The sequence below is a fragment of the Haliotis cracherodii genome, unplaced genomic scaffold, assembly GCF_022045235.1.
Source record: "Haliotis cracherodii isolate W230 unplaced genomic scaffold, xgHalCrac1.p SCAF_6, whole genome shotgun sequence".
Classification (NCBI taxonomy): Eukaryota; Metazoa; Mollusca; class Gastropoda; order Lepetellida; family Haliotidae; genus Haliotis; species Haliotis cracherodii.
The window spans coordinates 34,835,150-34,957,045 of NW_027266319.1; the positions used below are offsets into that span (position 1 = coordinate 34,835,150).

The following is a 121,896-nucleotide window of genomic DNA, read 5'->3' on the forward strand; positions in this document are numbered from 1 at the left end:
GTGGTGACTTGGCACGTACCTCAGAGCAGCGCTGGCATCACGTGATTTGCCCCATGCTTCCCGGCACTTCCTCATACTGTCGTCCCCTGTAATCATCAGACAAACTCAAGGGTGAAAGACATGCTGTAAAGGACTATACCACTCTCTGACATCTTGCGAATCCAAAAGTTTCCCTCAGCGGAGCCTGGATCCATTGACTGTGAGATTCAAACCCAGGATCTGTCCTTGTTGTTATGAAACATATTTTATTGTCCAAAAAGACAAAGGGATTGGGCACAAGTGGAACACTTATTACCCTCTTCTCCCTTGATGTCGCATATGTTTACCTCTTTGCTGAATCCAGCCTGCTGTTCACAGATGTTGATTATGTTCACCACAAGTGTGGTGCTGTCAAATCAAGGGTCACAATTGTTTAGGATGTGATGTAGCTTTTACATTTTGTGCTGGTTTAACATCATTTAATTATATTTCATCAGCTAGATGTGGGAGGAAAGCCCGAAGTGATGCAGGTCATACGCATTTACCAGTCTTAAATGAATGCTGACATATCAAGGATGATTATTAGGCTGAATCAGAGATATGAAAAACCAACAAGTGGAACCTGGCACTGCCAAGGGATGCAACTCCGTAGAGCAATTTCAGACTCCTTAGATGACTGGGCAACTCCTCATAGTCTCCCGTACACGGAATCATTTAGGTAAATAACACCAAAAACAACATACCGCTTTCCCGAGGCTTGAGGATGAGGTCCACTGCTTCCATCCACTGCCCATGTAGTAGAGCCCTACAGCAGAAACATGGAACTGTCATACCTATAGCACCATATGGGGACCCGGGTTTGAGAATATGTCTACCACTCTGCAGCAGAAACATGGAACTGTCATACCTATAGCACCATATGGGGACCTGGGTTTGAGAATATGTCTACCACTCTGCAGCAGAAACATGGAACTGTCATACCTATAGCACCATATGGGGACCCGGGTTGGAGAATATGTCTACCACTCTGCAGCAGAAACATGGAACTGTCATACCTATAGCACCATATGGGGACCCGGGTTTGAGAATATGTCTACCACTCCGCAGCAGAAACATGGAACTGTCATACCTATAGCACCATATGGGGACCCGGGTTGGAGAATATGTCTACCACTCTGCAGCAGAAACATGGAACTGTCATACCTATAGCACCATATGGGGACCGGGGTTGGAGAATATGTCTACCACTCCGCAGCAGAAACATGGAACTGTCATACCTATATCACCATATGGGGACCCGGGTTTGAGAATATGTCTACTACTCCGCAGCAGAAACATGGAACTGTCATACCTATAGCACCATATGGGGACCTGGGTTGGAGAATATGTCTACCACACTGCAGCAGAAACATGGAACTGTCATACCTATAGCACCATATGGGGACCCGGGTTTGAGAATATGTCTACCACTCTGCAGCAGAAACATGGAACTGTCATACCTATAGCACCATATGGGGACCCGGGTTTGAGAATATGTCTACTACTCCGCAGCAGAAACATGGAACTGTCATACCTATAGCACCATATGGGGACCCGGGTTTGAGAATATGTCTACCACTCCGCAGCAGAAACATGGAACTGTCATACCTATAGCACCACATGGGGACCCGGGTTTGAGAATATGTCTACCACTCTGCAGCAGAAACATGGAACTGTCATACCTATAGCACCATATGGGGACCCGGATTTGAGAATATGTCTACCACTCTGCAGCAGAAACATGGAACTGTCATACCTATAGCACCATATGGGGACCCGGGTTGGAGAATATGTCTACCACACTGCAGCAGAAACATGGAACTGTCATACCTATAGCACCATATGGGGACCCGGGTTTGAGAATATGTCTACCACTCTGCAGCAGAAACATGGAACTGTCATACCTATAGCAACACATGGGGACCCGGGTTTGAGAATATGTCTACCACTCCGCAGCAGAAACATGGAACTGTCATACCTATAGCACCATATGGGGACCGGGGTTGGAGAATATGTCTACCACTCCGCAGCAGAAACATGGAACTGTCATACCTATAGCACCATATGGGGACCTGGGTTGGAGAATATGTCTACTACTCTGCAGCAGAAACATGGAACTGTCATACCTATAGCACCATATGGGGACCTGGGTTTGAGAATATGTCTACCACACTGCAGCAGAAACATGGAACTGTCATACCTATAGCACTATATGGGGACCCGGGTTTGAGAATATGTCTACCACTCTGCAGCAGAAACATGGAACTGTCATACCTATAGCACCATATGGGGACCCGGGTTTGAGAATATGTCTACTACTCCGCAGCAGAAACATGGAACTGTCATACCTATAGCACCATATGGGGACCCGGGTTTGAGAATATGTCTACCACTCCGCAGCAGAAACATGGAACTGTCATACCTATAGCACCACATGGGGACCCGGGTTGGAGAATATGTCTACCACTCTGCAGCAGAAACATGGATCTGTCATACCTATAGCACCATATGGGGACCCGGGTTTGAGAATATGTCTACCACTCTGCAGCAGAAACATGGAACTGTCATACCTATAGCACCATATGGGGACCCGGGTTGGAGAATATGTCTACCACACTGCAGCAGAAACATGGAACTGTCATACCTATAGCACCATATGGGGACCCGGGTTTGAGAATATGTCTACCACTCTGCAGCAGAAACATAGAACTGTCATACCTATAGCAACACATGGGGACCCGGGTTTGAGAATATGTCTACCACTCCGCAGCAGAAACATGGAACTGTCATACCTATAGCACCATATGGGGACCGGGGTTGGAGAATATGTCTACCACTCCGCAGCAGAAACATGGAACTGTCATACCTATAGCACCATATGGGGACCTGGGTTGGAGAATATGTCTACTACTCTGCAGCAGAAACATGGAACTGTCATACCTATAGCACCATATGGGGACCTGGGTTTGAGAATATGTCTACCACACTGCAGCAGAAACATGGAACTGTCATACCTATAGCACCATATGGGGACCCGGGTTTGAGAATATGTCTACCACTCTGCAGCAGAAACATGGAACTGTCATACCTATAGCACCATATGGGGACCCGGGTTTGAGAATATGTCTACTACTCCGCAGCAGAAACATGGAACTGTCATACCTATAGCACCATATGGGGACCCGGGTTTGAGAATATGTCTACCACTCCGCAGCAGAAACATGGAACTGTCATACCTATAGCACCATATGGGGACCTGGGTTGGAGAATATGTCTACCACTCCGCAGTAGAAACATGGAACTGTCATACCTGTAGCACCACATGGGGACCCGGGTTGGAGAATATGTCTACCACTCTGCAGCAGAAACATGGAACTGTCATACCTATAGCACCATATGGGGACCGGGGTTTGAGAATATGTCTACCACTCTGCAGCAGAAACATGGAACTGTCATACCTATAGCACCATATGGGGACCCGGGTTTGAGAATATGTCTACCACACTGCAGCAGAAACATGGAACTGTCATACCTATAGCACCACATGGGGACCCGGGTTTGAGAATATGTCTACCACTCTGCAGCAGAAACATGGAACTGTCATACCTATAGCACCATATGGGGACCCGGGTTTGAGAATATGTCTACCACTCTGCAGCAGAAACATGGAACTGTCATACCTATAGCACCATATGGGGACCCGGGTTTGAGAATATGTCTACCACTTAACTGCTTGGCGTGAGAGAGGAAAGGCTACGATGTAGCATCAGGTGGTCAGTTTCAGACTGACTGTGTGCCATTGTAACCTGATGGTGAGGGATGCTGCTCATATCAACCGCTGGTTTTCTTGTCAAGACTCAATTATTCACAGGCCACTGTCATATAGCTACAATATTGCTGAGTGCAGCATTAAACAGATATACTTTCTCCAGATATATATCCCTGTTTAAGCAAAAAAGCTTAGCATCAGAAATGGCTTCCAAAATGGGGAAGATCCGAAAATGTGTGTTAAGTATTGATCTAATCGCATCTGTGAGTGAGAGAATATTACTGTGTACTGTTGTAATCCCCATTCCAGCTCCATCACAGCAGCCTGTATATAACCCCGCCGGAGCCAGGCAAACAGACCAGTGGTCCACAGCAGGAGCAGTGCAATGCCATAGCGGCATGACGACACACATCAGCCAAGACACACATAGTAACCATCCCTTCCTCATATACTGGGTACAGGGGGCATGCCCTGGACACCTCACTGAGCATCTGTGACAGTTATGGCGGTCATCATGTTCCTTGTACAGTTCAAGATGAGCGAGTGAGATCGGTTTAACGCCGCTTTTATTCCTGTTATATCACGGCGTGTCAGCTTAATGTGGGAGGAAAGCCCGAAGTGATGCAGGTCTCAGATGTTTACTACTTCGGTGAAACCCATGAGCATGGGTATGGTGCTGACAAACCTAGAAACATAATCTGGGCGAACCGGGATTCGAACCCACAATCATAGGTTTCTGGCGTTCCCAAGGGACGCAACTCTTCACAGAAAATCCGTTGCCTTAACGACTGGGCCACCAGTGCCCCCAGAGATCAAGTTGATTTACCAGAGATTCTACACTAGCTTCAGACTCCGCAGCGGACCTACCTGCCCACGTGATGTGTCGGGATGGATGTAGTGCCGAACCTCTGCATGCCGTAGTAGTTGATGAAACCACGGGTCTTCAGTGATGTCATGGCAGAAGTGATCTGGTCGTCGGTGCCCGTCACATTTCTATAAACATCAGAAAGATTGGTTTATTGGTTGGTTGTTTTTTTTTATGCCGCAATCAGCAATATTCCAGCCTTATGACGGAGGTCTGTTAATAATCGAGTCTGGACCAGACAATCCAGTGATTGACGTTATGAGCATCAATTTACACAGTTGGGATTGATGACATGCTTCAACCAAGTCGGCGAGCCTGACCACCCGATCCCGTTAGCCGCCTCCTACACCATGTGTGACTATGCATGGCCACTTGAATTTCATTTTGACTAGTACTGTACTGTAAATCTGGAAATAATGCGTCTCCAAATTAATACGACTGCTGAACCATGTATGTGTTTATATTCAGGTTTGTATTTCCGCTATCCAACGTGTGCTGTGAGGCGGTCTTATTGTTGATAGTCATTTTGGAGACATGGATGCGAAGTAAATTAATGCAAACAAGCAAGCAAGCATTTTTCGCATTTAATTCATGCTCGCGTTAATTTCAAGATTTACAGTATATTTACTTAGTTATCAACAAGTAAGTAAAAGAATGTACTGGGAGCCCTGGAGACTAATTCTACCCAAACACCATGCTGCCATTACATCCATCTCTGTATTGATCGCTCAGACATCATCAGCTACAGAGTATGGATATTGTGGACATGTAGTACTTACCTAAGCACTATTTGGAAGTGATTCCCTCTCAGCTGTCCAAGTTTCAGAGTGTCCTTTACATAACTAGAAACAAACATGTTACACATTTACAATCATGCTTTTACCATTTACAATCACAATTTCACCATTTACCATAATACTTTTACCGTTTACAATCATGTTCACCATTTACAATCACACTTTCACCATTTTCAATCATGCTTTTACCATTTACAATCATGTTTTCCATTTACAATCACACTTTCACCATTTACAATCATGCTTTCCATTTACAATCATGTTCACCATTCACAATCACACTTTTACCATTCACAATCACACTTTTACCATTCACAATCACACTTTTACCATTTACAATCATGTTTTCCATTTACAATCATGTTCATCATTTACAATCATGTTCACCATTCACAATCACACTTTCAAAATTCACAATCACACTTTCAAAATTCACAATCACACTTGCACCATTTACAATCACATTTTCACCATTTACAATCATGTTGGTTTTTTCCCCATTTACAATCAAGTTTTTACAATTTTCTTCCATGAACTTTTCAAGTCACATTTAAATGCATGTTTTTACCATTCATAGTCTTATTATTTACATCCAAAAGTTTTTGCTTTTTACATTAATATTATGTTTTATTTACACATCACAGTCACTTCTTTACAATCAATGTGTCCACCCTCCAGAAAGTTGTGGGGCAGGTAATAATGTTAGACATCTGAAGACTGGAGGTCAAACTCTACAAGCTCTGGGGCATACAACATGTGCATGTTTAAAGGGCAAGTTCACATGGAAATGAACCTATTTTTCTTGTACTTTTTCCACATCAAAATTGTTAACCCAGTAGTGTCATAGACAAAAATAGAAAAATATCACAATTAATTAACATATTTTTTGCATTAAAACGATTTATATTTTTCACATTTACCAAGTGTTCTATTTCCATAACAAAAACACCATGGCTTATGCCCCTTGCAATATGACGCCATTGGTGCCAATTGATAAACATTATGACGTCATCATGCTTTGTTAGAGCCGCTTCACGTGGTGTAGGTACAGGTGTGTGATTCTAGCGTCTCAGATGCCAGCCAGCATAGTGTTATGCTGAGTCACCACTGCGCCGGAGTGTGTCGTAGGCCATGTTGTTTTACCGCAAAATGGTACTTGATATCTTTTGCGTTGAGAATAGACAGGGACCCAGTTGAATTGGCACCAATTACGTCATAATCTAAGGGGGATAACTCAGGCCTGTTTAGCTCGAAAAACGAAGGCCTCATAACGGCATTTTTCACACTATTGGGAGCTTCCTACTTTCACTGTGAAAAAAAATGAGTTTATATTTTCAAACACAGATACTAACTAATTCTAAAATTGCGTTTTGTTTAGAAAAAAGAAAGAAAATTATTTTTGCGTGTACACTTCCCCTTTAAGGACCTGTAACGAGGTCTGGCTGACCAGCAGCGTCCACTAAGTCTCTGGACTGAGGCCATTTCTTCCCTACCTGAAGTTTCCCATCATCATATTTCTAAGTCTCGCGTTGACGGCCTGAAGCTTGTTGGCGGTCACTCTGAAATCGAAGTTGATCATATCATTTTTTTATTGCATAACTCTTGAACTCACAAAGTCTCTGAAATCTTCCTAATCTCGGTGAACACTGTTCCATGTGAGTCATGATATTTAAATTCACCCTTTAACAAGTCATGGGTGCATGGGTGCTATTGATTTGAAAATTGTCTTGGAAGTTCAAACATTTAGTCACTGTTTGTATCTAGTAAGAAGAGAGATAACTCCACCTCCCATGTTGGAATCCTGAAGAGAATGCAGCCTCACCTGAATGCAGTGATCTCCTGTGATGTTTTGGCTCGTTTGTCCTTCGTACCTGCATAGCTGAACAGTTGAGTTTTCAACCTGGGCAGGAGACAAAGGGATATAATATATGTCAGGCAGCTTAATATAATTGTAGGTAGCTAAATATGTCAGTTGGCAAGCACCCTACTCACCTGGCTAGCCTTGAGATGAGAATGAAGACACCTACTCACCTGGCTAGCCTTGAGACGAGGATGAAGACACCTACTCACCTGGCTAGCCTTGAGATGACGATGAAGGCACCCTACTCACCTGGCTAGCCTTGAGATGACGATGAAGGCACCCTACTCACCTGGCTAGCCTTGAGACGAGGATGAAGACACCTACTCACCTGGCTAGCCTTGAGACGAGGATGAAGGCACCCTACTCACCTGGCTAGCCTTGAGACGAGGATGAAGACACCTACTCACCTGGCTAGTCTTGAGATGACGATGAAGGCACCCTACTCACCTGGCTAGCCTTGAGATGACGATGAAGGCACCCTACTCACCTGGCTAGCCTTGAGACGAGGATGAAGACACCCACTCACCTGGCTAGCCTTGAGACGAGGATGAAGGCACCCTACTCACCTGGCTAGCCTTGAGACGAGGATGAAGGCACCTACTCACCTGGCTATCCTTGAGATGACGATGAAGGCACCCTACTCACCTGGCTAGCCTTGAGACGAGGATGAAGACACCCACTCACCTGGCTAGCCTTGAGATGAGGATGAAGATACCCTACTCACCTGGCTATCCTTGAGATGACGATGAAGGCACCCTACTCACCTGGCTAGCCTGGAGATGAAGATGAAGGCACCCTACTCACCTGGCTGGTTTTGAGACGAGGATGAAGGCACCCTACTCACCTGGCTAGCCTTGAGACGAGGATGAAGACACCCACTCACCTGGCTAGCCTTGAGATGACGATGAAGGCACCCTACTCACCTGGCTAGTCTTGAGACGAGGATGAAGACACCTACTCACCTGGCTATCCTTGAGATGACGATGAAGGCACCCTACTCACCTGGCTAGCCTGGAGATGAAGATGAAGGCACCCTACTCACCTGGCTGGTTTTGAGACGAGGATGAAGGCGCACTACTCACCGGGCTAATCTTGGTATGAGGCTGAAGACACCTACTCACCTGACTAATCTTAAGAAGAGGATAAAGGCACACTACTCACCTGACTAGTCTTGAGACGAGGATGAAGGCGCCCTACTCACCTGGCTAGCCTTGAGATGACGATGAAGGCACCCTACTCACCTGGCTAGTCTTGAGATGAGGATAAAGGCGCCCTACTCACTTGACTAATCTTAAGACAGGGATAAAGGCGCTGTAACGGTTCAGGGGGTGGATATTGGGGTACAGCTCTGGTAGCGAAATGTGGATCACTCCCACACTACTCACCTGGCTAGCCTTGAGATGAGGATGAAGGGGCCCTACTCACCTGGCTAGCCTAGCTAGCCTTGAGATGAGGTTGAAGGCGCCCTACTCACTTGACTAATCTTAAGATGAGGATAAAGGCGCCCTACTCACCTGGCTAGCCTTGAGACGAGGATGAAGGCGCCCTACTCACCTGGCTATTCTTGAGACGAGGATGAAGGCGCCCTACTCACCTGGCTATCCTTGAGACGAGAATGAAGGCACTACTCACCTGGCTAGCCTTCAGATGACGATGAAGGCACCCTACTCACCTGGCTAGCCTTCAAATTAGGATAAAGGCGCCCTACTCACCTGTCTAGCCTTGAGACGAGGATGAAGGCACCTACTCACCTGGCTAGCCTTGAGACGAGGATGAAGGCACCTACTCACCTGGCTATCCTTGAGATGACGATGAAGGCACCCTACTCACCTGGCTAGCCTTGAGACGAGGATGAAGACACCTACTCACCTGGCTATCCTTGAGATGACGATGAAGGCACCCTACTCACCTGGCTAGCCTGGAGATGAAGATGAAGGCACCCTACTCACCTGGCTGGTTTTGAGACGAGGATGAAGGCGCACTACTCACCGGGCTAATCTTGGTATGAGGCTGAAGACACCTACTCACCTGACTAATCTTAAGAAGAGGATAAAGGCACACTACTCACCTGACTAGTCTTGAGATTAGGTTGAAGGCGCCCTACTCACTTGACTAATCTTGAGACGAGGATAAAGGCGCCCTACTCACCTGGCTAGCCTTGAGACGAGGATGAAGGCGCCCTACTCACCTGGCTATTCTTGAGACGAGGATGAAGGCGCCCTACTCACCTGGCTAGCCTTGAGATGACGATGAAGGCGCCCTACTCACCTGGCTAGCCTTGAGATGACGATGAAGGCGCCCTACTCACCTGGCTAGCCTTGAGATGAGGATTTAGACACCCTACTCACCAGGCTAGCCTTGAGACGAGGATGAAGACACCCTACTCACCTGGCTAGCCTTGAGACGAGGATGAAGGCTCCCTACTCACCTGGCTATTCTTGAGACGAGGATGAAGGCGCCCTACTCACCTGGCTAGCCTTGAGACGAGGATGAAGGCGCCCTACTCACCTGGCTAGTCTTGAGACGAGGATGAAGGCGCCCTACTCACCTGGCTAGCCTTGAGACGAGGATGAAGGCGCCCTACTCACCTGGCTAGCCTTGAGACGAGGATGAAGGCGCCCTACTCACCTGGCTAGTCTTGAGACGAGGATGAAGGCGCCCTACTCACCTGGCTATTCTTGAGACGAGGATGAAGGCGCCCCACTCACCTGGCTATTCTTGAGACGAGGATAAAGGCGCCCTACTCACCTGGCTAGCCTTGAGATGAGGATGAAGGAACCTACTCACCTGGCTAGCCTTGAGACGAGGATGAAGACACCCACTCACCTGGCTAGCCTTGAGATGAGGTTGATTGCATCCATGGTGTCCTTGTTTTCCTTGTACAACACAAAGCGGCAGTAGTTTCCCCGACTTGGCTTCCACTCTGGACGTGTTCGCTGGTCTGAGAAAGTGAAGGTAAAACTAATCAACTGAGACTGTTGCTCATTACGTACACCTAAAACTATTCTTAATCTGAATGGCATTAAAGTTTGAGTAATGGCATGATTCAAAGATGCACTGGTGCATCATCAACAAGTAAACTTGACTTGGCATTGATTAATATTTTGACCCTAGATCAATTGTCATTTCGAAAAATATTCATGTATGTATATATGTCTTTTGTACTCTTATGACCTCATAGTATTACCATGATGTCACAAACAGCACTGGCATTATTTACATGGCCTGACACCTTCTAAATAACAAGTTTCTCTCACCGCTGGACTTTAACTCCTTTTGTGACAAGTCTTGCTTCTGACCTACATGGCTTAGGTCACTGATGAGAGTTTCTCATGCATGAGGAAAAGGTCACCATATAACTCACAAAATGATAAGAAGGCTGTCACTGATGAGGATTTCTCATGCATGAGGAAAAAGTCACCATATAACTCACAAAATGATAAGGCTGTCACTGATTAGGGTTTCTCATGCATGAGGAAAGGGCCACCATAAAACTCACAAAATGATAAGAAGGCTGCCACTGATTAGGGTTTCTCATGCATGAGGAAAGGATCACCATATAACTCACAAAATGATAAAAAGGCTGTCACTGATGAGGGTTTCTCATCCATGAGGAAAGGATCACCATATAACTCACAAAATGATAAGGCTGTCACTGATGAGGGTTTCTCATACATGAGGAAAAGGTCACCATATAACTCACAAAATGATAAGAAGGCTGTCACTGATGAGGGTTTCTCATCCATGAGGAAAGGATCACCATATAACTCACAAAATGATAAGGCTGTCACTGATGAGGGTTTCTCATACATGAGGAAAAGGTCACCATATAACTCACAAAATGATAAGAAGGCTGTCACTGATGAGGGTTTCTCATGCATGAGGAAAAGGTCACCATATAACTCACAAAATGATAAGGATGTCACTGATGAGGGTTTCTCATGCATTAGGAAAAAGTCACCATATAACTCACAAAAAGATAAGAAGGCTGTCACTGATGAGGGTTTCTCATGCATGAGGAAAAAGTCACCATATAACTCACAAAATGATAAAAAGGATGTCACTGATGAGGGTTTCTCATGCATTAGGAAAAAGTCACCATATAACTCACAAAAAGATAAGAAGGCTGTCACTGATGAGGGTTTCTCATGCATGAGGAAAAGGTCACCATATAACTCACAAAATGATAAGGATGTCACTGATGAGGGTTTCTCATACATGAGGAAAAGGTCACCATATAACTCACAAAATGATAAGGATGTCACTGATGAGGGTTTCTCATACATGAGGAAAAAGTCACCATATAACTCACAAAATGATAAGAAGGATGTCACTGATGAGGTTTCACATTCATCAGCCAAGCAAGGTTACTGTCACAAAATGATATAATTCAGGGAGACGGCATCAGGCTGACAGATTGACAGACAAAATTAATTGGTATAACTATATAACCCTGCCTTTTTAGATTGGGGTATAATAAACAAATATCAGTTCTCCATATTTTCAACATTTGCAGAAAATAATGAATTTAATAAGAATATCTTAATTTTTCAATTCCGTGGGCAAATCAGTCATATCATCATGATGATGATAAAATCCTTTTCATTATCAAGTTTCATCTCTCAAGAGTTTTTTTTTTGTCTCTGAAGATACTCAAAATTTGATTATTTTCCGAACTTATGAAATTTAAATATTATTTTCATATCTTGCTGGCATGAACAAATTTGGCTACCACTGTGTTGGTTAACATCCATGTTTGAGATTGAAGGCTTAGGTCTGGATCCCTGGATCCCTGGGATGTCAAAGCATGTTATGGTTCCAAAAACAAAGTGTGGAGACGACAGTCAAATTCTCACAAAACCTGAAGCATCCACATGGACATGATGGACATACACTAGCTTATGAATATCCGCTGTCAGCTCAGCCTACCAGCTTTCATCTTGGTGATCCTGAGCATTTTCTGTCCATCCTCCTCCACTGTGTTGCTGTTCAGGGACGGGAAGAGAGACTTGATGGCCTTGTGCATCTTCGTCCGAACCTCCTTGTCAAGGGCAGCCTGCAACACCATACACCTTCATCAACTGCAGCAACAACATACCCCTTCATCAACTAACTGTACCATCACCACCACCAACAACAACAACAACACAACAACAACAACATCAGCAGCAGACACCTTCATAAAGCTCTTTAAACAACATACCCCTTCATCAACTAACTGTACCACCACCACCACCAACAACAACAACATCAGCAGCAGCAGCAGCAGACACCTTCATAAAGCTCTTTTAACAACATACCCCTTCATCAACTAACTCATCAACCAAAGAAAATTGATAGAAAACAGCTGTTCGGCTGAGCTGAGGTTAACTTGTGATATGTCACATGACTTTCACTGACTCGGAAACAGTGTGCGGCATTTTGCTTTGGAGCGGGGTGTCCGGGATTGATTCTGCCCCTCAGAAACCACGTGCAGCCTGCATTGTTTGCTGTGGCCAAAGATATTTTTTTCTCCTGCTGAGAAATTTATTGCCCTCTAGGGCGGGTTACTAAGTGACTAAGGTCACATGGACCAATCAGATCTCATGGAGGTATGATAACACAACTTACTGTTACCATGGTTAAAACTGTTCTCAAGCCTTGAAGAAGCAAACTGTATTGCTCACCTCAATCAAGATGGTTGCCTTCTTGTCAGTGTCATCCAGCAGCGCCTGAAGCTTGGCCTGGTTTTCCTCCGACAGGATGTTGGGTTCAGGGGTCAGCGCCACCTGTCAACATTAGGATCTTGGTAAAACCTGCAGGCAACTGACACACAACAAGCAATGCAGAGAGGGTTGGAATATGGAGAATGCAAAACCTTCCAATATAAAAAACTATGTCTCTATGGTTACCGAGAGATCATATCTTACAGTAATTGCTATTCAAGCCAAATCTTATTTACCCTTTGACAATATCAAATGATTGTATATGCAATAGAGCCTGGTCTTATCACAGCTGTATGATAACTAGAGCCATCAGCCATATTGGTTTGATCAGTAAGAGTAGTCTCCCCTGGTTGCTTTCGAGTCTTGTTTTTACTTTGTCTGTTTAATGAAGTGATGCTATGAAAACCAAATATATGTATATAAGTATATGACAAAAAGGCTCCATGGCTACTACATGTTACAAACAGCTGCCATTTTGACCTCTCTGTCACACTTTGCCTTGTGACTTAATCTGCCCGCTGAATGTTTGTATGTGTATTTTTACCCTCGTGTCTTTCGAGGTTTGCCGAGGTTTTTTTTCACTTTCATCAATGAGTGTTGATATCAAAAGACACGAGGGTGAGATTTTATTTATCATCCAACATTATTCTTTCAACTTTTTCAGTTTGTAGACAGTAATGATCAGTGTCAACATGGTCAAGTGTAAAAAGTACTGCTAACAGCTTCAGTAGCAGAGCCATTAGTGATGTCATTTAATTGTGATGTCAGGGTAACCAGTGACGTCACATTGGTCTGCAATTGTTCATTACTACAGCACATCAACGTTTTGTAACAGCATGTGGCTGCCTTATTCACTGCAGTACAGTTCATGTATATGTGAGGCCTGTGTTCAATCAACACATTAAGATCACTAAAACAAACAGTTATGCAAATAAGTTATGCAAATGATATTCTGTGAGTGCTTGTAGCTTCTTGGGGTATTCTATAAATCATAATTTCTCCCTTCAAGTAAAGACTCTACAGACTACATGTATATGCCAACCTGTTCCTCCACTTCTTGTGGTAGGTCTGTAGAAGTGAGGTGGACTACCGTTCCCTCATCGCTGACTTCATTAACGATGAAATCGGAATACCTAGAACACACAGCTACATTATGGGATATCATCAGGACACATCAGTCACCAATTTTTAGTTTTATTGTAGTAGTCATCTTCATGAGGCAAGGGTGTTAACTGACAATATGAGTCAAGTTTCCACCCTTGCTGAACTAGGCTGGAATTTCTGGGCTTGATTGTAGTGCCACCAGTGGCTACTATGAGTTATGTCCCTTCTATGCCCCTCCTATTGACCATCAAATTCCACCCCTGAATTACTTGTCTTTGCTTCAAACAAAATGGCGGTGCCCAGTCAAGATGATCTGATCAAAGATCAAGACCTAGATTGTAATAAAACGGTATTTCCCGCATATTCTCATAATCCTCATGTTGATAACCTGTACCTTTTCTCCCAATACTGATTGTCATATCTCTCCCTCTTTTGAATGCGATTGTTGGGCCCTCACATTTTTCTGCGTTGTCCAGCTACATCTATGTGGAACAACTCACTAGACAACCCCCTCTCAAAAATAACTTTGTCCAACATACGATGTCATCAGGTTGCGAGCATATGTTCAAATCACCAGAAATGATATCATGATAGCACAATGTCTTATTCATGAAATAAACCATGCTTCAGACAGATAGAAATCAATGACAGAATTGAAGGTGCATCAACGTGTTGTTTGATTTATATATTCTCGTGAATTAGTCACGTGATACCGTCCCTGTCTTTTCTGAAGTTGATTTTGAGCAAGGTGATTATGGTGTTTTTTTTAAAAATATTTCCTCTCAAATGTCTGTTTTGTTCATCATTTTAGGATAAATATTTCTTTCTTCTCATGAAAAAGACCAAAAATAAAATGAGATGCGATCACGTGCGTGCTATAACGGGTGGCGATTATTGGTCCTTGGTGATCACTGGTCGCTTTCCAGTACAGATAATACGTATACCATGATTCATGCTCATATTACCTCTGCTTTATGATGGCAGTGAACCCTTGGTGACTGCTGACATACTGCGTGATCCCCACATCAGACTCCGACACATGACACTGCCTACTGTGCTTCGTGTTACTGCTTGTGGCAGCTGTCTCCCCTGAAGTGGCCTTCACGTCCTCTGACACCGTCTTGTCCGCAGTTGTTTCAGCAGCTTCATGTTCTACCTTCGCCTTTTTAGCTGGAGGTGGGCTGATTTCCGTGATGGATTCTGACTCCATATTGTACTGCAGTTACTGTGCAGCTAACTTAAAATTCTTTATAATTGAAATGTTTACAAATTTAACATTTTACATGAAAGAGTTCCATGAAATTTATAACATACATCCATCAAATGGTGAACACGGTTACGAAAAGTTTGTGAAGAGAAAACGCGCACAGAAAACCAACAAATTTGTTCAAATTCTGGACAAAACATGAATTTCCCATATGTAGAAACTGTTAATTCGTTACGTCACAGTCAACATCTCTCACATTTTGTTATTCAACAAGTGAGTATTTACGTGATGCTGATATCTGCACGTGCCTTAGTTTACAGTTATACCGGAAGTGCGCTTCAGTATTTAGAGTTACCCCCTCATTGCTAAAGGATGCGCAAGCTCCTTCCCAGCGCGTGACACCTTCGTTAACACTCGTTATAGAGAGCTCCGTGAACAAGCTATCGCTGGGAGGAGTTTGAAGGATGCGTTCGTAAAATGAGTGATTGATGAACTGGGTTGAAGAACTTTTTATTCCCCAGCTATATTTCTCATACCCTATAAAATTCATGTGTGGTTACGATTTTAAACACGATTATCGGGCGCACGTTTTCGTATTCCAATTCGATTCCGTTATACAGTATAGATAAACGTAGTAACGTACGTATTGAATGCTGCCCGACCCTAACAAATTTTAACCGCCGCACCCCCAAGGTGAACTTCCCGCCCGGTAGTCATAGAATCAAGAATCAAGAATTTTTATTGTACGGAACACCCTCGTTGGGCATGGTACAAACTAACTACATATGGAATAAATATAACTATCAACATGAGAGGTATATATACATAATGTACATTATATATATATATATATTACATATTATTTCATTCATAGTGTATTAACATTTATATGTATATATCATGAGGTGGCTGGCAGCTTGTACTTTAATGATGCTGATACTGTATAGATAGGACATAATAATCATAAGGTCATATCTTGATGTTGTCTATAAGAGAGGTTCTTTTAATAAACATGTCTGAGATAGTTTGTGAAACATATTTTGCTCTTTCTGGACAGGGGTTCAGGATATTTGCTATGAGATCATATGAGATCGAAGAGGAAAAATCCATTGTATCCTAATGGGACGGCACACACACACACACACACACACACACACACACACACACACACACACACACACACCGAGTTATTCAATTATTGCAATTCGACCAAGTTTTGCCTGTTAATAGTACAGCATATATGTTATTATAGTATATCACCACCTCGTGATCAAGTGGGGCGGTCGGGTAGACTAGTGGTTAATACCGGGGTTCGATTCCCGACATGGGGCTACAATGTATGAAGCCTATTTCTGGTGTTCCCCGTCGTGATATTGCTGGAATATTGCTAAAAGCGGCGTAAAACGAAACTCTCTCACTCGTGATCAAGGACTGCTGAAGTGGGGGCGCTCATGCATGTCGTTGATCTGCTGATCACCCCCCCCCCCCCCCCCCCCCCTCAAGCAATCTAGCACAAAATGGCATCAATTAGACGCGTCAGCACAGCAATACTCCAGTGGGAGCCTCAGTCTGTGACTCACACAACCAATTTGAACGAGTATGTCGAAGCTGTGCCTAAACACTCGGCAGAAAAAAATGTTGCTGCTCCTTCAGAAAGTTCACTAGCCGCCATTACGCCTGACATAGTAAGTGAAGTCAAAACGTTTATTTCTGTTTCACTTCGAGAACACCCTGCTGAGATAATCAGGAAAATTGACTGTATCCGTAGTGAAATAACAAGCCTATGCACGAGATATGACGATAGTGGAGATTAATGCTCCTAATAATTTCCTAATATGATAAATCAGAAATCTACCAACTGCGTGAAGACAGCATGTTTGTATGTTTGTTAGACTATTGGAAAATTGGGCGTAGGTAATGAACGGCGAAGTGTTATTCCTATGGAAGTAACTTATCCTGATGGATCTGTGTCAAATTCCCCACCGGACGTCCTAGATCAATGGAAAACAGATTATGGGAGTCTGTCGAATAATCAATCTCCGTAAAGCTTGCCCACACATCGGCCTGTTCGTTGAAGTGAACACGAGTACATGTGTACCCATCACCAGCAATGTAACCTAAATAAACTGACCAGCGCATTCAACAGTGCTTAGAATGGTAAATCTACAGGCAGTGATGGCTTACCTATAGGTGTTTACAAAAACTACACTACCGGTGTGTTTTTGCTCAAGCTCTTAAAAGGGTGTTATAGTTACGGTCTTATTCCCGATGCCTGGAGGTAAAGTATAATTAATCCTATTCAGAAGTCGAATCTGACAGACCACATAGACCCTCTCTCGTACCGTGGCATTACTTTAGCTTCGGTTGTATACAAGCTGTATTGTAACGTGATTAATGTGCGCCTAGCATCATGGACTGAACTAAATGTCATTATCACAGAGGAGCAAAATGGTTTCAGAAGGGGATAGGGGTGGGGGAGCATAATAGACCACATATCGAAGTTAACTTCAATTGTAGACAGTAGGAAAAAGAGACTATCAACGTTTACTGCCTTGCTTGATCGTAAAAAGGCCAATGACTTAGTAAATAGATCTATGTTGTGGGAGAAACTGGACGATCTAGGACGAACGGGAAACATGAGAAATGGTTTACACGCATTATATGTGCCCAGTTATGTGTCCAGTTGTCTAAGGATTAACTGGTTTAAAACTGACTGGTTCAATCTCTGTTGTGGAGTCAAGCAAGGGTGCTTGTTATCACCTGTGTTATTTAATATCTACATGAAGGATTTAGCTGTTACCTTAAAGGGTCTCAGTAAAGGTTTTACTGTTGACAATGACCTTATATGTATTCTGTTGTATGCCGATGGTCGGTTTGTTTCATCCGAGATGGGAATCAAATCTTCAATGTATTCTGGACTGTTTGAACTTTTGGTGCTGTAGAAACAAAATGAATGTCAATGCAGAAAAATCAAACGTGATACACTTCCGCAATCAGTCAGTCCCAAAGACTTCCACAATATTTAACTTGTCTTGTATGTTGTTGAAAAATACAATATCTGGGTTTATTGTTGAATGAACGTCTAGACTACAAAGTCACAGCATGTGCAGTTGCGCAATCAGCCAGTCTGGCTCCTGGTTTTGTTATCACGAAATGTAAAGCTATGGGTGGTGTGCCATATAGCATTTTCAGTAAATTACATGTATAGTTTCTTCTTGGATAGGCATTTAGAAGTAAGGATAAGATTTATGGATGAACAACTTCTTTATTACAATTAAGAGCGACGTTGAAAACGGTGTTAGAACCTACACCGAAACGCCGCTCTTAATTATAATACTGAAGTTGTTCATCCATTAATCTTATTCTTACTTAGTAAATTATATTATTCAGTGGTTTTACCAGTTATCACTGACAGCGCAGCTATTTGGGGAACTACAGAATATAACTACAATCCAGAAAAGAGCCTGTAAATACTTTTTAGAAGTTGGCTAGTACAAGCCTAATGCTGCTGCAAATTAAGACATGGGTTGGTTACCCCTGCTTGTTTCACAATAGAAATCAGTTTTTATTTCAGCGGCGAGGACTGGGGGATATGAACATCGGCTGTAAACAAGTATTTTTATGGTCAGAAAATTGTACAAAAATTTAATCTAGAAGCAGCAAGAATTTCATTGAACAACATATAGTTTAATTATGCACTGTTCGTTGTTCTGATTTGTAAAATCTACAAGCTTTAAAAATATTTACACAAATTCTAGTAATGATTCCCTGAATAGAATCCGACCTGGGAAATGTCGGTCAAGTCCATTTTATGAACAGGTGGGTTAAATTTGGTATTTTCCGCATATTCTCACAATCTTCACGTCGATCATCTGTACCCTTTCTTATAAAATCTATTGTCATATCTCTCCCACGTTTGGATGGGATCGTTCGGCCGCTGCCTTTATCTGCACATCCCAGCTCCATCTGTGGGGAACAACTCACCAAACACCTTCCCTCTAAAAAATAACGTCGTCAAATATATGACGTCGTCAAGTGGCGAGCGCATATTCGAACCTCTAGAAATGACGTCATGATAGAACAATGTTTTATCGTGAAATAAACCACGCTTGTTCTACATTGTTCTTTGCGATGTATCGCACACATATTTAATGTATTGTAATGGAAAGGTGAACAATGAAGAGGTTTATTTTGAACTATAATATGTAGTCTACGATATGTAGCATATTGTGTTTCTAGTTGCTGATCAGCGTATCAATGTGATATTCTGTATTCGACATAATAAGCGCTTCCAAAATTAGAAATAGGGGGCTCTTATGAGAATATTATTTTGGTGAAAAACAACAGAGTATGCTGTAATGTTTATATACGACAGATTTATTTTTCCGGAATTTAATTTCCCATAATTAATGATGCATATATAACACACGTATTATACACGAATACAGTCTTGTGTACATTGATCAAATAGGGCGGGGTGCTTATTACGTCGAACACGGTATGTATATTGTTGTTTTATCTCTCATCATATTGTGGTAAAGTAGCACTGCTGTGGTGCTATTAGTGAGGGATATGGTCCCTCAATGTGTATATATGTATCCATTGTAAATATACTATATAGTGTACCATGATAGATATTCTTCTTAAATTAGTTTAACCCCAATACACCTAACTATTGTATAACACCTAAACATAGACAGGTTGTAATGAGCCGTGTAGGTGTTCAATTACGAGAATATAACGTATCGGTACGTTCGTATGGTCGATTCGAACGAAAAGTATACACAGAAGAATTAGAGTTCTCTAAAAATGAATTGCTTGGGTGATGCATGTCATGGTATCACGGGAAGATCCGGGTTAGACTAGGTCTCTAGCAACCCATGTTTGCTGTAAATGCTGACTATGTTTGTCGTAAGATAGATCGGATGGTCAGGCTCGCTGACTTGTTCGATTCATGGCATCGCATCCCGATTGCGAGGATCGATGCTCATGATGTCAGTAGCTTGTGAGTAGCTTGATGTACTTATCTTTTTCCTGTAGAGCTAGGATGGACTATAGTCGGTTTCCCCGCAGCCTTCGAGTGAGTGAGTTGGGTTTAACGCCGATTTTAACAGTATTTCAGTTATATCGCGACGTGTCAGCTTAATGTGGGAGGAAAGCCCGAAGTGATGCAGGCCTCAGAGGTTTACCACTTCCCACGAGCACAGGTATGGTGCTGACAAACCTAGAAACATAATCGGGGCGAACCGGGATTCGAACCCACAATCATAGGTTTCTGGCGTGCCCAAGGGACGCAACTCTGTACAGCGAATCGCGGCGCTTTAGACGACTTGGAATTCACGAAGGAAGAGCATGCCATACTACAACCAATGCACGGACTTTTAGAACCTGATACAACGGAATACTTGATGCTATTCTTCAGCTATTAGAAAGTAAAAAAACACAGTTTGAATTGTCTCTTAATGACCGCATCGGAGCGTTTATGGAAGGATTCAACCAGACCACTGAAGAAACTGCGAGCTGAACAAGAGTATACATGGTCTCGGGAGGGAACCAAACCCCAACATTGTTTCAACGAAGAAACGGTGGTCTCACTAAATCAAGTTCTGGTGGCTATCCAAAATAACTGTGAAACGTTTATTACGTCAGAGATTGCAAGGATCAAGAGAGGCAATGATCTAATAAAAATAGCAGAATCTTCCGATCAATTTCCTGTCTATGTTCACCGGGCAGCTAGCTGTCTGCCGGTCTTGTCAGAGTCTAGAGCCGAGTCCACTGTCAGGAAATATACACATGGTTTTGCTGCTTGGCAAAGGATGTCAAAAATGAATAATATGTCTGATAAATAACCAATTTCGCACCTGAATTACGCTATTTATCTTTTATCTATAGCCCAACAGACTGATACAGTATCACCTGTCATAACAACCTTCTGTATAGCTTGGCGCATGCGCGTTGTAGTGAGGGACTCTTGAGAGTCCTACTGAAAAGGGTATTGTAAAACAATTTGGAAGCAGCTAAATGTAAATTGGCCAAATATGTGGTTAAGAAGGAGCCAGGTATTATTGCTATTGAAGATTGCTATTGCCACTGTATGATTCAAGGACTGTAAATGCATCTCTGTTTGATTTGAGAGTATTAGCTGTGAGCTTCATTTCTTAGATCTTCTGACCTGATTAACTTTTCTCGCCCGGATAAAATATTTTATGAATCTCACATGACTGTTTTAGTCTTACACTAGATTAAGGGAACTTTTCTTGGATGCATTAGCTCCCTTCGTAGAGAACATTAAAACTTATGGTCAGAACAGTTCACGTAGTGGTGGAGCCACAGCAGCAGCAACCAACGGCATGCCGGACCGTATGCCTAAAAGACATGGAAGAATGAAAGGTGAGAATGCTAAGGACGGCTACATTGAGGATAGTATTATTATTATATATTATTATATTATTATTAATGAAAGTTTCCCTTTCTCTTGGTCTTTGATTTTCTTTGTAGCTCTCGGTCGTTCAACGCACAGCGTGTCCCACTGATTATTGTGATGTTGTTACGTAACGGTTGGGTATAGGAGAAATATTATTTCATTCGTTTGAACGAAGAATGAGAAATAACTACTTTCACTTATTGGTGAGCAGCGTTTATATAAGGGAGAAGTGCGCCAATTAGGTGGCGTTAAACAGGGTGTACTGATTTGAATTGTTCTTTTCACTCTACGTACATCCATTATATTATATTATATTATATTATATTATATTATATTATATTATATTATATTATATTATATTATATTATATTATATTATATTATATTATATTATATTATATCTCTATTCTTTATGTGCAAAGTATTGCATTTTCATTGTTTTGACCTTTTGTCTGTATGTTTCAGATTTGTGGCAGTGGGGACAGATTCAGATCTGTTTGAATTTCGGGTGCATTGTTATCACCAGGCTGCGGAGCCTTTACAATACTAATGTAATCTGATGTGTGCAGTCTTACGATGGTGTTCTGGGCCGAAGAGCAGTTACAATACAGGAAGTGGTTATGCCTTTACACACAACATGTGCAGTTTTTGTGTATATTATTGTCAGTACGAATGTGTTTACTGTTGGTTCACAGGCTAGCGGCCATTATAATACACTATGAAGCGGATAATAATCATACTTGTTAAACGTGTTTGTTGTGAACGCGTGGGCTACCGACGCGTGGGATACAGAGGCAGAATTACAACAGCTCTGAACATATACATATTTATATGTCATTATTCTTTAAATATCAGTTTCAGGTGTTCATGTATATCTGCAACAGATCCCATGTATACTGTAAACCCTCCATAGTTGCTGTGTGCAGTCGTTGAGGGAACGCGGTTCCAGAGTCTTTCTCTAAGGAGTTGCTTTCCTCTGTTTTACGTGTCGGGCAAAAACATGTTAATTTGTGATTAATTATTGTACGATTCCATGTGTGTAAGATCTCATAGATGGAACATCTAATACATGTATGTTTACGCAGTCGCATTAATATATCTCGGCCGTGCAACCCTTAATTGTGTTGGTGTATTGTAGGGTGCCGGTTGGGTATAGAAGTCCACGGATCTTTGGATATCGGCTAAGTACTGCTTACTCGCAAGGTTAATCTGCGATGTGTACTTTACCCCCAGGAGGTGTTTCTTACTCAAATGACTGCAAATAGAAAAGTGCAATATATAGAATGAACGGCAAGATGACAATGTATTATTTGAATTTCATATTAATTTGTTTTAAGAGAACTTCCCTATTGTTGAGATATTGTTGTTTGAGGTGGTGAGGTGAAATGGGGTTTAACGTCGCGTCCAAGATTATTGCACTTATATAGCGACGTGCATGCACGTGTGTGTGTGTGTGTGGCTGCTTGTACTAGCCCGCACTCATGCTGATTTATAGTGCTAGCTCACTGAGATACCATGCCGCAGTTTAATATGAATACCCCACTCAGACACAGTATACTGACTCCGAGCCGACCAGTGCTTGTTTTAGCCCCTTAATGCCGAGCGCCAGACAGGGTAACAACAAGCACCATCTTTTAACGTCTTTTGGTATGACGCGGTCGGGGATCGAACACCGGGCCTTCCGCTCTCCGGGCGGACGCTCTACCACTAGACCACGGAGACGGTCCTGTTGTTTGAGAACATATACTGTATACAGGCCATATACAGAAGTAATCTTTTTAGGAATGATTTACGATCATATATAAAGTATGGACATTTAAATAAATAATGAACTTCATCTCCAATTAAATTTGAATCACAAAAAGTACACAGTCTCTGTTCACGTAGGAGGTTTAGCCATGCAGTTTCTATGGGGAGTCTATGATTACTTGTTTCAAAATAAAGGATGGGTTTAGAGATATCGCCTGGAAGAAGTAGATAATTCCGAAAGAGGACGAGTCCTTTATGACCTTATAATATATACCTTTAGTTGAATATTTCCACATCACTCGCCCATATTTGCAGAAACTGGTCTTTTAACATCAATTCACCTTTTGCGATGATCTAAACTTCTGTAATACATGAAGGTCTTCAAATACATCAGGCAAACCGCATTGACATAGAATATATGTAACATGATTCAACCAAGGGGAGTTGTTACTTGCTTGACGAAGGACTCCAAGTCCTTCAGACAAAAAATGAAAACAGATGTGGGGACACATATTCTCCTTGCCTTACCCCATACATACATAGGAAGAAATCTGATTTGTCACTTTTTACCATAACACAGGATTTTATACCTTTGTACATATTTTGTATCAGAGTATTTAGTCTCTGAAATCTTATATTACACAATATCCTTCTTGAATCTAAAATTTTTTTTTCCCTATGCTGATTTGTGGAATAGAGCTAGCTTGAGCTGGCTAGACTTGCTTTTGTATGCATTTCTAGATTATTATTTTTTCATACAATAAATATATTCCACGGTCATGGTGCAGGACTAATACATGGGAAGAAATCAGATTTGTCTCTTTTTACCATAACACAGGATTATATATCTTTGTACATATTTTGTATCAGAGTATTTTCCTTTCACACCCGTGTTTCTCAATTTCATCCAGAGACCAGCCCTCCCGACCTTGTCAAATGCTTTCGAGAAATCTATGAAAACACAGTTTCTTCTTTTCTTTGCTGCATTCGATTGATAAGATATTGCAGTATGAAAACAGTATCTACTGTAGAAAAAAAGCCCTTTCTGAAACCAGACTAATCATGGGAAATTAATTCATAATGGTCATAAAATGTAGTTAATTTGTCGTGTAGTATATTAGTAAACAATTTACCAAAACAGCTCAATATATTAATTTGTCGATGTGAGGCGGGATTCGTAGGGTTACCATTTTTCTTCAAAATGGGTTTAATATTACCAGTTAGCCACGATTCAGGAAATATTCCAGTTTCAAATACAGCATTAAAGTACTTGACATAAAATTGTATCAATATCAATTACTACATTTGACACCGCCAAATATTACAATAGTGAGTTTGTAGGACCGTAGTTACGAAAACACATACGCTAGTTTTGTAAAATTAATCTATATGTATACATACATATATTATTATGTCGAGAATGTGTGACGTCACAGTATCAGCTAAGGTCATCGCGCATGCGCAAAACAAAAAACCCAAGCCTCACCGAGGCTGTTTGCAGTACTTTCTCATTTTAACGCCATGTTTACACGCACCGATGTGCTTCTTCTTTTTGTTCAGACTTGATAAACATATAGAAGTCCAACAAGTCCCCCTCCGCAAATACACTCCCGGCAGATATTTGCTAGATACTGTGTTATAGGACGGACATCGATCACGCGCTATAACGAGGCACTTCAGGCTCGATTGAGCAACTCAGCAAGCTCAGACTTGTTTTCTTACGTGATCTAATTTTTAACCTGTGCTGACGCTGCTTGTTTTTACGATTACATCTGATAGTATATAAGAACGCACGCGTATGCGGGACACGGAAAACAGAAGTAAGATCTCCACGGGAACTAGGTGAGTCCTGCTTGTTGATACTCGGTATAACACAACAGACAATGGACACAGCAGTATATGCAAACTATCGCTGGGAACATACAGCTTCTTGTAGAGGGGCGTGGCACTGGCAAAGTTATACTCAATGACATGGACGCTAATCTTACCTGTTATTATTTTTAATTGTTTAATTTTCTTTTTTTCATTTGTTTTACATCTTTACATGCAGTTTCAGTGGGGAATCGCCAGATCGCGGTCACGTTAACCCACTGATAAACCTCCATTTTGGAATGTTGAATTTGTGTGGGTTATTTCACGGTAACGTTTTTCCAACATGCACCTCGATAAAACACTAACAGTTTCATCCCCGTGCTGCATGTGCTTGTTAATAATCCATACTTAAATACTAGGGAGAACCCGGCAGTGAAGACGACGCCAAGGTGTCCGCTAGTTACACACATATAGTACACCCCGGCACACAGCCCGCCGTACTTCGTCATATTCCGTATGTTAGAGCACATCACCAACAATGCTTACCTCATAATGTAGTGGCTGTTATCAGCATTTGTCAATGTGAATAATCAAAGCCCTGTGCAAGGATAAGTATGAGGGTGCAGCCATTTCATTTTTATTGTGGGGTGGGGATAATTTTAGTTTAAGATCAGCCATTTAAAAAAGAAGAAGTTTATGAGCTCATTTATTTATTCCAACATAGGTGCACGGTTATATTTATTTTTCGTAAATATTATGCAAAAAACTAGTTTGTGTTTCACAGTTTGTAGTTTTATAGTTTAATAAATGGAGTTGTTAATAATAATAGGACTTCTCGATATAATACACAGCCAGCAAGAAATTGGACTAACAATTAGTCAATGAAAACATTAAAATAATTATAATTGCTTTACTTCAAAAGAACCTATCCTTTTCTGCTGTTTTCATAGGAAACTAGACTTGGTTTAGTTTGATCTAGACTTGCCTAAGCTTTTAAAAAAATCTCTCTCTCTCTCTCTCTTTCACTCTTTATATATTTTCCTGCAATGCGAGTTTTCAAGTTTTTGCCAAGATTAAGCCGTCTGATGGGTGAGAGATCAGGAACATATCACGACAGACCCGGGAACGAATTGTTTACCCTATGTATTTTGTTTACACTGAAAACCTGGCAGTAAACAGAAAAAAACAATGTTCACTTTATTAAATAAGGAAACGACATGGAATAAAATAAACACTGTATTCAACTTAAAATACAAAACCTATATTCCAGGGGCTCTGCACTGACTATATACCAGAAGGTCTACCCTAGGTTAATTCGAGTTATATTGGAACACACGTATTTCGTACAGATAAAAGCTTCAGTCATAAGTCGTACATAGTTATATACTAACAGGTAGGACCTAAGTACCGTTTTCGACGTAATAAGCGCCCATGGCCAGGGAGCTCTCAAAATTAGAAAAAGGGGGCTCTTATTAGAATATTATTTTGGTGAAAAAAAAGTAGAAAGAAAAATGTCGTGGTTTATGCTGACAGCCTGAAATGTTTATGTACGACAGATATATTTTTCTAGAATTTAATTGCCCATAATTAAGGGTGCATATAACACTTGAGTGCGTATTGTACGCGAATAAATAAGTCTTGTGAACATTGATCAATCGGAAGAGGTGCTAATTGGGATTGTTCACTAGCCAATATATTAGCAAATGGGCGCTTATTAGAATGGGGCGCTTATTACGTCGAATACGGCAATTTGTTAACCCTTGCGTCCCTCTTCAGTTGTCTTCGATTATTCAGTGTATTTTATTTATTCGTAATAGTTCTGTTAAAAGTATGTTGAGACATAGGGTTTATGAGAAATTGTATAATCATCATGAAATTCATGCAGTTTTAATTTTGTCTACATTTGTCTGTGACAATTCACTTTGGGTATATGTGTTTTACACTTTCCTGTCATGTTGTTAGTAGTTCATTTTCATTTTTACCGAATTTTAGAAAATTTGTCACAATATATTGATGAAAGGAGACCCGTGATCTGAACAGTATACCGCTCTTATTCCACGGGGTTCCAACGGAGTTTATGAAATCGGAAAGTACGGTAGGTAACCGCATGTGAGGCAGAACAATACTGAAAATATTAAAGTAGCACTAGTGAACGAATAATTCACTCGAACGAGGGTAACTATTTGCTTCAAAATGTGTCTGTGTTGATATTACATTTTATTTTCTATTTGTAATAGTTTTCTGAACAGTGTCTGGGACTTATGGGTAAATGAATAGAAAGTACATGCATTTCTATTTATTTTACACAATTGATCAGAAGTTTACTCAAGTTTACAACCAACATTGGTGAAAACTACGACCACACAGCGATGTTTTTCACCACTTTATTCTGAGGGATAGCTCTCGCTGCCCAACTCACCCCAGGCGAAGGTTGATGTCCCTGACCGCTGACCTCATCCGGTCACCGGCCGGTCATCCCAGGACTCCAGCTAGCTGCACACATACAGTAATATATTATGTCTATTCTACACATGCACTACAAGTTCTAGACTTATATTATGTCTATTCTACACATGCACTACAAGTTCTAGACTTATATTATGTCTATTCTACACATGCACTACAAGTTCTAGACTTATATTATGTCTATTCTACACATGCACTACAAGTTATAGACTTATATTATGTCTATTCTACACATGCACTACAAGTTATAGACTTATATTATGTCTATTCTACACATGCACTACAAGTTATAGACTTCACTTCTACAGTGGTTAACCTCTTGCCTGTTTTGATTAAATATATTGGAACATTATTTCATTGTAAATATGATTTGACGAATAAAGAGTTGGCCGCCGTGTTGATGCATCGCATGAAATGTTTTCTTGTCCATTCTATTTTGATTTTGATCAAAATAGAATGGGCGAGTGAGCGAGTTTAATTTTAAAGTCACATCAGCAATTTTTCAGCCACGTAGTGACTCGAGGCTGCATACCTACGATGCCGTTTAGGTGTCGGTCATGCATCCCGAAAAGACATTTTTATCTATTTGGATTGAAATCGATTTCCGAATGTAGTACACATACGTAGCGCCAGACTGCCTTCAGTGAGTGAGCTTTGAACCGTGGTTCAGCTCTATCACGGCGTTCTGACTTTGGTGAAGAGTTGCAGACACGCATGGTTCTCACAAATCAGGAATCATTATCACGGCGAATCTGGGATTCGAACCCATGATGATAACACTCCCAGGGAGATTCTTCATAGCTGAAGTTATCTTTGGTCGATGCTTCAATTTGCTTGTGTTCTTACAGAAGTTTGGACAAACCTTGTACTTGTATGCGATGTTTGTGTGTTCTGTCGCTGAAGAGCACCGTGAACAGATAGGCATTTCTTAACATTACACTTTTTCATTTAGCCTGGCGTATATTAAAATGAATGATCTCTATGCCCCAAAATAAGTATTTATTTTCGAGCCGTGGGTGTTTGTTAATGTTACCTAACCTGAAGCGAATGTTCGTAACGTTGAGCTGACGCCTTACAGCAGTGGTATATGACATGTTTGATGGCCGCCAAGGAACGCTCAAGCCTGACCGTCTGCACCCCCGATTATTCAATGTTATATTGGTTTTCCATCACGATGCATACCGTAGACAGATTCTCAATTCTAGCTCCGTGTAGGGCCCAGTTTACCATCCTGATGCACACCCTAGACAGATTCTCAATCCTAGCTTCGTGTAGGGCCCAGTTTACAATCCTAATGCACACCCTAGACAGATTCTCAATCCTAGCTTCGTGTAGGGTCCAGTTTGCCATGATGATGCACACCCTAAACAGATTCTCAATCCTAGCTTCGTGTAGAGTCTAGTTTACCATCATGATACATACCCTCGACAGATTCTCAATCCTAGCTTCGTGTAGAGACTAGTTTACCATCACGATGCACACCCTAGACAGATTCTCAATCCCAGCTTCGTGTAGAGTCTAGTTTACCATTCTGATGCATACCCTAGACAGATTCTCAATCCAAGCTTCGTGTGGAGTCCAGTTTACCATCATGATGCATACCCTGGACAGATTCTCAATCCCAGCTTCGTGTGGAGTCCAGTTTACCATCATGATGCATACCCTAGACAGATTCTCAATTCTAGCTTCGTGTAGGGCCCAGTTTACCATCATGATGCATACCCTGGGCAGATTCTCAATCCCAGCTTCGTGTAGAGTCCAGTTTACCATCATGATGCATACCCTGGACAGATTCTCAATTCTAGCTTCGTGTAGGGCCCAGTTTACCATCATGATGCATACCCTGGACAGATTCTCAATTCTAGCTCCGTGTAGGGTCCAGTTGACCATCATGATGCATACCCTCGACAGATTCTCAATCCTAGCTTCGTGTGGAGACCATTGTTTGAAACTGATTACTGTACTACATGTACATGTATTTATGCAGTTGGTGTAGCTGGAGAGCTTCCTGCATGTTTTTTTATTCTTCAAATAAGTCCACGGTGGAGTAATGTTTTTAAATCATCCTGCCAAATATGGTCATCTGTTTGATATCTCGACATCAGAATCTCGCATCAACGTTAGTTTCCCGTAACAGTAATCTCGTATGTATATGAAGTGTTGCTCAAGTTATACCGAGAACAGTATAGAGCGACCAAAGCAGATATCAATATGATTTTAAACAAGTTGACTATTTTACAACTATTTTTTTATTATAAAAAATAACACTACTGATCTCCCAAGTAGATTTGAACCTAGGCCTCTCCCGTCAAGAGCGAACGCAACATCGCTGTGCTGACAAAGTGAGAGTGGCATGATGCCAGTGAGCGTCAGCTTGAAGTTCACATAACGCAATTATGATAACGCCAGTATTTTCTCAAGGTATATAGTGATATACAATGGCGTTTTCCCGTAAAACATGAACAGATTCTGTGCTGGGTTTGAAGCACATACTAAACAGACAGACATACAGACACACACACACTCACACACACACACACACACACACACACACACACACACACACACACACACACACACACACACACACACACACACACACACACACACACACACACACACACGTGCATCGATTGATTACCCAGTCTGTATTGGTTTTCTCTTTATGTTGTAGGTAACCTAGCAACATGCCGGGGATTAAACGTAAGGCATCACGTGCTTCGCCTTATGAACCGGTCAGTAAACTGACCAAACAGCGAACGTCCACTACAGTGAAACCTGTCAGGGAGGAATCCACCATCCGACCACCGCTGCCTCTACCAAAATGGCCAAGTCTTAAAAGAAAAACGACAAAAGAAAGCGCCACCCCCGGGGATTCAGGAGATGCGTCCCCTCCCCCGGGATTGAGAAGGGCCCCCACCCTTACCCTCGAAGACAAAGAAGCCGAGTCGGCTTCACCTCTCTCTGGCAAGAAGAGTTTGTCAAAGAAAGGGTCTGTTGTTGTAGGCGAGGTCGTTACTGCCCCTTCACTGCCTAAAACCGCGTCCATCGTTGAAGGTGACGATAGAGTTACGACCTTGACCCGGCTTGCTTCAGGGTCAACTGTCGGTCGTACCACCAGTTTCTCTGAAGCACCTGCTGCAATAAGTAAGGAATTATCTAAGACATCCACCAATACCAAGACGCTTCTCATCTGTAAGAGCATCAGCAGAGGAGGCAGCATCGTCATCGGCGGTGGAGACGTCCCATCTCTCAGCAAGTCGTCGTCCAAGTCCACGTCTGTGTCGTCGAAAGCGGGGTCCGAAACTGGAGTCGCTTTGGAGAAGGTTCTCAGTCTCTGTAAATCTCTGTCTAAACCGTCGCTGACGAAGGAGAAGTCTGCCAGCCTCATCAATGCCGCCGCTGAAGACGCTGCAGCTGCTGATGATGACGCGGATGGTGACGGTGCAGTCGTGGTGGACATCCCCCTTCCACCTGGGGGCCTCATGGAGATCGTCTTCTCATTTGATACGACAGGCTCCATGTACAGGTGAGGGGGTCGACCATTTTGTAGCCAACCTGATTTAAAGTCAAGTGAGCTTATGTCGTAGCCTGCTTGTCTGGCGTCCGACGGCACGTGTAACCATCTTTTAAAAAACCGCTGGGCCAAAGCTGAAACTTCACAAACATGTCCCAACTAAATATAACGCCTGAATTTGTTCAAGAGGTATGAATCCGATTTTTGATATGACCTCCATAGCAGGCTATTTATGGCCATTACTCGGTCATTATGTTTGGCTCATGTGTAGTTAGTGAAGGGGCTTAAAAAACATTTGCAATAGTTTTAAATTTTGAGCTAGATTTAACTTTGATCGACCATACTGAAAGCTGAAACTTCATTTCATTTGAAACAATTGCATATCAGAAAAGGTATGTTCCTTGGAAGGTTTTTAGAAGGCTCTGAGTTAAGACTTTGTGTGGAATATATTCAACTGGAGTTATACAACAGGACATTGATTCTTACAGATTTAGAAACCATGTGGAACAGTTGGACAATATTGGAATAGAAATGCCACTTTTGCTAAGTGGCTGTGTTTGTTGGCATTTTAAACTGTTGACTACATTTTGTTGTTTCTCTCGGGGCTTGGAACATAATCAAGCCAATAAATTTCTAAAGATAAATAACCTTGCTTTACGCGTGTCGAGAAAATCTAGATATCTGTGGAAAATCTCTTTCTCCTGAAGGGCAAAACAATGAGCGAGACTACAGACTGTCGCCTTTATAGTTAACTTGTTAGTACTAAGCACTATGTTCTTGTTTTGGCAGCTGTCTGGACCAGGTCCGGAGCCAAATCCAGGACATGGTTCAGCGTCTCCAGGCAGATATCCCTGGCATTCGCATCGGCATCTTCGCCCATGGCGACTACTGCGACGCCAGCAACTACGTTGTTCAGTGGATTGACTTCGGCGCCTCCACCCCCGAGATCTGCAAGTTCGTTAAAGACGTAAAGCGTACCGGAGGAGGTGACTTCCCCGAGGCCTACGAGGTGGTGCTGAGACGCTGTCAGAGCGTTCTGTCCTGGACTCCAGGGAGTCAGCGTTCCCTGGTGATGATTGGGGACGCCACCCCCCACGAGGCGGATGATCCTCAGAATGAGGAGAACATTGACTGGAAGACAGAGTGCAGGGCTCTGAGAGATATGGTATGTGGGATATACACGTCACGCACACAAAGTACAGTCACTGTTAAAATGTGCAATGTAATAGTCTTATTAGTGAACACAATGTCAGTTGTGGAATGACATGTAAGTTTATAGGAGGTGGAAAATCCAAAGTCGATTATAAAATAATACAGTCAGTTGTAATCAGCATTAAGTCATTTAATTTTCCACTTCTTGTCAAGGTAAACGAGTAGGTTAACCAATTGTGACGTTTCTTCTTACAGGGCGTCCGCATCTATGGTGTACAGTCCGGGTCAAACAGTGAGACAGAAGCCTTCTTCAAAGGAATGACCCGCATCACTCTGGGTCGCCACTTGCAACTGGATCAGTTCTCCAACATCTTCGACATGATTATGGCTATCTGCTACAGGGAGAGGGGAGCGGACTTCCTCGAGGTGAGTGAGTGATACAGGGATGGTCAGGGATGGTAGGCATGTAAGGGATGGTCAGCTGTGATGTGGGCATGTAAGGGATGGTCAGCTGTGATGTGGGTATGTAAGGGATGTTCAGCTGTGATGTGGGTATGTAAGGGATGGTCAGCTGTGATGTGAGTATGTAAGGGTTGTTAGCTGTGATGTGGGTATGTAAGGGATGTTCAGCTGTGATGTGGGTATGTAAGGGTGGTTAGCTGTGATGTGGGTATGTAAGGGTGGTCAGCTGTGATGTGGGTATGTAAGGGATGTTCAGCTGTGATGTGGGTATGTAACTGATGTACAGCTGTGATGTGGGTATGAAAGGGTGGTTAGCTGTGATGTGGGTATGTAAGGGATGTTCAGCTGTGATGTGGGTATGTAAGGGTGGTTAGCTGTGATGTGGGTATGTGAGGGTGGCTGGTTGTATGTGATGCTGCAGTATAGATCTGTGTAACGTGACACCTAGACATAGAGAGTTCCTTGTTGTGTGTTACAGGCATACGAGGATGAAGTCCGGGGACGCCACGGGGGAGGGGCCATCAATAAAGATCTGGAGGGATTGTTCGGGACTCTGAGAGATGACACTGACCCGCCTGGGCTGACACTATCCCCGTCCTTGAAGAAAATCCCCACTTTGTCCTTGTTTGGGGCCAAGAAGGGCGCCTCGAGCGCCTCAGCTCTGAAGAAATTGAAAGCGGTTGTAAAAGCTAAAGGCGCGGCTAAGAAGGTCAAGGGCGCCGGAAAAAACAAACCTAAGGCAAAAACAGGAGCAAAGAAAACGAGAAAGCCGAGGCGGAAGACGAAGAAAAAGAAGGTAAGGAAACGAGACATTTTGTCATGAAGTCAGACAAGTGCACTAGTATCGATCCACGCTATCATGTATGATGACAAGCAACCAGACAAGTAACGGATCCCTCCATTTAGGCAGATCTTACGGGGTATTCATGGGGTACATGCGCAATTACATTTGAATCTCAAATACAAACATGGCCACTTAAAATGATTCAGTGATCTCTAATTCAAAACTGATATTTTATTTCAGAAGGCCCTTCGTGAAAATGTAAGCGACAAGAAATTCAAGGACGGCGACTTTGCAGATGCCATTCTGAAGAACATCGACTGGACGGATTGGAGGCGTGCCATCTACCCCGTGGAATGGCCAATGGTTGGCCGACAGCCCAAGAATTGCCGCATCACCAGGCGGGTATTCAAAGGTACTAACGGACACTTGTTGTCGGATATATTCGACTATGAGCACGATGTTCAGGCAATCTACGAACTCGGCGTCCGACCCCCTCGTACCCGTCGGAAGCGTATCTACACGACGCTGTTTAAAATTTCAAAGGGATTTAGTAACTATCAAGGATGGTATGAATTCCTCTTGAAGAACAAGCGCGTGTACCGGGCTGTGATCCGTGTTGTGTGGGAGAAAGGAACGATCTATGTCAGGCGAGCTGTGTTCCCTCGCGGTGACGACACTGTGTTCGCGGATGCTACAAAGCGCATCAAGGAAGTATTTGACTATGCTTGGTACCGGCCCAAGAGAGCCGCTGAAAACTTTAGAACGATCGAAAAAAGTAATTTTCTCATCAGCGGAGTCCGGAAGGTTCGGAAGACTCCCGAAAAGAAGACCACACCCAAGAAAGCTGCCCCCTCGAAGGGTAAACGCGCATCTAAACAGACAAAGGCAGCTGCTGTAAAGAAATTAAAGACCAAAACCAAAACCAAAACCACTAAAGCGGCAGCTAAAAAGGGCAAACCAACTAAAAAGACAAAAACACCCGCTAAAAAAGCCAAACCTACCAAGAAGACAAACACACCCACTAAAAAAAGGAAAGGCAAAGGGAAGAAGGCAGCTAAATAGACTGAATATACTCGAATACTGTTCAGTTGCAATTGAGAGTTGAACGATCATCAGGGATACTAGAGCACCAGTACACGACCAACATACTGGATGCTCACAGAGGAATACATGGCCATGGGGGCTAGATGCCATAGTGCTAAATAATTACATTGTTGTGAAATCACATGACCAGTGTGGAATACTGACGCACAACTGGAATACTGATGCACAACAATGAAAGACCATTGTACCACCCCATTCATAACAAGCAATGGCTGTTTTTGTTTCCGTTTTTTTAAAGATACTGCATTTAGAAAGCAATATATTGTCCCGTTTGATAGAAAATGTCGTGCGTTCACACACGTTTTCACAAGAGATCTGATTGTATATGTCTTGCCAGAGCCATCTTTGTTTTTGTTTTTGCACATTCTGAAGTCAGCACGTTGAGCCTTTTGTCTTCATTACCTGGTTTACGGGTTTGTTTTCCCAAACCATACGTTCCTAGGTGGAAGCAATCTAACGATGCAGAATTAAATGCATGGATTTAAAAACAACATGATTCCTGAATGTATTGTAGTTTGGAATAAGAATAAAATGAAAAAAATGATAACTCATAAAGAGAAGGATTTAATTAATTAAGGAAGTGAGTTGACTGGCTCGGCGGGGAAAAAAGACCCTTGAATACTGTAGCGAAGCTGGCATGTCCAGGTGAATGGGTATTTTCATGACAAAATAGGTGAATGGGTGCTTTAGTGAAAACATGAGTGGCGTGTCCAGGTGAACGAATGCTTCAGTGAAAACATAGCTGGCATGTCCAGGTGAATGGGTACTTTAGTGACAAATTTGGTGCATAGGTGCTTTAGTGAAAACATGACTGGCATGTCCAGGTGAACAAGTGCTTTAGTGAAAACATAGCTGGCGTGTCCAGGTGAACGAATGCTTTAGTGCCAAAATAGCAGGCATGTCCAGGTAAACGAGTGCTTCAGTGAAAACATGACTGGCATGTCCAGGTGAACGAGTGCTTTAGTGAAAACATGACCGACGTGTCCAGGTGAACGAGGGCATGAGTGAAAACATGAGTGGCATGTTCAGGTGAAAGAGTGCTTTAATGAAAACATGACTGGCGTGTCCAGGTGAACGAGTGCTTTAGTGACAAAATAACTGGCATGTCCAGGCGAATGGGTGCATATTGTTCAGTGTTTGATTAATAAGGCCAACCGTTTAAAATAGTGGATTAATTTTAATAGTGGATTAACTTAATTATTGTCCAGTATCAAGTATTGATAAGTAATTGCGTGTACATTGTCAAGGCAGCAGTGTCTGTTGTAGTATGTTTGTTTAATTGTTGTTTTTTCGTGTTTTTGTAGACTAAAATATGTAATCGAAAAGAAACTCCCGTCTTCTTCTTCTTCTTCTTCAACATCATAAATATCTATGATGACAACCCTTGTAAGTACACCAGTGATGCAGAAATTACAACCAGCCACCAACACAAATATATTTTCCTGATACTCGTTCTCTAGAATGAGTGGGTGAGTGAGTTGGGTTTAACGCCGCTTTTAATAGTATTCCAGTTATATCACGGCGTGTCAGCTAAATGTGGGAAGAAAGCCCGAAGTGATGTAGGTCTCAGACGTTTACCACTTCGGTGAAACCCACGAGCACGGGTATGGTGCTGACAAACCTAGAAACATAATCGGGGCGAACGGGGATTCGAACCCACAATCTGTAGGTTTCTGGCGTGCCCAAGGGACACAACTCTGTACAGCGAATCGCGGCGCCTTAGACGACTGGGCCACCCGTGCCCCTCGATCTCTAGAAACCCAGTTTCTCGATTGGATGATGCCATACCTGTGCTCGTCGGTTTCACCAAAGCAGCAGGGGCAGTGAGGTTGCCAGCACGTTCAAGCGACCGCTCGTCACAGCGAACACCTGCCAAAGTGAGATTTAATAATTATACAAACTACACTAAATGGGCTTTCCTCCCACATTAAGCTTGACACCGATAAAAGTGATAAAACCGAAATCCTACACTCAACAAGATCCATCCGTCATCGATATTTAACAGTTAGTTTAACAAATTAATCTTAAAAAACAAACAAGAGTCACCAGAAGGTGACAAATTCCCCCGGCCCTCACAAGTGCGAAAGAAAGTCATCTGACTGTTACTTTAAGTCCAACTTGAATAGAGAATTTCTGTCTAATCTGTCTGTCCGTATACAAGTGTAGTTATTGACCTTTCAAAGAAATACCATGGAATTGGTATTCGAAACTTTGTATTTCTATGTCATCTACACACCAATATGAACGGAGTCAAAGTCAAACTTGTTGCCATGGACACGGAAATATATATAAAATATAAAAGTACCTCAATAGCAAAAGGCACCTGTTGACAACCTGAACTTTGTGGGTACACAGTTTCCAGAAAGAGTACCTATTTGTTTTAGAGAAATGGTCCGGACAAACACACCACTATGGACAGAGTCAAAGTCAAACTAGTTGCCACGGAAACAGGATGAAATTATTTTTAATAATTCCTAAATAGCACAAGGCACCACTTCAGCTCTTGATAAAAACAAATGTACCAAGTTTAGATGTAAAATTTTGAATAGTTGAATAGAAAAATCTGCAGCCCAATACCTCAACTCTGTATGACACAATGGGTGCAATTAAAACAATATATCAGCATAGGAAAATGTCCCAAGACAAGGTTATTGACTCCACTTGTCCCGCTGTGATATGACTGAAACAGTTGTTGACAGTGATGTGAAATGCCCATTAAGCATCATTTTCTCTTACTTGGTAAACAATACAACATAAACATACTTGTATAATTGTTAAAAGACATGAATTTTATATGCAAAGAATGATAAAAAACAAGAAGGTATTGTGTCCACAGTTTGGAGGATGGGGTGTGTTGTTCAGTATTCGATCAACCATCAAGATCCAAATCAGCACATGAAACTCAATTTAATCTTTAGGATGTCACAATTGTCAGTATTGTGTATGCCCACCACGGGAACCAATGCACTCCCCAACTCGTCCATGAGAAGATGTGATACGTCTGATCACACCACTCTTCACAGATGGCCTGACTTATCCTTGTTATAAGGGCGACCTTGCCGTGCTCTAATTGCCGTGCCCTCACCAAGGTGATCCCACACGCACAAGTTCTATAGTTCTATAGGTGACAAGTCAGGTGATTGTGCTGGCCAAGGTAAGATTGTGTCTTGGAACTGTCCTGTCTGTTGCAAGAAAGGTAGTACAACAGGGTAAGAGAGATTGGACAATGTAATGCTGTCCAGTGATGTTTCCTTCCAAAATCACCAGTCTGAGATGCATCTTGACAAGTTAACTTTAAGTTGAGAACGAGCAGAGCATGAACAGACTACAGACATCAGCAAACAGTAGGTGGGCCAGGTGGAGGACTGCGGTAAACTTACCTCACCCGGGATAATCCTTTAGGTCTTTAACGTACATACTGAAGAAAGTAGGGCTGCAGACACATCCCTGCTTGACACCAATGTTATAAATGCACAGGGGCACATGAGCCGTCACAAACTAAATGCAAAGTTCATCTGAACAAAACCCCAAAACACATGACACAAATCAAAAGAGGGAATCTGACGTCATTGACGTCACTGATGCATCAAATTTTGAAATGTTCAAAATGATTCCATGTGAGTTGTGATTCGTGAGTTTATAATAGAGGGTACTAATTTAGACGATCAGCTTCCAGGAGCGATACCTCTCTAGTTATTAACATCGTCAATATCACCCTTCTTGTGTACTGTAACGAAGGGAGTCATCCACGAAGGGAATATACCACTGTCTAAAATCAAGTTAAATAACTTCAGATAGTGGTCTGTTAGTAGAGTCCGGCTAGTAACGGACAAGTGCCTTCCCAGATACAACGTCCTGCTAGTCTATAAATATCCAACCCTTATGACACCCCAGATAAGAGTACAGGGACGAACTTATGCGAGAATATCACTGTTAAAGCGTGTTTCGTCATAACATTCTTAGTTTACATACCTAAGGCATTTTTGTCAGCCTACATCTGTTCACGGTATATAGTCTCTGGTTCACTATATATTTATATATTGTGACGTCAAATTGCCAATTAATGCTGTCGCACATGCGCAAAATTAAACAACCTATGTCACACAGTACCAGGGCTATTTGCCGTGTCGTCTACTCAAATATATCACCAACAACAATTCATTTCACCGCAACACACCTGATATCGAAAATGCGCTATAACGAGGTGTCGAGGAACACTATCAAGATCTATTTTATTCTGTGCAGACGCTGCCATTTTTCGGTATTATACCTGATAGTATATAGGAACGCGCGTATACACAGGTCACGGACTCGGAAGTTAGATCTTCACGGGAACCAGGTGAATCCTGCTTGTTGATCTCGGCATAACACAACAGTCAATGGACACAGCAGTATATGTGAACATGCAGCTCTTTGTAGATTATTATTTGTCATTGTCTAACTGACGTTTTTCATATGTTTTATTTCTTAACATGCAGTTTCAGTCGGAGATCTCCAGATCGCGGTCACGTTGCCCCTGCCTAGAAACACAACCTCGGCCGAAACAACCTTATAACTCGCTGCAACGGTAAGTATAATTATGTTTGATTAACCTGTTCGATGGGAGAAGCATGGAAATATCCAGATAGGCTCGGGGAAAATTTCTGAAAATTACAGAACTTTATGTCATTTTACTGATAAAACATAGACCGAAAACAGAGAGAAATGTTCGCTGTATGAAATAGGGAAACGTCATTATTAAATCATGATTTGTGTCCTCGCCTAAAATACAAAATCTACCTCCTCGGCGCCGCGACACTGACAACAAATCTGCAGAGTTACTCTAGATTAATGCGAGCTATGCTTGAGCACAGGTATATACTGCACGGGTATTCAAATACTGTAGATAAGTCGGCCATAATTATGTTACTGGGTGGGTTTGTACCGCAAGCGTCACTGTTGAGCCATCTTTGATAAGATTGTCCGAGGTCGAGCTCAGATACATGCCTCTTTCAAGACGTTCAACTGTTCAACACATTTTGGACATTCGTAGAGGACCTGTTACTTATAGCTGCCTCTTCGCTTTATTTAAGCCATTGTGATTATGTTTTATTGCAAATTAAAATTGTTTATTTCAATTTGTTGATTATTATTGATCTTGTGTGGTCATTTTCTTTAGGAACCGATTCCTGGGTTAAGCAGAAGGACTGGACGTTGAATGCAGGTCCGAGTCATGCGTAACGATAAAACATTTCTATATAAATTTAGTTTGATTTCCGATTCCGACAGTAGAACACTTGTACAGTACCAGACTACACACATTGAGGCTTACATCGCATTGTGACCCGTGCAGATCCGGGGAAGAATAGGTCATCAGCAACCCATTCTTGTCGTAAAAGGCGACTATGCTTGTCGTAAGTGGCGACTAACGGGATCGGGTAGTCAGGCTCGTTGACTTGGTTTGATGGTCATCGTATCCCAATTGCGTGGATCGATGTTCATGATGTCACTCTGATTGTCTGATCCAGACTCGATTATTTATAGACCGCCGTCATATAGCTTGAATATTGCTGAGTGCGTCGTTAAATAACAAACAAAATAACTCAAGTCCGTTCCAGCTAGCACAGTGGATGTATGACACCAACAGATGGTGAACCAGTTAAAACCTCAGTCAGTTCCAGCCAGCACAGTGAATGTCATGCCCCAAGGAAATGACAACCTGCTAAAACAAACAAACAAACAAACAAACAAACAAACAAACAAACAAACAAACATCTCATTGGTCAGCGTTTCAGTTCTGTTCATCACTTTGGTGAAAACTTACGAACATGGGTATGGTACACACCAGGGATCACTAACAGGGATTCGGAGCCAGTGATGATGAAAATTCAGCATTTCTTTCTCAGCTCGCGCCTTCATTTATGAATTAGTCTGAAGTGAATGTTCGTAGCATTACGTTGATTCCATTCAGCAATGGTATATTACTCATGACAAATGCACTTGTTTCTCAGAGAAGCATTTATGTGTTATTATTTAACAAAGTATGAGTGTTATGATGAACATGAAGTGTACAATTCACAGTTATGAGTAAAACACCAGTATTTCCCCGAGGAATGGAGTTGTAAACAATTGTATTCACCTACAAAACATGGGCATATAAATACAAACGCTAATCATACTAAACACATACACAATGTGTGATGTACGTCGATTGTTTACAGTGTAGCCTGTATTGGTTCCTTTCTATGTTGTAGGTAACCTAACATGCCGGGGATAAAACGTAATGCATCACGTGCCTCGCCTTATGAACCGGTCAGTAAACTGACCAAACAGCGAACGTCCACTACAGTTAAACCTGTCAGGGAGAAATCCATCATGGTATGTAAGGGTGGTCAGCTGTAATGTGGGTATGAAAGGGGTGGTTAGCTGTGATGTGGGTATGAAAGGGGTGGTTAGCTGTGATGTGGGTATGTAAGGGGTGGTTAGCTGTGATGTGGGTATGTAAGGATGGTTAGCTGTGATGTGGGTATGTAAGAGTAGTCAGCTGTGATATGGGTATGTAAAGGATGTTCAGCTGTGATGTGTGTATGTAAGGGTGGTTAGCTGTGATGTGGGTATGTAATGGTGGTTAGCTGTGATGTGGGTATGTAAGAGCTGGTCAGCTGTGATGTGGGTATGTAAGGGGTGGTTAGCTGTGATGTCGGTATGTAAGAGTAGTCAGCTGTGATGTGGGTATGTAAGAGTAGTCAGCTGTGATGTGGGTATGTAAGGGGTGGTTAGCTGTGATGTGGGTATGTAAGGGTGGTTAGCTGTGATGTGGGTATGTAAGAGTAGTCAGCTGTGATGTGGGTATGTAAGGGGTGGTTAGCTGTGATGTGGGTATGTAAGAGCTGGTCAGCTGTGATGTGGGTATGTAAGGGGTGGTTAGCTGTGATGTCGGTATGTAAGAGTAGTCAGCTGTGATGTGGGTATGTAAGGGGTGGTTAGCTGTGATGTGGGTATGTAAGGGTGGTTAGCTGTGATGTGGGTATGTAAGAGTAGTCAGCTGTGATGTGGGTATGTAAGAGGTGGTTAGGTGTGATGTGGGTATGTAAGAGTAGTCAGCTGTGATGTGGGTATGTAATGGTGGTTAGCTGTGATGTGGGTATGTAAGGGGTGGTTAGCTGTGATGTGGGTATGTAAGGGTGGTTAGCTGTGATGTGGGTATGTAAGAGCTGGTCAGCTGTGATGTGGGTATGTAAGGGTGGTTAGTTGTGATGTGGGTATGTAATGGTGGTTAGCTGTGATGTGGGCATGTAAGAGCTGGTCAGCTGTGATGTGGGTATGTAAGGGATGGTCAGCTGTAATGTGGGTATGTAAGGGGTGGTTAGCTCTGATGTGGGTATGTAAGGGTGGTTAGCTGTGATGTGGGTATGTAAGGGTGGTTAGCTGTGATGTGGGTATGTAAGAGCTGGTCAGCTGTGATGTGGGTATGTATGGGTGATTAGCTGTGATGTGGGTATGTAAGAGTAGTCAGCTGTGATGTGGGTATGTAAGAGCTGGTCAGCTGTGATGTGGGTATGTAAGGGGTGGTTAGCTGTGATGTGGGTATGTAAGGGTGGTCAGCTGTGATGTGGGTATGTAATGGTGGTTAGCTGTGATGTGGGTATGTAAGAGCTGGTCAGCTGTGATGTGGGTATGTAAGGGTGGTTAGTTGTGATGTGGGTATGTAAGGGTGGTTAGCTGTGATGTGGGTATGTAAGAGCTGGTCAGCTGTGATGTGGGTATGTAAGGGTGGTTAGCTGTGATGTGGGTATGTAAGAGTGGTTAGCTGTGATGTGGGTATGTAAGAGTAGTCAGCTGTGATGTGGGTATGTAAGGGGTGGTTAGCTGTGATGTGGGTATGTAAGGGTGGTCAGCTGTGATGTGGGTATGTAAGAGCTGGTCAGCTGTGATGTGGGTATGTAAGGGTGGTTAGCTGTGATGTGGGTATGTAAGAGTAGTCAGCTGTGATGTGGGTATGTAAGAGCTGGTCAGCTGTGATGTGGGTATGTAAGTGGTGGTTAGCTGTGATGTGGGTATGTAAGGGTGGTTAGCTGTGATGTGGGCATGTAAGAATAGTCAGCTGTGATGTGGGTATGTAAGGGGTGGTTAGCTGTGATGTGGGTATGTAAGGGTGGTTAGCTGTGATGTGGGTATGTAATGGTGGTTAGCTTTGATGTGTGTATGTAAGAGCTGGTTAGCTGTAATGTGGGTATGTAAGGGGTGGTTAGCTGTGATGTGGGTATGTAAGGGTGGTTAGCTGTGATGTGTGTATGTAAGGGTGGTTAGCTGTGATGTGGGTATGTAAGACGTGGTCAGCTGTGATGTGTGTATGTAAGGGTGGTTAGCTGTGATGTGGGTAAGTTAGAGCTGGTCAGCTGTGATATGGGTATGTAAAGGATGTTCAGCTATGATATGGGTATGTAAAGGATGTTCAGCTGTGATGTGTGTATGTAAGGGTGGTTAGCTGTGATGTGGGTATGTAAGGGATGTACAGCTGTGATGTGAGTATGTAAGGGTTGGTAGCTGTGATGTGGGCATCTAAGGGTGGTCAGCTGTGATGTGGGTATGTAAGGGATGTGCAGCTGTGATGTGAGTATGTAAGGGTTGGTAGCTGTGATGTGGGCATGTAAGGGTGGCTGGTTGTATGTGATGCTGCAGTATAGATCTGTGTAACGTGACACCTAGACAATGAGAGTTCGTTGTTGTGTGTTACAGGCATACGAGGATGAAGTCCGGGGACGCCACGGGGGAGGGGCCATCAATAAAGATCTGGAGGGATTGTTCGGGACTCTGAGAGATGACACTGACCCGCCTGGGCTGACATTAAAGCAAGTCCCCTCTAGGTCCTTGTTTGAAACCAAGACAGGCATCCAAAAGGCGATACTGAAAGCAGCAGTGAAGGCGGAGGTCAAGGGCTCTGAGAAAACCAAACGTAAAGCAAAAAAGAAATCAATAGGAGGAAACACGAATACTATGTTTCATTTGGTAAAGATCAACATATCAAAGGTATGGAGTGAGTGAGTGAGTGACTGACTGAGTAGGGTTAAACGCCGCCTTTAGCAATATTCCAGCAATATTACGGCGGGGACACCAGAAGTGAGTTTCAAACCATTTCCCAATTTTGGAAATTAAACCCGGGTATTCGGTGTGACGAGCGAACGCTTTATCAACTGGGCAACCTCCCCCTAAATGTATGGAGATGAAGAATATTGTTTCATTAAGTCAGATAACACGTCCATAAGTGAATGTTCTTAAGCGCTGCAACGTCTCAGTTTTATTAGGGCAGGTGCTGCAAATAGTCTGTACCAGGCAAACCAATTACTGGAAATATCATAAATATCCACGCTATCGTCTATGATGACAGGTCGTCAGGAAGTACTTGGGGTCTGACACGAAATCCCACAGCATGTTGGTATCCCCTTGGAATGAATTAATTTCATTATTATTTCAGAAGTTCCTACGTGAAAGTGTAAGCGACAGGGACTTCAAATTCTCCAACGACGATCGCTGCGAAGATCCCTTGCTGAACGACATGAACTGGACGGACTGGAAGCGCGCTATCTACCCCGTCAAGACTAAGATCCACTCACCACTACCCACGTCTTTTCGCTTCATTAAACGAATATTCAGAGGTGCTAACGGATACGTGATGGCAGACCTATTCAACTGGAAGCACAGCATTATGGCTATCTACGAACTCGGCGTACGACCTCCTGCAACCAATCGCATCTACGCGACGCTGTTTACATCTTCAAAGGGGTTTATGAACCATGAAAGATGGGATTCAGTCCTGTTGAAGAACAAACGCGTGTTCCAGGCGGCGAGCAGTGTTGTGGCACGAGGAGGACAGATCTTTGTCAGGCGAGCTGTGTACCCTCCAGGCAATAACATTTGGTTCCCGTATACTATCAAGCGGATCGACGAAATATTTGACTATGCCTGGAACAGACCCGACAAAGTGGGTGAAAATTTCAGAACCATTGAAAAAGACAGTTTTCTCATCAGGGGTATCGAAATGCTTCCGAAGACTCCAAAGAAGAAGAAGACAATCAAGAATACTGTCATCTCTAAGTGTAAACTCGCTTCAAAAATGGCAAAAACAGCTGATGTAATGAAATCAAAGACCAAAACCAAAACCACTAAAGCGGCAGCTAAGAAAGCCCAACCAAATTAAAAGACAAAAACACCCACTAAAAAGGCCAAACCAACTAAAACGACAAAAACACCCGCTAAATAGGCCAAACCATCTCAGTAGACAAAAACATCCGCAAAAAAAGAATGGTTAAAGGAAGAAGGTAGCTATATATACTTAATAATACTTGAATACTGTTCAACTGTCATGTTATTTTGATATTACTCGAACAATTAACTGGGAAACTATAGCTATCACCAGCACCTTCATCAGCATCTTCACCAACATACTGGATGTTCACAGAGGAATACATCGCCATATGGACGAGACGCGATTGTGCTAAATAACATTTTCAGTTAAATCAAATTACTTGTGTGGAATACTAAAAACAATGAAAGACACTGCACCATCCCATTCATAGCTATCAGTGACTTTTTACATTTCGTTCTTTTTCAAGATACCTAAAATATCAATTTTAGAAAGTAATATATTGTCTCATTTGATAGATATGTCTTGCGTTCTGTTCACAGGCGTGTTCAAAAGAGATCTGACAGCGTATCTAGCCTGTGCCATTTTGGTTTATGTTTTTTGCAGTTTGTTTTCCAAAACCATAGGGCCTGAGGTGAAAATGATATAAACATTTTAAATGCATAAGTTTAAAAACAACAACAACAACAACAACAACAACAACAACAACAACAACAACAACAACACGATTCTTGAAAATTATTGTCAGTTGGAATTTAATAAAAAGACTGAAGCATGTAACAAAAATAATATAAATAAGTAAACACACTCTGTGAAGATTTTGATGAGCGGTTACATGAACCAAGAAATTAAAAAAAAACCGCTTTAGTGAAAACATAGCTGGCATGTCCAGGTGAACGAGTGCTTTAGTGAAAACATGACTGGCGTGTCAAGGTGATCGAGTGCTTTAGAGACAAAATAGCTGGCATGTCCAGATAAACGAGTGCTTTAGTGAAAACATGACTGACATGACCAGGTGATCGAGTGCTTTAGTGAAAACAATACTGGCATGTCCAGGTGAACGAGTACGCTAGTGTTAATCAATATTGTCGTGTTCAAGCTACAAAGAACGTACACTCGTGCAGCCGTTATGATTCAATATGAACACAACTCCTGTGTTCTTGTGAGCTGGTTGGAACTTTATTTCCGATCGGCAGCAAACATATAACTGTCGGTCGGCCCTTTGAGGTGCTGTGCTTTGTAATGAATCACTATAGTCAATGTCTTTAGCGACTCGCATTCGTTGTATGCGACTTAGAGACGTGCAATAAAGATCTTCCGGACCCCGCAATACTTGTGATCGTCAGTTTGTTTGTTTGTTAGTTGTTTAACGCCGCACTCAGCAATATTCCAGCTATATGACGTCGGTCTGTAAGTATTTGAGCCTGGACCAGACAATCCAGCGATTGACAACATGAGCATCGATCCAAGCAATTGGGATCGATGACATGCATGATGCCATCAACCAAGACAGCTAGCCTGACCACCCGATTCCGTTAGTCGCCTCCTACGACAAGCATAGTCGCCTTTTTCGGCAAGCATGGGTTGGTGAAGGCCTATTCTAGCCCGGATGTTCACGGGCCTGTGATCGTCAGTATATATAACATTCCTCACTATATACAGAATACAGACACGTGCGCCCTCTGCAGAGCAACAGAAGCGAGATATGTCATGTCTGGTATTTGAAATCATTCGCGAACTGTCGTTCGTGTAGTCCCATGTTAACCATTTCGAAGCTGCTTGATCAGAAAACACATGCGGACTTCCACTTTTGCTATCTCGTCAGCGACACTGTGATTGGTCGGATGCGAGGTCGTTCTGACGTGACCTGTATAAATGGAATGTCCTCAGATCTTTGTGCAGCGGTACTGAGCACTAAGATCTGATTTTAACGAGATTGTCCAACTGCTCTAATAGTCTGAAGACGTAAAAAAAATAGTAGAGGGTATGGGCTATCCCTCTTGGAAGGTGATCTTCTGGCGATAGTCTACTTTATACATTTATAGACTTTATATGAAGTCAAGACCTGTTTTATGGAACCGAAAAAAAACCAGTATTGACCGAGTGCGAAGTCTGGAGTCAAAATTGGTGTTTTCGGGTAAATAACATGTATTAACCTCATATAAAGTTGTATTAACCTCATATAAAGTCTATATAATTGTTTAAAAATAAAAGAGAGAGAGACAAAGGCAGATTCAACACATTAAACCATACTGTGTTCAAGAAGCTTTGACAGCAGGTATTCATGAACCAAACCAGGAAGATCCGGGTTAGACTAGGTCTCTAGCAACCCATGTTTGCTGTAAATGCTGACTATGCTTGTCGTAAGATAGATCGGGTGATCAGGCTCGCTGACTTGTTCGATTCATGGCATCGCATCCTAATTGCGTGGATCGATGCTTATAATGTCAATCAGTGATTGTCTGGTCCAGCCTCAATTCTTTACAGACCGCCATCATATGGCTTGAATATTGCTGAGTCCGGCGTTAAACAACAAACAAACATCCAAAACAAAACAAAGGTATTCATGAATCAATACGGTGATGACTATGTTCGGATCCGATCTGAAGCCTATCACAGCCGACGCCAGCCGATCCATAGCAGTGGCACAGCACCATTGGAGCGAATATGGTTTTGAACATGCCACTGGTAACATGTCTTAGTCTTTAGTTATTCACATCAGTCTGACACAACAAAATAAGAATCTGGCATTGAAGCCATGGCGTTACGACCGGTGCCACGTCTCTCAAATGGGCAGCCTGACGGGCACTACGGTATGAAGTAAGGGTCATGGTTTGGCGTGATCTCTTTGGGATAGCCCGCCTCAACGTTGCTGGATACCGTACCAGCTGCTGACCCAGGAGGTATTTTCCTTCATGGCAACTCACGACCCAGGCCTGACCCTTTAACACCGCATACGGCCAGACCCCCGCATGTATGTACGGACTGTTAGCCTGCTTGGTGCTCAGCATTAAGGGGCTAAAACGAGGACTGGTTGGCTCGGAGTCAGTATACTGTGTGGGGTATTCATGTTAAACTGCGGCATGGTATCTCAGTGTGCTAGCACTATAAATCGGCATCAGTCCGGACTTGGTGCCGCGCTATGGCGCCCTATCCGTACTGCAGTGTTCACGCCCCAGACAGTCAGTGAAGAGGTGTTTTATCGCTGTTGTGGTCACACGGAGGACATACAAACTACTGAACTACCTTCTTCATCACTTTCTTCTGTCATTTGCAAAGTGGCCAAGGTGAAACTGTACTGAAGTTTTTAGGTTGACTCATTATATGTTAGCTGCAATAACGTTGGGGTTTTCCAACAATCACAAGCATCTGATTGGCTTTGCTTTGGGGAATGCCACTACCACTACCACTATGTATCTCAAACAATATACCAAGTCTCAAACTGTAACATCTTGGACGGAAATTATTTCATCTGAAAACTTTTATGTTATATGTTACACATGGTTGTATTTAGAGTCCGACCGCAAAGATAAACTTAAGCGAGTACATGATTGGCATGTGCAGTTGATGCAATCAAATATTGTCTGTATTATGGGACTTTTATTGAACAAGCTGTCTGTCTGTCTTATCAGACTTGACATGAGACCCTATGCGTTGTCCAGTAACACCTGACCTGTTCTTGGCCAACAAAGGAGGTGGAAAAACCCTCGTATTATTTAATAAAACTCTACTTTCGAAGGGAAGCAACTCTGTGGCCTTTGGGTAGCAGGTGCCTGCATGTTTTTCGACTGATGTCTTACAACTAATTGTTAAGTTTGTGTGTGTGTTTGTTGGTTTGTTTGCTTGTTGTTTAACGCCGCACTCAGCAATACTCCAGCAAAACGATGTCAGTCTGTAAAAAATGGAATCTGGACCAGACAGACCAGAACAGCAACGATCTACGCAATTGGATACGATGACATGCATCAACCGATTCAGGGAGCCTGACCACCCGATTCCGTTAGTCGCCCCTTACGACAAGCATGGCTTGCTGAAGACCAGTGGGCCAGAGTGTTATATTTCGGTTTTATATTGGCATGTCAGTTTAATGTAGGAGGAAAGCCCATTGTAATACAGGTTGTATGCATAAAATACCACTCTGGTGAATGAGTATGTGAGTGTATTCGCAATACTTGTATTCCTGCAATATCTGAGAGGCGGAACTGCAAAATGGCCTTAGAACCCGTCTTCAGTGTGCCGACCGAACGCTTTAACCTCTGGGATCCGCGGCGCTGCATTTGCTTGGTTAAACTCACTAGCGCTTCAGATCGAGACCACCGCCTCCGTGGTCTAGTGGTAGAGCGTCAGCCCGGAGAGCGGAAGGTCCGGGGTTCGATCCCCAGCCGCGTCATACCAAAAGACGTTAAAAGATGGTACTTGTTGTTATCCTGTCTGGCGCTCGGCATTAAGGGGCTAAAACAAGGACTGGTCGGCCCGGAGTCAGTATTCTGTGTCTGAGTGGGGTATTCATGTTAAACTGCGGTATGGTATCTCAGTGTGCTAGCACTATAAATCGGCATCAGTCCGGACTAGTACACACACACAAACACACACACACACACACACACACACACACACACACACACGTGCATGCACGTCGCTATATAAGTGCAATAATCTTGGACGCGACGTTAAACCCCATTTCACCTCACCTCACCTCAGATCGAGACCGGGTTGAATCTGGCATTCGAGAGAAAAATCAGCAGATCTACTGGACTGACCAAATTGTTCATATTACACACCCTTACTGGCGAGGGTGATGTGCAATTTCTGCATCGCTGAAGCATTTTCAGAGAGTTGTCATCACATCTCTTTATGCAGAAAAAAACTCGAGTTTCTTTTCGATTACTTTTTTTTATCTACAAAAACAAGAGAAAACAGTAATATAATTTTTTCCTAGAAAATCTCATCCGAGTGTCTTCCGAGGTCAAATATATCAACACGCGTTGATAAAAGTTATCCAAAGGCTGGCTGAGGATATGTTTTATTTTTATCACCAAGTCTTGATGTAATTTATCTTGGAAGACACGATGATGAGATTCTAGTTATTATCTAAATTGTTCTGTTTGTAAACAGTAACAACAAGTGTCATGTTATTAATAGTACACCTACATCAGACACTGCTGCCTTGTCAATGTACACTCAGTTAATGAATATGATTCTTGACACTCATGAATCCTTTATATGAAAATTAGTAAACATGGTTTGCCGTGTAAACACAAAACATTCAACAATATACACTCATTCACCTGGAGTTCCGCCCACCAAAGATTTCCCATCTCATTACAGTGTTGAGGAGTATTCAGTAATTAATAAAATCCTTTCCTTTCTTCTTTTGCATGCTTGGACAATGCTTTTCGGGTATCATGTTGTTTTCAATTCATGCATCATGGAAACAAACCCGAAAACCAAGTTGAAGTTGGAATCCAACATGCAGACTTCAGAATGCAATGAACAAAGGTAGCACCTCCGATAAAAATGTATGTTAACAAGACGTGCGACCATCTCTATCAAAAGGTACAATATATCTAAATAGTGCGGTATATCTAAATAATGGAAATGAAAGAAGGCATTGTTGGTCATGAATGGGATGCTGCAATGCTTTTCATTGTTTTAAATCAGTATTCCACACAAGTCATGTGATTTATCTGAAAATGTAAAGTTATTTAGCACTATGGCGTCTAGCCCCCATGGCTATGTATTCCTCTGTGAGCATCCAGTATGTTGGTCGAGATGCTGATGAAGGTACTGGTGCTCTAGTGTCCCTGATGATATCAAAATATATATAAAATGGCATTTGAACACTATTAATTCAGTCTATTTAGCTGCCCTCTTTCCTTTGCCTTTTGCTTTTTTAGCGGGTGTCTTTGTCTTCTTAATCGGTTTGGCTTTTTTAGCTGCCGTTTTATTGGTTTTGGGTATAGTCTTTGGTTTCTTTACAGAAGCTGCCTTTGTTTCTTTAGATGCGCTTTTACCCTTAGAGGGGGCAGCTTTTTTGGGTGTCGTCTTCGTCTTAGGAGTGTTGCGAACCTTTCTGACACCACTGATGATAAAACCACTTCTTTCAATGGTTCTGAACGTTTCACATGCTTTCGTGCGCCTGTTCCATGCATAGTCAAATATTTCGTTGATGCGCTTGATTGTATCCGGGAACAAAATGTCATTGTCGGAAGGATACACAGCTCGTCTGACAAAGATCAGTCCCTTCCGTGCGATAACACTTCTCACCGCCTCCAACACTTGTTTGTTCCTCAACAGGAATGAATCCCATGAATGATTGTTCTTAAACCCGTTTGAAAATTTAAACAGCGTCGTGTAGATGCGCTTCCGATTGGTCCCAGGAGGTCGTACGCCGAGTTCGTAAATTGCCTGGACATCGTGCTTCCTCTTGAACAAATCGGCCCTCACGTATCCGTCAGCTGCTTTGAATGTCCGCTTATTGCCACGGACGGACCTGGACTTTGAGTAGAGAGGTATCTTGGCGGGGTAGATTGCGCGCTTCCAATTCGTCCAGTCCATGTCGACCAGCAATGCATCTTCGAAGCCATCGTCATTGGAGCCGAAGACGAAGTTCTTGTCGTTTACATTTTCACGTAGGAACTTCTGAAATAAGGATGCCATTAATTAGAGAACATTCAAACACTTAAAGGGGATACGAACATGTTTAGGTTTGGAACTCCGCGAACGGTTCCGAGTAACTCATGCTTATCATAAGAGCTACCTAAAATAGGACTGCTTGGTCAACTACATTGCTGATTGTTCGCCATCAAAGTAGTTGATATTTGATATAATATTTTTAGGAAATGGTTCTTCTGGTCCAGTTCGTTTAATTACCGACAGCCATCATGCCGGGATATTGCTACGTGCAGTTCTAAACACTATTCACTAACGTATTTGTCTTCTTTCTTCATGAAACAAAACGTTTCGTCTCCATACCTTAGATTTTTTTGCCTTCGCCTTTGGATTTTTCGTTTTCTTTGCTCCTCCTTTTTTCTTTGCCGTTTTTGCTTTAGGTTTGGTTTTCCCAGCGCCCTTGACCTTCTTAGCCGCGCCTTTAGCCTTCACCACAGCTTTCAGTTTCTTCAGGGCTGTGGCTTTTGGAATACCCTTCTTGGCCCCTGTCATTACGGGTTTCGATGATGTCATCCCTAAAAGGCCAGTGTCATCTCTCAGGGTCCCAAACAATCCCTCCAGATCTTTATTGATGGCCCCTCCTCCGTGGCGTCCCCGAACTTCATCCTCGTATGCCTGTAACACACAACAAGGAACTCTCACTGTATAAGTGACACGTTACACATACTATTACTATAGCCTCAAAGATAACCACGAACCCTAAATACTTACTAGACAGTTGACCAGCCTCACATGCCCACATCACAGCTGACCATCACTTACATGCCCACATCACAGCTGACCAGCCTCACATGCCCACATCACAGCTAACCATCCCTTACATGCCCACATCACAGCTGACCATCCCTTACATACCCACATCACAGCTGACCATCCCTTACATGCCCACATCACAGCTGACCAGCCTCACATGCCCACATCACAGCTAACCATCCCTTACATGCCCACATCACAGCTGACCAGCCTCACATGCCCACATCACAGCTAACCATCCCTTACATGCCCACATCACAGCTGACCAGCCTCACATGCCCACATCACAGCTAACCATCCCTTACATACCCACATCACAGCTGACCATCCTCACATGCCCACATCACAGCTGACCATCCCTTACATGCCCACATCACAGCTAACCATCCCTTACATACCCACATCACAGCTAACCATCCCTTACATGCCCACATCACAGCTGACCAGCCTCACATGCCCATATCACAGCTAACCATCCCTTACATGCCCACATCACAGCTGACCAGCCTCACATGCCCACATCACAGCTAACCATCCCTTACATGCCCACATCACAGCTGACCATCCCTTGCATGCCCACATCACAGCTGACCATCCCTTACATGCCCACATCACAGCTGACCATCCCTTACATGCCCACATCACAGCTGACCACCCCTTACATGCCTACCATCCCTGACCATCCCTGTATCACTCACTCACCTCGAGGAAGTCTGCTCCCCTCTCCCTGTAGCAGATAGCCATAATCATGTCGAAGATGTTGGAGAACTGATCCAGTTGCAAGTGGCGACCCAGAGTGATGCGGGTCATTTCTTTGAAGAAAGTTCCTGCCTCACTGTTTGACCCGGACTGTACACCATAGATGCGGACGCCCTGCAAGAAGAAACGTCACAATTGGTTAACCTACTCGTTTACCTTGACAAGAAGTGGAAAATTAAATGACTTAATGTTGATTACAACTGACTGTATTATTAAATAATCGGCTTTGGATTTTCCACCTCCTATAAACTTACATGTCATTCCACAACTGACATTGTGTTCACTAATAAGACTATTACATTGCACATTTTAACAGTGACTGTACTTTGTGTGTGTGACGTGTATATCCCACATACCATATCTCTCAGAGCCCTGCACTCTGTCTTCCAGTCAATGTTCTCCTCATTCTGAGGATCATCCGCCTCGTGTGGGGTGGCGTCCCCGATCATCACCAGGGAACGCTGACTCCCTGGAGTCCAGGACAGAACGCTCTGACAGCGTCTCAGCACCACCTCGTAGGCCTCGGGGAAGTCACCCCCTCCGGTAGGCTTTACGTCTTTAACGAACTTGCAGATCTCGGGGGTAGAGGCGCCGAAGTCGATCCACTGAACAACGTAGTTGCTGGCGTCGCAGTAGTCGCCATGGGCGAAGATGCCGATGCGAATGCCAGGGATATCTGCCTGGAGACGCTGAACCATGTCCTGGATTTGGCTTCGGACCTGGTCTAGACAGCTGCCAAAACAAGAACATAGTGCTTAGTACTAACAAGTTAACTATAAAGGTGACAGTCTGTAGTCTCGCTCATGGTTTTGCCCTTCAGGAGAAAGAGATTTTCCACAGATATCTAGATTTTCTCGACACGCGTAAGGCAAGATTATTATTTATCTTTAGAAATTCATTGGCTTGATTATGTTCCCAGGCCCGAGAGAAACAACAAAATGTAGTCAACAGTTTAAAATGCCAACAAACACAGCCACTTAGCAAAAGTGGCATTTCTATTCCAATATTGTCCAACTGTTCCAAAATGTTTCTAAATCTGTAAGAATCAATGTCCTGTTGTATAACTCCAGTTGAATATATTCCACACAAAGTCTTAACTCAGAGCCTTCTAAAAACCTTCCAAGGACAAAACCTTTTCTGATATGCAATTGTTTCAAATGAAATGAAGTTTCAGCTTTCAGTATGGTCGATCAAAGTTACAACAAGCTCAACATTTAAAACTATGGCAAATGTTTTTTTAAGTCTCTTCACAAACTACACATGAACCAAACATAATGACCAAGTAATGGCCATCAATAGCCTGCTGTGGTGGTCATATTAAAAATCGGACTCATACGTCTTGAACAAATTCAGGCGTTATATTTAGTGGGAACATGGCTGTGAAGTTTCAGCTTTGGTCCAGCGGTTTTTGTAAATATGTTTATATGCGCCGTCGGACGCCAGACAAGCAGGCTACGGCATAAGCTCACTTGACTTTCAATCAGGTTGACTACAAAATGGTCGACCCCCTCACCTGTACATGGAGCCTGTCGTATCAAATGAGAAGACGATCTCCATGAGTCCCCCAGGTGGAAGGGGGATGTCCACTACGACTGCACCGTCACCATCCGCGTCATCATCAGCAGCTGCAGCTTCTTCAGCGGCGGCACTGATGAGGCTGGCAGACTTCTCCTTCGTCAGGGACGGTTTGGACAGAGACTTACTGAGACTGAGAACCTTCTCCAAAGCGACTCCAGTCTCGGACCCCGCTTTCGACGACTTGGACTTGGACGACGACTTGCTGAGAGATGGGACGTCTCCCCCGCCGATGACGATGCTGCCTCCTCTGCTGATGCTCTTACAGATGAGGGGCGTCTTGGTACTGGTGGATGTCTTGGACAGTTCCTTGCTTATTGCAGCAGGTGCTTCAGAGAAACTGGTGGTACGACCGACAGTTGACCCTGAAGCAAGCCGGGTCAAGGTCGTAACTCTATCGTCACCTTCAACGATGGAAGCTGTTTTAGGCAGTGAAGGGGCAGTAACGACCTCGCCTACGACAACAGACCCTTTCTTTGACATACTCTTCTTGCCAGAGAGAGGTGAAGCCGACTCGGCTTCTTTATCTTCAAGGGTAAGGGTGGGGGCCCTTCTCAATCCCGGGGGAGGGGACGCGTCTCCTGATCCTCCGGGGCTGGCGCTTTCTTTCGTCGTTTTTCTTTTAAGACTTGGCCATTTTGGTAGAGGCAGCGGTGGTCGGATGGTGGATTTCTCCCTGACAGGTTTCACTGTGGTGGACGTTCGCTGTTTGGTCAGTTTACTGACCGGTTCATAAGGCGAAGTACGTGATGCCTTACGTTTAATCCCCGGCATGTTGCTAGGTTACCTACAACACAGAGAGAAAACCAATACAGGCTACACTCGAAACAATCGATGCGCTAGTGTTTTCTGAGAATATGTCCATGTTTTATGGGTGAACGCCATTGTTTCATTCCATTCTTTGAGGAAATACTGGTGTTTCACGCATAGCTCATTCTGAATTGTACACTTCATGTTCAAGCTGACGGCCACTTCACTCACCAGCATCATGCAACCCTTCCTTTGTTAGCACAGAGGTTGCGCGTTCGCTGTTGACGGGGAACGTCCAGGTTCAAACCTCAACTTAGGAGCTCCGCAGTGTTATATACATCTTCCCGAGACAAGACAATAAACTGACTGTAAAAGTCCAGTTTCCAACCTTGCCGATTTAGACCGGAATTTCTGGGCTCGATCGTAGCGCCACCAGTGGCTATTACGAGTTATGCCCCTTCTATTTCCTGCCGTATGAGGCGACTAACGGGATCGGGTGGTCATGCTCGCTGACTTGGTTGATGCATGTCATCGTATCCCAATTGCGTAGATCGATGCTCATGATGTCAATCACCATATTGTCTGACTCCATTATTTACAGACCGCCGTCATATAGCTGGAATATTGCTGTGTGCGGCGTTAAGTGAGTGAGTGAGTAAGTGAGTATGGTTTTACGCCGCTTTTAGCAATATTCCAGCAATATCACGGCTTCACACATTGTACCCATGTCGGGAATCGAACCCAGGTCTTCGGCGTGACGAGCGAACGCTTTAACCACTAGGCTACCCGACCGCCCCGAGTGCAGCGTTAAACAACAAACAAAACACTGTAGGTAGTTTGGCGCTATGTAAGTGTACTACTATCGGAAATCAATTTCAACCCATGGCAACCTCATAGACATATGTTCTTGTTACGCGTGATGGTACCCGTTCTCAACGCCCAGTCCTTGTGTTTTGTTGTCAAGGGAGATTTAAGATAAATGCCAACTGTTACGAGGGGAGTTCCACTCTGAGACGTAAATGCTAACCCAGAAATCGGTTCGTACAGAAATACACCATGAAATCAATGAATGACCATACCAGATCAATCACTGATCGATGAATTATATTAAACACAGTTTTTGTTTTAGACTAAAATAATCGATACACCATGGGTCAAATAAGGGGAGCAGCAATAGCTAAGGGTCCTGTAATATAAGTCAGTGCACTCAAGAATGTCCAGTCTTTGTCCCTTTGTCCCGATGTATTTGTGATTTGGTTGTCAATGGAAACTGGAGATCAATGACAAGCTATACGTGCAACCGCCTTGTACCTGAGCCCTGCCTCAAACAACATGAACAAGTATGGTTCAACAACGATACAAACCCAACTAGCGTAATTATATCCGACTTCTGAGTAAACCTTATTCCTGCACATAATTTGAAATTAGATACGTGTGCTCAGATATAGTCGCATTAATCAAATTAATCTGCTGGTTTCTATTCAGTGTCCGGCTCCTTGCAGACAGATATATTTTGTTGTTTAACTTGAGACACAGTTTAGGATTCGATAGTGGCGCTTCCCTATTTAATACATCTGGCGTTTTTCTCTGTGTCACGAGTGAAATGACAAAGAGCATTTTAAACCAAGCGTGGCAATATATTTTCTTAATTCTCTCCGACACTAATATGGCTTACCCTTCCCGGGGTTATAATGTAGGAATTAACAAACGCTGATAACAGCCACTACATGTATGAGGTAAGCATTGCTGGTGACATGCTCTAACATACGGGATTATGACGGAGTAGGGCGGGCTGTGTGCCGGGGTGTACTATATGTGTGTAACTAGCGGACACCTTGGCGTCGTCTTCACTGCCGGGTTCTCCGCAGTATTTAAGTATTGATAATTAACAAACCGTTAGTGTTTTATTGAGGTGCATGTCGGAAAAGAATAATCGTCAAATCACCTCCACAAACTGAACAAAGTCAACATCCTAACATGGAGGTTGTGTTTCTTAGCAGAGGTAACGTGACTGCGATCTAGAGATCTCCGACTGAGACTGTTTGTTAACAATACAACATATGAAAAACGACAATTTAACAATAAACACAATTACGAGTTAGATTAGCGTCCATGTCATTGAGTATAACTCTGCCGGTGCCACGCCCCTCTACAAAGAGCTGCATGTTCCCAGCGATAGTTCACATATACTGCTGTGTCCATTGTCTGTTGTGTTATGCCGAGTATCATCAAGCAGGACTCACCTTGTTCCCGTGTAGATCTAACTTGGGAGTCCCTGTCCTATATACACGTGCGTTCCTATATACTATCAGGTGTAATAACGAAAACTGGCAGCGTCAGCACAGGTTAAAATAGATCACGTGCGTGTTCAAGTCTGAGCTTGATAGTATTGCTCAACACCTCGTTATAGCGCATTTTACGATATCAATTGTATTTGCAGTATATCTGGTGAATAGGTAGCGATGAAATGAATTGTTGTCGGTGATCTATATGTGTATCAAGTAACAACTACAATAAGCCGTATATTGGTTAATGTAAATATTGCGTTAAAAGGAGACAACACGATAAACAGCCTTGGTACGCTAACTGTGTGACAAAGGTCGTTTGATTTGGCGCATGTGCGATAGAATTAATTGACACTGTCACGTTACACTTACTAGATACACAATATTATAAGTATACAGCGAACAAATATAAGCTAGCCAGAATGCTTAAGGTTTGAAAACTGGCAGTTATCACGATAAAATGCTCATAAATATACTAAATTATAAATATTTGCTTTTCTATACATTTGTTTATGTTTTACATACATTTGTGAATTACATATCTGCTAAATTATATTCATTTTTTACAGTTCCCTTTACCGAGATTTATTAAGAGCTTTAGCCAATGCGTGTGGCGGATGGTCAGTCAGTTTTGTACAGCTGCAAACCCATATATATCTTTAAATAAAACTATGAATCTAATTATATTTATTTAAAGAAAACATCTGGCAACAATGTATTATTTGTGAGGCATTTTTTTATTTTCAACTGTCTGAAGCATAATTATTTTTTTCATGCATTTTCTGGGACAATTTAGTTTTTTCGATAAAATCTCACGACAAAAAGTAATATCTATAGTGAATATTGTTAATTCTGATGTTGAACATTGCCACGTGCATGTATTAGTTAATATACATTTATGCGTGTATAAATCGGCCACAACTAGACCATGGAGGCGGTCCTCAATACAAAGGGGCGAGAACCAAAGACTAAAACTCAAGTCGTCAAAGACGCCGTTTTATGATAATTCCTTCCATTTTAGATGGAATATTAAATCCATATTTTCACTCAAAACTGTAAAGAGTGTTTGTCCTACAACCCTCTATAGTTAAATGTGCATTTGTTTGTTTGTTGTTTGTTGCAGTGAACAAATGATACTGATATTGTGGAGAAACATTTGACATTTTTTGAAGATTATGTCATTTTGGCGGCCATCTTGGATTTTCTTCGCCACCAGTGGGCGCTGTATATAAGATTTGAATTATATACAACGTTGTTGCAATTACTTTTGCATGAATTACTGAAATTGACAAAATGATTATGATATATTGAATATAAATTGACATCAAAAGAGTTTTTAACCATTTTGCCGGCCATCTTGTATTTACTACCACCAGGTGGCGCTGCTGAGGTGGATCCATATCCAAAAATGTTCAGAATGGTTCAATGTATAAGTGTGCCAAGTGTGCCAAGTTTGGTGCTTTTAACCCAAAGTTCACAATTTTGACAAATATCCAGCCTTAACTGCCCCACTATAATTAGTCGCCTCTTACGACAAGCATATATATAGTCACCTTTTACGGCAAGCATAGGTTGCTGAAGACCTATTCTACCCCGGATCTCCTAGTCAATAAGTAACCACATCTTTACTTAACTGGTAAATAAGATTTTAAAAATAACTATCTTAGAAATAGTTTTTAGGGTAAGACATTTAGGCAAGAAGTTGGCATCCCCCGGGGCACCAGTTGTGCTCCCCTCCTTGCGATCCTCTTCATTGGCAAAGTCAAACAAGGGAATTTGGCCAAGAAGTTTAACATAATTAAGCTTCAGATATATCGATGATATGATATCGTTCCCTTCCACTGATTTACCCACCTGAACTACAAATAAAGGAGACCAGTGAGACTGCTTCATTTGTTTCTTATTTGGATCTATGCATAAAGAATCAGAGTGACAAAACACCCTCCACAAGACTGTGCGACAAGAGGAATTACTTCAACTCTCCAAGAGTTAACGTTCCCCTTACGTCGAGCATCTCCAGCCCTTGGTGCTTACATGTCACACTTTTTTAGGTACAATCGAGCATGTTCTTTGTACGAAAATTTAAAAAAACATCACTCGACTTTTGCTTAAAAGTTGTTTGATCAAGGTTACGACATACCAGGCCACAGTTAAGCTTTCAAAACGTTGTTTGGTTGATGCATCGGTGACAAAAATTATGTCCGATGCAATTCCCTATTTTGACTTGTGCCATGTGTCCCCGTGTTTTTGTAGGTGAACAGTTGCCTTGACTTTGCATGTGTTTGTGACGGGTCCCACTGGTGGGGCAGGATACGCTAACCTTTTCGTGAACACCTGGTATCATCGCTATTTGATACTGATTCATAAACACATGATCATGAGAAAGTCGGACTTGTACAATGGACTTTGATTTCAGAGATTTCTTATGAAAGGGTTTTGTTATTATTATTTAATTACCCGGGACGCTCTCAAAATTAGAAATAGGGAGCTCTTAATAGAATATATTTTTGGTGAGAAAAAAACAAACGTAAGATGAAAGATTGTAAATTTCGTGGTTTATGCTGACAGCCTGAAATGATGCAAAAGAAACATATGTGCGTATCATAAACGACAGATATATTTTCCAGAATTTAATTGCCCTTATAATTAAGGGTTCATATAACACACGAGTGCGTATTATACACGAATAAATAAGTCTTGTGTACATTGATCAATCGGAAGGGGTGCTAATTGGGATTGTTTACTAGCTAATATATTAGCAAATATCGCCGTGGGCACTTATTAGAGGCCTAGGGGTATTTTACGTCGAATAAGGTATATCCAACAATATTTTCGACAAATTTCACATGGGTATGGGGAAGGTAAATCAGGTAAGAATTATTTTGGACATATAGCAGCACGCTTTACAGGGGCCTGCTAAAAAACATGTTCTGAACAAAAATATAGCATCATTAACAAACTGCACATCAGAAGTTTCAGCGAAATTAAGAGAGGTTACATTTTCTGGAAATTTATTTTCTTTTGTACAATAGTGAACGTATACAGATAATACAAGTAACTTTCAATCAATATGGATAGTTATCAATTAGAATGCACAACGAAAAAGACATATAAGCGTTTGAAAACTGTTATCATTGAAAATATGAGGAGAAAAATCATGTCTTTTACCATAAATGAAACAATTTGCAATTGGGCAAAGCAATTGACAGTCCTATATAACAATAATGCATTAAATACTACAGAACATACAACAAAAGAATTACAAAGTTATGGTCAAAGCAAACATAATAAACAAATTATGTAAACGGGCAGAGAAATGAGTGAAAACAAAACAAATACACAAAGAAATAAACTTCATGCAACATAATTGCTGAAAGGGAAAATGACGACAAAAATGTTCGAGAAGCACGTTACAAATGCCTCATACAAATATATATAAATGTACATAATGAACGGGGAACATTGGCGGAGTTTGTTGATGACATTCCTAGCCTATCTGTTGCAATAATAGGCGACAATTCAGTTTGTGCACATGGTCTTTTTACTTAAAGGATGTGTTGTATTAATTTGACTGCAGATATTAGTGACAAAATAAACCCGACCTTGCCTTGATATATGAACCAAGAGCTTAATAAAATTAAAGATCAATGGCTACGGTTAGAATCATTTATTATTATTGTCATGTTTGAAAAGCATTTCCATTGTGTCAATTCCTACATCAATGGATACGTTTATTCTCTGACGTCATACACAACGGTATGCATCTGCAATCTGGCCAACAGGAGTTATCTACCTTTGTATGATCAAACAACTAACCACAAAAGATGATTATGATAATATGATTATTGAGCATGCTTTTCATATTGGGTGCGTGTACATTTTTTTACATAAATAAAACAGACTCCGGGAGTCTAAATACACCCAGAATTCCACATTCTTTGCTGATACACTATTAATGTAGGATATGTAGTTTTGCCTTGCTAATACCAGTGATTGCGTTAAAGTATGACTCGTGGATGTAAAGCTATGTGACAGCTTTGAAATACCTCCCCTCTCCTATTTATTTGTTTGTTGTTTAACGCTGCACTCAGCAATACTCCAGCTGTATGAAGGCGGTCTGTACATAATCGAGTCTGGACCAGACAGTCCAGTGATTGATACCATGAGCATCGGTGCACGCTTTTGGAACACGACGACATGCATCAACCAAGTCACCGAGCCTGACCACCCGATCCCGTTAGTCGCCTCTTACGACAAGCATGGTTTGCTGAAGGCTCTTTTAACCCGAATCTGATAATACTGAGGTTTAAAAGGTGTTATTTTACGTCGGACTCCTAAAATGTGTGTGTGGTTGTTTGCTTGCATTGTAATAGTCCGGACTAATGCTGGTTTTCTAGTGTTACCCCATTGAGATACCATGCCGCAGTTTAACATGAATACCCCACTCACACACAGTATACCGACTCCGAGCCGACCAGACCAGTCCCTCAATGCGCAGCTCCAGGCAGTGTAAAAACAAGTATCATCTTTTTTACAAATAGAATAGAACCAATAAATTGCATATATTAGCAAGATACACTTGGGATGACTGCTACCACAAGCCTAGATCTTATTCGCTAGAAGCAGTCTGTTGACAACAATTGAGGAAAGCTTCACGTGCTTAATGCAATAAGAATAAGCAATGAGAGAAAATATATATACATGTAGGTGTTGTTCATTGCCACAGTCAGCAATATTTCTGCTTAAACACGGCGGCCTGGAGGTAGCTGGGTGCCTGACATTTTCATCATAGATCGGTCCCAGTATCCAATAGATCGGGATCTCAGCGCTAAGACAATCTACGTTAAGGAGGACAAGGGGGAGATGTGAAATGGGGTTTAACGTCGCGTTCAATATAGCACTCATATAGCGACGTACATAAGTGTATAATGTACATGTTTCAGTATGTGTGCGTGCGTGCGTGCGTGCGTACGTGCGTGCGTGCGTGCGTGCGTGTGTATGCGTGTGTCCGTGAGATCCCCCGGTTCGTCACAAGCTTGTTTTCGTCGTGCTTTGTAACCAAAGGTGTCATATTCGTATTAAGGTGGTAATTCGTTTTGTGTTGAAGTCGAATGTTTACTGTTCTATGCCGGTATTAATACACATGCACGTCTATTTCGTAATGTTAAGTGCGGGTGTTTCAGCCAGTGATCCACAGATGGTGGCAGGATCTTCATAGACGTGGTCTGGTGTGATGTCCAGGTCCTCGTATATGCCCGTCGTGGTGTTCTGGTAGATTGGAGGTGTCACGTCCACGTCCTCTCCTTCCTTCTGTCCTTCCCCTAGTCTGCCGAGACTGACGCATTCAAGATCACCCAGAGTGGTCTCCCCTTGTCTGACTCTACGTCTCCTACAATCAAATATGAGCAGACGGTCTAATACAACATGGCTCTTGTATTGAAGGACTGACCACCTAGGTCCCGATTTACGTGACATCATACAACGAAGGCATATCTTAGCATCGCTACATTGCACGGTCTCTACGTCGATATGTACACGTCTAGGCTTCTGATTATGTAAACCAACCATCTCAGAATATTTGTTAGAATGGCAGTCAACACATGACACATACATGAAGATACGTTTGAAAGGTGTAGTCATATACAGTTTGACATTCGTTGATATAGCGAGTCACCCACGGGTCTTTTGAAATCAAGAATATCAACACAAGAGGGCACAACACCGAGGCTTTCCGCCACTTATGGTGATAATCTATTCTTCATCCAAATAAAAACATCAAAATAAAGACCATTCGTAACCCTTTTCAGTTTTTAAATAGTAATAACCAGCGTCTTCAGTGGAAACATACAGAAATAAACCAGCTTCACTGGCAGAGGATATGTACTTGTGGAGATGGCTTTATCTCGTCAAGCGATATCTCCCGTGCAAGCCACTTTTCGATGATATATGTGTAGTTCAACGTCAAAATGCAAGCTGTCAGTGTCCGATATGTTGAAACCAGAAACCTTTGAAGCATCGTGGTGAATGTTATGGCTTATAGGTAATATGTCACATGTTGTCATGTTATAATGCTGATTTCTTTACAAATGTAAATGTAGCTTTAAAGCCTTTTGTTGATGAAAACGCATTTTGTTTCTTTGATAGTCGCGGCGGTTGTTCACTGTATCAATGATTAACAATAAAGATAAAGTTTGGTTAAGTCATCTTATCTTAACTGTTCGGCCGTGACATTTACCAGTTAGAGAAATAAATACTCAAAGAAATTGGACGATAGCTTCATGTATGTACATGAGTAAGGACGAGTAATCTTGCCTCATGCAGGTCTGCTAGATATTGGAAGTAGAGGGGAATGTCCGAGTAACTCTCCATTCCTTAAAAAATAATGGAGCATTATTTTTAAGGAATGGAGAGTTACGAGGATATTACCCTACTTAAAACTCATCCCTACTTTTCCACTTTGACAAAATATTCTTTAGTTGAAAATATCTGAAAAATTCAAATGCTGCTTCAAGATAATGTACCGTTGACAAGCAACTCTCCATTCCTGAAAAATAATGGAGCGTTCAAACAATAGAATGACGTCACAGATGTGTTTTAATTTATGTATCCGATCTCTACCAATGACTCTTCTGCAAGATCAATGTCCTCAAATCATAATCATGCACTAACTACGAGTTTCAGTTTATGTTTTGTCTCAATTTGGTTAACACGTATCCGTACTAAATTTGTAAGATGCAATTTCAGATTTTTTGTTTTCTATTTCAGAAACGATATGCTAATATAAACAACTATAAGCATTTACTTGAAATTTGTTGAGTGAAGTTTATTGGAGAATGAGTGAAATCAGTTCTTAAATTATAACAAAACGTAGAGATTATATACACACGGATAGTCAATATATCATATTACCTGAGGATGTACATTGTTACAGCAACATTTCCTGCGATGATGATGATTATTATTGCCACAAAGGATCCCACCACAGGAATTATAAGTTGGGAGTCAGAATTCCTGATACCTGAAAAAGAGTGACGTAAGCCACAACTGTCACAACATTCATTCAGGAATAGTTCCAATGCTACCATAGGTCATGTCACATCTATATTCTACCGGGTCCGCCCACAGCTACGTGACATTTGCCAGACATACCAAGCTACCATAATTCATGTCACACCCACATTCTACCGGGTTTGCCTACAGCTAAGTTACATTTGCCAGACAGACCAATCTACCATAGGTCATATCACACCCACATTCTACCGGGTTTGCCTACAGGTAAGTTACATTTGCCAGACAGACCAATCTACCATAATTCATGTCACACCCAAATTCTACCGGGTCCGCCCACAGCTACGTTACATTTGCCAGACAGACCAAGCTACCATAGGTCATGTCACACCCACATTCTACAAGGTCTGCCCCCAGCTAAGTTACATTTGCCAGACAGACCAAGCTACCATAGGTCATGTCACACCCACATTCTACCAGGTCCGCCCACAGATACATGTACCTGTTCCATGACAAGTGACCCCTTCTGATTCTAGTAAAACCATGATACTTGCCTTTCAGATTATACGTCGCACCCACATACTTTGGTCTGCACCCAAGTGGACACTCTCCTGTGATGGGGTGGCAGTCCTCCCCGAGACACATCCCACATGTCTCGTTGCAGTTGTAGCCGTAGAAGCCAGTGCCGTTGCAAGCTGATTGAAAGAATAACAATGTACGAGTCACTGACTGTGGTCTTAATAGATCAATTCTGATTTAACACCTGTACCACGGTATTAGGAATATAAAGACGTCAACCTTGCTGTACCAGAGGTGGATGTTGGATACCACGAACAACTAAGAAACACTTTAATACATTGTTAATGGCAGCTAATGGCACAACCGTATAGGCCTGAACCTTCATCTGTTCTGATCACATTTTACATGGATGTACGGCCATAACGTGACCAACCCACCTGTTCCACATTGAAGCCCCATCCATCCTCTCTCACACCTCGAACCCGGACACTGTCCTGTCACCTTGTCACACACATGTCCAGCCAGACACTGACCACAGCGTTGTCCGCAGTTTAGACCAAAGGTACCGTCTGTACATGCTACATACAAGAAACACTGATTTTAATATACACATTCTGATTTGGCATTATAATATTCTAAACAGTCAACGGTCAAAGATTTCAAAACTTGCAATTTGATAAATTATGAATTCATGAAACTAAAACGGTCTTGAGTTCAATGTATACTGAATACATCATAACAAAACAATCATAGATATTACATTATTTACACAATGGTCATTGAATTACAAGTATATGTGAATAAAAGAGTGTTAATACGTTTAACACGATCCTTACATGATAATCATGAATATCAGACGGTTATTGTATAAAATACACTGACTACTTTGACTCGTCATCTGACATTAATAATGGCCAGATGAATATAATTTATGATTGAATATAACCTGGTTGATTCAGGGCCTACGTCACTACCATGTTTAGGTATACGTACAGAAGGAATATGTTAATAATCCAAAATCAAGAAATAGCTTACTAAAACATGTGGACACTTAAGGTTTAAAGACCCATGGAGAGAATCAAACCCACATCAAAGACGAGGGCAGCCTACACCTCTTAATCATGTAAAGAATATTTGGAACTACATGAAAAACTACAATAAAATCGACACTAAGACAATACGAAAACATAAATAATCATAATACTGGTAAATTAATGAACAATTAGCGCAGAAAATGCTGTAACTAAACTGAGAGAACTGACAATTTATTATAAGAAATAAGAAAAAGATGAAGCTAAAGAAAAAGACCAAGGCAATTAGCTGTATAACACGGAGAAAGTTCCTGAAAATGCTGAAAAAACCCCGAATGCATTAACAAGGTTAAACAAAATATAGAATGATTCAAATAAATAATTCAAAAACAAAAATTAATAATTATTTAAAATATCAAAGCAATATAGATTGAATAAAGGCCTTGAACCGGCCACCTCCCTGACTGACTACAGGTCACTTACCTACGCAACATCTCTGCCCCGTCCACCTCCCTGACTGACTACAGGTCACTTACCTACGCCACATCACTGCCCCGTCCACCTCCCTGACTGACTACAGGTCACTTACGTACGCCACATCTCTGCCCCGTCCACCTCCATGACTGACTACAGGTCACTTACCTACGCCACATCTCTGTCCCGTCCACCTCCCTGACTGACTACAGGTCACTTACCTACGCCACATCTCTGCCCCGTCCACCTCCCTGACTGACTACAGGTCACTTACCTACGCCACATCTCTGCCCCGTCCACTGCCCTGACTGACTACAGGTCACTTACCTATGACTCATCTCTGCCCCGTCCGCCTCCCTGACTGACTACAGGTCACTTACCTACGCCACATCACTGCCCCGTCCACCTCCCTGACTGACTACAGGTCACTTACCTATGACTCATCTCTGTCCCGTCCACCTCCCTGACTGACTACAGGTCACTTACCTACGCCACATCACTGCCCCGTCCACCTCCCTGACTGACTACAGGTCACTTACCTACGCCACATCTCTGCCCCGTCCACCTCCCTCACTGACTACAGGTCACTTACCTACGCCACATCTCTGCTCCGTCCACTTCCCTGACTGACTACAGGTCACTTACCTATGCCACATCTCTGTCCCGTCCACCTCCCTCACTGACTACAGGTCACCTAGCTACGCCACATCACTGCCCCGTCCACCTCCCTGACTGACCACAGGTCACTCACTTACGCCACATCTCTGCCCCGTCCACCTCCCTGACTGACTACAGGTCACTTACCTACGCCACATCTCTGCCCCGTCCACTGCCCTGACTGACTACAGGTCACTTACCTACGCCACATCTCTGCCCCGTCCACTGCCCTGACTGACTACAGGTCACTTACCTACGCCACATCTCTGCTCCGTCCACTTCCCTGACTGACTAAAGGTCACTTACCTACGCCACATCACTGCCCCGTCCACTTCCCTGACTGACTACAGGTCACTTACCTACGCCACATCACTGCCCCGTCCACCTCCCTGACTGACTACAGGTCACTTACCTATGACTCATCTCTGTCCCGTCCACCTCCCTGATTGACTACAGGTCACTTACCTACGCCACATCTCTGCCCCGTCCACCACACTGACTGACTACAGGTCACTTACCTACGCCACATCTCTGCCCCGTCCACCTCCCTGACTGACTACAGGTCACTTACCTATGACTCATCTCTGTCCCGTCCACCTCCCTGACTGACTACAGGTCACTTACCTACGCCACATCTCTGCCCCGTCCACCTCCCTCACTGACCACAGGTCACTTACCTACGCCACATCTCTGCCCCGTCCACCTCCCTCACTGACTACAGGTCACTTACCTACGCCACATCTCTGCCCCGTCCACCTCCCTGACTGACTACAGGTCACTTACCTACGCCACATCTCTGCCCCGTCCACCTCCCTGACTGACTACAGGTCACTTACCTACGCCACATCTCTGCCCCGTCCACTGCCCTGACTGACTACAGGTCACTTACCTACGCCACATCTCTGCCCCGTCCACCTCCCTGACTGACTACAGGTCACTTACCTATGACTCATCTCTGTCCCGTCCACTTCCCTGACTGACTACAGGTCACTTACCTATGACTCATCTCTGTCCCGTCCACCTCCATGACTGACTACAGGTCACTTACCTACGCCACATCACTGCCCCGTCCACTTCCCTGACTGACTACAGGTCACTTACCTACGCCACATCACTGCCCCGTCCACCTCCCTGACTGACTACAGGTCACTTACCTACGCCACATCACTGCCCCGTCCACCTCCCTGACTGACTACAGGTCACTTACCTATGACTCATCTCTGTCCCGTCCACCTCCCTGACTGACTACAGGTCACTTACCTACGCCACATCTCTGCCTCGTCCACCTCCCTCACTGACCACAGGTCACTTACCTACGCCACATCTCTGCCCCGTCCACTTCCCTGACTGACTACAGGTCACTTACCTACGCCACATCTCTGCCCCGTCCACCTCCCTCACTGACTACAGGTCACTTACCTATGACTCATCTCTGTCCCGTCCACCTCCCTCACTGACTACAGGTCACTTACCTACGCCACATCACTGCCCCGTCCACTTCCCTGACTGACTACAGGTCACTTACCTACGCCACATCACTGCCCCGTCCACCTCCCTGACTGACTACAGGTCACTTACCTATGACTCATCTCTGTCCCGTCCACCTCCCTCACTGACTACAGGTCACTTACCTACGCCACATCACTGCCCCGTCCACTTCCCTGACTGACTACAGGTCACTTACCTACGCCACATCACTGCCCCGTCCACCTCCCTGACTGACTACAGGTCACTTACCTATGACTCATCTCTGTCCCGTCCACCCCCCTGACTGACTACAGGTCACTTACCTACGCCACATCTCTGCCCCGTCCACCACACTGACTGACTACAGGTCACTTACCTACGCCACATCTCTGCTCCGTCCACTTCCCTGACTGACTACAGGTCACTTACCTACGCCACATCTCTGCTCCGTCCACTTCCCTGACTGACTACAGGTCACTTACCTACGCCACATCACTGCCCCGTCCACCTCCCTCACTGACTACAGGTCACTTACCTACGCCACATCACTGCCCCGTCCACCTCCCTGACTGACTACAGGTCACTTACCTACGCCACATCACTGCCCCGTCCACCTCCCTGACTGACTACAGGTCATTTACCTACGCCACATCTCTGCCCCGTCCACCTCCCTCACTGACTACAGGTCACTTACCTACGCCACATCTCTGTCCCGTCCACCTCCCTCACTGACTACAGGTCACTTAGCTACGTTACATCTCTGCCTTGTCCACCTCCCTCACTGACTACAGGTCACTTACTTACGACACATCTCTGCTCCGTCCACTTCCCTGACTGACTACAGGTCACTTACCTACGCCACATCTCTGCCCCGTCCACCTCCCTGACTGACTACAGGTCACTTAGCTACGTTACATCTCTGCCTTGTCCACCTCCCTGACTGACTACAGGTCACTTACCTACGACACATCCCTACCCCGTCCACCTCCCTGACTGACTACAGGTCACTTATATACGTTACATCTTTGCCCCGTCCACCTCCCTCACTGACTACAGGTCACTCACCTACGCCACATCTCTGCCCCGTCCACCTCCCTGACTGACTACAGGTCAATTACCTACGCCTCATGTCTGCCCCGTCCACCTCCTTCACTGACTACAGGTCACTTACCTACGTCACATCTCTGCCCTGTCCACCCTAATCATTACTACAGGTCACTCATCTACGTCACATGTCTGCCCTGTCCACCCTCCCTGACTACAGGGCACATACCTACGTCACATCTCTGCCCTGTCCACCCTAATCATTACTACAGGTCACTCATCTACGTCACATGTCTGCCCTGTCCACCCTCCCTGACTACAGGGCACATACCTACGTCACATCTCTGCCCTGCCCACCCTAATCATTACTACAGGTCACTCATCTACGTCACATCTCTGCCCTGTCCACCCTCCCTGACTACAGGGCACATACCTACGTCACATCTCTGCCCTGTCCACCTCCCTGGCTACAGGTCACTCACCTTTGTCACATCTCTGTCCCATCCACCCATCACTGCAACCCTCCTGATCACATGTTCCGTCAACTGGGCTGCACTTCCCTGCACACTGACCACAAGTCTCAGAACACCCGGCACCATATCTGCCTTCGTCACATTCTGTCGACAATAGTCAAGCTGTTGAGAGACTCATTTATGGAAAAGGTTACACCCTTGTAACACATTAAAAGTGTTGTCAATAAAACACCACATATTAGTCGACTGCTTGTTTGAGCAGGTATGAAATACGTTTCTACCAAACAAAAGTTCGTTTACCAGTATTGATACAGTAAAGCCAATATTACCTACTTGACATATTGAGCCCGTCCCATTACAGGCCGGCCTATCCTTCTTCCCCACCAGGCGTAATCAAACAGTCGCAAGGGTTATAGTGGAATGTAAGAAATGCACAAAGTTACAGACAAATAATTAAGTAAAATAAATATTTCCAAAATATTGGACCTTCGTTTGTTTGATGCAAGACGTATTGTCATTTGAGTTGATCCAATGCAAAACACAAACGACTGTGATACCTTGGTGACATGTCATCCCTTGCCATCCTGGTTCACATCCATCCGGGCAGTCGCCTGACGTTTTGCTGCAGATGGCGTTACCACGACACTGGCCACACCTAGAGTTGCACTGAGCCCCATAGAAACGGTCCGTACACTCTGCGTGGTAGACAGTTTACATTGTGGACATGGTACGTTGAGACGACAATACGCACACCTTCTCAAATTCAATAGTCTTTTTTACCACGAGACTTTTATGTGCTATTACGCTCATATATTTTAGTTTCGGTCGTTAAGAAACTAAATTAACGACCTCTTTTTTTGTGGATAAATTCTCGAATCTGTTTGACTAATTGTCCCGTGAGTGTCACAGATGAATTTCCTGTTTTACGTCTATCTATTTGATTACACTATTTCCTGTTTAATTTGTTTCGTATCCGGATATTAGTTTATTGTGTGTATTCTTATAGACACATTGATTGTAGCGTATTAATAAAAATATGTGTTTGAAAATTTTGTGTTTTCCAAATTTTGACCGTGGTCTGTGGGTTCGTAAATCTAAAAAACAAAAGTACCGTCAAAGTATTGAACACTTTTTAAATCGTCGTGGTAATAGTTTGTCAGTCCTTCACATGATGTTCAAAATTTTTAGTTGTGAACGTAAAAATTAAAAATTAATATGTTTTACGTTTAGAATAGAATAATCCCAAATCATATGAATATTAATGAGTGGACATTTACTGCAACATGTGCCTCCAGTCTTGATCATGACATTGTTGTAAGCCTCGTTAACAGCTTATAAATCATGATTTCATTGTTCAGGTAGTAATCTTTAGTGACATACTATACGATAATCGGTAAGCCTTGTCATACGGAATCCACTCACTCACTGAACTACCCAAACACCCACTCACTCACAGGAACTTGTATGTTATTATGTTACATCTATACTTGTAGACCACACGTGCAGCAATGACGTGTGGCCCTGTCCTGGACACTCAGAGAGTACACACATCTTGTGACAAAAGCTGACTCACCTCCACAACGACTTCCTCCCCAGTTGCCCTCACAGCCATGGTGACAGGAGCCGTTGTAGGGACTGCAGTTCGTGTGACCACCTGCACACTGACCACACCGCCCTTCACACTTCAGGCCGTAACTGCCGGACTCACATACTTGAAACAAAACAGATCTATCTGAATACAACAAGGGAAATGGTGAACATCGAAATGGACGTGAATCTAAGATGCCTTCCTGCACTGTGACCACACCGCCCTTCACACCGCCCTACAGAAAGGGAAATGATAAAGACCTTTACTTGTCATTGAATAAAATCTACCGGGATGGCAAACGTGGCTTATTCATTGATACCAACATTCAGATCTAGATTCATGCTTATTACATTTGTAAGTGCGACAGAATAAAAAACACCAAGCACCTGTGACATCAGAACTAAACGGGTGTTAGTATACCGGGTTTTCTAAAATGTTACCCCATTGATCTTTGATTGATGAATGTACAAGAGGAAAGAAATACATTAGGAGATTTGTTCTGATTTGTTTTAAAGTTGTGGTACAGAAAGTAAACACAATCAATATGCTGCAAAATAACATATTGGGGACTCGGGTGCAAGGTTGCTACCTTGATTTCGACACGACATGTAAACTCACATTGGTGACATCCCCTCCCTGTTCTGCCTGCTTGACTACAGGGTATCACAACATGTAGTGCCGTTATGTAAACTCACATTGCTGACAGCCCCTCCCTGTTCTGCCTGCCTGACTACAGGGTATCACGACATGTAGTGCCGTTATGTAAACTCACATTGGTGACATCCCCTCCCTGTTCTGCCTGCCTGACTACAGGGTATCACAACATGTAGTGCCGTTATGTAAACTCACATTGCTGACAGCCCCTCCCTGTTCTGCCTGCCTGACTACAGGGTATCACGACATGTAGTGCCGTTATGTAAACTCACATTGGTGACATCCCCTCCCTGTTCTTCCTGCCTGACTACAGGGTATCACAATATGTAGTGCCGTTATGTAAACTCACATCGCTAACTTTCCCTCCCTGTTCTGCTTGCCTGACTACTGGGTATCACGACATGTAGTGCCGTTATGTAAACTCACATTGCTGACATCCCCTCCCTGTTCTGCCTGCCTGACTACAAGGTATCACAACATGTTGTGCCGTTGTGTAAACTCACATTGCTGACAGTCCCTCCCTGTTCTTCCTGCCTGACTACAGGGTATCACAACATGTAGTGCCGTCATGTAAACTCACATTGCTGACATCCCCTCCCTGTTCTGCCTGCCTGACTACAAGGTATCACAACATGTAGTGCCGTCATGTAAACTCACATTGCTGACAGCCCCTCCCTGTTCTGCCTGCCTGACTACAGGGTATCACGACATGTAGTGCCGCCATGTAAACTCACATTGCTGACAGCCCCTCCCTGTTCTGCCTGCCTGACTACAGGGTATCACGACATGTAGTGCCGTTATGTAAACTCACATTGCTGACATCCCCTCCCTGTTCTGCCTGCCTGACTACTGGGTATTACGACATGTAGTGCCGTCATGTAAACTCACATTGCTGACAACCCCTCCCTGTTCTTCCTGCCTGACTACAGGGTATCACAACATGTAGTGCCGTTATGTAAACTCACATTGCTGACAGCCCCTCCCTGTTCTGCCTGCCTCACAGCCGCTCCTGCACTCCCCTGTGGTCTTGTCACAGATCTCTGTCACATTCAGGCAGAGGCAGGACTGGGTACAGTTGACTCCGAAGTGACCATCTCTGCACTCTAGAAAAACGAAGCGTATTGTTAAATTTTAGCTTTCTTACAAAATAGATCAATACCAGTTTAACATATATATTTGATATACGACAAGCGTAAGTGTTCCTAAAGATACAAAATACACAGACTTTGAACCTCAATTGATTATTGGAAGCCCGGTGTCACAGTCTAATCTGAGGATTATGCACTGATGGAAACAAAGAAGGGGACGTCTTCAGTATAAAGGAGAGCAATTACACCTGACACAGTATGTTCCTGAGAACACAACAAGACGTTTCTCTAACGACTACATCTTAACACAACAGTAACTTAGGTTTCTATGCGCTTCCTGTTTGGTTTAAACATATTTCTATTTCAAATAAAAATTGGAATCGGTAAACAAAACAGCGCTTATTTGAATACCTCTCCCTACATAGAAATCAGGTAAGAAACATAGTCAAGGTGTATACATATGTAATATTTACACAAAAATACCTTGATGGTTAGTTATCAAGTATGATCAGCAGTGTCCGGTTTTGATAGTTAGAATGAAGGGATTATACGTAATATTTAATACTACATAATACACAGAAGATACTTAATATTATATGTGAGGGTTTGGTGTATTTTGTAAGTTTAAATCTGCCAGAATTTGTGAAGAAAGTATCTCTTGATTTGCTTCAGTTGATAGGTCGTCACATCTGCAAGGTACTGTATTTATATCATATCCTTTTGTGTAATGTAATGAATTGCAAACAAAGAAGAAGTGTAGCGGGTGACCACAGGAACAACCTGGGCTGTCAGTTATGAATCTAGCGAATGTATGTCTGTTCCCCAGTACAGTATAACCAGTTTGCCATGAGGAATTCCCTGAGTTCAACGAACACTATACTTCAATTAAATATTCGTTCAGTGCAGGATGATAACAATAATGTTTTCAGATTTTATTCCATACAAAATAAAATTCAGACATGTTCTAAGAGTTGGGAGAACTGTACCTGCTCCTTCGTGCACTTCAGAGTACAGTAGAAAAACGGAAGATCAGATCTAGATGGGTATATATTTGTATTTTACCGTCACACTGAGCTCCCTGCCACTTCTCTTTACAACCGGTCTGACATCTCCCGTCAGTTCTACGGCATCTGGGGTTACCTCCCTTACACTGGCCACACACACCTCCACACCGGAACCCATAGCGCCCGCTGGGACATGCTGTGGGGTAGAACATGGCACAATGGTTACCTCCCTTACACTGGCCACACACACCTCCACACTGGAGCCATAGCGCCCGCTGGGACATGCTGTGGGGTAGAACATGGCACAATGGTTACCTCCCTTACACTGGCCACACACACCTCCACACTGGAACCATAGCGTCCTCTGGGACATACTGTGGAGTAGAACATGACACAGTGGTTACCTCCCTTACACTGACCACACCCACACCCACACTGGAACCATAGCGTCCGCTGGGACATGCTGTGGGGTAGAACATGACACAGTGGTTACCTCCCTTACACTGGACACACACACCTCCACACTGGAACCATAGCGCCCGCTGGGACATGCTGTGGGGTAGAACATGACACAGTGGTTACCTCCCTTACACTGGCCACACAAACCTCCACACTGGAACCATAGCGTCCTCTGGGACATGCTGTGGGGTAGAACATGACACAGTGGTTACCTCCCTTACACTGGCCACACAAACTTCCATATTGGAACCCATCGGGTCCTCTGGGACATGCTTTGGGCTAAACCAGGACACACAGGTGTATATATAATATGTACAAGATGCCTTATTAAACACACTGAATATATACTCACATCAGACTTGTATAAACCCACTACTCTCCAGCATACTAGTGTTATTTTATGGAACAATATGTGTTTCATAGTTAATCAGCTATGAATGTCTTTCTGTGGAAATGTCTATATTCGGTGGAAGATTGAATTAATTAATGTCAGAATGCCGCCCCCTGTCCATCCATTCTACAGCCACTGCTACAGTCTCCGCTTGTTTTGTCCCATGCCTAACTTCTTTTCTCACAGCGACATTGCCGACTCTCAGACCCCTGTGAATAAGGGTCCAACTCAAGTCTAGAATGATTGGGCAAGTCTAGATTACCTCAGCTCCTGAATTTAAGCATTGATCTGGGGTCCATTTATATGATTATTTATTTATTTGTGCAAGTATAATAGATAATTTCATTTCTGGGACTAAGCCTTAGTCTTATGTTTGTATTGAACCAGTAGTTGTATTTCATTAGTGTTCAGAGATATCAACTACCGTTGACAGTTCGTTATAAATTTATTATGCTTTATGATGATATCCTTCATCTACAGAGCTACAAATACCGGATGATGTACAACAGATTTATCACATGCTTATTGGAGATAAACACAGGTCACTCACTTACGCCACATCTCTGCCCGGTCCACCTCCCTGACTGACTACAGGTCACTTACCTACGCCACATCTCTGCCCCGTCCACTTCCCTGACTGACTACAGGTCACTTACCTACGCCACATCTCTGCTCCGTCCACTTCCCTGACTGACTACAGGTCACTTACCTACGCCACATCTCTGCCCCGTCCACTGCCCTGACTGACTACAGGTCACTTACCTACGCCACATCTCTGCTCCGTCCACTTCCCTGACTGACTACAGGTCACTTACCTATGCCACATCTCTGCCCCGTCCACTTCCCTGACTGACTACAGGTCACTTACCTACGCCACATCACTGCCCCGTCCACCTCCCTCACTGACTACAGGTCACTTACCTACGCCACATCACTGCCCCGTCCACCTCCCTGACTGACTACAGGTCACTTACCTACGCCACATCTCTGCCCCGTCCACCTCCCTGACTGACTACAGGTCACTTAGCTACGTTACATCTCTGCCTTGTCCACCTCCCTCACTGACTACAGGTCACTTACCTACGCCACATCTCTGCTCCGTCCACTTCCCTGACTAACTACAGGTCACTTACCTATGCCACATCTCTGTCCCGTCCACCTCCCTCACTGACTACAGGTCACCTAGCTACGCCACATCACTGCCCCGTCCACTTCCCTGACTGACCACAGGTCACTAACTTACGCCACATCACTGCCCCGTCCACTTCCCTGACTGACCACAGGTCACTAACTTACGCCACATCTCTGCCCCGTCCACCTCCCTGACTGATTACAGGTCACTTACCTACGCCACATCTCTGCCCCATCCACCTCCCTGACTGATTACAGGTCACTTACCTACGCCACATCTCTGCCCCGTCCACTTCCCTGACTGACTACAGGTCACTTACCTACGCCACATCTCTGCCCCGTCCACTGCCCTGACTGACTACAGGTCACTTACCTACGCCACATCTCTGCTCCGTCCACTTCCCTCACTGACTACAGGTCACTTACCTACGCCACATCTCTGCCCCGTCCACTTCCCTGACTGACTACAGGTCACTTACCTACGCCACATCACTGCCCTGTCCACCCTAATCATTACTACAGGTCACTCATCTACGTCACATGTCTGCCCTGTCCACCCTCCCTGACTACAGGGCACATACCTACGTCACATCTCTGACCTGTCCACCCTAATCATTACTACAGGTCACTCATCTACGTCACATGTCTGCCCTGTCCACCCTCCCTGACTACAGGGCACATACCTACGTCACATCTCTGCCCTGCCCACCCTAATCATTACTACAGGTCACTCATCTACGTCACATGTCTGCCCTGTCCACCCTCCCTGACTACAGGGCACATACCTACGTCACATCTCTGCCCTGTCCACCCTAATCATTACTACAGGTCACTCATCTACGTCACATGTTTGCCCTGTCCACCCTCCCTGACTACAGGGCACATACCTACGTCACATCTCTGCCCTGTCCACCTCCCTGGCTACAGGTCACTCACCTTTGTCACATCTCTGTCCCATCCACCCATCACTGCAACCCTCCTGATCACATGTTCCGTCAACTGGGCTGCACTTCCCTGCACACTGACCACAAGTCTCAGAACACCCGGCACCATATCTGCCTTCGTCACATTCTGTCGACAATAGTCAAGCTGTTGAGAGACTCATTTATGGAAAAGGTTACACCCTTGTAACACATTAAAAGTGTTGTCAATAAAACACCACATATTAGTCGACTGCTTGTTTGAGCAGGTATGAAATACGTTTCTACCAAACAAAAGTTCGTTTACCAGTATTGATACAGTAAAGCCAATATTACCTACTTGACATATTGAGCCCGTCCCATTACCGGCCGGCCTATCCTTCTTCCCCACCAGGCGTAATCAAACAGTCGCAAGGGTTATAGTGGAATGTAAGAAATGCACAAAGTTACAGACAAATAATTAAGTAAAATAAATATTTCCAAAATATTGGACCTTCGTTTGTTTGATGCAAGACGTATTGTCATTTGAGTTGATCCAATGCAAAACACAAACGACTGTGATACCTTGGTGACATGTCATCCCTTGCCATCCTGGTTCACATCCATCCGGGCAGTCGCCTGACGTTTTGCTGCAGATGGCGTTACCACGACACTGGCCACACCTAGAGTTGCACTGAGCCCCATAGAAACGGTCCGTACAGTCTGCGTGGTAGACAGTTTACATTGTGGACATGGTACGTTGAGACGACAATACGCACACCTTCTCAAATTCAATAGTCTTTTTTATGACGAGACTTTATGTGCTATTACGCTCATATATTTTAGTTTCGGTCGTTAAGAAACTAAATTAACGACCTCTTTTTTGTGGATAAATTCTCGAATCTATTTGACTAATTGTCACGTGAGTGTCACAGATGAATTTCCTGTTTTACGTCTATCTATTTGATTACACTATTTCCTGTTTAATTTGTTTCGTATCCGGATATTAGTTTATTGTGTGTATTCTTATAGACACATTGATTGTAGCGTATTAATAAAAATATGTGTTTGGAAATTTTGTGCTTTCAAAGCGGCAAATTTTGCCCTTGTCGGTGGGTTCGGAAATAAAAAAAACCAAAAGTACCGCCAAAGTATTGAACTCTTTTTAAATTCGTCGTGGTCATAGTTTGTCAGTCCTTCACATGATGTTCAAAATCTTTAGTTGTGAATGTAAAAATGAAAATATGTTTACGTTTAGAATAGAATAATCACATCAAATCATATGAATATTAATGAGTGGATATATACTGCAACATGTGCCTCCAGTATTGATCATGACATTGTTGTAAGCCGTGTTAACAGCTTATAAATCATGATTTCATTGTTCAGGTAGTAATCTTTGGTGACATACTATACGATAATCGGTAAGCCTTGTCATACGGAATCCACTCACTCACTGAACTACCCAAACACCCACTCACTCACAGGAACTTGTATGTTATTATGTTACATCTATACTTGTAGACCACACGTGCTGCAATGACGTGTGGCCCTGTCCTGGACACTCAGAGAGTACACACATCTTGTGACAAAAGCTGACTCACCTCCACAATGACTTCCTCCCCAGTTGCCCTCACAACCAAGGTGACAGGAGCCGTTGTAGGGACTGCAGTTCTTGTGACCACCAACACACTGACCACACCGCCCTTCACACTTTAGGCCGTAACTGCCGGACTCGCATACTTGAAACAAAACAGATCTATATGAATACAGCAAGGGAAATGGTGAACACCGAAATGGACGTAAATTTAAGATGCCTTCCTGCACACTGACCACACCGCCCTACAGAAAGGGGAATGATAAAGACCTTTACTTGTCATTGAATACAATCTACCGGGATGGCAAAAGTGGCTTATTCATTGATACCAACATTCAGATCTAGATTCATGCTTATTACATTTGTAAGTGCGACAGAATAAAAACACCCAGTACCTGTGACACAGTCACAAGATGAAAACATGTAGAAGGCATAAGTGACATATTCGGGACATCAGAATTAAACGGGTGTTAGTATACCGGGTTTTCTAAAATGTTACCCCATTGATCTTTGATTCATGAATGTAGAAAAGGAAAAAAAATACATTCGGAGATTTGTTCTGATTTGTTTCAAAGTTGTGGTACAGAAAGTAAACACAATCAATGTACTGCAAATTAACATATTGGGGACTCGGGTGCAAGGTTGCTTCCTTGATTTCGACACGACATGTAAACTCACATTGGTGACATCCCCTCCCTGTTCTGCCTGCCTGACTACAGGATATCACTTACTTACTTACAATCCCAATCAAACCCTCTCATCCAAAACTTAATAAACCAAAACATCAGCCCTAAAAACCAAGCTCTAGCTCGTAAACACCCCTTACTTACCCCAATATCCCAAAGAATAACAAACTACCTAAATGAACACCAAATTAAAAATCTTAAACAAAACTGCAAACAATCAAATATCTTCACCCCTAAACTTAAAATACCCAAAATAGACACAACACTAGCTAGCCAAATAAATAAACAAACCGACCCAAACATAGCTAAAACTACCACACTAGCATACATACACAAAAATTGGCCAAATTGGTGTCACATTTACACGGACGGATCCTCAGATCCGACCTCCAAACACACGGGTTTCGGAGTCCATACCACACAACCAACTAAAACCACACAATCCTTCCGACTCCCAAATAACCAATCAATATTCACGGCCGAACTAATGGGCATGGCCTCAGCCCTCCACAATCAAGAATCCAAAAACAACCAAAAAATCCTAATACTTACTGACTCCCTAAGTGGACTACAAGCCCTACAAGCCCAAACAAAAATACCAAAAACCGACCTAAATTAATAAATCAAATACTTAAAAGCTCCAACGACCTAACAAAAGCAGGCAAACAAATAACCTTCTTGTGGATACCCGCCCACGTAGGAATATACGGTAATGAAAACGCCGATAAAGCAGCTAAACTATCCCTTAGAATCCCAGAAATAAGCTTAAACTTACCCATCTCAAAATCAGAAATTAAAAGTGTAAACAAACAAAAAATCACAAAAAAATGGCATAACCTATATCTAAACTCAAATAGCAAAATCAAAAGAGTGCTCAGCAAACCACTAACCAAACCAAAAATTCTCCATCCATCAAAAAAAATCGACAGAGTAATCACTAAACTCCAAACAGGACACACCAACCTAAATAACCACCTAAAAAAATTTAAAAAACACACTACAGGTAACTGCCCACACTGCAAACAACCAGAAACCCCAGAACACGCACTCATCCACTGCACACACTACCTAACACATCGAACCGCATTACAAACAACCCTCAATCTAAACAAGGCTCTCACTCTAGAAGCAATACTAAACCCACAAAATAAACTAGAAAACTTCAAGGCCTTAGGCGTATTCTTAATAAAAACGGAACTAATAAAACGCATCTAAAACCATAATAACCTACCAAATCAAAATCACATAAACAAACAATCATCCACCATACCCAGCTCCCTTAGTTCTCCTCCCCAACCCCATCAGCATCTATTCCAAATCTCAAAATTCCCAAATTCTATATAAGCAACCCCTAAAGCCCCCTCTTGGGTTGCACAGACCACCCTCGCCCCTTTCGGAAACACATTAAATGGCCTGGCCGGGCCCGTGTGCGAAATACGCATCAGTCGGAAAGCGCACGTTAAATCTCCAAAGTAAGTAAGTAAGTAAGTACAGCCCCTCCCTGTTCTGCCTGCCTGACTACTGGGTATCACAAAATGTAGTGCCGTTATGTAAACTCACTTTGCTGACAGCCCCTCACTGATCTGCCTGCCTGACTCCTGGGTATCACAACATGTAGTGCCGTTATGTAAACTCACATTGCTGACATCCCCTCACTGATCTGCCTGCCTGACTACTGGGTATCACGACATGTAGTGCCGTTATGTAAACTCACATTGCTGACAGCCCCTCCCTGTTCTGCCTGCCTGACTACAAGGTATCACAACATGTAGTGCCGTTATGTAAACTCACATTGCTGACATCCCCTCACTGATCTGCCTGCCTGACTACTGGGTATCACAACATGTAGTGCCGTTATGTAAACTCACATTGCTGACATCCCCTCCCTGTTCTGCCTGCCTGACTACAGGGTATCACAACATGTAGTGCCGTTATGTAAACTCACATTGCTGACAGCCCCTCCCTGTTCTGCCTGCCTGACTACTGGGTATCACGACATGTAGTGCCGTTGTGTAAACTCACATTGCTGACAGTCCCTCCCTGTTCTTCCTGCCTGACTACAGGGTATCACGACATGTAGTGCCGTCATGTAAACTCACATTGCTGACATCCCCTCCCTGTTCTGCCTGCCTGACTACAGGGTATCACGACATGTAGTGCCGTCATGTAAACTCACATTGGTGACATCCCCTCCCTGTTCTTCCTGCCTGACTACAGGGTATCACAACATGTAGTGCCGTTATGTAAACTCACATTGCTGACAGCCCCTCCCTGTTCTGCCTGCCTCACAGCCGCTCCTGCACTCCCCTGTGGTCTTGTCACAGATCTCTGTCACATTCAGGCAGAGGCAGGACTGGGTACAGTCGACTCCGAAGTGACCATCTCTGCACTCTAGAAAAACGAAGTGTATTGTTAAATTTTAGCTTTCTTACAAAATAGATCAATACCAGTTTAACATATATATTTGATATACGACAAGCGTAAGTGTTCCTAAAGATACAAAATACACAGACTTTGAACCTCAATTGATTATTGGAAGCCTGGTGTCACAGTCTAATCTGAGGATTATGCACTGATGGAAACAAAGAAGGGGACGTCTTCAGTATAAAGGAGAGCAATTACACCTGACACAGTATGTTCCTGAGAACACAACAAGACGTTTCTCTAACGACTACATCTTAACACAACAGTAACTTAGGTTTCTATGCGCTTCCTGTTTGGTTTAAACATATTTCTATTTCAAATAAAAATTGGAATCGGTAAACAAAACAGCGCTTATTTGAATACCTCTCCCTACATAGAAATCAGGTAAGAAACATAGTCAAGGTGTATACATATGTAATATTTACACAAAAATACCTTGATGGTTAGTTATCAAGTATGATCAGCAGTGTCCGGTTTTGATAGTCCGAATGATGGGATTATACGTAATATTAAATACTACATAATACACAGAAGATACTTAATATTATATGTGAGGGTTTGGTGTATTTTGTAAGTTTAAATCTGCCAGAATTTGAGAAGAAAGTATCTCTTGATTTGCTTCAGTTGATAGGCCGTCACATCTGCAAGGTACTGTATTTATATCATATCCTTTTGTGTAATGTAATGAATTGCAAACAAAGAAGAAGTGTAGCGGGTGACCACAGGAACAACCTGGGCTGTCAGTTATGAATCTAGCGAATGTATGTCTGTTCCCCAGTACAGTATAACCAGTTTGCCATGAGGAATTCCCTGAGTTCAACGAACACTATACTTCAATTAAATATTCGTTCAGTGCAGGATGATAACAATAATGTTTTCAGATTTTATTCCATACAAAATAAAATTCAGACATGTTCTAAGAGTTGGGAGAACTGTACCTGCTCCTTCGTGCACTTCAGAGTACAGTAGAAAAACGGAAGATCAGATCTAGATGGGTATATATTTGTATTTTACCGTCACACTGAGCTCCCTGCCACTTCTCTTTACAACCGGTCTGACATCTCCCGTCAGTTCTACGGCATCTGGGGTTACCTCCCTTACACTGGCCACACACACCTCCACACCGGAACCCATAGCGCCCGCTGGGACATGCTGTGGGGTAGAACATGGCACAATGGTTACCTCCCTTACACTGGCCACACACACCTCCACACTGGAACCATTGCGCCCGCTGGGACATGCTGTGGGGTAGAACATGGCACAATGGTTACCTCCCTTACACTGGCCACACACACCTCCACACTGGAACCATAGCGTCCTCTGGGACATACTGTGGAGTAGAACATGACACAGTGGTTACCTCCCTTACACTGACCACACCCACACCCACACTGGAACCATAGCGTCCGCTGGGACATGCTGTGGGGTAGAACATGACACAGTGGTTACCTCCCTTACACTGGCCACACACACCTCCACACTGGAACCATAGCGCCCGCTGGGACATGCTGTGGGGTAGAACATGACACAGTGGTTACCTCCCTTACACTGGCCACACAAACCTCCACACTGGAACCATAGCGTCCTCTGGGACATGCTGTGGGGTAGAACATGACACAGTGGTTACCTCCCTTACACTGGCCACACAAACTTCCATATTGGAACCCATCGGGTCCTCTGGGACATGCTTTGGGCTAAACCAGGACACACAGGTGTATATATAATATGTACAAGATGCCTTATTAAACACACTGAATATATACTCACATCAGACTTGTATAAACCCACTCCTCTCCAGCATACTAGTGTTATTTTATGGAACAATATGTGTTTCATAGTTAATCAGCTATGAATGTCTTTCTGTGGAAATGTCTATATTCGGTGGAAGATTGAATTAATTAATGTCAGAATGCCGCCCCCTGTGCATCCATTCTACAGCCACTGCTACAGTCTCCGCTTGTTTTGTCCCATGCCTAACTTCTGTTCTCACAGCGACATTGCCGACTCTCAGACCCCTGTGAATAAGGGTCCAACTCAAGTCTAGAATGATTGGGCAAGTCTAGATTACCTCAGCTCCTGAATTTAAGCATTGATCTGGGGTCCATTTATATGATTATTTATTTATTTGTGCAAGTATAATAGATAATTTCATTTCTGGGACTAAGCCTTAGTCTTATGTTTGTATTGAACCAGTAGTTGTATTTCATTAGTGTTCAGAGATATCAACTACCGTTGACAGTTCGTTATAAATTTATTATGCTTTATGATGATATCCTTCATCTACAGAGCTACAAATACCGGATGATGTACAACAGATTTATCACATGCTTATTGCAGATAAACACAGGTCACTCACTTACGCCACATCTCTGCCCCGTCCACCTCCCTGACTGACTACAGGTCACTTACCTACGCCACATCTCTGCCCCGTCCACTTCCCTGACTGACTACAGGTCACTTACCTACGCCACATCTCTGCTCCGTCCACTTCCCTGACTGACTACAGGTCACTTACCTACGCCACATCTCTGCCCCGTCCACTGCCCTGACTGACTACAGGTCACTTACCTACGCCACATCTCTGCTCCGTCCACTTCCCTGACTGACTACAGGTCACTTACCTACGCCACATCTCTGCCCCGTCCACTTCCCTGACTGACTACAGGTCACTTACCTACGCCACATCACTGCCCCGTCCACCTCCCTCACTGACTACAGGTCACTTACCTACGCCACATCACTGCCCCGTCCACCTCCCTGACTGACTACAGGTCACTTACCTACGCCACATCTCTGCCCCGTCCACCTCCCTGACTGACTACAGGTCACTTAGCTACGTTACATCTCTGCCTTGTCCACCTCCCTCACTGACTACAGGTCACTTACCTACGCCACATCTCTGCTCCGTCCACTTCCCTGACTGACTACAGGTCACTTACCTATGCCACATCTCTGTCCCATCCACCTCCCTCACTGACTACAGGTCACCTAGCTACGCCACATCACTGCCCCGTCCACCTCCCTGACTGACCACAGGTCACTAACTTACGCCACATCTCTGCCCCATCCACCTCCCTGACTGATTACAGGTCACTTACCTACGCCACATCTCTGCCCCGTCCACTTCCCTGACTGACTACAGGTCACTTACCTACGCCACATCTCTGCCCCGTCCACTGCCCTGACTGACTACAGGTCACTTACCTACGCCACATCTCTGCTCCGTCCACTTCCCTGACTGACTACAGGTCACTTACCTACGCCACATCTCTGCCCCGTCCACTTCCCTGACTGACTACAGGTCACTTACCTACGCCACATCACTGCCCCGTCCACCTCCCTGACTGACTACAGGTCACTTACCTACGCCACATCACTGCCCCGTCCACCTCCCTGACTGACTACAGGTCACTTACCTACGCCACATCACTGCCCCATCCACCTCCCTGACTGACTACAGGTCACTTACCTACGCCACATCACTGCCCCGTCCACCTCCCTCACTGACTACAGGTCACTTACCTACGCCACATCACTGCCCCGTCCACCTCCCTCACTGACTACAGGTCACTTACCTACGTCACATCTCTGCCCTGTCCACCCTAATCATTACTACAGGTCACTCATCTACGTCACATGTCTGCCCTGTCCACCCTCCCTGACTACAGGGCACATACCTACGCCACATCTCTGCTCCGTCCACTTCCCTGACTGACTACAGGTCACTTACCTATGCCACATCTCTGTCCCGTCCACCTCCCTCACTGACTACAGGTCACTTACCTACGCCACATCACTGCCCCGTCCACCTCCCTGACTGACCACAGGTCACTTACCTACGCCACATCACTGCCCTGTCCACCCTAATCATTACTACAGGTCACTCATCTACGTCACATGTCTGCCCTGTCCACCCTCCCTGACTACAGGGCACATACCTACGCCACATCTCTGCTCCGTCCACTTCCCTGACTGACTACAGGTCACATACCTATGCCACATCTCTGTCCCGCCCACCTCCCTCACTGACTACAGGTCACCTAGCTACGCCACATCACTGCCCCGTCCACCTCCCTGACTGACCACAGGGCACATACCTACGCCACATCTCTGCTCCGTCCACTTCCCTGACTGACTACAGGTCACTTACCTACGCCACATCTCTGTCCCGTCCACCTCCCTCACTGACTACAGGTCACCTAGCTACGCCACATCACTGCCCCGTCCACCTCCCTGACTGACCACAGGTCACTAACTTACGCCACATCTCTGCCCCGTCCACCTCCCTGACTGACTACAGGTCACTTACCTACGCCACATCTCTGCCCCGTCCACTTCCCTGACTGACTACAGGTCACTTACCTACGCCACATCTCTGCCCCGTCCACTTCCCTGACTGACTACAGGTCACTTACCTACGCCACATCTCTGCTCCGTCCACTTCCCTGACTGACTACAGGTCACTTACCTACGCCACATCTCTGCCCCGTCCACTTCCCTGACTGACTACAGGTCACTTACCTACGTAAAAATCACTGCCCCGTCCACCTCCCTCACTGACTACAGGTCACTTACCTACGCCACATCACTGCCCTGTCCACCCTAATCATTACTACAGGTCACTCATCTACGTCACATGTCTGCCCTGTCCACCCTCCCTGACTACAGGGCACATACCTACGTCACATCTCTGCCCTGTCCACCCTAATCATTACTACAGGTCACTCATCTACGTCACATGTCTGCCCTGTCCACCCTTCCTGACTACAGGGCACATACCTACGTCACATCTCTGCCCTGTCCACCCTAATCATTACTACAGGTCACTCATCTACGTCACATGTCTGCCCTGTCCACCCTCCCTGACTACAGGGCACATACCTACGTCACATCTCTGCCCTGTCCACCCTAATCATTACTACAGGTCACTCATCTACGTCACATGTCTGCCCTGTCCACCCTCCCTGACTACAGGGCACATACCTACGTCACATCTCTGCCCTGCCCACCCTAATCATTACTACAGGTCACTCATCTACGTCACATGTCTGCCCTGTCCACCCTCCCTGACTACAGGGCACATACCTACGTCACATCTCTGCCCTGTCCACCCTAATCATTACTACAGGTCACTCATCTACGTCACATGTTTGCCCTGTCCACCCTCCCTGACTACAGGGCACATACCTACGTCACATCTCTGCCCTGTCCACCTCCCTGGCTACAGGTCACTCACCTTTGTCACATCTCTGTCCCATCCACCCATCACTGCAACCCTCCTGATCACATGTTCCGTCAACTGGGCTGCACTTCCCTGCACACTGACCACAAGTCTCAGAACACCCGGCACCATATCTGCCTTCGTCACATTCTGTCGACAATAGTCAAGCTGTTGAGAGACTCATTTATGGAAAAGGTTACACCCTTGTAACACATTAAAAGTGTTGGCAATAAAACACCACATATTAGTCGACTGCTTGTTTGAGCAGGTATGAAATACGTTTCTACCAAACAAAAGTTCGTTTACCAGTATTGATACAGTAAAGCCAATATTACCTGCTTGACATATTGAGCCCGTCCCATTACCGGCCGGCCTATCCTTCTTCCCCACCAGGCGTAATCAAACAGTCGCAAGGGTTATAGTGGAATGTAAGAAATGCACAAAGTTACAGACAAATAATTAAGTAAAATAAATATTTCCAAAATATTGGACCTTCGTTTGTTTGATGCAAGACGTATTGTCATTTGAGTTGATCCAATGCAAAACACAAACGACTGTGATACCTTGGTGACATGTCATCCCTTGCCATCCTGGTTCACATCCATCCGGGCAGTCGCCTGACGTTTTGCTGCAGATGGCGCTACCACGACACTGGCCACACCTAGAGTTGCACTGAGCCCCATAGAAACGGTCCGTACACTCTGCGTGGTAGACAGTTTACATTGTGGACATGGTACGTTGAGACGACAATACGCACACCTTCTCAAATTCAATAGTCTTTTTTACCACGAGACTTTTATGTGCTATTACGCTCATATATTTTAGTTTCGGTCGTTAAGAAACTAAATTAACGACCTCTTTTTTGTGGATAAATTCTCGAATCTATTTGACTAATTGTCACGTGAGTGTCACAGATGAATTTCCTGTTTTACGTCTATCTATTTGATTACACTATTTCCTGTTTAATTTGTTTCGTATCCGGATATTAGTTTATTGTGTGTATTCTTATAGACACATTGATTGTAGCGTATTAATAAAAATATGTGTTTGAAAATTTTGTGTTTTCCAAATTTTGCCCGTGGTCTGTGGGTTCGTAAATCTAAAAAACAAAAGTACCGTCAAAGTATTGAACACTTTTTAAATCGTCGTGGTAATAGTTTGTCAGTCCTTCACATGATGTTCAAAATTTTTAGTTGTGAACGTAAAAATTAAAAATTAATATGTTTTACGTTTAGAATAGAATAATCCCAAATCATATGAATATTAATGAGTGGACATTTACTGCAACATGTGCCTCAAGTCTTGATCATGACATTGTTGTAAGCCTCGTTAACAGCTTATAAATCATGATTTCATTGTTCAGGTAGTAATCTTTAGTGACATACTATACGATAATCGGTAAGCCTTGTCATACGGAATCCACTCACTCACTGAACTACCCAAACACCCACTCACTCACAGGAACTTGTATGTTATTATGTTACATCTATACTTGTAGACCACACGTGCAGCAATGACGTGTGGCCCTGTCCTGGACACTCAGAGAGTACACACATCTTGTGACAAAAGCTGACTCACCTCCACAACGACTTCCTCCCCAGTTGCCCTCACAGCCATGGTGACAGGAGCCGTTGTAGGGACTGCAGTTCGTGTGACCACCTGCACACTGACCACACCGCCCTTCACACTTCAGGCCGTAACTGCCGGACTCGCATACTTGAAACAAAACAGATATATCTGAATACAACAAGGGAAATGGTGAACGCCGAAATGGACATGAATCTAAGATGCATTCCTGCACACTGACCACACCGCCCTACAGAAAGGGAAGTGATAAAGACCTTTACTTGTCATTGAATAAAATCTACCGGGATGGCAAACGTGGCTTATTCATTGATACCAACATTCAGATCTAGATTCATGCTTATTACATTTGTAAGTGCGACAGAATAAAAACACCCAGTACCTGTGACACAGTCACAAGATGAAAACATGTAGAAGGCATAAGTGACATATTCGGGCCATCAGAATTAAACGGGTGTTGGTATACCGGGTTTTCTAAAATGTTACCCCATTGATCTTTGATTCATGAATGTAGAAGAGGAAAAAAATACATTAGGAGATTTGTTCTGATTTGTTTCAAAGTTGTGGTACAGAAAGTAAACACAATCAATATACTGCAAAATAACATATTGGGGACTCGGGTGCAAGGTTCCTACCATGATTTCGACACCACATACCAACATGGTACTACTGGGTATCACGACATGTAGTGCCGTTATGTAAACTCACATTGCTGACAACCCCTCCCTGTTCTGCCTGCCTGACTACAGGGTATCACAACATGTAGTGCCGTTATGTAAACTCACATTGCTGACAACCCCTCCCTGTTCTGCCTGCCTGACTACAGGGTATCACAATATGTAGTGCCGTTATGTAAACTCACATTGCTGCCATCCCCTCCCTGTTCTGTCTGCCTGACTACAGGATATCACGACATGTAGTGCCGTTATGTAAACTCACATTGCTGACATCCCCTTCCTGTTCTGCCTGCCTGACTACAGGATATCACAACATGTAGTGCCGTTATGTAAACTCACATTGCTGACAACCCCTCCCTGTTCTGCTTGCCTGACTACAGGGTATCACAACATGTAGTGCCGTTATGTAAACTCACATTGCTGACAGTCCCTCCCTGTTCTGCCTGCCTGACTACTGGGTATCACAATATGTAGTGCCGTTATGTAAACTCACATTGCTGACATCCCCTCCCTGTTCTGTCTGCCTGACTACAGGATATCACGACATGTAGTGCCGTTATGTAAACTCACATTGCTGACATCCCCTCCCTGTTCTGTCTGCCTGACTACAGGATATCACAACATGTAGTGCCGTTATGTAAACTCACATTGCTGACAACCCCTCCCTGTTCTGTCTGCCTGACTACAGGGTATCACAATATGTAGTGCCGTTATGTAAACTCACATTGCTGACAGTCCCTCCCTGTTCTGCCTGCCTGACTACAGGGTATCACAATATGTAGTGCCGTTATGTAAACTCACATTGCTGCCATCCCCTCCCTGTTCTGTCTGCCTGACTACAGGATATCACGACATGTAGTGCCGTTATGTAAACTCACATTGCTGACATCCCCTCCCTGTTCTGCCTGCCTGACTACAGGATATCACAATATGTAGTGCCGTTATGTAAACTCACATTGCTGACAGCCCCTCCCTGTTCTGCCTGACTGACTACAGGATATCACAACATGTAGTGCCGTTATGTAAACTCACATTGCTGACAGCCCCTCCCTGTTCTGTCTGCCTGACTACAGTGTATCACAACATGTAGTGCCGTTATGTAAACTCACATTGCTGACATCCCCTCCCTGTTCTGTCTGCCTGACTACAGTGTATCACAACATGTAGTGCCGTTATGTAAACTCACATTGCTGACAGCCCCTCCCTGTTCTTCCTGCCTGACTACAGGGTATCACGACATGTAGTGCCGTTATGTAAACTCACATTGCTGACATCCCCTCCCTGTTCTTCCTTCCTGACATCCGCTCCTGCACTCCCCCGTGGTCTTGTCACAGATCTCCGTCACATTCAGGCAGAGGCAGGACTGGGTACAGTTGACTCCGAAGTGACCATCTCTGCACTCTAGAAAAACGAAGCGTATTGTTAAATTTTAGCTTTCTTACAAAATAGATCAGTACCAGTTTAACATATATATTTGATATACGACAAGCGTAAGTGTTCCTAAAGATACAAAATACACAGACTTTGAACCTCAATTGATTATTGGAAGCCTGGTGTCACAGTCTAATCTGAGGATTATGCACTGATGGAAACAAAGAAGGGGACGTCTTCAGTATAAAGGAGAGCAATTACACCTGACACAGTATGTTCCTGAGAACACAACAAGACGTTTCTCTAACGACTACATCTTAACACAACAGTAACTTAGGTTTCTATGCGCTTCCTGTTTGGTTTAAACATATTTCTATTTCAAATAAAAATTGGAATCGGTAAACAAAACAGCGCTTATTTGAATACCTCTCCCTACATAGAAATCAGGTAAGAAACATAGTCAAGGTGTATACATATGTAATATTTACACAAAAATACCTTGATGGTTAGTTATCAAGTATGATCAGCAGTGTCCGGTTTTGATAGTCCGAATGATGGGATTATACGTAATATTAAATACTACATAATACACAGAAGATACTTAATATTATATGTGAGGGTTTGGTGTATTTTGTAAGTTTAAATCTGCCAGAATTTGAGAAGAAAGTATCTCTTGATTTGCTTCAGTTGATAGGCCGTCACATCTGCAAGGTACTGTATTTATATCATATCCTTTTGTGTAATGTAATGAATTGCAAACAAAGAAGAAGTGTAGCGGGTGACCACAGGAACAACCTGGGCTGTCAGTTATGAATCTAGCGAATGTATGTCTGTTCCCCAGTACAGTATAACCAGTTTGCCATGAGGAATTCCCTGAGTTCAACGAACACTATACTTCAATTAAATATTCGTTCAGTGCAGGATGATAACAATAATGTTTTCAGATTTTATTCCATACAAAATAAAATTCAGACATGTTCTAAGAGTTGGGAGAACTGTACCTGCTCCTTCGTGCACTTCAGAGTACAGTAGAAAAACGGAAGATCAGATCTAGATGGGTATATATTTGTATTTTACCGTCACACTGAGCTCCCTGCCACTTCTCTTTACAACCGGTCTGACATCTCCCGTCAGTTCTACGGCATCTGGGGTTACCTCCCTTACACTGGCCACACACACCTCCACACCGGAACCCATAGCGCCCGCTGGGACATGCTGTGGGGTAGAACATGGCACAATGGTTACCTCCCTTACACTGGCCACACACACCTCCACACTGGAACCATTGCGCCCGCTGGGACATGCTGTGGGGTAGAACATGGCACAATGGTTACCTCCCTTACACTGGCCACACACACCTCCACACTGGAACCATAGCGTCCTCTGGGACATACTGTGGAGTAGAACATGACACAGTGGTTACCTCCCTTACACTGACCACACCCACACCCACACTGGAACCATAGCGTCCGCTGGGACATGCTGTGGGGTAGAACATGACACAGTGGTTACCTCCCTTACACTGGCCACACACACCTCCACACTGGAACCATAGCGCCCGCTGGGACATGCTGTGGGGTAGAACATGACACAGTGGTTACCTCCCTTACACTGGCCACACAAACCTCCACACTGGAACCATAGCGTCCTCTGGGACATGCTGTGGGGTAGAACATGACACAGTGGTTACCTCCCTTACACTGGCCACACAAACTTCCATATTGGAACCCATCGGGTCCTCTGGGACATGCTTTGGGCTAAACCAGGACACACAGGTGTATATATAATATGTACAAGATGCCTTATTAAACACACTGAATATATACTCACATCAGACTTGTATAAACCCACTCCTCTCCAGCATACTAGTGTTATTTTATGGAACAATATGTGTTTCATAGTTAATCAGCTATGAATGTCTTTCTGTGGAAATGTCTATATTCGGTGGAAGATTGAATTAATTAATGTCAGAATGCCGCCCCCTGTGCATCCATTCTACAGCCACTGCTACAGTCTCCGCTTGTTTTGTCCCATGCCTAACTTCTGTTCTCACAGCGACATTGCCGACTCTCAGACCCCTGTGAATAAGGGTCCAACTCAAGTCTAGAATGATTGGGCAAGTCTAGATTACCTCAGCTCCTGAATTTAAGCATTGATCTGGGGTCCATTTATATGATTATTTATTTATTTGTGCAAGTATAATAGATAATTTCATTTCTGGGACTAAGCCTTAGTCTTATGTTTGTATTGAACCAGTAGTTGTATTTCATTAGTGTTCAGAGATATCAACTACCGTTGACAGTTCGTTATAAATTTATTATGCTTTATGATGATATCCTTCATCTACAGAGCTACAAATACCGGATGATGTACAACAGATTTATCACATGCTTATTGCAGATAAACACAGGTCACTCACTTACGCCACATCTCTGCCCCGTCCACCTCCCTGACTGACTACAGGTCACTTACCTACGCCACATCTCTGCCCCGTCCACTTCCCTGACTGACTACAGGTCACTTACCTACGCCACATCTCTGCTCCGTCCACTTCCCTGACTGACTACAGGTCACTTACCTACGCCACATCTCTGCCCCGTCCACTGCCCTGACTGACTACAGGTCACTTACCTACGCCACATCTCTGCTCCGTCCACTTCCCTGACTGACTACAGGTCACTTACCTACGCCACATCTCTGCCCCGTCCACTTCCCTGACTGACTACAGGTCACTTACCTACGCCACATCACTGCCCCGTCCACCTCCCTCACTGACTACAGGTCACTTACCTACGCCACATCACTGCCCCGTCCACCTCCCTGACTGACTACAGGTCACTTACCTACGCCACATCTCTGCCCCGTCCACCTCCCTGACTGACTACAGGTCACTTAGCTACGTTACATCTCTGCCTTGTCCACCTCCCTCACTGACTACAGGTCACTTACCTACGCCACATCTCTGCTCCGTCCACTTCCCTGACTGACTACAGGTCACTTACCTATGCCACATCTCTGTCCCATCCACCTCCCTCACTGACTACAGGTCACCTAGCTACGCCACATCACTGCCCCGTCCACCTCCCTGACTGACCACAGGTCACTAACTTACGCCACATCTCTGCCCCATCCACCTCCCTGACTGATTACAGGTCACTTACCTACGCCACATCTCTGCCCCGTCCACTTCCCTGACTGACTACAGGTCACTTACCTACGCCACATCTCTGCCCCGTCCACTGCCCTGACTGACTACAGGTCACTTACCTACGCCACATCTCTGCTCCGTCCACTTCCCTGACTGACTACAGGTCACTTACCTACGCCACATCTCTGCCCCGTCCACTTCCCTGACTGACTACAGGTCACTTACCTACGCCACATCACTGCCCCGTCCACCTCCCTGACTGACTACAGGTCACTTACCTACGCCACATCACTGCCCCGTCCACCTCCCTGACTGACTACAGGTCACTTACCTACGCCACATCACTGCCCCATCCACCTCCCTGACTGACTACAGGTCACTTACCTACGCCACATCACTGCCCCGTCCACCTCCCTCACTGACTACAGGTCACTTACCTACGCCACATCACTGCCCCGTCCACCTCCCTCACTGACTACAGGTCACTTACCTACGTCACATCTCTGCCCTGTCCACCCTAATCATTACTACAGGTCACTCATCTACGTCACATGTCTGCCCTGTCCACCCTCCCTGACTACAGGGCACATACCTACGCCACATCTCTGCTCCGTCCACTTCCCTGACTGACTACAGGTCACTTACCTATGCCACATCTCTGTCCCGTCCACCTCCCTCACTGACTACAGGTCACTTACCTACGCCACATCACTGCCCCGTCCACCTCCCTGACTGACCACAGGTCACTTACCTACGCCACATCACTGCCCTGTCCACCCTAATCATTACTACAGGTCACTCATCTACGTCACATGTCTGCCCTGTCCACCCTCCCTGACTACAGGGCACATACCTACGCCACATCTCTGCTCTGTCCACTTCCCTGACTGACTACAGGTCACATACCTATGCCACATCTCTGTCCCGCCCACCTCCCTCACTGACTACAGGTCACCTAGCTACGCCACATCACTGCCCCGTCCACCTCCCTGACTGACCACAGGGCACATACCTACGCCACATCTCTGCTCCGTCCACTTCCCTGACTGACTACAGGTCACTTACCTACGCCACATCTCTGTCCCGTCCACCTCCCTCACTGACTACAGGTCACCTAGCTACGCCACATCACTGCCCCGTCCACCTCCCTGACTGACCACAGGTCACTAACTTACGCCACATCTCTGCCCCGTCCACCTCCCTGACTGACTACAGGTCACTTACCTACGCCACATCTCTGCCCCGTCCACTTCCCTGACTGACTACAGGTCACTTACCTACGCCACATCTCTGCCCCGTCCACTTCCCTGACTGACTACAGGTCACTTACCTACGCCACATCTCTGCTCCGTCCACTTCCCTGACTGACTACAGGTCACTTACCTACGCCACATCTCTGCCCCGTCCACTTCCCTGACTGACTACAGGTCACTTACCTACGTAAAAATCACTGCCCCGTCCACCTCCCTCACTGACTACAGGTCACTTACCTACGCCACATCACTGCCCTGTCCACCCTAATCATTACTACAGGTCACTCATCTACGTCACATGTCTGCCCTGTCCACCCTCCCTGACTACAGGGCACATACCTACGTCACATCTCTGCCCTGTCCACCCTAATCATTACTACAGGTCACTCATCTACGTCACATGTCTGCCCTGTCCACCCTTCCTGACTACAGGGCACATACCTACGTCACATCTCTGCCCTGTCCACCCTAATCATTACTACAGGTCACTCATCTACGTCACATGTCTGCCCTGTCCACCCTCCCTGACTACAGGGCACATACCTACGTCACATCTCTGCCCTGTCCACCCTAATCATTACTACAGGTCACTCATCTACGTCACATGTCTGCCCTGTCCACCCTCCCTGACTACAGGGCACATACCTACGTCACATCTCTGCCCTGCCCACCCTAATCATTACTACAGGTCACTCATCTACGTCACATGTCTGCCCTGTCCACCCTCCCTGACTACAGGGCACATACCTACGTCACATCTCTGCCCTGTCCACCCTAATCATTACTACAGGTCACTCATCTACGTCACATGTTTGCCCTGTCCACCCTCCCTGACTACAGGGCACATACCTACGTCACATCTCTGCCCTGTCCACCTCCCTGGCTACAGGTCACTCACCTTTGTCACATCTCTGTCCCATCCACCCATCACTGCAACCCTCCTGATCACATGTTCCGTCAACTGGGCTGCACTTCCCTGCACACTGACCACAAGTCTCAGAACACCCGGCACCATATCTGCCTTCGTCACATTCTGTCGACAATAGTCAAGCTGTTGAGAGACTCATTTATGGAAAAGGTTACACCCTTGTAACACATTAAAAGTGTTGGCAATAAAACACCACATATTAGTCGACTGCTTGTTTGAGCAGGTATGAAATACGTTTCTACCAAACAAAAGTTCGTTTACCAGTATTGATACAGTAAAGCCAATATTACCTGCTTGACATATTGAGCCCGTCCCATTACCGGCCGGCCTATCCTTCTTCCCCACCAGGCGTAATCAAACAGTCGCAAGGGTTATAGTGGAATGTAAGAAATGCACAAAGTTACAGACAAATAATTAAGTAAAATAAATATTTCCAAAATATTGGACCTTCGTTTGTTTGATGCAAGACGTATTGTCATTTGAGTTGATCCAATGCAAAACACAAACGACTGTGATACCTTGGTGACATGTCATCCCTTGCCATCCTGGTTCACATCCATCCGGGCAGTCGCCTGACGTTTTGCTGCAGATGGCGCTACCACGACACTGGCCACACCTAGAGTTGCACTGAGCCCCATAGAAACGGTCCGTACACTCTGCGTGGTAGACAGTTTACATTGTGGACATGGTACGTTGAGACGACAATACGCACACCTTCTCAAATTCAATAGTCTTTTTTACCACGAGACTTTTATGTGCTATTACGCTCATATATTTTAGTTTCGGTCGTTAAGAAACTAAATTAACGACCTCTTTTTTGTGGATAAATTCTCGAATCTATTTGACTAATTGTCACGTGAGTGTCACAGATGAATTTCCTGTTTTACGTCTATCTATTTGATTACACTATTTCCTGTTTAATTTGTTTCGTATCCGGATATTAGTTTATTGTGTGTATTCTTATAGACACATTGATTGTAGCGTATTAATAAAAATATGTGTTTGAAAATTTTGTGTTTTCCAAATTTTGCCCGTGGTCTGTGGGTTCGTAAATCTAAAAAACAAAAGTACCGTCAAAGTATTGAACACTTTTTAAATCGTCGTGGTAATAGTTTGTCAGTCCTTCACATGATGTTTAAAATTTTTAGTTGTGAACGTAAAAATTAAAAATTAATATGTTTTACGTTTAGAATAGAATAATCCCAAATCATATGAATATTAATGAGTGGACATTTACTGCAACATGTGCCTCCAGTCTTGATCATGACATTGTTGTAAGCCTCGTTAACAGCTTATAAATCATGATTTCATTGTTCAGGTAGTAATCTTTAGTGACATACTATACGATAATCGGTAAGCCTTGTCATACGGAATCCACTCACTCACTGAACTACCCAAACACCCACTCACTCACAGGAACTTGTATGTTATTATGTTACATCTATACTTGTAGACCACACGTGCAGCAATGACGTGTGGCCCTGTCCTGGACACTCAGAGAGTACACACATCTTGTGACAAAAGCTGACTCACCTCCACAACGACTTCCTCTCCAGTTGCCCTCACAGCCATGGTGACAGGAGCCGTTGTAGGGACTGCAGTTCGTGTGACCACCTGCACACTGACCACACCGCCCTTCACACTTCAGGCCGTAACTGCCGGACTCGCATACTTGAAACAAAACAGATCTATCTGAATACAACAAGGGAAATGGTGAACACCAAAATGGACGTGAATCTAAGATGCCTTCCTGCACTGTGACCACACCGCCCTTCACACCGCCCTACAGAAAGGGAAATGATAAAGACCTTTACTTGTCATTGAATAAAATCTACCGGGATGGCAAACGTGGCTTATTCATTGATACCAACATTCAGATCTAGATTCATGCTTATTACATTTGTAAGTGCGACAGAATAAAAAACACCAAGCACCTGTGACATCAGAACTAAACGGGTGTTAGTATACCGGGTTTTCTAAAATGATCTTTGATTGATGAATGTACAAGAGGAAAGAAATACATTAGGAGATTTGTTCTGATTTGTTTTAAAGTTGTGGTACAGAAAGCAAACACAATCAATATGCTGCAAAATAACATATTGGGGACTCGGGTGCAAGGTTGCTACCTTGATTTCGACACGACATGTAAACTCACATTGGTGACATCCCCTCCCTGTTCTGCCTGCCTGACAACAGGGTATCACGACATGTAGTGCTGTTATGTAAACTCACATTGGTGACATCCCCTCCCTGTTCTGCCTGCCTGACTACAGGGTATCACGACATGTAGTGCCGTTATGTAAACTCACATTGGTGACATCCCCTCCCTGTTCTGCCTGCCTGACAACAGGGTATCACAACATGTAGTGCCGTTATGTAAACTCACATTGCTGACAGCCCCTCCCTGTTCTTCCTGCCTGACTAGAGGGTATCACAACATGTAGTGCCGTCATGTAAACTCACATTGCTGACATCCCCTCCCTGTTCTGCCTGCCTGACTACAAGGTATCACAACATGTAGTGCCGTTGTGTAAACTCACATTGCTGACAGTCCCTCCCTGTTCTTCCTGCCTGACTACAGGGTATCACGACATGTAGTGCCGTCATGTAAACTCACATTGCTGACATCCCCTCCCTGTTCTGCCTGCCTGACTACAGGGTATCACGACATGTAGTGCCGTCATGTAAACTCACATTGCTGACAGCCCCTCCCTGTTCTGCCTGCCTGACTACAGGGTATCACGACATGTAGTGCCGTCATGTAAACTCACATTGCTGACATCCCCTCCCTGTTCTGCCTGCCTGACTACAGGGTATCACGACATGTAGTGCCGTTATGTAAACTCACATTGCTGACATCCCCTCCCTGTTCTGCCTGCCTGACTACTGGGTATTACGACATGTAGTGCCGTCATGTAAACTCACATTGCTGACAACCCCTCCCTGTTCTTCCTGCCTGACTACAGGGTATCACAACATGTAGTGCCGTTATGTAAACTCACATTGCTGACAGCCCCTCCCTGTTCTGCCTGCCTGACATCCGCTCCTGCACTCCCCTGTGGTCTTGTCACAGATCTCTGTCACATTCAGGCAGAGGCAGGACTGGGTACAGTCGACTCCGAAGTGACCATCTCTGCACTCTAGAAAAACGAAGCGTATTGTTAAATTTTAGCTTTCTTACAAAATAGATCAGTACCAGTTTAACATATATATTTGATATACGACAAGCGTAAGTGTTCCTAAAGATACAAAATACACAGACTTTGAACCTCAATTGATTATTGGAAGCCTGGTGTCACAGTCTCATCTGAGGATTATGCACTGATGGAAACAAAGAAGGGGACGTCTTCAGTATAAAGGAGAGCAATTACACCTGACACAGTATGTTCCTGAGAACACAACAAGACGTTTCTCTAACGACTACATCTTAACACAACAGTAACTTAGGTTTCTATGCGCTTCCTGTTTGGTTTAAACATATTTCTATTTCAAATAAAAATTGGAATCGGTAAACAAAACAGCGCTTATTTGAATACCTCTCCCTACATAGAAATCAGGTAAGAAACATAGTCAAGGTGTATACATATGTAATATTTACACAAAAATACCTTGATGGTTAGTTATCAAGTATGATCAGCAGTGTCCGGTTTTGATAGTTAGAATGATGGGATTATACGTAATATTAAATACTACATAATACACAGAAGATACTTAATATTATATGTGAGGGTTTGGTGTATTTTGTAAGTTTAAATCTGCCAGAATTTGAGAAGAAAGTATCTCTTGATTTGCTTCAGTTGATAGGTCGTCACATCTGCAAGGTACTGTATTTATATCATATCCTTTTGTGTAATGTAATGAATTGCAAACAAAGAAGAAGTGTAGCGGGTGACCACAGGAACAACCTGGGCTGTCAGTTATGAATCTAGCGAATGTATGTCTGTTCCCCAGTACAGTATAACCAGTTTGCCATGAGGAATTCCCTGAGTTCAACTAACACTATACTTCAATTAAATATTCGTTCAGTGCAGGATGATAACAATAATGTTTTCAGATTTTATTCCATACAAAATAAAATTCAGACATGTTCTAAGAGTTGGGAGAACTGTACCTGCTCCTTCGTGCACTTCAGAGTACAGTAGAAAAACGGAAGATCAGATCTAGATGGGTATATATTTGTATTTTACCGTCACACCGAGCTCCCTGCCACTTCTCTTTACAACCGGTCTTACATCTCCCGTCAGTTCTACGGCATCTGGGGTTACCTCTCTTACACTGGCCACACACACCTCCACACCGGAACCCATAGCGCCCGCTGGGACATGCTGTGGGGTAGAACATGGCACAATGGTTACCTCCCTTACACTGGCCACACACACCTCCACACTGGAACCATAGCGCCCGCTGGGACATGCTGTGGGGTAGAACATGGCACAATGGTTACCTCCCTTACACTGGCCACACACACCTCCACACTGGAACCATAGCGTCCTCTGGGACATACTGTGGGGTAGAACATGACACAGTGGTTACCTCCCTAACACTGGCCACACACACCTCCACACTGGAACCATAGCGCCCGCTGGGACATGCTGTGGGGTAGAACATGGCACAATGGTTACCTCCCTTACACTGGCCACACACACCTCCACACCGGAACCATAGCGCCCGCTGGGACATGCTGTGGGGTAGAACATGGCACAATGGTTACCTCCCTTACACTGGCCACACACACCTCCACACTGGAACCATAGCGTCCTCTGGGACATGCTGTGGGGTAGAACATGGCACAATGGTTACCTCCCTTACACTGGCCACACACACCTCCACACTGGAACCATAGCGTCCTCTGGGACATGCTGTGGGGTAGAACATGGCACAATGGTTACCTCCCTTACACTGGCCACCCACACCTCCACACTGGAACCCATAGCGTCCGCTGGGACATGCTGTGGGGTAGAACATGGCACAATGGTTACCTCCCTTACACTGGCCACACACACCTCCACACTGGAACCATAGCGCCCGCTGGGACATGCTGTGGGGTAGAACATGGCACAATGGTTACCTCCCTTACACTGGCCACACACACCTCCACACTGGAACCATAGCGTCCTCTGGGACATACTGTGGGGTAGAACATGACACAGTGGTTACCTCCCTTACACTGGCCACACAAACTTCCATATTAGAACCCATCGGGTCCTCTGGGAGATGCTTTGGGCTAAACCAGGACACACAGGTGTATATATAATATGTACAAGATGCCTTATTAAACACACTGGATATATACTCACATCAGACTTGTATAAACCCACTACTCTCCAGCATACTAGTGTTATTTTATGGAACAATATGTGTTTCATAGTTAATCAGCTATGAATGTCTTTCTGTGGAAATGTCTATATTCGGTGGAAGATTGAATTAATTAATGTCAGAATGCCGCCCCCTGTCCATCCATTCTACAGCCACTGCTACAGTCTCCGCTTGTTTTGTCCCATGCCTAACTTCTTTTCTCACAGCGACATTGCCGACTCTCAGACCCCTGTGAATAAGGGTCCAACTCAAGTCTAGAATGATTGGGCAAGTCTAGATTACCTCAGCTCCTGAATTTAAGCATTGATCTGGGGTCCATTTATATGATTATTTATTTATTTGTGCAAGTATAATAGATAATTTCATTTCTGTGACTAAGTCTTAGTCTTATGTTTGTATTGAACCAGTAGTTGTATTCTATTAGTGTTCAGAGATACCAACTACCGTTGACAGTTCGTTATAAATTTATTATGCTTTATGATGATATCCTTCATCTACAGAGCTACAAATATCGGATGATGTACAACAGATTTATCACACGCTTATAGGAGATAAACAAACTGCGTTTTCAATGTAGAGCTATGCTGACTTTAGGTTGATGGTTGTCGATTTGAATTAAGGAAACACCGATGATATCCTGTCGCTGAATATACTCAAACATTGTTATGTAAATCAAATACTTTACATCCCACAGATGCTCTATTGGGGACATGTCAGGGGACATAGCGGGCCAGTCCAATGTTCGTATGCCTTCTGGTCGGAGATAATCGGTGACGACCTGCGCACGATGTGGTCTTGCATTGTCATCTTTCAGTTCAACATTTCTGCCGATAATTCCAGCGAATGGAACGACAGGACGCATACCAAAATTATGACGTCACACCCTCATTGTGACCCCCAATATATATGAGGTCATAGTCGGATATAAAGAAGAGCTTAACATCAATCCTCTTTGTTTCCTCAACATCTGAAACATGCTCTCGTAGTCAATATCCATCATGCTTTTTGCCCATCCCGTATTGTAACACATGCTTTGAAGATTGTTGTGACTGCAACTCTACATTGTACGTACACATCCTAAGCATATGCTATATGGGTTTGACATGTGGAGGTGATCACCCCGACTGCACTACTCACGTGTTTGACAGTCCAGTCCTGTCCGTCCGTCTTCACACCCAGAGTCACACTGACCGGTCTTCTTGTCACACACTTCATAAGTCTCCTTACATTTACACTTCCTGTCACATCGGCCACCAAACCAGAAGTTACTGCACTCTGGAACAACAACAGTCAATCATCCACGGGGGGTCTTGTACAGACAACACATAACAGTCAACATTGTAAACAAGGGTCATCAGAAGATGACAAATTCCCTCGTCCCCCACAAATTCGAAAGATGAAAAAAAAACCTTTTAAGTCCAACTTGATGAGAGAATTTCTTTCTAATCAGTCAAAGTCAAACTTGTTGCTATGGAAACAGGAGAAATTAATAGTTTGTAAATATCTTAATAGCAAAAGGCACCACGTCAACCTTTGAATAATACATGTACCAAGTCTGGATGAAAAATGTTGAATAATTGTTTAGCTGTGCTCTGGAAACGACACCTACTTCCGTTTCAGCTAAGGACCAGGTGTGGATAAAAAAGTCTTTCACAGTTTTGAAGTTGTGCTCTGGAAACGACATCTACCCCGTACCCTTTCGAGACAAGTCCAAAGTGTTTCCATGGAAATCGAGAAAAATAAAAATGCCCCAAATCCCAAAATAGCAAAAGGCACAACTTCAGCATCTGTGTGATATATCTACTAAGTTTTGTTGAAAGATATTGAAAGGTTTTTGAGTTGTACTCCGGAAATGAAATGATGACGGACGGACAGACGAGGCGTCGCCTATATCTCCCCCCCCCCCGCATTATATGTCGGGGGAAAACAAAACGTAAATGATCAAAACGGAAATATGCGTATGTGGCATCATCTACGGAAAATAAAAATATATAAGTTGTTATTTTGAAGTTTAAAGGACTCCCAATGATGCGAATGATACATGTGCTGTCACATGATGCGTTCATTTCTCATCGAACTTTAAAAAATGACGCTTTCAAAGTGTAAACTTCACCTTTTGCACTGAACCCCATAGAAACGGTCCGTACACTCTGCGTGGTAGACACAATTCGTTTACATTGTGGACATGGTAGGTTGGGACGACTGTACGAGTACGCACACCTTTATGTGCTATTACACTCATATCTTTTAGTTTCGGTCGTTAGGAAACTTAAATTAAATCAACTACCTTTTTTTGTGGAAAAGTTCTCGAATCTATTTGACTAATTGTCACGTGAGTGTCACAGATGGATTTCCTGTTTTATGTCTATTTATTTGATTACAATATTTCCTGTTTATTTTGTTATGTATCTGTATACTAGTTTATTGTGTGTGTGTTCTTATAGACACATTGATTGTCGCGTATTAATAAAAATACATTTTTTTAAATTTTGTGTTTCCAAGCGGCAAATTTTGCCTTGGTCTGTGGGTTCGTAAACCTAAAAAAAGGAAAAGTTCCGCCTAAGTATTGAACTCTTTTTAAATTCTTCGTGGTAATAGTTTGTCAGTCACTCTCCTTCACATGATGATCCTAATCTTTAGTAGAAATATAACTGGAGCTCTGAATGTGTAAATGGACGCTGTGATCGTATTCAACATGTCGTGAGTATTTATCCCCAAAACATTTCGTTCTGTCTCGGAGACGAGTCTGAGACAATCTTACACACGCGAATAATATACATGTAAGTTGAAACACTAAAGAGATCATGTAGATTTGTAACCTTTCTAGCATGTAACTTGGATTAAAAGTAAACCTTTTGCATGATGTCCTTAAGTATTGCAGCACTTTGTTAATGTCTCCTTACGTTTACAGAGCGGGGTCATGAATCCTGGATCACACTTGGCACAGTATCCTCCTATCTTGTCACATGGCACTCCCCCCTGACATCTCCCACACCTGGATGTACAGTTGAAGCCGTAGGTCCCGTCCTGACACGCTGTGAAGTGAACCCTATGGTTAAAGCACGAAAACACATGCCTCCTAGTGCGTTGACGTTGTAATAGTTCAGGGCAAAACTATACTTTATTACAGTACACATAGGGGTGAAAGCAAACTTTATTACTTTTATAAGATGCCGAATTTGAGACTAACCTTGTGTTTAATTGGGGATAGGTTTGAAATCAAATCCGTCATAAGCGTGGCCGTGAATTGAAAATTCTCGAACAGGCTGACAGGCCGGTCCACCTAACTGCCCTTTCCCTTACGTTAAGGAACGAAATACGTCTTAAAAAATAAAAGGACACTAAAATAAGCAGTTTCTGGTAAATAAAACTCATTGTAACATCGGTTCAGTGTGTGGTTGTCCGTAACTCCGTGCCGCAATAAGAAGGATTTGGGGAGTGTAATGGCGTCACAGTGGGCCAAACATGGCAGAGGAGGTACAGCTAGGTATGTACAGCTGTTGTTAGTTTGACTGCAGTATACTGCTACATGCCCTACGTTAAGCAACACGTGTACAATCGCTAATGATTGCTCACTCCTGGACAACTTTGTGTCTACTGTGGCACTGGCTCCCTGGTTTGGAAAAGTTGGGGGAAACCCCATAGCACGAGAGACGGTTAACATCATCTTGCCATTTCTCTCCCCAGGTAATATGTTCAAATATCCGACACCGTTAAATGATGCATATGTTACTCTTACACGTGTACCCACTATGAAGTAGTGTGCTTGTTTGGTCAACGAAATCACTTGCCTTGCATATTTTGTCTCCAAAACCCTTGAGAATACACTATAAAAAGGAGTACAACTCAAGTCTAGAATGATTAGGCAAGTCTTGATTGCCTCAGCTCCTGAAATTAATCATTGTGCTGGTCTCCATTTGGATATTATGTTTTCTATTTTGTAGATATATATGTTTTAAAGATGATAACTTCATTTCTAGGACAAAATCTTTGTCTTATTTTTGTATTGAACCTGTAGGTGTGTAAATGAGAATACTTTACAGACAATGTATATATATATATATATATATACATACAGTCTCAGCCCAAGATGCAGATGCTCTTTTGGGGACATGTCAGGGGACATCGCGGGCCTGTGCAATGTCCGTATGACTTCTCGTCGGAGACAATCAGTGACGACCTGCGCACAATGTGATCTGGCATTGTCATCTTTCAGTTCAAAATTACTGGTGATAATTACAACGAATGGAACAACGACAGGACGCAGGATTTACCGCATACCAATATTATGACGTCACATCGCTCATTGTGACCTAATACATATGACGTCATAGTCGGATATCGAGAAGAGCAATGCTCTCAGTTTTCTCAACATCTGAAATAAGCTCTCTTAGTCAATATCCATCATGCTTTTTGCCCATCCCGTTGTCACACTTGCTTTGGAGATTGTTGTGACTGCAACTCTACATTGTACGTACACATCATAAGCATATGATACATGGGTTTGACATCTGGATATGATCACCCCGACTGCACTACTCACGTGTTTGACAGTCCAGTCCTGTCCATCCGTCTTCACACCCAGAGTCACACTGACCGGTCTTCTTGTCACACACTTGATAAGTCTCCTTACATTTACACTCTCTGTCACATCGGCTACCAAACCAGAAGTCACTGCACTCTGGAAAAATACATCACAATAAACAATCATCGAGTGTACGGAAGGTCGTGTAAAGACAAGACATAACAATCAACAGTCCATGAGAGTACGGAGAGTCTTGTAAAGACTAGACATAACAGTCAACAGTCCACGAGAGTACGGGGTGTCTTGTAAAGACAAGACATAACAGTCAACACTCCACGAGAGTACGGGAAGTCTTGTAAAGACAAGACATAACAGTCAACAGTCCACGAGAGTGCGGGAAGTCTTGTAAAGACAAGACATAACAGTCAACACTCCACGAGAGTACGGAGAGTCTTGTAAAGACAAGACATAACAGTCAACACTCCACGAGAGTGCGGGAAGTCTTGTAAAGACAAGACATAACAGTCAACAGTCCACGAGAGTACGGAGAGTCTTGTAAAGACAAGACATAACAGTCAACACTCCACGAGAGTGCGGGAAGTCTTGTAAAGACAAGACATAACAGTCAACACTCCACGAGAGTGCGGGAAGTCTTGTAAAGACAAGACATAACAGTCAACACTCCACGAGAGTGCGGGAAGTCTTGTAAAGACAAGACATAACAGTCAACACTCCACGAGAGTGCGGGAAGTCTTGTAAAGACAAGACATAACAGTCAACACTCCACGAGAGTGCGGGAAGTCTTGTAAAGACAAGACATAACAGTCAACACTCCACGAGAGTACGGGAAGTCTTGTAAAGACAAGACATAACAGTCAACACTCCACGAGAGTGCGGGAAGTCTTGTAAAGACAAGACATAACAGTCAACAGTCCACGAGAGTACGGAGAGTCTTGTAAAGACAAGACATAACAGTCAACACTCCACGAGAGTGCGGGAAGTCTTGTAAAGACAAGACATAACAGTCAACAGTCCACGAGAGTACGGAGAGTCTTGTAAAGACAAGACATAACAGTCAACACTCCACGAGAGTGCGGGAAGTCTTGTAAAGACAAGACATAACAGTCAACACTCCACGAGAGTACGGAGAGTCTTGTAAAGACAAGACATAACAGTCAACACTCCACGAGAGTGCGGGAAGTCTTGTAAAGACAAGACATAACAGTCAACACTCCACGAGAGTGCGGGAAGTCTTGTAAAGACAAGACATAACAGTCAACACTCCACGAGAGTGCGGGAAGTCTTGTAAAGACAAGACATAACAGTCAACACTCCACGAGATTGCGGGAAGTCTTGTAAAGACAAGACATAACAGTCAACACTCCACGAGAGTACGGAGAGTCTTGTAAAGACAAGACATAACAGTCAACACTCCACGAGAGTACGGAGAGTCTTGTAAAGACAAGACATAACAGTCAACACTCCACGAGAGTGCGGGAAGTCTTGTAAAGACAAGACATAACAGTCAACACTCCACGAGAGTGCGGGAAGTCTTGTAAAGACAAGACATAACAGTCAACAGTCCACGAGAGTGCGGGAAGTCTTGTAAAGACAAGACATAACAGTCAACAGTCCACGAGAGTGCGGGAAGTCTTGTAAAGACAAGACATAACAGTCAACACTCAACGAGAGTACGGGAAGTCTTGTAAAGGGTTTATTTTAAAGGTTAAGTATTTTCAACCCAACAACAGATAAAAATGTGTTATGGGTTCGTGTGTATTCGGACCATAATTGTTCCACTATTCATCCATGTCACTGTCATTACATATCATACAGTAAGGTTCCTGTTGTAAGTCACCAAAAGTGGTTATACTGAAATCAGAGCAGTCCTCATATCTCTGAGCAACAGTGTGTGTTGTCCTGCATCCCATGATGCGATGCCTACAAGCGGAATCACCCAACCATTGTAAACAAGAGTCATCAGAAGATGACAAACTCCCCTGTCCCCCACAAATTCGGAAGAACAAATCATCTGACTGTTACTTTAAGTCCAACTTGGTGAGAGAATTTCTATCTAATCTGTCTGTCCGTATACAAGAGTAGTTCTTGAGCTATCAAAACAATACCATGGAATTGGGATTCGGAACTTTGTATTTCTATGTCAGGTACACGCCACTATGAACAGACTCAAGGCCAAACTTGTTGGCATGGAAACGGAAAAAAATATAAATTCTAAACACCCCAAAGTAGCACATGGCACCGCTTGGCAACCTGGTGTTTGTGTGTGCACAGTTTCAAGAAAGAATACCTATTAGTTTAAGAGATATGGTCCAGACAAACACACCACCATGAACAGAGTCAAAGTCAAACTCAATGCCATGGAAACAGAAAAAATTAAAAATTTGTAAATTTCTAAATAGCGAAAGGCACCTTTGATTAATACATGTACCAAGTTTAGATGAAAAATGTTGAATAGATTTTAAGTTGTGCTCCGGAAACGACACCTACCTCCCCCTTTCAGCTGTTTATGTGCTGTCACATAATCCGTTCATTTCTCAACAAACTTAAAAACATATGACGCTTACAAAGTTTAAAATTCACCTTTTGACGTTTACACGAGTTTGGACAGGAACTACTTTTCACGGGAAGTCCCCGAGTGCAACACTTCCAAATGGTGTCCCTTGGTTACCATGATCATGATCATGAGGATTGGCAATGATCGGACAACATCACGAGGAATAATAAATGTCTGTTATTTCACTTTCAATGTGAAAAATCCAAATCCTAACTCGTCCATTGATAGGCATGTGTTTCATGTTGAGTTACAGTTATTTCTGATTCTAAATAAATAACATTAACTCTCGTTGATTAATAATGAGATTTTGGGTCACTGCATTCCAGTGTTACTGGAGAAGTAAATCGCCTAAAATGTGATCCACGATAAAATTGGCATCTCTTAAACTTCATAACCACAAACTTCGGCGTTTACACAGTACAAACTAAACCACTCCAGTAAACCAACATGAAATTTATTTCTGAAGTAATTGTATGACTAGATCGTGTAATGTAAGGCAATTCCTCATGTCTGCCTGGCCTGGTACTAGGTTCAGCACAAGCAATTCCAAGACACCAAGGTGTCGGATCAAAGTCTTGATACAAACCTTTGCACAATGATCCACTCCACTTGTCCTGACAGCCACGGGTACAGCGCCCATCTACCTCGTTACAGTTCCGATCCCCTCCATCACAATGTCCACACGTCTCCTTGCATCCCTGGCCATAGCGTCCCAGGGAACAAGCTGTAACGACATTGCAGGGCCTTGGCATCACAATGAAATGGTTTGTCCAGTGTATTTATGCCTTAGAGAAAAATACCTGCAAGCTTATTATTACAGGTACCCTAATATTATTAAATTTGTTACATTGCTGTCAAACACAAAAAGAAGTATCTTACAAAATGTGTCCATGTTCATATATTATGCCTCTTTATACCGACAGAACCTTATGAAAGAATAATCTTAGCTGCTTGGTATTAGGAAACTATTGTGTATATACATTAAGTACATATTTATAGATATTTGCCATCTGAATAAACTACAAACAAAAGAGTTAGAAATGGTATTAAACTACTAGGCTGTCATATGATATTGTGGGACGTGATATTACAAATGGTTAAGTATAGTTATATGTATATGAAATGATATGATGTGATGTGGTGTGATATGATACATGAGGGGATATGATGCAATATATTATGTGTATTATAGAAATTGTGTAAATACTGTTTTTTAGTGTACATATTATATGGCTTGCGGTCTTCCAGTGTTGAATAAATATTGATTGATTGATATGAAATAAATTGGCATGGAATGACATGGAATTATATGGTATGATAAGATAAGATATGATGGGACAAGCTATGACATTGCTAATGTGTTGTGTGATATGACATGTTGAAATGTGATACAATATAGTTGTGATATATGGTACGATGGTATGTATAGTATGTTATGATAATGTTATATGAAATAATACTATATAGTATGATCTTATAATAATGATACAATATGATATGATGTTATAGAATATGTCGTATGATATAACAAGTTGTGATGTGGTAATATAGACATTATGAAATTACAGGGTATGGTATTGTACTGAATGTGTGAAATAATGTGACTGCGTTGAAATGCGCGGTGGAATGACGTGAGGTGATCTGGTGAGATATGTACATAAATTGTATAAAACTGTATATTCTTCAACTTGTACTATAGGCCTGTGGCCTCTTCAGTATGTGAAATAAAGAAAATTCGAAATGAAATGGTTTGAAGCATTGGTAGTATAACACAAGGAAATTGATTCCCTGACTCATCGCATTTAATTTACATACCTTTCAATAAATGAAATCACTACTTACAAGATAACCCCCCTTATGGATAGGCAACATGAACTTTCCTTCCTGACATCCAGTCCCAGTATATCCATAGGAAACACATTGTTGGTCAACACGTCACAATGAAATGTTTTGAAGCATGGTTGAAATAACAAAAAGGAAGTTATTACAATTCCATCCCTAACCCATCATTTTTAATTTTACACACTTCTTAACATAATAAATCCGTCATGGGTTGGTAGATGAAGCAACATGCACTTACTTTCCTGACATCCAGTCCCAGCATATCCGTCAGGGCACCCACTCTCACAGTGTCCAGTGGCTTTGTCACACACCTCGGATGTGTTCCTACAGGAACACCAGTAACTACAGCCAGGCCCGAAACTCCCGTCAGCACAGCCACTCTCACAGTGGCCAGTGGCTTTGTCACACACCTCGGATGTGTTCCTACAGGAACACCAGGAACTACAGCCAGGCCCGAAACTCCCGTCAGCACACTCTGTAAGAAAGTAAAAACGTTTTATTGGTATTTTGTTGTAACTGAATAGTAAACTCATACAGGTGTTATAAACCTTCGGTGACGTTATCCTATTGTTCTCCAGTCGGGTTAGATCTCATGAAGAAGGACGTTTTAATGTCCCTTTTATATAATACCCCCGGGGTTTTATAGGATATTCAAGTCATATTTGCTATATAATGTGTTATAATATCCCAGGGATTTTATATAATGTCCTGGGTATTATATAGTACCACAAGGCTACAGAGGTGTTGATAAGTCGCACTGCCTTTTAGAATGTCCTTTTCGAGATCCGTACGCCAGCAACAGATATTTTACGCCCGTTTCCTAAGGTTCATGGAAAGTATGTTCGAAACATAAAAATGTTGATAAATGTTGTGTTTAAGGTTTATAAGTAAGATACAACACTTCCCCTCGGGTTGTTATGATATCTAAAACCCTTTCCCTCTGAAAATCCCTTGGGATGCGGGTTTTAAACATCATAACAAACCTCGGTCGTGTTTTATCCCACGCTTATAACATTACCATGATTACCTCAGAAGTAAACTTCAAGTTCAGACATGGCTGATCACACAAAACATCCTATTTGATCTAAGTGTTTGTCAAATTAAGAAATCCGTAATATGCGTTCATTACCATATATTTCCACTTCACACAGATTGAGAATGTACTCCGAGCCATTCAATGTTGGCAGCTGAACAGTGACACGTTGTCCACGTGTAGGGGTGTCACAGTTGATGCTGACAGGGGAGCGGGGAGGGTAGTACTGGCTCTGTTGATAGCAGAGGTTGTTGTCTACGCCGACCAAGAAACCTCTCATTCGTCCTGGAGACAAAACAAATCGAATATAAACGAAGGCGTCAACACGAGGGTATAACGTGGTAATCGATGTCGACTGAATCGAAAACTAACTGTCTGGTTAACCCTGTGTATGTTTCAAGGGAAGTACGTTTATTTAACGTCAATAAGATCAAGGGATCTTACCAGTGAAACATTGACGGTGTTGTTTTGTCGTACGACTAGTCCTGTGACAATGCGATGATCACCATCATTGCGATTAGCACACTCACAGAATAAACATTTGGTAAATAAATTAAACGGAAACTGCACACTGTCAATCATTATCGAGAAAATTAGTAATTGGTAATATTCCAATCATATGTCCCCAACAACCGTGACCAGTTTTTTACAAAGGTATTAATAGAGTATTTCAGTTTCCATTTGGTTGTATATTATTCCTCTTGGTTTTTTTATGGAACATTATTAGAGGGGTCAGTCGTGATTCATTACTGTAGAGTGTGTTAATAATACTTGCTTGGAGTTGAAAAGAATATTGTGAGATTGGTGATGAGGTGTGTCTCTCCCAGGTCCACTGTCCACCAGGCAGATGTCCGGTTTGTCGCGGTGTGTGTGCAGGTCCCTGACCAGTACCTGCTGCTGGTCACACCGTCCACAGCCAGGGAGGAAGTCTTGTTCCCACACACGTCTTCCTGGGCGGCTGTACTCGCCCACTTACAGTCATTGATAGTGCTGCTTTGTTGTGTTTGTTTGTTCAGAGCGATGTTCCCTGTTAATAAACATATTGAGTGTGTTCTAGTGATTCCATTGAGATTAATTCTTTGGTAAAGCAGTAATGTACCATGAATTTGGAAATGAGTCAATTCTGATTCAGAAGTATTGGTAGACAATATCCACCTCTGATTGCAACAGCCGATTCGACGGCCGTATCCTTTGTAGAAAAGTGCTTGTTTCTGGTCATAGTTGGTAGACATATAAATAACAATGTATAATGACTACAATAGTCACGGTATGTGTCGCAATACAGTTGGGCAGTTAACACGACAGAAATCGACGGAGAGAGTGGTACTCACGTTACACTGAGCGTCATGACGTCGAAATAGCGGCGTGCGGTGTATGTGTAGAACTAAACTTGCAAGATTTTCTCTTTTCTCTTGAGGTTCGCACACTCAACGCGTGTTGGAGTACGAAGTTGCTGTGCTACACACGTTCAATGCCTGTTCATATGTGAGCACAGTATTATGAGTGAGTGAGTGAGTTTGGTTTAACGCTACTTTTAACAGTATTCCAGTTATATAACGGCGTGTCAGCTTAATGTGGGTGGAAAGCCCGAAGTGATGCAGGTTTCAGACGTTTACCACTTCGGTGAAACCCACGAGCACGGGTACGGTGCTGACAAACCTAGAAACATAATCTGGGCGAACCGGGATTCGAACCCAAAATGATAGGTTTCTGGCATGCCCAAGGGACGCAACTCTGCACAGAGAATCGCGGCGCCTTAGACGACTGGGCCACCCGTGCCCCCGCACAGTATTATGAAGTACAAATACACACCAGCACCAAAATTGGTTTCTACAGTAGTATCAGTGTATTCAATTCACAACAGGGCAATTCAAGTCGACAACATTTTCAAGACGTTGGACAGAACCAAAGCTCAATGTCTCTTCGCTAGCACCAATGCGTTCGCGTCACATTTAATCATGATAGAATCGCGATAAACACATTGTGTGTCAATGTAGGGCTACTGTAGGTTGACTGTAGATTTAACCGTGCTGTATTGAATTTGGAACTGAACGTGCAGAGTTAAGTTTCAAATGTTAAAATAGCGCGGTTAAACCAACAGGTTACCAATATGTAGCACCAATACCAATATTGAAAACACAGTATGTTCATCCTTAAAACCACCTGGATCATACATCAACGTTGTATAATTTACTATGGCGCCGATAAATTTTATCATGAACGTCTATTTGATTGTAAACCTCGTTATCTCGAACTCGAACTCCAGAATGTCGAATTAATAGACGTCAGACTGTAGTCCGACAGTCTCCACAATGGGGCCAGGGTCTAATGTCGTTACATTATACTCCATCTAAACTATGGAAGACTCGACATACAGTAGACTATGTTAATAACGAGCACGCTTATAACGAACTGACGCATATAACGAACTGGGTTTGTTTTGTCCCGGCAATTTGCTGTATATTTTATCATAAAATGATTGACCGCCATAACGAACACGCTTAGTTTATGGTAACTTCGACCTCCTCCGTGTCGGACTAGTCCATTTTATACACAGGTGGGTATTTCCCGCATATTCTCACAATCCTCATATCGATTACCTGTATCTTTTCTCCAAATGACGATTGTCATATCTCTCCGTCTTTTGGAGGCGACTGCTCGGCCATCGCAATTATCTGCGTTGCCTAGCTTCATCGAAGGGGAACAACTCACTTGACACTCCCTTCTCAACAATAACGTCCTTCAATACACGACGTTATCAAGTTGCGAGCACGTGTTCGAATCTCCAGAAATATCCTCATGATAGAACAATGTTTTATGGTGAAATAGATTTGAGGATACATACCGATTTCTTAAACATATTTCACAATGATATGCCTGATAACACGAGTAAATATAAAAAAAGTTGGCAAACAAGGAAGAAAAACGTACAACTTTATGGATAATAACTGGTTTATTGCATATAGCGACGATTCGATGTAGATTCTTGCACCGTTATCCAGCTTGATCATGGTGTAAGCATCTATATCGAAACGTGGTTTATATTCATAAACCAGAAGTTGTTATACATCGAGGAAATAAATGTTTCATATTTTTCTGCTCTATAATGAGAAAATGTGCGATTGCATAGTCCGTCCACACAGTCAAGCAAAATCTGTTTGGAACTTTTGTCTTCACGCGGGAGGCTGGACTAATAAGAGCAGTTTTAAAGTTACCTGAAAGTTTGAAAGTGAGTGACCGAGTTGGATTTTAACACCTCTTTTGAACAGTATTTCAACTATATCACAATGCATCAACTGGATTGTTCTGCACATACAACAAGTTAAGGGCAAGTTAACATTTACACGTGCAGCCAGCAGGTTTGTTCTGCAGCTACAAGTTGAGGGCAAGTCAACAATTACATGTGCATCCAGCAGGTTTGTTCTGCACATACAACAAGTTGAGGGCAAGTCAATATTTACACGTGTATCCAGCAGGTCTGCTCTGCATATACAACAAGTTGAGGGCAAGTCAACATTTACACGTGCGTCCAGCAGGTTTGTTCTGCACATACAACAAGTTGAGGGCAAGTCAACATTTACACGTGCATCCAGCAGGTTTGTTCTGCACATACAACAAATTGAGGGCAAGTCAACATTTACATGTGCATTCAGCAGGTTTATTCTGCACATGCTACGGGTCGAGGGCAAGTCAACATTTACACGTGCGTGCATCAGGTTTGTTCTGCACATACAACAAGTTAAGGCAAGTCATCATTTACACGTGCGTCCAGCAGATTTGTTCTGCACATACAACAAATTGAGGGCAAGCCAACATTTACACGTGCGTCCATCAGGTTTGTTCTGCACATACAACAAATTGAGGGCAAGTCAACATTTACATGTGCATTCAGCAGGTTTGTTCTGCACATACAACGAGTTGAGGGCAAGTCAACATTTACACGTGCGTCCAACAGGTTTGTTCTGCACATACAACAAGTTAAGGCAAGTCATCATTTACACGTGCGTCCAGCAGGTTTGCTCTGCACATACAACAAATTGAGGGCAAGTCAACATTTACACGTGCGTCCATCAGGTTTGTTCTGCACATACAACAAGTTAAGGCAAGTCATCATTTACACGTTCATCCAGCAGGTGTGTTCTGCATATGCAACAAATTGAGGGCAAGTCAACATTTACACGTGCGTCTAGCAGGTTTGCTCTGCACATACAACAAGTTAAGGTAAGTCATCATTTACACATGCATCCAGCAGGTGTGTTCTGCACATACAACAAATTGAGGGCAAGTCAACATTTACACGTGCGTCCAACAGGTTTGTTCTGTAGCTACAAGTTGAGGGCAAGTCAACATTTACTCGTGCATCCAGCAGGTTTGTTCTGTAGCTACAAGTTGAGGGCAAGTCAACATTTACTCGTGCGTCCAACAGGTTTGTTCTGCACATACAAGTTGAGAGCACTTCAACATTTCTCATTACCCCGACTGGCGTGTTCTGTACATTCAACGAGTTGAAAACAATTAAAAATTTACACATGCTCTGGCATGCCCATAACTTCTTCAGAAGTTTGAACTGTGTCAATCATTCGTTTTGACGCGGATCTTTTCATGCCATCTCTGTGGACCAGTAATTTGCAACATCTTATTAATACTCTAAATGTTGACCAATAAGTAGTACTATGATACGTTTTGAAGTTTGAGACTGTGTGCTTTATGTACTCTCTAATTATTGAACAAAACAGTTTCAGTAACAATGGCACATATGTTTCAAATTCGTTACATTTCAAACAGAGTTATTTGACATTCCATCGTGGGTTGAAAATAATCATTAAAATTTTCCTGTACATCATACGAATTAATTCATCTTGACTAGTCCTCCAGTCGCCTAAAGCACCAGAGCAGAGCAGAGTCTGGGTTTCACCAAAGTAACATTTCTCTCTTTCCTCCACATCAAGTTGAAACGCTCTGATGTAACCAAACCCACTGATTGCACGGCTCTTGTTGCATGGCTTGTCACTATAAATGACATTTTCAGCAACTGACTAATGGATGTTTCGTCATATGACACATTACTTCTTTCTTAACCACTTCGGCTATTTGAGTACGAAATCAAATTTGAAGACACCTGGCATCTGAAATAATTTCTTTTCTTTTCTACATTATAGAATTAGCTGCAGGTTAAACTTGTATAAAGTTGGCATCGTGAATGTTTCTATTGCACTGCCTCATCTCTTTATTCATTAAAAGCATTCGTCAATCATCCTAGATCGATTGTGTTCTACTCACGGATCTGACACGTGGGGCCTGACCAGCCCTGGAGACAGCCGCCAGTGCACCGGAAGTTGACGTCACATCCGCTTGTACAGTGACACTCACGTGATGATGAACCTGAAAAAATGAAGTTATTGTATGTGTGAACATTGAACATTGAACATCGAAATAATTTGTTAATTTCAACATTATGTGTCTTCTAACACGCATCAGACACCCCTTGAAAAAATTAGATGTGCCGTGGTCATCCAACTCCACACTAACCTAATACTGTCGACTTATTTTGTTTTGTAATAGTGCAGTTGGGATGGTTCGGATGTCCCAGAAGCGGTAAACGACAGACAGGAACTGCTCCTAATTGTATGCATTATAAAAGAGCCTGGAGACAAAGGGATTTCTGGCATTAACTTCATCAACGACGAATGGGCGTCATCAATGTGGATATTTTGATATCTGCGATGTCACCACAGCACCATTTGTCGCCTTTCTGACAGATACACACAGTTCAATTCCACTGCAGACTGTCCGAGAACCGGCCGACCACCCCTGCACAGGATCGCTACATTCGACTGTTCCACCTACATCATCGCAAAGCAACAGCTACGGAGACTGCAGGACGGATCCCTGGTTTGAGTAGGATATCGGACCAGACAGTCAGGAACCATCTTCGCAGGCTGGAATCCGACCCAGAAGACCAGTTATCCTCCCTCTTTTGCAACAGATCCATCGACAGCGACGCTTGCGTTGGTGCCGTACCTTACAGCCTTGGAATATTGAGAAACTGGAGACGAGTGTGGTTTAGCGATGAATCACGATTTCTTCTTCACCGGCGAGATGGAAGACAACGTGTTTATCGTCGTCGAAATGAGCGTTTTGCCCCACATTGTGTACATAAATTCGACAAATGTCACGGTGTGGAGGGCCATATCCTACACCGCGAGATCTGACTTGGTTGTGGTTCAGGGAAATTTGACAGCAAATTGCTACAGAATCAAATTCTTCAACCTCACCTTCTTCCAATCATTGACCACCAGAGGGAACTGTTTAAACAGGACAACGCTCCACCGCACACATCTCGTGTCACGGTAGACCACCTCATAATGCCAACATCGATCTCCAGAACTCAACCCAACCGAACACATCTAGGAATAACTTGATCGACGTGTACGTCAACGTTAGAACACACCGGAGATACTCCCACCACTGGCTAACACGTCACAAGCAGAATGCCGGAGAATTCCACAGGACAGAATTCGTACACTTATCCAGTCAGTGACGAGGAGATGTAGAGCCGTTATTGCTGCCCGGGGCGGTCACATGAGATACTGACTTCAGTGCAACCTTGTGGCCTTATGTGACATGACAATGAACAGTTTTCAATGCCTTTGTACAACGACAACATGTGACTATCGAACTCCAAAATTTCATATTTGTATCAATGATATTAAAGTAAATTTATCGACTTTATTAGGTACAATAAATTTACTAAAAATCTACTTTTTTGGGAAGAGTGTATATTATCTGCCAAAAGTTTTGACCAGACGCGTCACAAAATTCACGTATCTTTTCAGTTTCAACAAATGCAGTACTGCATTTATTTCTGTATAGTAGAAAGTAGGGGAATATGACCAAATCCATACATACATACATACGCACGCACGCACGCACGCACGCACGCACGCTAGCGTAAAACACGCCGAGATTGATTTCACTTTTTCCAATTCTGAATTTGGGAAGTGAGTGTGTTTTCTGAAGGCGATGGGGACAAAAGATAATGGGTTCGGTTTTGTCATCATTGAGCTCAAGATTCAGCTTTAAATACTGTTAACACACTCTTGGACTTGAATGACAGGTAAATCTGAGTAGCACCTGCGTACAGGTGCATAGAAATCACAACATCAGCAAGGGGAGCTGTATAGGTGGTAAAAGCAGTGGACCAAGTACATTAAAGTTACCAAGTGAAATAAATGGCCGAGGCGAGAGTCAGTTACATTAACAGCCCTCGTCTGTTTGAACTGATCACTGGTAACTTGTTTAATGGTACATTTCTATCATGGAAGACGAGGATAAGGTTGCTCATTCCACACATAACTTGAACCAAGATTATTTAGATGACCCAGTTTTCAGCTATTTCTAAACACTTTTTTGTTTAATAAAACAGCAATACCTTAGTCGATTTGTTAGTTGTAAGTTTGGCCAAGAATAAGATCATGCTTTCGGGATAATTTGGCCTCTTCCTACATTCAACCTTATGACATATACCGGGGAATACTTTTCTTTCTGCATTTCCTACAAACTATATAAACGTTAGTAAGTTCAATTTCCTGAAACTCCATATTGCTGATGCATAAATTAAAATTGGTAGATCTGGTTTGGTCAAATAAACTTAACTTACAGTCTACATCCGCGTTAATCCGAATTTCTCATTCTTACATACAATACATACAAGGATTTTTCGTATGTGCTACAGGTGCTTTTGTTGCTGTTATAAACTTACAGACTTCTTTAATACAATTCCATGGTACTGGTCTGGAATAGGCTCTCAAAGTAAAATTATCCCTCATCTTCCTGAATCCAAAGATGACAACTTTTGTTTACTTCATTTACAGACAATTCAGATTTGACAAAACATATTCAAGTTCCGCTGTAAGTCTAAAGCACTTTCAGCAAGACCGCCTCCGTTTTCAAGCGGTTGATCGCCTGCCCGGAAATATTCATTGCACTGTCGATTTGTTTGTCTCATGTCATAATCTACGAAACATCAATGACGATAAGAGCATTTCCCAGATTACAAAAATATCCTCCGTGGTCTAGTGGTAGAACCATTCGTCACCTCTCGCCCCTTTCCGTAACCTGCAGCTATTCGGCTTGTCCCGGAATAACACGAGTTGGTCACGAGTGGTGGAAGAGCGTCTGCCCGGAGAACGGAAGGTCGTTGGTTTAATCCCCGGCCGCACAATGCCAAAAGACGTTAAAGACAGTATTTGTTCTTAACCTGCTTTGCGCTCGACGTGAAACGGGCTAATCGAAGAACTGGTCGGCTCGGAGTCAGTATACTGTGTTTGAGTGGGGTATTCATGTTAAACTGTGGCATGGTATCTCAGTGGGCTTGTCCGGACTAGAATGTAATGTTCTAATGATAGATGTTAACATTGATGATTATGAACGGAATTCTCTGTATAAAGAAGAGTCGATTGTACAATTCCGACTATATCAGGAGCATGTGTTTATGAATCACTATCAAACAGTGATGATACCAGGTGTTAACGAAAAGGTGAGCGAATTCTGCCCCATCGGTGGCACCCGTCACAAACACATGCAAAGGCAAGTCAATTGTTCACTTGAAACGGCAAGTCAAAAAAGGGAATTGCATCGGATTCGTTATGCATCTAAATATGAAACATATAAAGAAAACTCCTTTATTTCTTGTTCAGGGGGTAAATCTGTGGAAGTCAAAACGAGTCCACCTCACCTCGTTCTTTTTAAAACTGAAATAGACTGATTATTTGAGAACCGGAAGTCACGTTTGGAAGGTTGGCTTTCTTTCTTTCTTACTAATAAACATAGAGGCATTGGAAATATATTCAATCTGGTAATTATACATTTGAGATTATATAAATAGATTCAATTGACCTGGATGCCGTTGTACAAAACAACCTCAGCGCTACGACTACCGTAAGTCTATGTTAAGGTATGGGAGTTACGATCACCTTAGCGCTAAGATCGTTTTGTACAACGCCACCCCGGAGACACACACAAAATGGACAAAACTGTGTGCATTTAAAATAGGTTTTATATATACCCCTAATATGACAATGACTAACTTGTACATGATTCTTACCTTGCTGGATCAGGCATATAAACACTGCATGTAGAAGTAAAAGACAGAGTGTGCAAACTGGCTGCGCCATATCTGACTGACTGAACACAAGGAAGTATATTTTAGCTTTATATATTAGGTCAATTGTAATATAAGCACTTCAGTCAACAATATAGTGTATCAACCGCCACCAAACATCCCCCATGTATATGTAGATAATGATGCGTGGATACTGATACTGGGAGGAAGTTGGACATTCTCTTACGAAAGCCCCTGCATGAAATATTCGGTACGATGCATTGTGTGTTCTGGAGATGAAGGTTACCTGAAAATGCTCAACGGTTTCTCACAGTTTAAATATTCCATTTTGTTTTTTCTCTCCCAGCATGTAAAGCAATCTATTAAAGTGAAACCTATTTAAGTGATCGCTCGTCACGCCGTGTTCGAATTCCTAAACAGGTTTAATATGTCCATTGATAGTGGCCCGTGATATATTTACATATTGCTTAACGTGACGAAAAAAAACATAATCACTCATTCATACACACATAGTGTCATCATATCGCCGTTTGAGCAGGAATATTTGTCATTATATACACCACCAAACAATGAAATGGCCAATTGGCTTTCGCCAAGGATGTGTTTTAAGTCCTATACTTTCCTCACTTGAGCTGTATGCTGTATACGCACTCTGGTAGATATGGCCAACAGCTTTTCCCTGATATGAAAGAACTTATTTTTTTTTTGCTACTTTTTGCAGATGATGTGCTATAACTGGTCCACAGAAGCAGCTTGAGATACTTTCGGAATATTCGGATGAATAGAAACTTAATGTTAATTAAGTTATTTCACTGATTGTTTTTAAAAAATATTTGATTCGCAATCTATTTTACTATATGTGTCTGCGATATGGGGTTGTAAAGAGTTTTATACCGTTGAATAGGTTCATCTCCTTACTTGTAAAAAGGTCTTTAATGTTGAAATGTCAACCTAAATTACTATGGTTTATGGAGAATGCGGGAGATTTACCTA

At 43.3% G+C, this 121,896-nt stretch overlaps 4 protein-coding genes and 1 pseudogene across 5 annotated transcripts in view; 2 read left to right on the forward strand and 3 right to left on the reverse strand.

Annotated features, from left to right (window-relative positions):
* The window catches only part of LOC139444985 (pseudouridylate synthase 7 homolog), a 26,038-nt gene extending 10,398 nt beyond the window's left edge, over positions 1-15,640 (reverse strand). For both annotated transcript variants that reach the window (XM_071226022.1, XM_071226021.1), the window contains exons 1-11: positions 15,085-15,640; positions 14,058-14,148; positions 12,977-13,078; positions 12,240-12,366; positions 10,137-10,251; positions 7,272-7,349; positions 6,943-7,008; positions 5,432-5,494; positions 4,655-4,780; positions 723-784; positions 1-86 (exon numbers count right to left, since the gene is read on the reverse strand). The exon at positions 1-86 is cut by the window's left edge and continues 72 nt beyond it. In XM_071226022.1, the coding sequence (XP_071082123.1) occupies positions 1-86; positions 723-784; positions 4,655-4,780; positions 5,432-5,494; positions 6,943-7,008; positions 7,272-7,349; positions 10,137-10,251; positions 12,240-12,366; positions 12,977-13,078; positions 14,058-14,148; positions 15,085-15,329 (1,161 nt within the window). In that variant the 5' untranslated portion in view covers positions 15,330-15,640. The remainder of the gene's footprint in view (positions 87-722; positions 785-4,654; positions 4,781-5,431; positions 5,495-6,942; positions 7,009-7,271; positions 7,350-10,136; positions 10,252-12,239; positions 12,367-12,976; positions 13,079-14,057; positions 14,149-15,084) is intronic.
* A 9,402-nt stretch (positions 15,641-25,042) lies between these two features.
* Positions 25,043-36,106, forward strand: LOC139445644 (uncharacterized). The gene is made up of 6 exons (XM_071226833.1): positions 25,043-25,340; positions 30,451-31,305; positions 32,083-32,458; positions 32,701-32,871; positions 33,386-33,703; positions 33,932-36,106. Exons 2-6 carry the CDS (start codon positions 30,464-30,466, stop codon positions 34,751-34,753), a joined length of 2,529 nt encoding a protein of 842 aa, XP_071082934.1. The 5' UTR covers positions 25,043-25,340; positions 30,451-30,463; the 3' UTR covers positions 34,754-36,106.
* A 3,198-nt stretch (positions 36,107-39,304) lies between these two features.
* LOC139446378 (uncharacterized) lies at positions 39,305-45,544 on the forward strand (annotated as a pseudogene).
* Positions 45,545-49,824: 4,280 nt separating this feature from the next.
* LOC139445826 (uncharacterized) lies at positions 49,825-57,773 on the reverse strand. Its single transcript, XM_071227054.1, has 6 exons — positions 57,671-57,773; positions 54,616-55,464; positions 53,459-53,834; positions 53,046-53,216; positions 51,894-52,205; positions 49,825-51,560 (listed from the first exon to the last, which is right to left on the reverse strand). Exons 2-6 carry the CDS (start codon positions 55,449-55,451, stop codon positions 50,775-50,777), a joined length of 2,481 nt encoding a protein of 826 aa, XP_071083155.1. The 5' UTR covers positions 55,452-55,464; positions 57,671-57,773; the 3' UTR covers positions 49,825-50,774.
* A 3,089-nt stretch (positions 57,774-60,862) lies between these two features.
* On the reverse strand, positions 60,863-120,955 carry LOC139446379 (multiple epidermal growth factor-like domains protein 6). The gene is made up of 36 exons (XM_071227710.1): positions 120,886-120,955; positions 117,060-117,161; positions 112,555-112,806; positions 111,876-112,064; positions 110,985-111,221; positions 109,491-109,628; positions 106,348-106,485; positions 104,708-104,839; positions 102,942-103,079; positions 100,676-100,813; positions 99,491-99,628; positions 98,022-98,159; positions 97,007-97,144; positions 96,459-96,593; positions 92,598-92,730; positions 92,237-92,463; positions 91,052-91,189; positions 89,106-89,243; positions 88,091-88,228; positions 87,543-87,677; positions 83,682-83,814; positions 83,321-83,547; positions 82,136-82,273; positions 79,204-79,341; positions 78,185-78,322; positions 77,637-77,771; positions 75,019-75,093; positions 74,778-74,915; positions 73,593-73,730; positions 71,959-72,096; positions 70,943-71,080; positions 70,395-70,529; positions 65,677-65,817; positions 65,275-65,415; positions 64,622-64,730; positions 60,863-63,101 (listed from the first exon to the last, which is right to left on the reverse strand). Exons 1-36 carry the CDS (start codon positions 120,953-120,955, stop codon positions 62,864-62,866), a joined length of 5,292 nt encoding a protein of 1,763 aa, XP_071083811.1. The 3' UTR covers positions 60,863-62,863.
* Positions 120,956-121,896: the final 941 nt, after the last annotated feature.

What these genes read in the sequence shown, in the direction of transcription:
- LOC139445644 (XM_071226833.1), top strand. Translation starts at nt 30,464, where the DNA reads ATGCCGGGGATTAAACGTAAGGCATCACGTGCTTCGCCTTATGAACCG. An exon ending in GCAGGGCTCTGAGAGATATG is followed by an intron (nt 32,459 to 32,700) that starts GTATGTGGGATA and finishes TTCTTCTTACAG; the next exon opens with GGCGTCCGCATCTATGGTGT. An exon ending in GGAAGACGAAGAAAAAGAAG is followed by an intron (nt 33,704 to 33,931) that starts GTAAGGAAACGA and finishes ATTTTATTTCAG; the next exon opens with AAGGCCCTTCGTGAAAATGT.
- LOC139445826 (XM_071227054.1), bottom strand. Translation starts at nt 55,451, where the DNA reads ATGCCGGGGATTAAACGTAAGGCATCACGTACTTCGCCTTATGAACCG. An exon ending in ACGACAGGCTCCATGTACAG is followed by an intron (nt 53,835 to 54,615) that starts GTGAGGGGGTCG and finishes TTGTTTTGGCAG; the next exon opens with CTGTCTAGACCAGGTCCGAA. An exon ending in CGAAGGCAAAAAAATCTAAG is followed by an intron (nt 51,561 to 51,893) that starts GTATGGAGACGA and finishes TCCTTATTTCAG; the next exon opens with AAGTTCCTACGTGAAAATGT.
- LOC139446379 (XM_071227710.1), bottom strand. Translation starts at nt 120,955, where the DNA reads ATGGCGCAGCCAGTTTGCACACTCTGTCTTTTACTTCTACATGCAGTG. An exon ending in CCAGTGTGGGTGTGGGTGTG is followed by an intron (nt 92,464 to 92,597) that starts GTCAGTGTAAGG and finishes TCTACCCCACAG; the next exon opens with CATGTCCCAGCGGGCGCAAT. An exon ending in GGGGCTTCAATGTGGAACAG is followed by an intron (nt 65,416 to 65,676) that starts GTGGGTTGGTCA and finishes TCTTTCAATCAG; the next exon opens with CTTGCAACGGCACTGGCTTC.